Genomic DNA, 120036 nt, shown 5'->3' with positions numbered 1-120036 from the left:
TCACTGGGATTGCAGCTTGAGGTTAAAATTAAACCTTTTCTTTAAAAAATGAGTCAGTGATAGATAGATATGGGATAATGACCTATTATATCATGTCTGTAAAAACACCCCGAAACATGTTCAGAAGTGGATGTGATGTCATCTTTTAAAAACTAAATCATAGTAATTGCTGGAGTATGAATCTATCAAAACAGTCAATGCAGGAGAACAGTATTGTGATAAGGTGGTGGGCTCTGTAGATGAAACACGGTCTTCTGCTGGAAGGGAAAAAGTAAGTTTTATCTACATTTCATGGTCCCTAAATTGCTAACCATCCCTAGAGTGTCCACCGAGTTTTTGGGGGTTCACAGGGAAGAGTGAGAAAGAGGCAACTTGATATAATTGCAACCATGGAGCACATCTCCCACGACTCCTGCTCCATGCACAGTTTCTCATACTCACCACAACCAACATGACCAAACCAAAGCACAGACCCCACTACAGCAGCTCCTTCTTTTAAAGGCTAATGCTTTAGGAGAACATTTCTGCTCACGAGAGTGGTTAATATACCCAAGTGTACCTTTTTAAGCCATTGAGAATGAACAAATATTTTATTTTCTTTTGCAAAACCACAAGGAATCTTGCCAGGGTCATCGTTTTCTGAGGGTAAATGTTTAGCATGATAAGGGATGTATGGAGCTATCTTTACTGAGGGGCTAAGAAAACCAGACTGAACTGGAGCAGGAGAACACACCAAATCCCTCCACAGTGCATTGCTCAGACTGGTAAAGCCTTGTCAAATCAAGGTGACAGCAGCAGGTACAGCAGTAAGTAGATAATCTGATCCCAATAGCTGTCACAGCACTACCAGGAAAAACAAACGCCAGTCAGTTGTGGAAAAACCTACTCACCCTTCAGGCCGGGGTCAGTGGCTTTTTGTGAAGATAAACCAGAATTAATTTCATCAATGTCACTTTTATCAGGGCTGAGGTAGGTAAAAATCAAACACTAAGGGTCAGTCCTTGTCCTTTACCTCCTCAGCTGTAAGAAATTGTAAAAGTTGGGCATGGGATAACAGTGAGAAACAACCCATGTCCACTCTGGCCACAAGGCAGGTTGACTCGGTCCAACCATCTTTGGCTGACATTGGCCTCACAGGGTCTTAGACATGTCTGTGGAAATCTCACAGCCACCCCAGACAGTCTCTTCTCATGTCTCACTAGCCTGGCAGTCAGTAAGTTTTCTGTAATGCCTAAATTAAGCATTTCTCTGCTAATATATAAGCCAGCCTCCTCACCCTACCTGCCATGAGATTACTACAACATCTCCCCCCTTGAGAGCAAGCTGAGTGAGCCACCGTGACCAGGTTGATGTGCTCCCTTACAAACTGACAGAGGAAAATTAGTGCTTGAGAGCACTTGCATGAGCGTTGCATCTAGCCTGGTGATTGCAACAAAAGCCAGGCAAGATACTGAACCCTGCTCTGCCACAACCTGCCTTCATATTACTGGGGATATCATTTGCCTCATGATGCTGGTGTTTCCTTCTCCGTTAAAGTAAAACACTCCTCTCCTTTAAAATATTCTGAGAACCTGTGATGAAGGGGTTTGTAACGGGAACTGAGTGTTGGCTAGGTGTTAATAGAGCACTGATTATTTTTAAGTGAACTTGTACCTGCCTACCGAGGGAAAACAGGACCAATAACCATACGCAGTGGCCAGTCCTTTGCACCCAAGGGAAAGCAGCACCTGCAAACCCACTGCACGCTCCGCTCTAGAGATCATGTATCATCTCCATAACCAAGCGTGGGCTGTTCAGGCACCCCACGGCAGAATAAGTCTCCCCAGGTGAAACAAATGTGCTTGGACTTGTTCTTAGGCAAGGAAAACCATCGGATTAATACTGAGTCCCCGCTGGAACCGCCTTGCTGTCACCTAATTCCTGAGGATTTACGAAGAGGGAGGCACCACCTGAATCAGTGAAAGCTGGAGGAACTGAAACACAGAGGATCTCTTCACCTAAACAACCTCCGTTCACTTAGGTACATTGTGCTGCTTTTCTCCTCGCACCCTGAAGCCTGGTCCTCGCCTTGGTTATCCATTTCTCACTAGCAAGAGCTCTGCACCTCCGCAGATGATGCAACGTCTCAGCAGTTCTTGCAGCATGGTGCGGTGGGAGCCGGCTCAGGGCCTTTCTCTGCAGAGGAGCTGACATCTGGTGGGACACGAAAGCCATTACAAGTCTTACTCCACTCCAGTCTAGGTTGCATCAGACTTACAATTTGAATAATAGCGGGGAAAAAATGGTTGTGTACATAAGGGCAGGGGATTTTAAGGTATTTTTGGCTGCTTTGCTCTTATGAGCAATATGACCTTTCCTGTCCAGAACTCACTTTTCACCCCAGGCTTTCTGGGGTTTCCTCTCACCCACCTCTTGTCTACCCGGTTCACCCGATTATTTATAATTCTCTTTAGAAACGACAAAGTGGATCCAAAGAGACCTGGGGTGCTGTGAAGGGGGCCAAGCCCCAAATTGTGCACCTGGACCCAATCTCTCTACAAAACCCTGACCTCGGGATGAGGTGAGCCAGGGACCTGCACAATGACAGTGGCATTTAAGAGGAGTGCTTCTGCGTCACCTTGGTGCACAAATGAGTGGAAAAATAGCTAAATAAAATGGGAACAGAGCAAAAGAAGCCTGATGACAGGTAAAGGAAAAGAGTTTCAGCTGGTATCGGCGAGACTCCATCCCTGATACTGTGAACCCTACTGCCTTACACAGTGAAGATTAAGCATCTCTAAAGAAGCTTAGGTAGCCTAATTAATGGTTCACTAGCCTAATTAATGAAGATCCAGGACAGACATAAAGGCAGTCTAAGATTTCTGCTTTCTCATCGCCATGCTGGGAACTGGCACACTGACTCGAGCAGATTGATGGGGGCCAATGTCACAGAAAGACGTGACAATAGCTGGACAGAGATTTTCTGTGCAGCTGCTGGAGCATTTTAATCAGGAACAGCTTCAAGGCTGGGCTGGTAAATACTGCCATGGCTCAGTGACAGCGCGGACACCCTACACACGTGAAATACCACCATCAAAGCTGCTCTGATGAAATAGCGAAGGCAAAGACCAGTCCCTGCAGCAATCCATGATGGCTGAAAAAGGATAAGCAAAAGAAGGCAGTCACGTGCAGAAGAATTCGGCTGCTCTACGAGGATGTTTGCAGAGGCTGACTTGAATAGCATGAAAACATTAGTTCCTCCACGAGTCCTGTCCTCCTGTGCTTACTCATATATGTGTGCATGCACGTGTGCTTGCATGGCGTTAGCAAAACCTTTATTTGAAACGAATTTCTGGATTCTGGTGCTTATGAGTGTGGTGGTAAATTGGAAAGACATGTTCAGTAAGCAGTGGGAGCAGACCTTTCTCATGTGGCAGCTGTTCACAGTGAACAGCTACGATAATTCAGCAGTCTTGTGCTGCTTGCTGGAAGAGAAGCTGCGTGCCCCATGAACAGGATCCCTCGGCAGTGCAAGGCAAACAGCATTCACTCATCACCCTTGTAGGTGGTTTCAGCTGTTTTTCACAAATCAGAAAGTATATATTTCTCCCAGTACATGGCCACCCTTTTAATGCTGATCGGCCTTGAATATTTTACTAGCCTGAGAAGGCTCCTCTATTCCATCCTCAAGGCTAGAACCAGTGCTTGTGCAAAACGACCTTGTTTTCAGACCTAGAGCTATCTACCTCCCACAAATGAGCCTGGTGTGATGCTGAAGAATGAAACATTGCAGCAGGAAATACATATTAATGCTTCCTGCTCTGTATCTACCATGTTTCTCACCCTGGCACTTTGTGAGTAAATTCATTAAAAACGAAGCAAGCACAGCCAGGCTGGGCAAGCTTCACACGTGCAGAAATATGGTGTGGAGGGACTCAGTTTGATGTTAAAACCAAAATGACTATTTTAGGCGTTAGCTGTACATTTTGGTGCTGAAATGGAAGCATCTGCATTTAAAGCTTGAGCTCAGAGAGGGGAGAGGCATGCTCATTTGCTCTGGCTCAGTGGTGGAGACATTCTTACTTACGTGTGGTAGATCAGTGGTTGATCCAGGTGAGAATTTATTTTACCATCTCTGTGGGTGTTTTACCTGCAGGTGTTTTCTCTATGTTAGCTGGAGCTGCCATCTTCCTTATTGCTGGTACTGATGCTAATAATTGGTGCTATAACACCGGAGTGCTAGAACATCCTCATCTAGAATATGTAAGATTGATGCATCATTATTAATGTTCTGAAACGTGAATTTCTAAACCACTCTTCGCTGTCTTCCTTTTTAATACTATCATCTCTGCAGTTTTCTTTTCAAAAGTGCAGAAAACCCAATGAATTCCCATTGGAATGGCAAAAGTAAGGGCTTTTGCAAATGCACTAAGAGTTTGTGGCTTCAAGTGTGACCATTTGCTGATGGATTTAGACTGATGTCCTTCGGGATGTGTATCTGTATAAAGCCACGCTTTGTACTTCCCTCCAGGGAAGCCTCTGCCTTCCTCTGCTTCCTCTGTTTCCAAGATATTAAAGCACCAATTTCCAAACAGAAAATTCAGGAAGCCAATTGAATGGCCATGAGATATTATCAGCTTCTGGCTATAAATGAGTCTTGAATGGAGCAAGGTACTGACTTGCAGCAGCCGCCTGCTTGGTCCGAATCCAGTTTCAGGTGCTACACGTGTCAGGGCTGAGGGGCCTCTGCTGGACTGTGAGCGTGGCCAGGATAAAGCCCCAGACTTGCTGATATGAGGGACTTTTTCCAAAAGGAGCCTTGGCTATGCATGTGCCCTTCCTTGACCCTCAGCTGTATTTGCCTTTGGAGATGAGTGGCTTTGAAATGCTGCCACCAGAGCCTGGGGGTCATATTTTTTATGGTTTTTCTCCTCCCTATTTTACATGTGAGGAGGAGGAAAAATGCAGCCTGAGCCTGGAGGAGACTGAAGGACCTGTTTTTTGACTCGTTACGTGAAGCTTTCCTGCATGAGTTATGCACCACAGCAGTTAAAGAAAATGATTTTTCCTGGGCATCCTGATGTGTCCCGGGGCACATGCAGCACTCGGAGCCCTGAGTCTTCTGATCTTTTCCAACACACTGGTGTTCCCATGCGTTACACAGGACATGATTTTGTGTTGCCTTGCAGCACTCTCCTCTTGCTCTGCAGGGCCTACACCAAAATCCCATTGCGGTGGATCCTTCCAGCATGGCTGAAGCGGTCCTCACTCAGCAGCCCCATGGTTCTCTTTGTTTACAGGGCTTATGTTCATTCTCATCTTTCTATACAGAAGTGTCAGAACACACCAGCTCTTCCTACAATTGCAATGCATTTTCGGTTGATTTAGTTACTGTGCTGTCAGCATGTCCTCCTGCTTAATCTGTGTCATTAATTCCTTCCTTGCTACTGGCTTCAGAAAGCATTAACAAGGGAAAAATAAATCAAGTGTTAGAGCACAAAGAAGACGTGTGGGAAAAAGCTTTTGAGTCTTTTCTGACGCTTTCATGCCTGTTATTCTTGACTTTGCTGATACAGCTGGATTTACCATCCTGTTGAATGAGCATATTCTAGACTATAAAAAATAACAAAGTAAAACCACGTGCTCTTTGTATAGGTCAGAACTGGAGACAGGCTGCCAGATATAACAGCATAGGACAACTTCATAGCAGTAGAACGAAATGTGCAAACACAGGCAAAGTGGAGCTTATGCTATGTTCTTCAAAACAAAGCAGAAACAAAACCAGAGACGTAACAGAAATGAGAGCGTGAGGACATCTGTGCGTGGGAGCATGTGTGTGTGCGCCTGAACTCGGCCATGTTTGGGAGCGCACATCTGTCTGCCAGCTGGGTGAAGATGTTTGTGCGAACGTGTAGGAGTACATCCGTGCACGTCGTGTGGGAATGTGGAGTGGCCTTTCCCATTCAGGGTGATGGGAAGCCTGTGAAAAGAGTTCACCTAAGTCAGCTTTGGAGTCTTAAATTCATGGTTTGGGGCATTGGTGCTCTCATGTCACTATCTTTAGTCTCATCTATACAGCCAAGGTGTCCATCGGATCCCTTCAAGGAAGACGCATCTCTTAACAGTTATCATCATTGCTACAGCAGGATTTCTCACCATCACGGAGCAGGGGTATATTTATCCCTGAGAAGTTCATGCCCTGTTTCATGCTTATGTTTTGCTTTGTATTTTCAAAGTGCAGTGCAAAGTTTTCTTTGTCCTTTCATCCTCTTTTTTCACATAATCCATGAGAAACTAGACTATATAGTTCAACAGATCAGAGAACTCACACCAAGAATGTTCTACCCCATGCAGTTCCCCATGTGATGGCTAGCTTCAAATGACCCCGAACATCTGAAACTACACTCAGAAATATGGAAAATAAAGTTTTGAGAATGCAATTTGAGCTCACAGATCTGAGTATCTCTGCAGTTATGGACATAACTATGACAGATGCAGCACTGAAAAGGCCAATGCAAATGGGGGCAGGTGGAACGGGGTGTGCAGGGTGAAAGACTCCTTGCTCCCCCAGTAAACCGATGCCTGGTGAAGACTTCAAGAGCAGGTTTCACAAAGATGCAGCCTTTTTCATTTCAAAATCCCCCTGAAAAGAGTTAGAACAAGATCTAACCCCAGAGGAATTGGTGACAAAACTCCTGTAGACATCAGGAGGGGATGCATTTTCACACACTGGTGTCTTTTTGAGGTTAAAGACCGATAAGCAGCAGGGAGACTTCCTAGCCTGTGTGTAGTGCCAGGGAACTCAGCAGAGCTCCTGCATCTTAATGTTGCTTGAGAAATTGCCCCATTCACTTGACCTAGTCTCTCCATAGCTTTCTGTTCACTTCCTGCACATAAATATTGACACGCTGCAGCTTTAGTTGTAACCGCAATGTTTTCAGAACGACCAGACAAACAAAACGCTGGTTGGATGTATATTGCCTGCAACCTCAAAATATTTTCCCAGCTCTTCCCTTCATGCTTTGGGGCCGTGTTTCCAAGAGCTGAGGTTCAAGTGTAGGTGGATGTTCAAAGCGTAAGATCCATCCTGCTATTTCCACGGCAGGTACTGGATGTTTGAGTTAACTTGGTGGGCATTGAGCTGTACCTTCACTGGATATCCTTGCTGGTTTTGGGTTAGGTGGTTGGGCAGTGATGAAAACCACCCTGCTTCCAGGCAATGCGGGTTTTTGTGGGAGTTCAGTGAAAAATGTGGTGGTTGTACTCCTTCCCCAGGATCGAGAAACAATCACAAAAGCAATTTTGAAGTGCAGGGAGATGAAAGGAAACTCACAGCTCAGAGATGTATTTGAACTCATATTTATGGTGTACATGCTGGTTATGTGTTCAAACTTGGCGTTGTCCCAGAAATTTTACCTGGGCTCTGCATCCATATGAAATACCACGTAAAAAGCCACATCGTCATTATTCCTTCCCTCAAGGTCAGCATCGCCTCACAGTGCCCGCTGTTTCCTTCAGCTTTCCAATGCCTCAGGTCTCTCTGGATAAATCCCATTTCCAAAACCTTGTGTCTGAAAACAAAAACCCTTGTGCAGCCCCCCCAATCCCCATGGTTTTCAACCCAAAATTCATTTTTATTTCTGTGCAGGGCCTCCCCCAGGCCTGGCTAACGCCTTTGGGCAACCCCTAGGCCCTTCCCTGGGAGGGGCCATTTTGTGTGAGGGGATGGGGCCATTTTGTGGGTTCAACGGTCTCCTCCAGGCAGGAATAAATGGGGACAAGAGTCAAAAGGGGATCTGGACTCTGAGGGCGGGTGGCAGGCGGTGTGTGGAGCCGTATTAAAGCCTCTCTCCGGCGCGGCGCGGCTCACAGGGCCGGCCCAGGACGGCCTCAGCTCGCCGCGTTCCCTCAGCCTCAGCCCGCAGCGGAGGAGCCGCGGGCGGGAAGGCGGCGCGCCCGTGGCGGGTCCGCCGGGCCAGCAGAGGGCTCCCGCGGCCACGCCGCTCGGGCAGGAGGCGGGCCGCGGCCTGAAAGCGCCGGGCCGAGGCGGGTGCCACTGCCCGCCCCTCGGTGCGCCCGGGGCGGCCAGGGCGGCGCGGCGAGCGCGGTGCTTCCCGCGCGGCCTAGCCCGGCCTTTCAACCATGGGGAAGAAGGGGAAGCGGGAAAAGAAGGGGAAGGGGGCTGAGAAGACGGCCGCGAAGATGGAGAGGAAGGTGTCCCGCAGAGCCAAGAAGGAGGAGGTGAGGGGCGGGAGCGGGGGGCTCCGGTAGCCCCGGCCCGCAGGGCCTGGGCCTCCTCCCCTGAGGCGTTGGGCGCTCTGTGGGTCTCGGGGTGTTTTGTGAAACGGGGCCTGAAGGTAAAACTGTCAGTGGAGGTGGCAGCACGGGGAGGCTGGAGGAGTGGGTTGGAGGCAGGGGTCTTTCAAGTTGAAAGTAAAGGAGTTTATCCAAATGCAAGCGGCTGTAACTTGGTTAAGTCCCTTGGGTGCCCACAGGTCATCAGCCGGGTACGAGATGTGCAGGCGGAGGGGTTTAGAGGTCAGTGCACATCTCGTGAAAGTTTTAGGGTTAGTGTTAGGGCAGTCCTGGTGAAAAAGCAGTGCTCGTGCTCACACCTGCGGGTCAGCTAAGGGTAGTGGAGGTGCCAGCGCCTGTGTGCGAGGGCACTCGGGCAAGGGGAAAAGAGGATAAGGGGTGAAATGAAAACTGCTACCAGGGAGACCTCGCCATATCGCTGACAAGTTGGGTGCAGCGTGTGACAGAAGATGTAAAAGCAGGACGAGAAAATTCAGTTCAGTTCTTGCCTTCCATCCCCCCCATTCTTTTCTTCTGGTTGTAAAAGCAAATGAAAATGTTTCTCTTACTCCTAGAGTGGGGGCTTGTATTTAGACCTCAAAACAGCTACCTTTCCCTGGTCAAAACGTGGTGTTACCAGCATAATGCAAAACTTGAAGACATGGAAGGTGCTAGTGTACATGTATCCTGGCTGCAGGGAGAGCTGATGCCATGCTACAGAAGGAAAATCCCCAGCTTTTGGGAATTTCTGCTTTGACCACACCTTCAGAAAGGTTAACTGAAGGGAGATGGTGAGCAATGGGGGTTGTAGGAGAGATCGTGGATCAGAAACTCCCCCTGGCTGCAGTCCTGCTTCTGCCCTTGCAACTTTGTCTATCTGCAGATTTTATTTTTAATTGGCAAGACTTTGAAAGAGAATAAAAATATGTGCAGGTTTCTCTCCAGATAAATTTGAGCTGGGAGTAAAAAAAGTGTTTCCAGTTCCATTTAAGCATTTTTCCATTGCAGACAGAGAAAAGGACTAGCTGGATTGTAGCGTTTAGTTGCTCATCACTTTGTTAGGGCTGAAATGATTTGCATTTACTTGCTGATTTGTGCAGGGTTTCTGCTGCAGGAATAGCAGGTGTGCACTAAATGCACTTTGTGTGCCATCCTTTTAGGACTCTTCTGAGCAGCTTGTTACTGTTTTAGGGGAAACCAATCTTTAAAGCATATGTGGAAGTACTCAGCATCCATTTCTTGTAGTTGAATGAAGGGAACCTGAGCAGACAATTTTTTTTAAGAAAAGGGCAATTGTGAAGGTGAGTGGTGGTTTCATGTGGTGTGCAGGCAGCTCTGTGCATGTCAAGAAGCTCCTGTCTGGCTTTTTATTTTCAGGAGGATCTTGAAGCCCTGATAGCAGAATTCCAGAGTTTAGATGCTAAAAAGACACAAGTAATTGAGTCATCCTGCCCACCCCCCTCACCCAGGTAAGAGATTGTATGGGGCTTTGGCTATCACTTATACAGCGATTGATGGTGCTTTTAATGAAATTTATTTATATAAAGGTATTTCCCAAGAGTGGAAGGCGTATCTGGCAGAGCTGATATCTGGAGTTATAAAATATCTGGTATATTGAATCCCTGGTTAAAAAAGGGACCAAAAGCCTTTTTTTTTGGCCTTAAAATCTGCTTTTTAATCATCCCATCAGCACAAAGGAGGCAAAGCAGGGTTAGATTACAGGGCTTTGATGAAAAATAAAAGTTAAGAGGAAGTTTTGGATTTGGACTAGAAATCTGAAAGGACTTAAGAGGCAAAAGGTTGTGTCATGAGATACAAGACACTTTATCAAGGATAGCTTGGGGTCCACATACTTCTAGGTTCTGTATTCCTGTTTCCTGTGGCTTGTTAAATAAATGGCTTTCTCTGTGATATCTATTTTCCTCTCTGTGTGGTGGACAGGTCAGTACACTACTGTTAATCTCACAGGAGTGTTACAGTTAGTTCCTCCTTGGCAGTGATAGGGATCTGTCTCTGCATGGTGCAAAACACTCTGTGGATGAGCGATGACCAGTGGTGACTGCAGAATAATGACACAGATAAGTTGATACGAGACAGCCCAGTTCGACCCGTAGTTACGTGCCCTCATAAAACTAATTTTTGTTCTTGACACACCAGCATTAAAATTCAAGAGCTCACGTCAAAAGGCGTGTTAAATGACAGTGTAACGTGTACTCCTAAAATAGGAGACGATTTCAGACAGTGTCAAATTAATCTTGCTGGAAGTTTTTAAGAAGTTAATTTCTTTGAGAAGTTTTTCGCCCTGGGGTGAATGTCACAGCCTAGTAATTTGGCAGATGATGGAGAGACCTTTGTGGCTAGAGGGCAGAGGTGCTAGTGCTAGCTGAGTTAAAGGCTGCAAGCTTCTGAGTTTTAAACATCTACTGTTTTGGCCATTCTTTTTTCTTTCACAGGCTGAACGGCTCCCTCTCTGCTCACCCTGAGAAAGACGAATTGATCCTTTTTGGAGGCGAATATTTCAATGGCCAAAAAGTAACGTATACTTCCATTTTTTCTTCTTTATTCCACCCTCTCCCCGCCTTTTACTGTAATTTGCATGAGTCTCATTTGAAGTGAATTTCAAGGCAGCACTCATAAAATATGTATTTGTCCCTGAATGAGAGCAAAATAGCCTTTTAATTCTGCCGTGATACTGTCTTATGCCTGAACAGTTGGCAGGAAGGAGACATGCTAGAACCCATTAAGGAGTCAGAGTGATTGTCTCAGCATCAATATTTCAGGGCTTCATAATTTCTCCAGACTTAATTGTAGCCATATCTGCTCCTCATTTTCGATAACTATTGAAGAATCTCTATCTTCTACTTTTCAAAACAAAGTACTTCTGCAGTTGTACTGCTGGCAAGGCATCGCCTGCCTTGGAGATGTGTACAATAGTAAATGTTTGTGAGTGGGCACTCTTGTTACTGAATTTCTGCAAGCTGCAAGTGTTTATTGTGCTCCTGGAGACAAACTGGTCTTTATGACCCTAAGAGGTTGTACATACTGTAGCTTGAAAACTCAAGCCTGCCAGTGATACTTGGCTGCCTTAAGATCACCCAACGTGATGTGCTAAACTAATTCTGCTTGCTTCACTACCTTAAGCTGTTCCTGTCTCTCGAGTTGAGCAGCAGTTTGGGCAACTTTAACGTGCACATCTGTGTTAAGCTCCAACTTCTTAAGTCCTCATATCTCGAGCTATCACAGGCTTAACCAAGGAGTTGGGAAAGAACAGTCCAGTCCAGTGGATCACTCTGGAAAAGTTGCTGATTCCCAGTCTAGTGGAGGAGGTGGTTATTCTCCTTCCCTGCCTGATGAGGCAAGTGAGCTGTTACTTTGCAAAGCTGGCGCTGTGCTCCTTCTCCCCTGGACTCACAGATGACCCTCATGGGTGCCTATGCTTGGAGAGACTGACCCTGACCAGTGGAGAGCTGTGGTGATGTGTATTTTCTCTTACTCTCTAACAGACTTACCTGTATAACGACCTGTATGTTTACAACATCCGGAAGAACAGCTGGTCTAAAGTAGAGATCCCCAACCCACCACCAAGGCGATGTGCTCACCAGGTAAAGTACTGGGTGCCAGAGCAGCAGTTGGAATTGTTCTAACGCTGCGCTAAAGATGGATGGGAGTTGACTTCTTTTTTTTTTCCCCCTGAGGGTTTCTGGCTTCTCTTCATTCTCCTTGTAATGGGCTGCCAATGGTGTCACTTCACCTCTTCGGCTGAGGGGGCCTGTCCAAGCCTGTCCAAGGTGCTTGTGCTCTCTGATCACTGGGTGGCCTCTGGAAATGTTAAGTACAGAATGAAGATTTGGAGTCATATCTGTTGGCTCGGCAGGACTCAAGCAGAACTCGTGGGGGAGACTCTTCTTTCGAAGATGAACTCTCTTTGCTGCATTATATAGGGACCAGCTCAACCATCCATAATCCCAGGATGGCACTGAATTTTCAAAATCCTTGTGAGGGTATAACTTAGAATTTGACCAAAGTGCTATGAGTGGCAGAGTTGCTGTGCATAATTATTTCCTTAATGCTGCAGGCCTGCAACTGTGGGCATTGCAGATACTGCCACTCCAGCAATGTGAAAGACCCATTACTATAGGGCGTTCCTGCTAGCGTGTAGCAGTTGGGCTTTACCAAGTGTCCCAACTGTGGACACGGTGGACTGCTAGCACTGACTGCATGTGTCCTGCCTTTGGGTTGTCATATTTTTTCTGTGGCAGATGGACTGTTTTTCTTCTGTCTGCAAAGGCAGTAGACAAAGTTGACTAAATTTTCTTTGGGATATCATGAGACTCCCCTAGAATTCACCTGTCTGGTGCCTGTGTCATTAAGGTCACTGGCTGGTTGCGATGATGAAGGATTTGGGTTTGTTTACTTTATGTGAACACCTGCACGTTAGAAACTGGACCAAAGACTTGTATTTTTTGCAGGTCTTTGGTCCTCGCCAGCTGTCTGATAATTATCTTACTTGTCGCAGCAAGTGGCTGGGTGACTGGTACATTTCCAAATGCCATACAGGATGCGAACGTTATTTTCCTACCCGTGGCCAAAGCTCTTTAGAGCTTCCTGGTAAGATCTGATACCCTGATTAGGTTCATATACCTTTGTACTATGCCTAAATGCTGGTATTACTCTGAGTTGCATGTGCTTTCTTGAATTGAAAGCCTCTAACTTGATGCTTGGGCTACCTTGTGGTGCTTAAAATAGAACTTGATTTCAGAGGCCAAATTCCACAAGGAGACCATAAATTCAACCACTCGTTTCCCTAGGTGTAAAGGAGGTTGGTTTGGTGGGTGTGGAGCTGCGAGGTGCTTGTTGGGGTGTTGGTAGCCAGCAGGTGGCTGTCTAGCAGCTGCATGTGAACCGAGCAGGCAGGCTGTGCATCAGGGAGCTGCCGCTGGATTGCAGCAGAAATAAAATGAGAAATCTGAGGAGTCCTGCTCCAACAATAAGTTTTCCGTCTGATAATTAATTATAGTCGTGCAGGAGGCAGTTCAGCCTCATTAGTTGACTGGTTTGTTGTGTTCCCTGGGACTTTATTTTTAACACACATTCTGCACTAGTTCACAGGTAAACAGAAGCGTGTCCGTGGGTTTGTATGTGCATATTTTCAGTCTTATTTGTCGTCTCTGGTTCCTGACACGCAATCCTCTGAGTTACACTGGCTTCATTACGTCAGTTAAACAGAGCTGAGGGGAGAATAGCTATGGATGGATGTTGTCAGTTGTTTAAGGAAAAAGTTTGGCTACGTTATGAATTTTGAGCCAGCTCTTCAAAACGTCACACACAAGTATGAGCAGGCTGTTGTATATACCTTCCCCTTAAGCTTTTAAGCACAGATACCCATGAAAATCAGGCATGTATCCCCTTTGTGTTTAGGTAACTTCATGTTCCCACAAATCCTGCTTGCAAACACACCTCATATTTTCTCATGTGTTTTATCGTTGCATGTATAGGCTGGTTCATGTCAAGGCACAGTCATGTGTCTGATGCTAAAAATCTTCTTTGCTGTTTGCTGGGAAAGACAGACAGGTAATGAAGCGTTTCTGAAGGAGGAGGTCATTATCCCAATGTCGATGTGTGATGGGTACCCGGGAAAAAACATGTGTGGAAGAATTTGTAGTGTAAATAACCCAAGAGGTCCCGGTCCAGGAAGAAATTTGCAGAGTCACATGGTTTCCTTTTTGGAATTCCTTCCTTTTTCCTTAGCCCTTATGCGAATAATTTTAATGAAGTAGAGTCTTTCTCTTCTCTCCCTGTTTTTAACTGTCAGCTGTATCATAGCAGTGTTCTGGTGCTGCCCTGTGCAAAAAAAATAAAGAAACCCCTTTGATACTCTCCTGTCTGCTACTTGCCCTAATCAAAGCAGTAACAGTCTTCTCTTGTCCAAATGCTGCACATTTACTTCTGTGTTTGGGGGTTTTCTGGTTGGGTTTTTTTGTGTGGGTTTTTTTTTGTTTCTTCAGAGGGAGCAGTAATGCTTTTCAGGTCTTGGGAAGCATCAGGTTGGGACTTGAGCTGCAGCTTGGCTTCTTTACTGTTTAGTTGTTTTGTAATCTACAAAAACTGCAAAGGACAATTGTGCACTGTTAATGGCCTTTTCCAAAAGACTTTTCCCTGTGTCACTCTGCCTGCCCGGTGCTGAGATGTTAGATGTGTCTTGGAGGCAGAAAGTGCCCCTGTTCCTCCCATGCCTGAGTTCATCAGCCGCAGTATGTCTTCTGCAGGATGCTATTTATGTGAGTAAAGGATGAGTGAAATGTTGCTGAGCCTTAGCTGTGGAGAGGTTTCTTTGTGGTGAACAGAGGGATTTGAACAATTGTTGTTAAACTAAATCCTAAGATGCTTCCCAGGGAACTTTGAATTTGTAGAACTGGAACTCAGGATGCTAGGAGCTGGGAAGAGCCCAGCTCCTTGGCCGACTTTCCTTTGCTATAGGGAAGGTGTGCTAAACGATGAGGAACTTGCATTAACATTCCCCTTCCATCAGCCCCAGAGAGCTGCTGTTGTCAAGCCAAACAGCAGCAGCCACTGCAACTTTTCTGCTCTCTGGTATTTGGAGGCAGCTGCACATTTGACTGATAAAGTTCTCCTGTCTCTGGTTTCCGAACTCTTGTCTGATCCAGCTCTTCCTTCTTCTCCTGGCAGGCGGCAGTGGTGCCCACAGCTGGCGGGCAGCTGTGGGTATTTGGCGGGGAGTTTGCATCTCCCAACGGGGAACAGTTCTATCATTACAAGGATCTCTGGGTCCTGCATTTGGCTACCAAGACCTGGGAGCAAATCAAGTAAGTGATGGGCCATCTTGTCTAGACCGTGCTTTTGCCAAGAAAGGTTGGACCAGATGATCCTTGAGGTCCCTTCCAACCTGGTATTCTGTGATTCTGTGATGTGTTCTGAAGTTGATGATGTTGACCTCATGAGGAACTGTGCCAGCATGATCTGGGTTTGATTCCTGGTATAGTGCTGTGATTTCCCAGCTGTCTGCTCATCTCTCCCTTGAGTACAGAGGTGTCCATCCTAGAAATGGGGGAGAGGACAGCTTCCAGAATGATCTGGAAATGAGAGATGTGTTCCAAGTCTATTGAGGCCAAAGCTGTTTTATTTAATACGTGATGATTTTTGGAGCATGGGTGTGCTTGGGTGTTACTTAACTGAAGACAAGAGTCCTCCCAGCCATGGTGGGTGTAGATGTCCAACTTCAAAACAGTACTTGTTGCTCCATCTGCCTGGGATCCTTCTGGCTGAGCTGTACAAGACCAGTAGAAGGATCTCCCAGTTTCACCATTGCTTGAGAAGACAGCTTGTATCTATCCACAGAGCCAACTTCACTCCTGGTAACTGGCATTTGCTGCCTCAAGATCCCGTGGGAGTAAACAAGCCAGTAATTCAGACCTGTCAAAGTAAATAAGTGCCAAATGCCCTGGTAGTTTTGGACAGGAGTTAAGGTGTCTAAATATCTTCTGTGGATCTGGCCTGAAGTCTTCTGCTAATGTTTCCTTAATCTTTGGTTTCTTGGTTTTGCTGCTCATGATTATATTTGCATGAGAGAAGAGGAGGTCTGGTGGGTCATCCAGTGGACTGAGAGGCAGGAGATGTGGCTTTGGTTCTAACTTTGATATAGACTTTCTCTTGGATTTGAGATTAGTCAGAGCACATCTTTGGGTAGGCTGGAACTCCCATGCAGCTGACCCTTGAGGTGGCACTGGGGAAGGCAGCAGCTTTTGAACACTCGCTCATCTGCTGTTTGACCTGTCGAGCTCCTGGCTGTGAGCTCCATGTCCTTCCTTCACGTGGGAAGCCCTAAACCAGCCCAGGTTGATCACTTTTCGCCCCACTTACAGAGTGTGGGTGCCTGTTGTCTGTGTCCGTCTCTTCTTGCACAGTAATTGTGAGGGTGGTTTAGGACTGAGCTGTGCAGAGACGGATACCCTGACTCTGCCTTGGCACATTTCTGAGGCCGCACGGTGAATCCTCGTGCCTGTCTGCCTTTTCCCTCTCCCTGCAAAGTGGTAGCATTGATATTGCCTGACACGGGAGAAATTTGGAGGTTTAATTTTCCTAATGTTAACGTAACACTGAAGGGACTCTAGTGTGGAAGGTGCAGGGGGGCATATGGAGCCAAAGCGCAGAAATCCCAAGGAGTCCAGAACAGGCTGAGCTCGAAGGATGCTTCACAGCACAGGATCCCCGGCAGCTGACTGCTCTGCGAGGATGCAGGGATTGTCCTTTTGAGTAGCTCTGGGAGGCTGAGAGAAAACTGTTTGATTCGTAAGTGGCTGGTTCCTGTCCATCAGTGTGGTTCTTGGCTCCAGGCGTGTAATTTGTGGTGTTACAGGAAGCCAGGTTTACTCTAGTGAGCCCTGCTTGTCTTTGAGAAGTGGTGGTTAGAGAAACCCTGCGAAATGTTGGAGGGCTCTTTAAGAGGTGCAAGGATTAAAAAGACCTGTCACTCTGCAGGCTGCTCTGCCTATTGTTGTTAGGCAGAAGCTGACGTAATGACTGTGGCTGTACCCCTCCCAGCTCCCCCAAAATAACTTCTGAATCCCTTGCTCAATCTCAGCCAAATAAAGGCGATGAACTCAAGCATGTTACGTCCCTACCGGTTTCATATAAGCAGGTGGCGGGGGGGAAGTGATGCTCACCACAGACTCCCTTGCTGAGAGAAAGGGTTGACATTTCAACCAAACTCTTGGTTGAAAAAATCCTCACCGGAGAGCAGTGTTAATACCCAGCTGCAGGGAAAGCGAGGGTGGGAGATTGTTTTTTGTGAGCCATTGGAGAATCCAGATGAGGCTTCATTAGCTCAGCCACTGATGATGCAGATTGTTCTCTCGTGGGTTCACAGATGCGTTGCTGTAGAGCTGATTTAGGGTTTTCCACTCCCAAAACAACTGCTGCAGTACTTGACCTGCCTGGGAAGAGGAAATGAGGTGGTTATGAGGCTCTACTCATCCCGCATCTTATCCCATGTGGGAGAGCAGCCTCGGGGATGCTGCGTGTAACTTACACTGCAAATTACCCGTGCCCCCTCTGGAGCTGAACATGAAGTTTGCGTGTGCTGCGAGTTGCAGGATGCCTCCAGTGTGTCCCAGGCCCCAGGTGGACTAAAACCATTGCAAGAGATTTTGTTGTGATGGGTTGTTACAGTTAGTGAGGAGGGAGCTGGATTGGCAAGGTGGGTTCCTAGTCCCACCTAGGGAGCAAGTTCTAGGTACCTGTACTCTTGAAGCCACACAGAGCTACCCTCCATCCCCAGGTACTGGTTATCACATGTCACCTTGGCTGCCATGCCACAGTGGAAGGATGCATTTGAAGACATTGATACTTCAGTGTTTCTTAGTAGATAAAAGGATACACATTTTCTAAGTGAATATCATAAATTATATGGGTGAAAGTGCCCTGGAGAGATGATCTTTTCTCTCTCCCTGCCCCATGCAGGATCTACTCTCTTTGAGCTTCCTGATGTGTTTGGGTGGATGTCTGTCTTTCAGCCTTGCTGGAATTTTGAAAATGCCTGTGCCCTGGTCCCAGTGTTCAAAAAACCCAAAGTGCATCTCCTCCCCATCCTTGGGCAGAGCTCCAAGAGCTGCATTAATGAGGCATCTGGTGGAGGAGGCTGGGAGGGGATGTCTTTGTTTTAATGCTAACCTGGCTGAGTGTGAAAATCAAGTTTCTGCTGCCTCTTTGCTTTTCCATATGGCATCTCGATTACAGTCTGCTTGGAAAGGGGAAGAGGAAAGGGGAGAGATGACTGTTGAGTTGTACGAGGGTTTTTCCTACTTCTTTTAAAACTATGATCATAACACGTGCTGCGTTTCACTTCCTTCAGCATTTTGCTTTTCTTGCCAGGGAGCCCCATTGCTGCTGTCATTTTTCCACATAGGTTTCTCATGTCTGTCTGAAGTCAAGCACTTGCTTATTTTGGATTGTCATTAACCAGCTGGGATGACTGGTGACAGTGAGGGTCAGCTTGGGGGCTAGTGGTATTGGGAGAGTGAACATGTTTGGGAAGACTAAAAGGAGAGGCCAGGTTGTATAGGTTTGTTGGGTCATGATGGGGCACCAGCCCTGGTACAAGAAGCCTTCGCAGAGCAGGCCAAGCAGTAATTCCACGTGTCCAATATGGTAGCAGTGTTACCTGAATAAATGCCTGGTGATGGACATTTGGGGTGCAGACTGGTACTGAGTAAACTCAGTTGGGTTTGGAGGATGTCATTTTAGTGCAAATAATAGAGGAACATAATTATTCATTAAGAAATGTGTGGGCAAGAGAGACAAAGTTTCTGTTTCTGTTCCACATGGGAAAAATCACGTGCCGGGTTTCAGGTGGGTTTGAATGTATTGGTTTGTGTGGATTGAATAGCAGAGATGACCCTGCTGTGACCTGAACTTGCAGTTCTAGGAAATCTAGTTATTCCAGCTCCACTGCTTAGATTTCAAACAATTATGTTGTCCTTCCTGGCCTACAGTTCATTCCACAGACCATCTTCGTGCTATAAGAGGCTTGACTGTGAAACACTTCTGGAGAGAAAACCTTGAATAACTCGTTCCTGTGAATAACATCCCTGGGCTGTGTCTGCAAAGGCTGCTGGGGAAGTGGATCTCCATTGTCTCCTAGCAGAGCACAGTGGTGCCAGTCTGCTTGACAGAGTTAAAAATTGCTATATTTAGCTATATTTACTTGCATTTTGCATGCACAAAGATGGTCCAAACAACAAATCCCAGCCCATTAGAAGATTTGCCAGCAACTGACTTTGTCGTATTGGAACCACCTTATCATGTGTGGGATGCACAAGGTTGCCTCAGTGCATGAACTGTTTGTTACTCTACCTTAGAGCTAAGCAATATTTTAACCTAATTGCCTCATTCCTTCCTAGAGAGAGCATTCATATTTAGCTCTGTGTGGCCCAGTGCACTCCCTCAAAGAGAGATAGGGAACATCACGCTTTGGAGTTGTGCTTGGGAACTGGCAGATCCCTCCTCTGTGTAGCTCTTTGTCTTGCTTTTCAGCCTGTATAGCTCCCTTCCCTTTAACACTGGAATATTAATGATACTTCCCACAACAGTTTTGTGAGACGTGGTGCTATAAATATTTCAGGGTAGCGTTTCACAAACGTATGTTTAACGCTGTTTACGGAGAGAACTGGAGCAGTCACCGCAGCGCAGGATGCCTTTCAGCATAGGTTTGTTTCTGATTGATGGCTCTTCTTGCCTGTGTGCTATCTGTCACCAGAAAGATCAGGTCCTGCAGGACAAGGTAGAAAGGTGCATTAGTACTTAAAGAAGGGTGTTTTGGTGTACCATTGAGTAGACTTCCTCTGTCAGCCCAGAAGTGAGTCTTGTGAGCTTGTTCTTTGGTAGATCAGGATCCAAACGTACAACTGTTGATTGACTTTGCGGGGGACTTGATTGGAGGATTTTGTGCCTCGTGGCAACGGCATATTCACTTGTGTGCTTCCTAACTGAGTATACAAACACACGGGTACACTCTATGTGTGCCATTGAACGGAGCGCTTGTTGCATTCACAAGTGTAGGATGTAAAGCTCAAGTCCTGTGTTTCAGCTGCCTCGAGCGCTGGAGGGTAAAAGTGCTTTGTCCTGAAATGCCCCTTTGATGGGATGTTCTGTGCATCATCACTTTTATTGTTGTGGAAGAGTTCCGAGATTCATCTGAGCGTCCTCTAGATGAAGGAATGAATAAAAAGGTAACAACTCACTTCTGCAGTCTGTAGCCACTGTGACATGTAAGTCGTGTAAGTTCTTGAATCTGGAGGCTGAATTCAGGTCTGTTATGTTACTTTAAGTCCCAGAGTAACTCCACAAGCAAAAGCAAATTCCTTATGGAGCGGCTCTGATCAGACTCATGCTGTACATGTGTAGAGCCTGCCCTTATCCAGACTTATCTTTTAATCTATTTTTAAAAAAAGTCTGGAGAATTTACAGCTCCCTCCCACATGTCTGCTTTCTGGTGTCAACCCCATGAAGTAGTGTATTAATCATAAAGCCTGTGAAACCATTTCCAAAATGCTTGTTTTGGACCACGAGCAATGATACAGGTAAAAGGAAACAGTTTGCTTTTGGGAAACAAGTCTTTGAGCTTGCAGCAAGTGCCTTCTGAAGTGGCAGCGTGGTTATACGTTCCTGCCAGTCCTGGTTGACTGTGCCATTTGGCTTTTCCAGTGTTGTGTTTGGAGGCTGTGGACAAAGGACCTTGGCTGTATGAATAGCTCCGTGTAAAAATACTTTCTAAGAGCAGTTGTTGCAAGTTTAGGAGGGCATATCCTTACATCAAAGGCTGTAAACTTGCCTTTATAGCTGATTCCTGCAATGTCTAAGGCCAGGGAAGCTGAGGTGATACGGTGCTGTGCAGGGTGAGGCCTCCTGGGACGGTGTTTCAGCATCTGTTCTCGTAGCTTCTATTGCTAGTCTAAAGAAAGGAGAGAACAGCCTTGTGATGGAGAGCAAGTGGTGCTGGTGAGACTTCTCTGAATTCGTATCACGCCCCAGACTGGATGTTTTTGTTGGTGACTTTGAGTTAATTGTACACTTGTGGGAACTTTTTTATTAAAACACACACATCAATGAATAAACTTTTTGTTGTTCAGAATTTATTTTTGACTTGGAGGAAACCTGTTTGAGAAGGAAGGCAGAAGATATTCTCTGAGAACAGGATTTTATTGTCAATGTTGATTTTTAATTCCTTCTTTCCTTTAAAAAAAAAGATTTTTCAAAGATGCCATCCTTTGGAATAATAATGTGGGAGCTTTGTTACAGAAGAGAAAATACTGATTTCAGATCTTGATGAAATTAATACTAGAGGTGCTATTCTGCAGGGTGATACTTAAAAATCCAGTAAATGCCTAGAAAACCCTACTCGCTGTTAGAATGAAAAGTCCAAGCAATCAATATTAATTCAGTCTTACCCAAACGCTGCTGTTCTGCTTGGGGTTTTTCATTATGACTGGTGTGAAATCATCATTTTTGATGGTGAATAAGGGCCCTCATTTTCTCTCTCCACAGAAATCTATCACCACACTTTACAGCTACCTGCTGCCAGTTAAAGTGTAGCAGTAGAGTTGTGAGTTCAGATTTTGCTGTTGTTTTCAACAGTGAGCAGGTTTCTCCTTTATTTAGGCCCTGATTCTGCAACCACTTAACACATGTTAACACTGCTTATTTGAGAAGTCTTCCTGAGCTGAGTGGTGCTCACTGTGTGCACTTTGGGAGACTCCTCAGCGAGAGTGAAAATGTGATAGATTAATCCATGGGGGCAGAGAACACACAAATCAAACCCAGTTTTCTCTGCAGTTTGGCCTAAAGTTGCCTTTGTTTTGAGAGTTCTTGAAGTTGTTTTTGTTCTCTCTCATATGATGCTCAGTCTGTGGGTGAACATGAAGGAAGGTGCATCTTCATTGCCTCTCAGGAACGTCGTTGCCAGCTGCCTGGCTTTGTGTGAAGCTTTTGGATGTGACAGATGGGGTGTTGTCGCTTATTCCTGGAAATGGAAGTGGCACATTTAACTGAAAGGTCAGGAAGGCTTGAAAGAGCAGAACAGTGATGCGTAGCTGCTTTTTAACGTGTGAGATAATAACGATGGCTTGTTTTGCTGCAATGCCTTTGTTCTTGAGGAAATCTAAGTAATTTACAAAGTCTTCTCGCTAGTTTGATGTTATATCCTAACTGCAGGTGGATGAGTGAAGATGCTATGGGTACGTGATTTCCTAAGACACTGAAGAAGAGTGGATGTCAGAGCCAGTCTCTGGCTCTTACTTGGTACTTGGAAGAAACATCTCTGGATGAAGTGCCTCTCTTGCAATTGTGGGAGTTAACTGCTATTCATTAAACTCTCCTGAAAAATTAACTCTTGAGTCATAGCAGAAAAGACTTCAAGACTTTGGGTGCTGTTAGAGACTAGATGGCTTATCATTAGGAATAAAATTGTTACTGCATCATGCCTGTGTTGCAAATACCAAAAGTTCCAGGAAAAGCACACACACTGTTCTGGAGAAAAGCATACATATGTATTAAGGCAACGAAGTTCCCCGTGATTTCCCATTCCAGGAGAACAGAAGCTGAACTCAACCAGCCCAGCTGCCAATGACTTCAATAAAAATGGACTGACACACTAACAGGGAAGGGAGTTTTGCTGATCAGTGGAATTTCTTTGTGTTTCAGGGCATCAGGAGGTCCCTCTGGACGGAGTGGACATCGAATGGTTGCTTGCAAAAGACAGCTGATCATCTTTGGAGGTTTCCATGAGAGTGCAAGGTGGGTTACTGCAGGATGGCTGGTGGTATTGAATCCTCTGTAAAATAAGACAGTGGACTTTCATCAGTAACAGAAAGCTGGGCATTAATGAAACAGCAGTACTGTTACTGAACTAGACTTTTATGTTAGAAAGACGAGTGATCTTGATTTAAAGTCTTCAAGTGTTTGGGAAACCATTGTACCACTTAGCTAATCACTGAGGTAGCTGCTCATCCTTGTAGCTAAAGCTTAGTACATCACTTTTGGCCTCTGAATCTTGTCAAAGAGCCTTGTCTTCCTAGAAACATCTTCTCCAGTAGGCTCTCACAGACTACGTGAGGTCACAGCTACACTGTCATGGGGACTGTGAAGAGAGCTGAGCTACATACTGTCTCAGAGACAGTAAGCAGCATAACCGCAGTCCCTGGGAGCACAGTGCAAGCTGCAAAGCCCACCCTAGATTTGGCTGTGTTCTTGGGAGTTTAACCTGTGCAGAGCATTTTCCACTAGCAGTATGTGATCTGACTAGTAGGAGAACAGGGCATATGTATATTTTGTTGCACTGAAATAGTAACCTTCACCTGAACAAACCTTCTGTACATTGCTACGGCTACAGAAGGAGACAAGCCATAAATGCAAGAAGCTGAATAAGGTGTTGCACCTCTTCCGAGGTTCCTGGTGCTGTTCCTGAAGTGATACTTTATCCTGTCCTAAATGATGACCATTACAAAAACCTGTGATGTGCTGATTTTCTCTCCCTAGAGATTACATCTATTACAATGATGTGTATGCCTTCCACCTGGACTCCTTCACGTGGAGCAAGCTGGTTCCGTCGGGGATTGGACCTGCTCCAAGATCCGGGTGTCAAATGGCTACCAGTCCTGAGGGCAGCATAATCATCTATGGAGGCTACTCCAAGCAGGTAGGAGAGATTTTTGTGGTAAGCCAGTGCAGTGTTTCGTGGGCTCTAAACTGAATAGTTGATGGAAAAACTAAGGGGCTAAAGTAAAAACTAAAATGGGACAGACTCAGGTTGCCTAAGTGGGGCTGATGTGATGGTCCTGACCTGTGTTGGCTGTGGACTCCTGTGGTTTGACTGCTTGGAGAGGGCAGTAGGCTTAGAGCTTGGGAGAGCAAAATTGATATCTCTGTATTGCTGCTTCCCTCTGCTCAGTTTCGCAAGCCTTGTCTCCAGTGCAAGATTAGGTGATCTCATCACATAACTGCCCACTGCTCTGACTGATGGTGTTTCTGCATGTCAGGCACCCTCCAGATGTCCAAAAAACACTTGTAATGAAGGTGCATGTTAGCCTGTGGTTATGCCAGCTTGAAGTGAATGTGCAGTTGTGCCCTTGGATTGTCTGTCACAGGATGGTTCAGGCTGCTGTGAACCAGTACTGCTACCAAAAGAGACATCTTGTCTTCTAATTGTGCCTTTCTTCATACAATTGAGTGCTGATCGAGGAGCTTATCTTGGTTAAAATGAATTCTGTATTTCCCCTGCTAATCTAACCCAATATGAGGAGGTAATATCACAGAAGTAGGAATAAGCAACTGGGAGAAATGACCTTTTTTTGGCAACAGTGGTGATTACTGCCACCTTAAAGCATTCTCAGGTAGCACGTGTCCGTATTCCAGCACCTGCAGGTTAAAAACAGTGGTTGCCATGAGTCTTGTGTTGTCTTGCATCAGGAAAGGGTTAAGGGAGCAGCACTAGTTAGCAAACTCAATAAGCCAATGAAGACTTTTGATGAGCACCAGGCTTCCTCTGCTCTGCTCTGCTTCTTGCTTTGTTAATCGTGGTAATTTATACTGGATAGCCCTTTAGACCATATGCCCTCATTGACCAAGTATCCCTGTCTCCATGCTGGGCGGGAGGAAGTAAATATTTCATGGAGCAAAAGGCTCCTGCAAAAGCTTTTGATGTTGTGAATGCAGACAGAAGACCCGGATCCTGCTGCTGCTGTCTCAGTGGAAAGGCATCGCTTCCAGCAGTGCGTCGCTGGGGGAGGAGGACGAGTTGTTCTTCTGATGTGAATAAATGAACAGAGAAGAAAAGGAGGGAAAGGGGAGAGAAGATAGTCTGTATATTTAGAAGCATTTGTGCCTCCTCACGGCCTGGGCTTAGGGCTCTGTCTCATCAGATGTGCATTTGATTAAATAGCAGTAACAATACAGAGGCATTTTCTACCTGAAAGGGCTTTGTCCTCTTCCTTTCTCTGTCCTGTTTCCCCACTGTTGAGGGTGGGAAGGAAGCACAAGCCTGCGTGCTATGCTAGATGTGGATCTCTCATGGCTGCTGAAAGCGGCTGGGTTTCAAGCGCACACTGAGCCCCGTGGAAGTAAAAAAAGTTGACGCATGTTTGCAGTTGGTTCTGTTCCACTTTACAAGGGTGGGCTCTGTCGCACTGTTTGGGGTTATAGGATCATAGAATGGTTTGGGTTGGAAGGGACCTTAAAGATCATCTAGTTCCAACCCCCCTGCCACAGGCAGGGACACCTTTCCTCTAGACTAGGTTGCTCAAAGCCTCATCCAACCTGGCTTGTTTTGAGCTAATAAAAATGAAGTAGAAGGGATGGGGGAATGCAAAGCTGCCCTCGCCTTTATGCAGGGCACTGAGCGAGGATAAGAGCTGGGTGCAGCTTGGAGCTCTCCAGCTTGGAGAATAGATAGCTTTTAGGTTAAAACAACCACTCCTGTTATGAATCTACTTCCTTTGTAATACAGGGAGCTGAGTCTGCTGCTCTCTGATGTGCCATTCCTACAGAGACTTTGCTTGTGTCTTCTGCAGGCAGGAATGGTGCAGCCGAGCTACAAAGTGACCAAAACACTGGACAGAATTTTCTCTGCAACTTTCTTGAGATGCAAAGGCAACAAACCTTTAGCATGCTCCTGAAAATTTAATTCAGCAAGATTTAGCCCCTCTAGGAAAAACACAACTTCATTAGTGTGTGGCTGTTTAATTCTCACTGTATCTTTGCTTACAGCTGATTGTGGACCTGAGTCTCTCTGGGTTTACTTCGAAGTGAAGAAAGTGTTTGGCTTGTGTACTCCCCCCAGCGTCATTGGCTGGGGTACTCTTGGAGAAATAAGAGTTAGACGGTGGAGGAAACAATACTTGACTGGAGCTGGGCAGGCACAGGAGAAGACCTATTCCTTGTCTCCAATTAGAGGCAGATGCTACATTCAGGAGTGCTACGAAGACATTTTTGGGCACATGAAGACATTTTGGCATATGAAACCAGGCAGGTGTCAAAGCAAAGCACCATTCACCAAGTCATGTAGAGACTTCTCTTCTAAGAAGAGGCTGGACTAGGTTGCACGTGTGCTGTAAAAAAGGTGCAGATTTCTGTGGAGACCTCCTGAGGCCAGAGCTGCTACCAAGCATGTAAATGGTGTGAATTGATTTGGAGGGAAGAGGAGTAGAAATCATAGGAGCTCCTCTGTTTGAGTATTGGCGTGATATGGCTGTCCCATTGCTGGAGGATATGGCAAGGCTGCTTTCCTGGGATGGGCAGTTCTGATGCGTTATATCCTGTGGTCCCCTTAGCCCTTGTAAGTCTGCTTTGAAGTACTGTACCAAAATAGCTGTGTGATGTGGTATAATGCCCGTTGCCTAGGGCAAAAAGAGGTGTAAGCCCAGGAGAGTCACGGTTAGGGGTGGAATTGGAGGCGTCTTTTTACCCAGCTCAGGCTCTATAAAGCTCTATAAAACCTGAGCAACACTGTCAGCTTGCAGCCAGGGATGTTCCCCCGATGGAGTGGTCGATCTGCCCATCCTCAGCCTGGTCAGCAGGCGTCGAGAGCTGGGAAGGCAGAAGCAGGTTTGGTCCCTGCTTTGATTTGCTGGACTTGCAGAACTGAGCGTGGAGGGTTGTTTTTTCAGTAGTGTCTGTCAGTCCAGGCCGTGTTGCTGAATTCCCTTCTTGTGACCTGCATAAGAAAGTCTCTTTCATGGCTGGGGAAACAGAGGCAGAAAAGATCAAGTGACTTGTCTAAGGCACTCCAGTACTTGCATACAGAGCCAGAACGAGAGCCTTGGGACCCAGACATGCCTTTCCCTGTGCCAGCCACTAGATTTTGCTGACCAAGCTGTGAACAACCAGGATGCAAATGGTGATAAAGGAGCTTTACAACTAGTGCAACTAACTTGAGATGTTGGTGCACAAATTGACAAGAGCATGCCTGATGTTTTAAAATGCATGATTCTCAGCACAATGGTGTCCCGGTGTTCATCTGTTTCATCTTCAGCCTAAAAATGATGAAGGCAACTTCTACAATCCCTTACAGAAGGGGATGTTGAGGATGTTGTCAGCTCTGCCTGTACAGCTCTGCACGTACCTCAGAATCCTGCAAGGAGCTCAGACTTGCTCTCCTGCTGATTTTAAAGATGTCCTCGCCTGTTTCTCATGCTGGGGATGGGACTTGCTGCAGCAAGCTGCATTTTTGGCTGTATAAAGCAATGAGACCTCTCTATTGCTAGGCAACGTGAGCGCACTGTGCCTGACTGGCACGGCGAGTGCAGCCGGGAGGTGTTGGAGGCTAACGCTGCTCTACCTTGCAGGTGCAAGCAGCCTACAAGCCACGGGAGGGCTGGCGTTACACGTGTGCAAGGCTTTTGGATGCCAAAGATGACTAGCATGTGGGGTTTTTTATTGGTGGTGGTTTTTTTTAGCGGCAAGCTTTGCAAAGCTGAATTGGATTCTGCTGGGAGATTGCTTGTGGCAGGGCTGAAGTGTTTGCCTGGATTGCAAAGTCTAGTGGGACTGGTTCCCTCTGCAGTTTAGCCTGCTAAGGGCTTCTGCTAATTGGATGTACTTTGCCACTGTTGATCTCTTTTATCAGACATATTTAGCATGTTATACACGGGGAATCCAGATTCCCCTTCTTCTCAAGAACAGCTCCCCATGCCTCAGTTTCCTTGCTCTTTGAAGGGGGATAAACAGGCCTCTTGCTGTCAGTGGAGCTAGGGGTTTTTTTAGCTAATGCCTGTAAAAGTCTTGTAACTTGCTAATGTGCAAACAATAGGCTCTGGATATCCAAGCCAGTCTTGTGCTTGGAAGCAAACACCTGGAACTTCAAGGCAAGAAGGACAGCGGGGGGAAGAGGAGCCTCTTGTGACTGACGGAGCGATTTGCTCAGGGCAAGCGGGTACCTGGGGTGCGAGGCGATTGATCTCTCCAGTAGCGGTGTGCTGCTTGCTGGTGAAGTGTCTGCTGTTGAGCCAGTGTGAGTTGGGGAAAACGGGCATCTCTCTGACAACAAATAACTAACTCCCACTCCACCTCATTGGGGTTTTCTCAGCCCAAGAAGCTTTGTCATGTTGCGTACGCAGTGTGTTTACTACAGGGAGCCGTGTGGTTTTCAGGAGAAATATAATGCAGTTATTCTACGCAGCTTGTACGGTAGTGAAGCCAACTGCTCTCTCAGTGTTTGTTATTTCCTCTCCTTTCATGCAGACACTGCACATCTTACTGTGCTCCTGTGCTCTTCAGCTTGTGTGTCCCCTGAATGTGTGCTCCATCTGGAATTTAAGGACAGACTGCAGCCTGCCTGGGACTGGGGAGGAAATAACCACCATTTCCATTATTGTTAGCAGACAGACACTTGGCAGTCACTGGGGTGCACTCCAGTGCTATAAGGTGTGAAGTCTCCTGCCTGTGTCTCTCCCTCCCTCTCCTCTGCCCATCCATCCCTGACAGCTGTTTGCTCAGGTGAGGATCGGAAAGGTGTTTCATTAAGGTGAGGGACAGACTAAAAAGGCTGCTGTATCTCAGCTGTCTGCAGCCTGTAGCTCATTGGTGACTCCTGCTGCTCTAGACCTGTGTGACAGAGACAGCGAAGTGTGACATACCCAGAGCATGGCACTTGGTCGGCACAGTGACTCACAGCCCTTTGAACTTCAGAGCTACTGCTGTAGATGCCACCATACCTGCACCGCCAGGCTATGAATTGGTGTACTTGATACTTACAACACCGTTCCGAGAAGGTGTTTCTTTCCCTTCCTGCCCTGGCAGCTCTCTCTCAAGGGTGTGCTCAAAGTGGGCAGCTCCCAGTCCCTCCCACCATGTCTCCAACACGAGAGCTCCTCTAGCTGTGCCTCGGCACCACTCACCAATGCAAAAATGCGTCTTGCTTGTTTGCCATGTGCTGGAGAACTGGCAGTGGCTGAAGGAGTCATCACTGTATAACCTCTTATTCAGAAAACAGGACTGTCACTGGTGCTTGTTCCTACAGGCTTCCTGTCCCTTGTGTGCCTGGCGTTCCATTGCTTGAGGGCAGTAGGTGGAATAGTGCAGTTGTTGACTTCATTGAAGCGGTTGCACAGAAGAGCATCTCTCCAGTGTAGACATGTCTTGAAGAGTGTGTGTGTTTCGGTGTGCTAACAGGCATGCTTAGGTGCACGTGGAGAGCAAGAAGACACGGGGGCCACAGCCCTAAACTAACAAATTTCCCCAGACAGCCTTGCAGGCACACCCTGGTCCTTAAGTTAACTGAAGCTTCCCTTTTGTTGCACTGTGAGCAGAGTTCTGTTTCCTCCAGCACTTTGTTACCAGCCTTCCCCGGGGCTTTTCAGCATCATCCAAGTTACAGCGTTGTTGTGTAATGTCTCAGACACACTTTGTTTCCCTTTCCTCTCTTCTGCCTTTCTAAGAATTGAATACTGTTCCTATGAATTGGATACTGGGGCATGTAATAACAACACAGCGTACTGTGCAGTAACAAAACCTGTCAAGTGCAAGGCAAAGGGTTGGGTACAGGTAGGCAGCACGAACAGGATAGCACTGTGGTGGTGTGTTCTCAGGTGGACCCCGGCCCTGCTCCTTCCTCAGGACTGGATCCGACCCTCCTAGCTTCTGCTGGGCTCCACTGTCTGCATCCTGGCAGCAGTTACACAGCATAGCGATGCCATTGCCCCCAGGAGGAAGGGAATTACAAGGAAGTAGGAGCTCTGCATGAAGGGATGGGTGGATAATGACATTATTAGAAAACCTCCTACAGTGGTGTTGCATAGTGCTGCTTTCAAATGCTGCATGTTGCTGTGAGCACTGGAGGACAGGGGCTTACGGTGAAAGGAGCAAGGGAAAATCACATTTAAAATGGTGCATTTAATTGCCTCAACTGAGTCTTGATCCTGCTCTTGCTGGTGTCTTGCTGTTGCCTTTAGTAGGGGTGGAAATGGGGCTTCTGTTCTGTTTAGGAGAAAAAACTGTTGCTTACGGCTCTGTGGGGCCCTGAATGCTAAAAATGGCAGCTGCAGTCAGGCTGTGGTGCAGAGAGCGAGCTGTCACCTCTGCTTCTCTTGTAGTGGGATGGAGATGAGGGGGTGGCAGGGACTGAAAGTCTGCATGGTAGTCACAGATCTGTACTTAAACTTGGGCCTTGCAAATGGTACAGCACAGACGCTCTGAGCTTCTGCTCAGTATTCGAGGGCAGAATCTCAGAGGGCCTTGCAAGCCCTGCGGAAAGTTGTTGTGTGCCACTTCGGTGGGGTGGGTATCTGCTCTCTCCTAGTGCTAGAGGAGCAGAGGCACAGATGTTAAATGAGTCCCTTGAGAGCACCTGATACTCCCTGTGGCAGAGTAAAAGGCAGGACCTTGTGTCTCCCGTTTCCTTGGTCCTGCCCATCCTTCCTTCCTTCTGCAAAACAATTGGTTTTAATCCCTTGTGACAATTTATTTCCCTTTTCTGGATGCCAAAATTCCCACCCTTAAACTGCATGCAGTAGTCTTCATCCAGCCCCATGAGCCCCAGGACCTGTGTTGCAGCCTGGTTGTCACAGGCAGGAGTTGCTTGTGGCTCATCACAGCTTCCTGGTTTGAACGCTGTGGTTGTGAGCTGCCTGATGCTCCAGAGCCATGCTGTGACTACCTGCGTGGCTTCTCCTTGCCCTAGTCACAGGGTTTGCATTTTCAGCAGGGGAATGTACGAATTCAGGGTGTGATTAGGCTTATCTGTGGGGTGGTGAGTTCAGAATAGCACATGCTGCCATTCTGGCGTGGGTTGCTTTCTAGGCCTTGCAGAGTTGGACCTCCGGTGTTTTGGGCCACTGAAGCTGTTGCACTGAGCATTCCTGTCTGTTCTTCTTTGCAGAGAGTTAAGAAAGATGTTGACAAAGGCACCCTGCATACAGATATGTTCCTGTTGAAGACCGAAGGTGCAGGCAAGGAGGAAGGTAAGCTACTGCTGCAGCTAGGAGGGCTGTGCTGGAAGTGATGCTGCAGGACTGTGAATACAAATCCTCTCTCTTCCTTTGAATAACAGACCAAAAAACCCCAAGCCTAGAACAAAATGTCCCTTGAAAAGCACTGTGCCCCAGTGTTTGCTTTGGGGCTAAACACAGCAGGTGAGTTGATTTAAATATTTCTTCTTCTCAGGAGTAGCTAAGTGCTTTTGTGTACTGTGACTAGCTTAAGAGAGGGGCTAGGGTGATGGAAACAGCAGTTGCAGGGGGATATTGGAGGAATTATGACCTCCTTTTTTGTTTATGTGTGCTGGAGAAGGAAGATGGGCCATCACACATGCAGGCAGAATTCCTCACTGCTGCTCTCTGCCAAAAATGCTTGTTGCTGCAGCAGACTCTACGCTGCACAGCGGTTCTGTCCCCTTCCCACACTCTATTTTATAGCCTGAAAAGATGAGGCTGTGTCTGCTTTGCTGAGCAAAGCTTGCTGGTTAGCCGAAGGCTGTGAGGAGTCATGGTTCTCAGCTCCAAATGACTTGGTTTCAGAGCTAAAGTAAGTGGTAGCTCTGACACAGTGAAACACTGGGGGATTGGAGGTGGTTGAGAAACTTCTGTGAGGAACTGACAGAGCTCTGGAGGAAGGTTAGGGTGTACTTTGTTGTTGGAGGATAACTTCTAGCTCACAGCTTCATCTATGTTGACACCTCCCAGTTGGTCCTGGAATAGTCTGAGATGGAGTGGAGGGTCACCAGGCTCCTTGCATAACTGTCTGAGAAGCTGTGGCCTGCACAGGCAGCTTCAGAAAAAAGTACAAGAAAAGATATTTTAGGGATTTTTTTGGTTTGTGTGTGGGAGGGAATTAAAACAACATTTTGAAATTCCTGTTCTCTGGGACATTTTGATCACTGCTTTTCTGTTTCACAACAGAAAATCTTTGGGATTTCAGAATTCTCCACTCTGGAAATTCCTGTTTTGACAAACTCTGGCAGTGGTGGCTCAGAGAGAATATTGGGGGGTGATCTCATGAGATTACCTGGTACAGGGATATTATCAAGAGTGGGTTTTGGTTGGTTGGTTGTTTTATCTGTGAATGTCCCCAGAAATAGGAATTCCACCACTTTCCTTAGGAGAGAGTGTATCTTGTCCTTGGCTCAGAGAATGGGACAATCTTCTTTGAGCTGAATTTCTAAAATGTTAAAATTGGGACTGATTTCTTTAAACCTGACCATCTTAAAGTGGGGTTTGGGGAGAAGAGTTGGTCACATATATTGTCTGGATTCCAGACCCTGCTTGCATTATGTCCTGTTTATAGTTTATCTTGTTGAAATTGTGGTTCCTTCATATGCATCTCCCAGCCTGCGTTTTAGGGATTTGCTCCAAATCCAGAGTAGAAAGGATTGGAGCAAAAGTGGAGGGTTTGGAGCACAAGCCTTCTCCTGCTGCTGAGCCCTTTTTTAAAGTGTGGTTGGGCCTTACAATGAATTGTACTTATTCTTGGGGTTCAGGCAGTGGTGCAAGTTGACCGATAAGGTACTGTAGTAGAAGGGACCTGTGGAGAGAACTGGTGTAGGGTGGGCTCCATGGGACAACTGAGGTACCTTTCCTCGGTGCTCGAAGGCTATAATCAATCCTGGTTTGAGCTCCACCCTCCTGTAAAGGTGTATACACCTTTCAAGAGGCTCTTTGCCCCAGAAAGCACACCCTGAGGATAGCTCTCTGGATTTGCCTTTATTGAAGACACAACGGCTTTCTAAGTGTAGAAGGGATGTGCAGATAGCTGCGTGATTGAAGTGGAAATGCAAGTGGTTCTGATTAATGCTGTTGTTGAAGGCACACTGTGCAGTGCTGAGAATGTCCAAAATGGGTCACTGAGTTACTTGCTGGAGTACTGATGGGCCTTGGAAGATACGAAAATGAGCAGGATTCTCCTTTGCTGATGTTCCTATTTGCTTTTATCCATTACCAGATAAGTGGGCATGGAGTCGGCTCAACCCATCTGGAGTGAAACCCACTCCCAGGTCTGGCTTCTCCGTTGCAATTGGTCCCAATAACCGCTCCCTTCTGTTTGGAGGCGTGCATGACGAAGAGGAGGAAGAGAGCATTGAAGGGGACTTCTTCAACGATATTTATTTCTATGACATTGGGAAAAACCGCTGGTTTCCTGGACAGCTAAAGGTTTTGTTTTAAAAATAACACAAATTCTTTCAGTTCATTCTCCTTGATCATCTGATGCATGTCCTTCAGGCCTTTTTTTGCCTCATACAGCTTTGTTGCAGTGTGGAGCAAGCCTCTATTTCTAATAACTCAGAAGCCTCTATTTCTAATAACTCGGGGTGCTCCAGAAGCTGAGCCACCAGGTGTGGCTGCTGCTTTGGTCTGTGACCCACTGATTGTGAAGAGGGCTGTAGAAATGTAGCGGAGATGTGCGACTCTAGCAGGTTTTTGCTGCCAGACCAACTGAATTCTCTAACTTTGTGCTACCCCTCTCCTTCCCTGCCACGTAGCTCCTTGTCCTCTCCACGCCCTGCTTCCACAGTATGATGCAGACTGTCACCCTTCTGGGGAGAGAGGATGCCTGTGAGCCCTGACAGTTGGGCATAAAGTGAGTGTGGGTCAGGAGGCAATCCCCCTCCTCCAGGAGTAGGGATGCGTGTGCCCCTTTGTCATGTAGTGCAAAATGAAACAAAGCAGCATGAAAACATAGTTTACGGTGTGTTTTATGGCTCCAGGTCAGATGTGTAAGTCTGACATGAGATAGTTCAGTAAAAGCTACTGTGAGAAGATCTTGTGTTGTGTTGGGATCAAAACACTTCCCTCTTTTCCCCAGTGTTGATGAGCTACTAGAAGAGATAAAATATTAACCTTGGCTCATAAAAACTTCAGAAATGTGGCCCTCAGCTCAGATCTTTGATTTTGGTTGAACCACTCTCAAGGGGAAAGTGAGGTGCAGATGACCTGGTTGAATTTCCTTCTTTCTACCCCCACTGTTTCTGACTTTGTTCTCAAAAAGAAGTCAATCACGTAATAACAGGCAAACATGCACTCAGATGTTTGCCTCTGCCTTTCTAGCTGACTGTTTTCCAGCCCTTTCATACAGTGCTTCGGAGACCTGGAGTGCTTCCTGGTAATGCACTGTAATTTAGCACCCAGCAATTGTTTTGATTCACAAGATAGTGGGTTATTTTCTCGTGCTCCTGTCGCAGACCTGTGTGTGTGTCTGCATGCACCTGCAAGAGAGAGCAAAAGAACTGTTCTGTGTCTCTTCAGCACACACTGCCATTAATAGATGAAGCAACTCTACACCGTGGGTTCTCCAGGAGTTTCATTGCTCCTTGTTTTATGGCTGGTAGAAGTTCACGCTGAGTGGAGGGTTGCACCTATCACTTGAGACTTAGAATTGTAGTGAAAAATAATTTAATTCTCCCCCCTCCCTCCCAGCAGCATCCATAGTATTTGTATTAACTGCTGTACGTGCTATTAGGTGCACACAATTCACACCCAGTCTCCTCCTGTTCCGTGTTCCTGTTAATAGGGACCAAAATCAGAGAAGAGGAAGAGAAGACGTGGCAGACAAGCTGAGGCAGAGGGTGCTGGAGATGAGGAGATGGAGAAGCAACCTCCGCAAGGCCCTGTGGAGATAGTCAAAGAGGTGGTGGCAGAAGATGGGACTGTCATGACAATCAAGCAGGTGATCTCTGGACCTGCAGAAGAGAAGGAGAGGTCTGAATCGGAGGAGGAGGAGGAGGAGGAAGATGGAGCCTTGGGCCAGCAAGTGGAGCCATGCCCACGTTCGAATGCCATGTTGGCAGTGAAGCATGGCATTCTTTATGTGTATGGGGGAATGTTTGAGGTGGGCGATCGCCAGTTCACCCTCAGTGACCTCTACAGCATCGACCTGCACAAGATGGAAGAATGGAAGGTGCTAGTGGAGATGGATCCAAGTAAGCTCTGATGGTGGGATCTCTCTCTGCCTTTAGTGTAGCAACACTACACTAGGGGAAAAAAAAAACAAACTATGGAGCTTCCTCAAGGGGTGGTGATGAGCCTTTGAGTAGTGTTTTTTTTCCTGGACAGGAAGAAGCTTGGGAGTATGTGCTATGTAGTGTCTTATGGTCACCGTCACTGCAGACCTGTCTGGTCCAGAGCTTTGTGATCACTGTAGAGTGAGCTCTGCTCTGTCTGCTTTGAAAACCAAGACATGTAAACAGTATCTTTGTTCAGTGGTGGCAAGTTCTGGCCTGGGAACTCCTGCTGTGCCATGCTTGTCCGCTCGGCAGAGGACAGGGATGTATGCTCTTGCCTGTCCTCACCTTCTCAGGGCAGTGAGGGTCTTGGGTACTGCAAAGCATGTGGGCATTAGCTAGGGTTCTCTCTTTGTACCTTAAGGAAGGAGTCTTGCTGTGAAATGCTAGGGAGGAGAGTTGACTCTTGCCAGCATCACCACTAACCAGCTTTTCTTCCACAGCTATTCTGTGCTGATCACTTCTTCCTGACTATTTCATCTCTGCCCAGTGCTCCCCATCAGAGCCAGGCCCTGTACAGTGGGTGGATCTGTGAGGGCAATGAAAACAGCAGGGCTTTCAAGGAGCACATATGTCTGACCTTGCACTGGCATCCTCCCTGACAGTTCTGGGTGCAGGAGTGCGAAACAGCTTGTTATTTATTTCTTCTATTTTCTTTCTCATCAAAGAAGCACAAGAATGGCTGGAGGAGTCGGAATCGGATGAAGAGGAGGATGATACGGAAGGTGCAGAGGGAGGGGAAGAGGAAGAGGAGAGCTCTGAAGAGGAGAGTGAAGATGAGGGAGGTAATGATTAAGATGAATGTTGTCTTCATACTAATATAAAGTGGGTTTTAGTACGATACCTGCTGGTTCTGCTGCCAGCCTGGAAGGCCTCACTGGCATCCAGGTGAGTTTTCCACCAAATGCAAAGTTTTCATAGTACGCTGCTTTTGGGGTAGAGGAAAAATTCCATTGGTTACTGATAGGTTTTTAGGCTGTTACATTTCAACACTTTAGCTGAAGAGTAGTCTTGGCCAGGCTGACACATGGAAGAGCAGATTGCCTTCATGAGCTGTTTGTGACCTCTCTTTCTGTCTTCCTCCCATTGTGTCCTAGGAGAGGAGCAACACCCATCTGTTCAGCCTGCTGAGAAGCATGTGGACTATCTGTCCAGGACGGAGCAGTATTGGATTAAACTAGCCCGCAGCAACATGGGCGTGGATGCCAAGGAGAAGAAGGTGGTAAAAGTGGCACATGCCATGGCAAAGACTTTCTATGAAGATTCAGTCTAGGTGTTGTTGAGGCTGTGCCGTGAGTGAAGAACCATGCTGGGAGCAGTGGTTAGCCCCACTGAACTCAGCCTGGTGTGCCAGGCAGTCAGAACATCCAGAAGGCATCCTGGCACTCCAGCCTTTGCCTACCGTGTGAGTGCCTCTGGGCTGACCAGTCTCAATACGCTGACTTGATGAATGTTCTGGATATGCTGTTGTTCCCCTGGAGGTTGTAGGGGGGGGTCTTGAGGAGCAGGATTGCTGTCCAAGCACTTGTTCTGCTGAGCCTGGTGTATACAATACTGTCATATTTTTGTTCAAAAGTTGTTTTGAGTCTCTCAAGACAAACTGCACATCACAATGGTTCACTGGTCCCAAATTCCATACCCTGACTGGGGCCAGGACATGTCTCCAAGAGTTTCTACAATAAACTTACTTGGTTACATCGTCTTGGTTTTCTCAATTAATCCCATTCTAGCTTTTATACTTCTTTTTCTTACACTGTGGAAAAGATTGATGTTCCTGCTGTGAAATATGGAGGTAGTGGTCATGAGATGCACCAGCAGCCCTGAGCTGTGGCTGCGCTACCTGGAGAAACCTGGGAATCCTTTCATAGCTTGTCTGTATGAGAGCCCCTGTAACCCCTGATGCATGTAACAGTAGAAATACCTTCCTTTTTAGCAGTAGCTGTAGCAGGTTTTGCCTTTGCTTGTGGAATCTCCCAGTTCAATTTCTCACATGTTGGCCAAGAAAGCAGTTGTCCTACAAGTGAGCTCTTTATGACCAGTAAAACGTCCTACCTTGAGACCTGATGGTGTGTTGAGGGGAGGGAGGGGTAAAAAAGGCTTTTTTTTTTTTACCCCTGCTTCCTGACTCAGCCCCTCTCCTCCAGGCATTGCTTTCTTTCCAGCAGAGCAGTGCTGTGATCCATAGGGACAACAGATGGGACACAAGTGTGTCTGTTGCAGCAAAGAAGTGATGACACCAGAAGGCACTGGCTCTTCTTGTGCAGAGAAATCCAGGGTGCCATGGGTATTGTTTTGGCAGGGGCATCACCAGGGAGCCAGCTCTCAGGAGAGCAGTAAGGCTAGTTAGAATGTGATAAAGATTAAACAGAGCAGGCTGCCAATGTGATTTAATTGTCAGGATAAAAACATGTTTGATAGGGAGGTACCTTCCACGCACACTAACAGGCGAGAGGTGGAAACAAACCATTTATTTATGACCCAGGAGAGAATCCCTAACAGCATCAGTTGCCCTGTTGTCCTGTCACTGGGGTTGGTTTACAACACCTTGATCTTGTTGACATTTGATCCTTTGTGTGTGTGTGTGTGTGTGTGATGTCCGTGGCTTTCTGTGCAGAACTTTGGGGAATCTGCCACTGAGTTGCATTTGCAGATTTTGTTTTAATTATTATTTTTATTTATTTTTGCTTGAAAAATAGTGGTTTTAAAATTCCTGCAGCTGTGCCCAGGCCTCCATTCCAAAGGCCCAAGCAGACAGGGGAAAACACACTTTTTGCCAGATATACTGTATAATTTTTTGCCTTTTCAAATGCAGATATACACCCTGAAGAACTTTTTCCCTGAGCTGAAGTCAAGTTACAGCAGTGCCAAGGATGACGGATAGTTTTGTACAGTGCTGCTGCAGGAAAAGGTTCTCCCTTCCCCTTCTCAAGTAGAGAGAGTGTTGGATGAGGGAACTAGATGCATGAGATGAGCTGGAGTGCGTGCAACGATAATCTGAGGTTTTTCCTGTCACCTTTTCCTCCAGGGCTCTGGAACGTAGTCCTAGTTGTGCTCTGTGCCAGGCTAAGTACAACTGATTTCAGGCTGAGTACAGCCTGAAAATTGAGGCTTAGTTGTGAGCTCTGACAAAACAAGGCTGTAGCACTGTAACTGGAACAGCCTGCGTGGGGACTGAAACCCACACGGCGTCCGTTCTCACTGGAGTGTTTGCAGCCGTTGGGCTTGAGACAGAAATTAATTCTGGTGCATCTGCAGCCCCTGCTCAGCAGAATGAACAAGACAAATGCAGCAGTGCTGCAGCCAGCGACAGCTGGAACATCTGGACACCCCGACCCGTCTCTTGCTGGTGTAACTGTGGAAACCTTGGAAGCTGTCACGTGTTGGTTGAGCAAAAGGTAAAACTTCTCACCCAAGCAGGGATGACTGATTGTCACTACTACATTAAGTGCCTACAGAGGAGGTTGGAATGTGACGGGCTCTCCCATGGTCTTAAGAAATGCAAACTGTGATACTGTGACATCAAACTGGAGTGGTACCTTGCTCCTCTGAGCATTGGCTGAAAGTCACAGAATGGTTAAGGGTTGGAAGGGACCTCTGGAGATCATCCAGTCCAACCCCCTGCCCAAGCAGGGTCACCCAGAGCACGTTGCACAGGGTTACGTCCAGGCAGGTTTTGAATATCTCCAGAGAAGGAGACTCCCCCGCTCCCTGGGCAGCCTGTGCCAGGGCTCTGGCATCCTCACAGCAAAGAAGTTCCTCCTCATATTCAGATGGAACTTCCCATGTCTCAATTCGCGCCCATTGCCCCTTGTCCTGTCACTGGGCACCACTGAGAAGAGTCTGGCCCCATCCCCTTGACACCCACCCCTAAGGTATTTGTAAGTGTTGGTAAGATCCCCCCTCAGTCTTCTCCAAGCTGAACAGCCCCAGCTCCCTCAGCCTCTCCTCGTAAGAGAGGTGCTCCAGTCCTTTGATCATCTTTGTAGCCCTTTGCTGGACTCTCTCCAGTAATTCCTTGTCTTTCTTGAACTGGGGAGCCCAGAACTGCACACAGTTACTCCAGGTGTGGCCTCACCAGGGCCATGTAGAGGGGCAGGAGAACCTCCCTTGACCTGTTGGCCACACTCTTCCTCATGCACCCCAGGACACCATTGGCCTTCCTGGCCCCAAGGGCACATTGCTGGCTCATGGGGAACTTGTTGTCCACCAGAACACCCAGGTCCTTCTCTCAGAGCTGCTCACCAGTAGATCAGCCCCCAGCCTGTACCGGTGCATGGGGTTATTCCTCCCAAGGTGCAGGAATCTGAAGCCCGTTCAGGGTTGCTGGGTCAGAGATCTGGTCATTTTTCTTGTATTGGGTCCAAAAGTACCTAAAAGAGGAAGGTCAGCATTTTGCAGGCAGACACACATGGGTGAAGTGGCTTGCCTAAAATGATGCCCGAGAGAACGGCTGGGGCTAGAACTTGGTGGAAGGCTAGGAACGGAGAAACTCCAGCAGTGTCTGCCATGAGGGTAGTTATTCTTGTCTGACATGTACAAAGAACAGCTTGTACTTTTTTCAGTGTACGAATGCCCAGATAAAATTCAATTATTCCTTTGGCATCTGTCAGACCATTGCTTTTGCCCATCTCATTGTAAAGGGATGAACGTATCAACATTTACATAGGAGAAAGAGACTTCAGTATATTATTATATCTGGAAACAATCAAGCTGTTGGGTTTGTCTTCTGCTAAAAGACAAAGCTGAAAGTATTTTTTTTTTTAAACTCCTTGAGGAAAATGTATTCAGTAATCCCTTTTCTTTGGGCCACACACACTGTAATTGCACTGTAAAATTGGATTTTTATATTATGTTTACACGCACATCTAGGAAGGGAAAAAGAGAATAAAGGAGAGTGCCAGCTGAAGGGCATTTGACTTCAGGGGTTGCACAAAAAAGGCCACAGTAGAAGGTTAGTGGTTTCATGTCGAACTCAAGCTTAGCTTGTAACACACGGGCGTGTTTCTCCCCCCATCGGTGTGTGTGTTGTAGTGTGACTGGGGTGTGAAAGCAAACGAACCTTGCTGTGGAGTTTATCAGAGAGCAATCAGGGTACCTGGGCTGACCCAGAGATAAATGCTGTTTGGAGGTGGAAAGACCATTCTAGCATCCCTACTCATGGGATGTTGCTAATAGCAAAGACTTAGTTCAGTCACACTGAGCTGCTGGTCTCCTCGCAGTGCTGCTACCTGCTGTGGTGGCTTCTGGAGCCCATCCCAAGCTCTTCTGCTTGTTTGTCAGGCTTGTGCTCTGCACGCCCTGGGCTGATCTCATCCTTCCTCATTCGTCTTGGAGAGAATCTGGGTTCATTCACTGTCTGCTTTGTATCGGCAAAACTTCTGCTTTCTTGTTCCAGCAACGCCATGGGTGGGTCCAACCAGTACTAAACAGCCCTGACCACGTGTCTGTCAGCAAGACAGAAAGGCTGAAGACAGACACGTTCCTACAAATGCAGGTCTCCAAGGGATGGGGGAGTGGGAATGGGAGCAGATCAAATGCTTTAGCTTCTGCTGGGAAACAGCTGTTGGCTCCACAGCTGCAGCATCCCTCATCACTAACCCGTTAAGTAATTAATGTTGAGTAATGACTTAACATTACGGAGAAGAAGAAGAGAGCTTTGAAACATGCTCCGCGCTGAAGGGGTTGGGGAGCGGTGCTCCTACTGCTTGCAGGAGTAACTCTCACAGCTCTCCCTTCCAACAAGACCAAACACCTGATACCAAAGTGCAGTTGCTGCTGGGATGGAGGAGGTAAGGGGTTGGATATGGGTGTTCTTATTGTGTTAAAAACAAGTGAGTTTGTAAGAGAGCCTGAGCCTTGCTAGTCTATCAGTGCTGCTAATACCCAAACTGGGGATAAAAGGAAACAGGCAGAAGATAAGGATTGTGAGTCTACTGAGTAGCCATGTAGTGGAGCAAATACCACCTGTGCATGAATGTGAGGCTCTCTGAAGTTTATCTTCCATTGACATCTCCAGATGGGGAAATGTGCAACCCACCACAGCATTTCTACACTTCTGGGCAATGCTGAGCAGCTCTCAACATCTAGAAAGTGAAGTTTCCTTCACCGTTATGGAGCATGACCTCTGAGATTCCTGGGATGAAGGGGTACAGCTCATGATGTATCTGAGTTACATATTGAGACCTTTGGGCACTGATTAGTAGCCGTGGGGGTTCATTGCCTGTTGAAACTCCTTGGCTTGGCGTAGTAATTAGGTGATTATGCATACCCTGGAAAGACATCTTGGCAGTAGCGCTGGAGCTAAGTGCCTGTGGGTTAATAATAGTCAAACCAGACCAATAAAAGGGACTCACGAGCTTGAAACGCCTCTGAGGGGAGCAGAGTCCTGGTGGATCTGTTATTCAAAGGTGTGTATCTAGTGCTTGCTGTACTCAGAGTTGTATTCAGCAATGGTTCAAGCCTTGGGCTCAGCACAGAGCTGGGCAGGGAGCCTTGCTGTGAAGGTCAGTGACAGGCACTAACATGACTGATGCAAATAATTTCAGGGCTGTGCGAGGCATTGACCCATTCCCCTATGCCAGGAAAACTTGCCACCATGGCTAGAGCCCGCAAGGCCCATCCTCTGTGCAAACAACTTACCCACGTGCAGCAAAGCTGTGCAGCACGAGCAGGAGATCCAGTCCAGCCTCTGCTCTGTTCTGCTTCAGCACAAATCTCTGGAGCCAACCTCACCCTAGGCCAGTTTTAAAAAATTCCTACTTTTCTATCCTCCCAAAGCCTGCCAGGACATGTAATTAGTCCTTGGGTTTCAATTAAGCCCTTCATCATCGATACGACGTTATTTCAGCTCTTGCTCCTGCCCTTCTGTTGCAGTCTGGATTTTTTTTCCAGCAGTACTGAGGCTTCGTAACGCCGCACAAGGTAAGTAGATGCTGCAACAGCTCAGTGTCTCTGGAAGATCAGGCCCTGGAGAGTCCCAACGCGCCTGGAGAATCTGGGTCTCGGGTACAAGCCAACCAGACACCAGATGGGCTGGTGAGAAGCTGACGTGGCAGGAGCAGGCGGAAGATTTTTGTATTCCTCCCTCCTTGCCTTCCTCAAAGATGTGGTGTCAAAGCAGCCCATGGCTCACACAGGTGGGGTCTGACCAGAGGACCTGGGTGTCCCCGGGGAGGGAAACACGGCTTTTTCCCAGTGCCTTTACTGGGATGGCAGGAGGGGGGCTGGTTCCTTGAGCCCCAGCCCCTCCTGGTGTTTCAGGTGCTGTTTGTTCCCCTGTAGGAACGTAAAAATACCATCGCAGCCTGAAAAAAATGATATAAACCTTCGGCTGTCGGTGTGGACATAAAACAGCAGGTTCGGACAATTAACATAGATTTATGTGCCACGATGACAGACATTTTAATGTGCCTTAGGTAGATCTGCGTGAATCCAGGGCTCATAAGACAAGGAAATACACTGAATTACCTCTCTCTCTGGGCTACTTCTCGAGAATATTTCTGGCCTTGGGCAAATGTGAAAAGCCCAGAACTAAGATAAATTGCTCAGCTCCCCATGATTAATAAAGGAATCATTATTTTTAAGCACGTGGTTTGGGAGCCTATTAATATTAGTCTTGGGCTATCTTTCATGCTGAACAAACCTCAACTCGACGGAGGTTTTATCCCGTGGAACAAAGAGATGAAAAATCCAAGTTGCTTTTGTTTTTGTACATAACTGCTGCTACGTGGGCAAGAGCAGGAATAACTAGTCGGTCACCACTGTGGAAAAGCTAGTCCTGAAATCACTAGTGGTTTTATTTGATTGATAACGAGAGGTGTTTTTGTGCTGTTTTATATATATCTGGGTATTGTACTGTGTTTGCACGTAACTGTTCAGCCTGCTTCTGGCGGGACCTTTGTGTCATGCACTTGAATGCACAAAAAAAGTCCTCGAGAGCCTTTACAAAGAGTTGCAACCAGATCTACAAAACCCATGGATGAAGTTGTAGGGCTGCAATCACAAGATGGCATTATTTGGTTCGTTTCAAGTATGCAGCAACCATTCAAGGGTGAAAAAGATGACTAAGGACCCCAAAAAAAATGCAAAACAAAAAAAAAGGAATAGGTACGAAGATGATGGACAATTAACTGTGGAAAATGAAATTTAAAAGTTACTGGGGTCTCACTGCCTTGAGTTATCATTTACCCTGTCCACCCATAGCCCTCTGCCTGAAATGGGAGAGGAAGAAAAACTGCGACAGGAGGGAATAAGACCATGTAAGGAAAAGAACTGAATTTAACTGGCACATGCTCTAATCCTTAGTTTATTTCTGGTTAAAAATATAGCAATCCAGTGCAGTGTAATAAGAAATCTGCTGAAAAGGTAGCAGAGAAACAGCTAAAACAGAAGCAAAGCAAAGCTGAGTCCACAAGTCAGGGCTGTACCCAACAACTCTGGATGTGAAATGTCGAGGAAGATGTTTTCCCCCCTTCCCCCCGGCCCCAAATATATCTGTGTAAGGGTTTCATCCCACCCTCGCCTTGCTGCCACGCTCGCACCCCTCCTCCTGCTGAACGGAGCTGCGGTGGGTAGGACTGAGGGTGGAATTTGGTCCCTGGATGTACCAAATCCCAACCGAGCCGTTGGAACCGTGCCCGGTGGTGGTGGGTCCCCAGCGGGGAGGGGAGGAAGAGGACGGTCGGTTGGGAGAAGCGAGGGGACGTCAGCCATTTCCAAGCAATTGAGCTAAGACCACGCTCTGGTGATTGGGACCATAACAGCTCAGAACAGGGATACGGCATCTTTAATGAGTATGCATATTATCAGTGGGGACAGGGGAGGGGAGAAAATCAAGGCAGGCATATTACAAAGATGGTATAAACGAACAAATTAAGTGACATAGAAAAAAAAAAAAAGAAAATACATCCTTAGAGGCTGCCATTGCCAATGATGTTTGGTTTTTTGTTTTTCTTTTTTTTTTTCTTTTTTTTCTTTTTTTTTTTTTTTTACAGGGACATGTTGGAAGCTGGAATATACATCCTGCATTACAAAGTGCAAAATACTACATGCTCAGAGCCCAAGCATGATGTCTGAAACAGTCCACAGCAAGATGTAAGAGACAAACCCACCACCCTCTCCCTCCTCTCTGGGACATGCTCCAGTGCTCCTTCCCAGATGCCTTTGAAAAACAGTTTTATTTTGCTTTATTCTGTTTTATTGTGATCCGAAGTGGATCAGGATTGAGCCCTCTCTCCCCAGTCCCTCCCCACCAGTCTGCTCCCCGGCATCTCGCACGTGTTTGGGGTGCGATGCTCACGTAAGGCTGCTCCTCGCGTGTGGGTGAGTACGGCACCATGACCAGCAGCTACTCAATTTGTGTTGCTGAAGGTGCCTGAAAGTTTTTTTTGGGAATCCAGATACATGTTTTTACCCAGGAGAAATTGGCTGTGACTTAAAATTAGCACTGGGTGGTTTTCCAGCCTTGCCACGGAGAGGGAGCAGCCTGGGGAGGAGGAGTGACGGCAGGAGGGTGGTGGGGCTGCTGCTCACACCTTATGTTCCCTATTCCCCCCGTGCCACCAAAAATTTAGCAAAACACCAATTCTGCTTTTTTCAAAAACAAATAACAAAATGGGGCCCGTTCCCTTCTCCCATCTCTCACTCTAGGCAGGGTTCATGCCTTCCCCGTGCTCCTTCTCTCCTCCTTACCGCAACGTTTCTCCATTTGCAAAGGGAGAAGGAAGAGAAGTGCCAGTTGCCTGATTTTGCTTTTCTTTCCCATTTACTTTATCATTAAAGCTGTTGTAGATTTCCCTGGGAAACTCAGCCTGGAGCATCCCAGGACCCGTACACCCTTCAAACAGAATCTCCCCGTGGTCCCCTCATCTAGTCTCCATTTTGGGGTGCGTTACTGTTGTTCTGAATATATTTTTTTGGGGGGTGAGGGGAAGGGAAATGAGGTTTTATTTTGTTGGGATTCCTTCTCATCCTTTCCAGTGTTGGGGGGGCAGAGTGTTGATAGCATTTTGCCATGCCACACAGCATAGTGTTATACAAGCAAAGAATTTTGGCTAAAATCCAAAAAACATTACCCAGGAAAAAAGGCAAACTGTGAGTGAGACTCGATCGTTTGTTGTTCTTCTGTGAAAAGACTTGGAAATTGTCGTAGGACAGTTCGAGTTATGATTTTTCCCTTTTTGTTGTTTTTTTTTCCCCCATTCATACATGTAACTGTTAATTTTGCAAACAAGACAGTCTTGAATTAGATGAAAAAGTTAATAAACAAAATGGCGACTCCAATATTTAGTAAGATCACCATGACTACAAGGATGGGAGCCGAGCCCTGGAAGAGAAAGAGAAGGAGAGGAGTTAGAAGGCACGTTGAAAGCCTATCTAAGGTTGCCTTGTAGCAGGGTTTGGGAGCTGTGTGGGGTGCGGGACACCGCGGGGCAGGCGGGTCTGCAGACAAGCAGACCCCAGAGAGCAGGTTGACACCCTCCAGCAAATGATCCCAAAGCGCCTGGTAACCCTCGCTGGATTTCAGCAGGCTGCTGCCTCGGTGAGGAATCAAGATCATCGCCTTAAAGGTGAGCAAACAGCAGAAGCAGAGACTAAACTATTGCCTCCATCACCGTGACACTAAACAGGTCACCCTTAGGTCTTTTACCGAAGCGCGATGCCCTCCTAAGACAGGCCTCTGATTCTGCAACGGCAGCCAAAAGCCCTCTCCTGTTTCACCAGCAGAAACGATCTGGGCTCTGCCAGGAGCCCCTTTGCTCCCTCCCCACACTGACCCATCGCCCAAGGCATTCTTGGGGCCTGCAGCATCCCTGGTGGCACTGTCCCTCTGATGCCTGGGTGACAGCAAAGCTGCTGGGCTCCTGCTTTCCGAGCCACTTCAGCACTTACTTCCCCTCCGTTTGCCTCAACAGACACGTGTACCCACGAGTCTCGTGTCAGACTCTGTCTCCCGTCATGCATTAGCACAAAAGGTGTGTAAGTAAGTCCCATGTGAGCTCCAGAGCCCACGTCTGCCGAGCAGACACCTGGATGCACACCCACCGGTCCCAGCGACTGGGACAGCAGTTCCTCATGGAACTTGTGTTGTACATATAGGAACTCTGGCCTTAAAAGAGTAACTGAAATGGGTTGCTTACCCGCGGTGGTCAATGAAAAGGAAAATAAAATTGGATCATATAGTTGTTTGGGGATGGTTTGGAGGAGTCTTCAGAGGACATTTCTCAATAAACATGATTGCTCGTACAGGTATCCCCATAACAGCAAAAGCTGGGCCAGCATGTGGTGGTCTCCACGAAGGCAACATTTTGGGAACGCTCTAATAACCTTTTCTGAGGTTCTTACGGAGCAAATTAAGCTTTTGGGGACTATGTGGAAACCATTGCAGCAACTCGCACTACAGCTGGCCCGTGTCAACCACCCACCACAGGCTGGGTTGGAGGCACCCCAGAAGCACCCATTACCTCCCACTGAGCTAAAGGCAGCCCAGACAGCTTGTGTTGGACCTGATGAGGATGTGGCTGTTGGGCCCGATTAGCATCCCAGGAACGATGGGGAGAGACCGCTCAGCATCGGGACTGCAGACAACCCTCCCACGCATCTTTCTGCAGCACACCGGTCAGAAAAACATCCACCCTGCCACACATTTGCTGTCCTGAAGTGTTAACGGGGCTTGCATCAGGGTGAGCAAGCGTGTGTGCAGGTAGGTGGTAGCTATTTCTCGGCATAGCTGGTATCCTTGTCTATTCTTGCTGCAACAGAGCTGTGGCAGCTTTAATCGCCTGGAATGGTATAAATGCTTTGCTCTATGCTCCTGTCCTCCTAACAAAGCTCCCGTGGCTGTTGGGTTGGCATGGGGCAGGGGTGGGCACCCTTTCGAAGTCCTTGTACCACTCCGCAGAGCTGCTGGGAAAAAAAATCTAAAGCTCCTTGCTGGCCAGAGATCGTTTCTCTTCTGAGCAGGCTGATTCAGTTCGCATTTGGGAGTGGGTGGGAGCGAGGATGCTGGAGCTTGCTGGAAAAGCATATTTGTAGCTTAGCAACAGGGTCAGAGGAAGCCAACCAAACGGAGGGATTGCAGAGAGCCTCTCCTGGCAGCCAGGTATCCACGCCTGGCTGCTTCCAGCAAATCTCTCCGCCCGCACCACGCAAAGCCTTTCAAAGGCAGAAACCACCCCCCTGTTGCCACTCCTCCTCCTCCTCCCTGGCCTCGCCGCTGCCAAGCGTGGCGATGCGGTGTGTTATTTACATTTGGGGGGTTTAGCTTCATTTCAAAAGATTATTGGGTTTTACGATTTTTGAGCTCGTGTTAATATAATAACAGATTGCAAGCGATTATCACTGTCATTGTTTCTGTTGGCAGGGCACCACAGAGACACAAAATGCATTTGGTTCCCTCCACCTCGCAGCCAAGGGAGGACTTAACTGCTCTTGCTCATGCTTGCGTTAGCCCTGGTCCACTCGCCGTTTGGTTTCCTCTGCCAAAGCAGCAGCGACCATTTCTGCCCCTGCTCTGCTCAGACTACTAGATCATTTCAATACCACAGAATCACACAGAATCAATGAGGCTGGAAGAGCCCTCTGGGATCATCGAGTCCAACCATTGCCCTGACACCACCATGGTAACTAGACCAGGGCACTAAGTGCCATGTCCAGGCTTTTCTTAACCCCCTCCAGAGATGGTGACTCCACCACCTCCCTGGGCAGCCCCTTCCAATGGCTAATGACCCTTGCTGAGAAGAAATGCTTCCTAATGTCCAACCTGACCCTCCCCTGGCCAAGCTTGAGGCTGTGTCCTCTTGTCCTATCGCTGGTTGCCTGGGAGAAGAGGCCGTCTCCCACCCCACTACAACCTCCCTACAGAGGAGGCCAAGCTGTACACCAGCTGACGTGCGCCTCGGATGATCTGGAGGCTGCTTTCTCCTCCCTGACAAAAGGCATAGAGCAGGACTGGCTGCCTCCTTATTCCCTCGTGTTTGAGCTTTATCCTCACAAACACGGACGCTTTGGGATGGACCTGTTGGACCGACCCAAATTACGACCCTTTGGGACTTGTGGTCAGAGGATGCTGATGGGATGGTGTCCAGGGAGGGAGCACGCCCTTCATTTACACACCAGTACATCAAAGCATGCTCTCATCTAGAAAAACAGGGAGTCAAACCACGCAACGTGCACCTACCCCCTTGCATCAGCAGCAGCTGGATTCCCGTGCACGAATGTTTTGCTCAGCTCCCTGGTTCAGGCTGCATCTATGTGCATCTTGCATCCTCTGTTCAACGCAGAGGCAGGAGGAAATGCTTTGCCACCACATATGTGGGGTCTTCCACGTTTGCCAGCAAAAGCATCCCAGAAATAGGATGACCAGGGAGGGGAGGGATCTCTGCAAACCGAACAGCTCAAATCCGACTGCCTGACAACCTACAAATCCTCCTTCCTTTTTACAGCTCCCTCTTTCTAACACCCTCTTCCCGGTGCTGACTCCAAGAAGGGCTCTCCACACAGCGATCACAGGTACGGCTGCTCCCCCGGGGAGATGCCAGCGTGTCTTGGCAGGGGCCAGAGTCCTGCATGAGCAGCTTTGCGACTCTGAAGCTTCTGTTTCAGCTCCAATTACGAATCCCGCTGCACTCCTAAATGCTTATGGCTGGCTTATTTCTAACTTGTAAGGTCTTGGTGCCTTAACCTCTGCTCAGAGGGAACGCCTGCCCCTTTGATGGCAAGGATGTCCTGGGATATGTGTCATCTGTTCCCAAGAAGCAATGCCTGCTCAGTGCCCAGGCGGAAGATGAATCACGTCGGGGTTTGTGCTTTGGAAGAGCTGTTTTGCTGAGCCCAGCCTGGCACGAGGTCAGTGAACTCCCTTTTCCTGCAGCTACAGCCAGCGTTTCAGAACCAGCAGCTTCTACAACTCCTCACGCCACACGCCAGCCCCCTCTCATGAAAGAAGAGAAATAGCCCTTGATTTGCAACTTTGCGTGTTGCTTTAGTAGTTCGGTGGTGCTTTATCTCATCTTTGGCCTTCTTGAGAACTTAGAAAAACCCAAAGAAATCCCCGAGGCCGGCGGTACTGCAGGCTCTGGGGTGCCAGAAAGCCAGAGGTTGAGCTGATTTTCCAAGCCTGGGGTTTGTGTGTCACAGACAGCAAGCAGCCTGCAAAGCTTTGCTTTTTAATCTTTTTTTTTAAAAAGCTACAACGCTCTCCTTAGCCCTGAAATAGCAGTGCTAAAGCAGGCCGTCAGGAGCTGCAGAGATTTGTTTTACCCTGCCTGTCATTCAGGCTCCGCTGCGAATCGCCGTGCTGCCTCCCAGTGCAGCGCCCGCCAGTCCAGAACCTGCTTTACTGGGAAGCAGACGCCAGTTGGCAGCGTCCTCTCGCCCAATTTTAGCTGTCTAAACGTTAGGCGTCTAGTCTGCGCTAACCATCTAGGCTGCCTGTAGCCCAAGTGATGTGAGATGAATTCCACCCGGAGTGGTTACCAGCCTGGCTCCAGGAAACGGAAAAATTAAATCAAGCTCTGGTGCGCCTGAGCATCATCCAGCGTGCTGGGCGATGGCAAATTTCATCAGCAAAACCAGGCAGCGCTGGCGCTGGGATTTTTTATTTTTATTTTTATAATAAGATCCCTGGACTCCTTCATAGGAGTCTCTGACCTACAAGGAACAGCTGAGGGAGCTGGGGGTGTTTAGCCTGGAGAAGAGGAGGCTCAGAGGTGACCTTAGTGCAGTCTACAACTACCTGAAGGGAGGTTGTAGCGCAGTGGGAGTCAGCCTCTTCTCCCGGACAACCAGCGATAGGACAAGAGGACACAGCCTCAAGCTTCGCCAGGGGAGGGTCAGGTTGGACATCAGGAAGCATTTCTTCTCAGCAAGGGTCATTAGCCATTGGAAGGGGCTGCCCAGGGAGGTGGTGGAGTCACCATCTCTGGAGGGGTTTAAGAAAAGACTGGCCATGGCACTTAGTGCCCTGGTCTAGTTGCCATGGTGGTGTCAGGGCAATGGTTGGACTCGATGAGCCCAGAGGGCTCTTCCAACCTGATTGATTCTGGGATTCTGTGAAAACATCTGCCAAGGATGGGCAACGTACACCCGTATCAGCTAGGCGAAAGGGTCCTTCTGTACCAACAGGGATAGTCTCCAAGGACTTTTAAGATTTCTCCTGGAGTTTAGAGAGCTGGAACATAGACCCAAACCCATGGAAACACTAAAATGTGAATAAACCCTTGTTATGGCACAGAAGTAGCTGTAGAGGTAATGAGTGAAGGCCTCTTCCAGCCGCTGGTTTTTGGCACGCTGCAGCCGAGCAGCACCTTTTCTGCCCCACCGTCTTGTTTGTTTTCATCCTTTAACTGTTGTGTAGCAACTCAAGAGTCTTACTGGGAATACAAGGGACAGCTGGTTTACAAACACAATTGTAGCATAATTAATTTAAGCATTAACAATCCATTATTATCTGTTATCGCAGGGTACAAGCGTTGTCTCTCTGCCATGGAAACCATAGTGCAGGTTACCTAGGAATCCCTCTGGGATCTATTAAGTGTAATTACGAGGGACTTGGATCAGCAAAAAATATATATGCATTGTTTTCCAGCCTCAGCACTGCGGAAAGTGCTGAAAACTTAGCAGCTCCGTGACATTTGTGCTGAATTGCCATATAATTGCCAGGAACAGGCTGCTGTGAAACAGTTAAGGAGCATTTAGCAAAAGAAACATAAGGGATTCACTTTGCCTTCTCCAGCGTATTACAGCATCTCCCGTGGCTCCAGGAAGGGAGCCCAGGAGATGCTGAATGTGCCGGTGTGAGAGGAACGGGCACTTGGTACCGGTGGGTGGTACGGAAAAACCTGCTTCTGCAGAAAATAGTGGTTCAAGTGAACGTGGGGGTTTAACCCAAGAGGGTGTCCCTTAATGAACTGTTTTGTCACCTCTGGTTCAGTCCTCACGTCACAGGTGCCTTCGTAGCCAGGAGCGAGCTGTACATTTGGGGCTGTATGTCTGGTTTTAAGATTTTTGGTTCTCCTGCAGTCAAAAGCTGGCATTGGGCCGCAACTTTTTCAAAGCTAGAAGATGTAGAATTGGGCTCAAAACCCTAAAATGAATCTGGGATGACAGGAGCAGAGTCAGCGAGGTGATGTCTTCAGGTAGATCAAAGGGCCCCTGAGATTAAAAGGGTTTTAAAAGGACCCTGTCAAGGTAAACATCACATTTCTCTCTGAACATTATTCACCTTGTTGTTACAAGTAATGCTGGTGATGTCTGAACATGAAAGAGATTAGAGGAAGAACGGTTTCTGATTATTATTTGTTTTAAAAAGAGACAACCCCCAAACCGTTTGGTGTGCGATGCGCCGGCTCCTCCCGCGCACGCTGCAGCCCCTGGGGCGATGCTCAGACCTGGCTCGTCCCTCGAGGTGTGATGGCAAGAGGGTGTCTGCAGGGCTGATCCTCCGCCTCACTCCCCTGTAACTACAGCTTATACTTGTAGGACACGTGTACGTGCCACGGCCATTTGGGGTTGGGGTTTGAACCTGTTTGGTTCGATGAGAGAAGTGAGGAAAAGCCAGACATGCCAGTGGTAGGAGACCTGGGGAAGGCTCCCGATGGGGAAAGGAAAATAATGGAAAAACCTGAAGCTGGAAGACTGAGAGGACCACAGGGATAAGCCTCAGGGTTTAGTCCCAAGGAGATTAACCACAGAAAAGTCCCCAGACCCTTTTCCCGGCAGCCTGGTCCAAAGGCAGATAGGTGGGAGCATCTCTGTGCACAGCATCAAGCCCGGTTTGAGATGCAGGTGAGGCTTCAGTTCAAACAGTGCGTGCCTGTTTGGGACAGAGGGAACAGCCAGCTGTTATTTTTATCTCATTTTGCACCCTTGAGGGCAAAAGGTGCCTAACTTTTCTGTAAAAAGCTCTTCACCCCTTCAGTCCCTTCAAGAACAACCCCGCAGCCGCTGGGAAAGGGAGCATCCATCACCCGCATGGGCAGGGAGGGGCCATTTCTGGGGCAAGCTGCGGTCCTCTGTCCCCCCATCGAAGCCTGGGCTGAGCCCCTCCGCCCGGGTACCCCCCTCAGCCCCGGCTCCGGCACAGCCCTGCGCTGCCTCCTCCTCCTTCTCGCTTTCCCCAGCGACAGCAAAACCTGCTCAGAATATCTTGACGGAAAATACGCCCCTCGTGCAGCGAGCGAGCGAGGAAGATGCTGCAGCTGCCGCATCCCTCCCCGCCTCCCCAGCGGGTACCTGGAGCCGACACGGGGTCTCTTTGAGACCCCAAACCCAGCAAATGTCTTGCAAACTCCGTTTGCTGCAACTGTTTCCCCTGGTTTGTTTGCAATAAGAAGCAGCACCATTAGCAAACAGCTGAGACCACTGAGATTTTATCTGACAGTATGTGACACAGGAAGAAAATGTCAGGGGTGGCTGGGGTGGGTTTTTTTTTTTGACTGCTGGCCTGCCATCAGGCTTTCTTGGTGAGATGAGACAGGGGGATTGTAAAGGGCCAAGTCTTGAGCCTACTCACATCTCCAGGGTGCCTCCAGTGAGCCCACAACGTGTCCCTAGAAGCCTTCATCTAAATACCCGTGATCGCTCCTGCTAAACGAGGACAGGAGATGAATCAGACTCCGTTCGTGCCCGAACACTGGCCCTTCTCGCAGGCATGCTGAGGCCCTCGGTGCCTAAAACACTTCTTTTCCCTTTTAGAAGCTGCAGATGTTCAGCACCTGCAGAAAAGGAGATGTATTCTTTTTTTTTCCCCCCAGCCCTGAAAATGTGATGTGTTTCATGCTGATGGATAAAAGGGTTGCTGGCATTTTAGAAAGCCTCTTTCCCTTTCCAGTGTCTCAACAATTCCTTTTTTCCTTTCCCATTTTAGAACTTCTCAAAGGCTCTAGGAACCCGGGAAGCACTGAGGCACAGGCTTGAGCTTTGCGCCTCGTGGGTCTTTAAGGCCAGAAAGGATGGTGACGTTCGTCTAAGTCCCTTAATCCAACAACACCGACACCGGTCCTGGCGCGTTGGTTTCCGTCTCCATCTGCCCAAATGATGACAATTGATGTGAGTTTGTCCTGTGCGTGCAGGGGTCAGTGCACACACACAGATCAGGTGGCTTTAAGTGTAATTTTAAAGTGTTTATATGACTGTAGTGCCACCTTGATGACCCTGAAACCCCAAAGTCCCCTGATAGCGAACACCAAGCAGCGCTGAATTTCATCAGCGTTATTGAGCGGTGGCCTCAAGAAATGACCTTTATAAGAGCAATTTTCAATTACTAATGTGCAGCCCCAACGAAGCGGGGTTCTGGGAACCTCTCTTTAAGGGACTGGTGAAAAACAACCGAGAAGAACAAAGTTCCTATAGCTCATATAGCAACCTATAGGTCTGACTCCTCTACAGAGGTCTGCATCCCCACCCGGGCACGCACTGGGAGAGGTTAGACACCAAGGGACCCTCCAGCTGTTCCAGCCTCATTTCTAAGACAGAAATCAAGAGGTGTGGGGAGAGAAGTGATAATTTTAAGGCTGCGTTTTCGCAAGAGCTGCATCTCCACCCCATTCCTGGGAGCCCTGCCAGAGGTGTGCTTGCTCCCGAAGCTGGAGCTGGCACTCCAACGCAGAGCCGACCCACCGGGCTCACTGATGGTGTGTGTAGAGCTAGTGTGCGGCAGATTATTTTTAAAACAAGCTAACCTGTGAGGGTGACCTCGGTTCTGCACAGGGCTACCCCAGGTAGGGCAAGGATAGCCCTCCTCTGCTCCGAGCATCCTCCCCGCTCATCGGCAGGCACCTTTCTGAAACAGCCCGGCTGCCTGGGAGCTGAGAAATGCCCTTTCCCATGAGCAGCTTCACAGACGGCCGTGCTGTGGATTCCAGAGAAACGGGAACGGCGTGGGCACACACGTGTGCAGGCGCACACATGTGCATGCACACGCGTGTGCACAGCCACCTTTCCCAGGAGCTGCGGGTCGCCTGCACGCCTGCACGGAAGGGGACGAGTATTTCAGGCCAGCGTGAGAAATGGGGCTGTGGGGAAGTTGGGGAGCCTCAATTCTGCGTGAAAAGATCTAATGCACGGGCAGGACACGGTGGGTTTTTGCAGGACTGAGCGTGCGAGTGCCCCGTGTCGTCGCGTGTGCACAGAGGAAGGGGGATGTGGGGACTGCGGGATAAATCCTTCCCCCTCGGCCTTCCCCTCCTCTTCCTCAGGGACTCACTACGCTCGCCGAAGTTTGCAATGCTTTGAGCTCCTTGCTGGCAGGTGCAGGCAAGGTCACGGCGTCAGGCAGGAGGCTGGCACACAAACCACGGCACCTCCTGGCTCTCTCCTACCCCTCCTGCCCCTGCTCCTGTCCGACGACCACCCCACGGAACACAACCCCGCTAGCACGGCGCAGTTCTCGCTAGAACAAATTGTTGCTGGCGTTGTAGGTTATTTAAATCCACATATTATCTCTTCCTCTGTATTACATTAGCTTCCTCCCAAACCTTCGCCATCTGTTCCACCCTCGGTTATGAATGTGAGAAAACTGAACATGCTGCTTCGCAGCTACAGCACTTAAAAAGGATGATGTGCATCCTAATGGCTCTTCTGTGCGCCTTTCCACGCAGGCTGTGCCCCTTTGCTATTGCCCAGGATCCACTCGAAATAGCCCTTGATGCTATGTTCACTAGTGGCTATTTACCCCCAGCGCTGCAGCCCAAGCCCTCCTCCCCGGCAGGAGGCACCCAGGCTGGGGTCTGTCTGCGAGAGGGGAGCCTCGGCCGTGCGTCTGGGCTGCATGGGGACAGACACCAGGACTGCTCGTGCCAGCAATGTCCCCGAGGAGTGCCTGCCTCTCAGCGAGGAGAAACGATGGTTTCACTCCTCCTTTGGGACCCGCATCTCCCCCAGCTCCCTGCTGCCGCGTGAGGTCACGTTATCAGAGGTGCTGGGCCATCTGCGCGTCCCACAGACTTCAACGGGGTTGATGTCCGTGCAATTACTGCTGCTGCTTTTCCCCTCTGAGAGCCTGTCAGGCTCCCGATGCTGCCTGTCACTTCTCTAGTGCTACACCTGCAGGTAAGGACAGCCCGGTCTGTGCTCAGCGCTCACTGGGGTGTGCTCAGGGCTCGCTGCACTTGGAGCTCTTTTTTTTCTCCTGGACTGGCAAGATGTGTCCTATGGTGCAGTCCACCAGCAAACACCCTGTGTGCAGCTCTTCTCAAGCGCTGTGTGGGTGCTTTCGAGCCCGCACCGGAGCTTGTGAGATGAATAGGAAGCCAGAAAGCTACAGGGCGGTGTGTGGGGGTGAATTATCCACAGCCACAGCAGGGAGACTGTGGCAGAGCTATAGTTCAGTCCTTCCTGCATCCCGGCTGCTCACGGGCACCGGGATGTCACCGCTCCCTCCTCTCCCCCACCCGTTCGCCCTCACCCCTCTGCTGGCAGAGCCGTCGGTGGGCGGCCGGAGGAGCAGGGATGCTGTAGGTACAGCAACAGGAATCACACCTTACAGACCGTGATGCCTCTAGCCCAAATTTTCAGTGTGACTGACAAATGCCATTTCAGTTTCATGATCCCCATCTCCCAAACAACCAAGCGTCATCTCCTGCTGCCCTGACAAGGAGATTTAGCTCCTTTCTTCTGCCAGAGCCTGAAATGTCACCACCTGAGAGTTACAGATTGCCTGTTTCTTCCCTGTAGGTCTGGCCTGGGCTGTGGGACATCCAGCAGCACGGGACCCCTCCAGCCCTGCCTGTGTTTAGCACTGACTCGACACGGTGGTGGCTTCCCCGCTGCTCCCAGCAGACCTCCCCATCACCTCTCCTCGCAACGTCAAACCAACGGGGAGAGCAAGTGAGGAAGCTGCTCTCAATGGTAAGTCTGGGAATCATCAAAAACCAGGGCTGGAAAGGACCTGAAAATCACACAGCCCAGCCTTCTCCCAAAGCAGGTTCAGCTCTGTCCAAGTTATATCTGAGCTGCAGATGGCCAACCAGGTCTTAGACCACCTCCTCCCTCCCAGGCACCACAGCCTCCCCAGGCAATTTATTCCAGCCCTCAACTCACCAGTAATGGCTAATGGCTAACCACTGCCTCTGATGCTTGAATTTAAGCTCATTAATTCTGTTCATCGAGAACAGATTATTCCCTTCCACTTTGCAGCAGCTGTTTTATGTGTTTGAAGATCACTCTGTCTCCTTTTCTCTAGCCCAAACACCTCCAGCTCTTCCCAGCAGCCAGTTATTAATGCCCAATGTGTCCTTTTCTCTCCTCAAACGAGGAGCCCAGGTTGTCTCCAAGTCCCACAAGCTATGGTCCTGCTTAGAAAGCCTACTTGTGCTCTTCACAGTAGAGTGATAGAGCTCTCCTAGCCCGCTACCCTTGCTGCACTTGCCTGGGATCCTTCCTGAATTGCATCCTCCTGTCTGCAGTTTGCTGAGACCCTCTTGCACTGCATCCCCCCACTGAGGTGCTTGTACCCCCTCCTGGCTCAGCGCCATCCACACACCAAAACACATGAGCTATGTGGCATCACGCAGATCAGTGCAGGAAAAGCAGAGCAGTGGTCAGCTCAGGAACACAACCCCTTTGCAAAGTCCCCTGCTCCATGACCATGGTTCCCTTCTCCACCTGGGTCAGGTCTCCAGTACAACGTGGTGACAAGGCCACTGCTTCAACGGGCAGTGCCATTGGGTAGCGGCAGTGACGGAGAGCCGCTGCAGGCTGACGCAGTGCCCAGCTACCAGGATTTAAGCACTGATGTTGCAACAGGGTCCCACCACGCTCTTGGGCCAGCGTGAAGTTCTGTTGCCATAACCCAACCACAAAGAAGCGTCACCACCACCACCTTGCCTACTCCTGCAGCTTTTCCACCAGGTGAATGCTCAAAAGCCCAGCAATGAGGTATTTTTATTGCTGGCCCCGGGGCTGGGTGGCAAAACAGACTCAAACTTGCTGCTCACATCCTCCAGTGAAAACCGCACTGTTCCCACCAAGACAGACAGTGCAGAAAGCCCCACACCAACTTCCAGCACACGCTGTTACGCAGGATGGGAGAAGGGAGGAGGGGGACTTCAAGGCACCAACCCACGGTAATTTGGGGTTCAGCTCAGCTGGCACAGCGACCTCCCTTACCGCTCCTCTGCAGCACCACAACAGCTCTGCACCGGGATTCTCGGCCAGATTTCAACACACAGTTTCGCCTACTTACCGTACTGGATTTGAGCGCGTCCCCATTGTCCTCTTCGGATTCTAGTGCAACAGGTAAGGATTTCTGTGGCGGGGAGAAGGTTAAGTCCCACCTTAGTAGCCGAGGTTCAGCTTTGTCCCCGAATCTCAGGTTTTCCAGTTTCTGCACTGTGGGCTCGGCAGAGGAAGCTGGCCTGAAATTCTCTTTGTTCTGGGACTTAGACCTCAGTCTCTGAACCCCGAAGCCCCGCTCTTCCCCGCGGTGGTCGTCAGCCATGCTCCTGCAGGGTCCCCCTTTGCTATAGTGTCTTTTTTGGGTGTGAATCTCTTGCATATAAGAATCCATCCTCATGAGGGGCTTCATCTCCATCTCGTAATTGCTCATCTTCTCCTCGTCCAGCTCAAGCAGTTTGGAGCTCCCTGAGCTGTGGTTGTGGGACCTGTGGTGGGAAGTCCATGAAACCGTGGCTGGGGAATCTGTCCACCTCTCTCTTTGCTTGTGGTTGGAGGCCGAATGTTTGTGTCCTCCGCTCCGACCTCGGTAGTCTTCAGGGATGGAGGCCGACCCAAGCTGACCGCTGCGCAGCGTCCCGCTTCTCACGCCGCGAGTCCCACCGCCCTTCTCTTCGCTCCAGCTGTTGGGGCGCAAGTAATCCCCGCCGCGTCCCTCCAGCAACATCTGGATCTCCCCACCCCTCTCTTCATCCACAGAGACCTGCCTGGAGAAGTGAGCACTCTTGTTCCGGCAGGAAGGACCCAGGGGCGGCGTGGAGGAGGGACTGGCAGGGAAGCTCTGCAGTGGGCTGTCGTCAGGAGTCAGGTCGGACGGGGTGGTCCCTTTGCGGTACAGCTCGGGGCTCTCTTGTTGGAGAGGCGTCCCGGTGGAGAGGACCTCAATGTCATCGCTCGAGTTCTGGCGCTTCGGTCTCTGGCATTCGAGCCCTTTTTGTGTAGTCGTTAAGAGAAAAGAGAGAGGGAGAGAGAAATGCAACAGGATTATTTCTATTCTGTGGGCGCCCACCAGGCTTTTCATGTCAAAGAATAGGGCTGGGAGTGTTGGACGGCAGGGAAACCGTAGGGCGAGATCAGGACAGCAGCAGCGTAACACAATGAACAGCTTCTGCTATTAGACCACGAGAAAAGGCATCGCTGGTGTTACACCAAACCTGCTACCACCCCCAGCACCCGCAGAGCAGCATGGTGTGAGTGGCTGCAACCCGGCGCAGGAGGTGGCTCAGGGAAATGCTTGGTCATAGAATCACAGAATCATTTTGGCTGGAAAGGACCTTTAAGATCATCAAGCCCAACTCTTAACCTAACACTATCAAGCCCACCACTAAACCATATCCCCAAGCACCACATCTACTCGTCTTTTAAATACCTCCAGGGATGGTTTGGCAGCGGCTGCTGGTGTTGTCAAGACAGAGGCATTCCACACTCGGGTTGTGTTTCTCCACTGCTGTAAACCTAGAAGCCACCCGGCACCACCATGGCTCTCGGTTCCAGCTGATCCAAACAGGCTCAAGGGCGGCCACTCTGTTAGCACCTGCAGCTCTCGCCTGCCCCGCTGCCAGCAGGCACCCTGCTTGCCTGGGGCCGTGCGTGGGGACCCGGCTGTGTGCATCACAAGGAAAAGGACTCGCACTAAGGGTGTCCATGGCCACTGATGTTTTTTGGGGATCCATCTGACCACCTTTTTCCATCAGTTCCCAGTTTGCAAGCACGGGAGGGGAAATCTGAGCTGCAGCCGGTGGCAGCCCCTGGCTCACCCTGTGCCCTGCGCTCAAGTGTGCTGGGATCACCCCATGCCCGGCTCGCTGCCGGCAGCCTTCACACCTCTCCCTGGACTGGAAACCCATCGGCGTCACGGCTGCGAGGTACAGAAGGGGGATCTCCCCTCAGAGTTTTCACAGGGAGATGGTCACACCTGGGCAGATGTGCAAGCCTCCCATTAAGAAAAAAACCCCACAAACCCTCTATCAAACAGCTTTCCTGCTCCGTACAGACAAGGAGGGCTTGGACACCTCCCCACTCAGCCCCCTTGCTGGATGTTATGGAGAGCACACACGTGCCTCACACGTGTAGGCAGGAGTGAGGTAGCGTGTTCAGAGCTACATGAGTACAATATACCCCGTGTCTTGAAACGTAAGATCATCTTGTCTTTACACTTGGTTCCCTTTGAGCCAGAGGACACCCCAGACGATGTCTCCCTGGGGACAGGGACTTGGGGATGGGGACTTCAAGAGTGGTTCAGTGTCTTCTGCTGGAGGCGACCAGCTGGCAAGAAACATGTCACTTCTCCCGACAATTAGAAAAAACTTCAACTTATTAATCGTTGATGAAACACCAACTTATTTCAAGGGGGTGCGAGCTGAGAGTGGTTAATTCTCATTTTACCCTCTCTAGGCATAGTTGTTCCCAGCTAAAGCCATGCTAAATTACGTGAATAATTTGATAAATAAATTAACTGCCTAATGCCCCTGAAATGCATCTAATTGCAATTGCCATGGCTAGACAAGAAATGAGTCTCAAAAAGGAAGAACTCAATTTCGTACCATCGTTTGAAAATAAACGCTCTGAAGCGCCTGCTCTAATCTCCTCACTTCTGCTGAGTAATTTTCTCTATCGCATCTTCTTGGGGAGCTGCTGCCACCAGGATGTGCCTTCACCCACAGCCGTCCCCGCATCCCACCACGCCATGGTCCGGGTACATGCGAGGGATGCCGGGAGCGTGGGGACGGATGTCCCCATCGAAGCACTTGCAGGGGAGCTCAATAATAACAAGGCTGCTTGGAAATTTGCTGCAGAAGCAATTTCTCCATGGGAAATTGGTCTTCTAATGACCGTCAGGTTTTTTTTGTGTTATTTGCCACAGAAAATCCTGTCAGTGTTTTGTGACAATACTCAGATGGTTCAGTTTTAGTTCGTTCCCTGTGTCTCTGTGGGAGATCGAACCTCCTGGGATTTATGTGGGACCCCTGAGCAATCCTCATACTGGTGGGAAAATACAGGCAGATTTTGTGGCTGTTGCTGAGACGTCCCCGTTCCAGCCATCCTCCGATCTCACAGGTGTGACACTGAGGCAGGAAGGGAGTAAATGGCTTCGTATGAGAAAGCTGTAAATCCAGCTATCGAAACGGGCTCACCCAAGACTTGGGGTGTCCCTGTTCATCTCAGGCTGGAGATGCAGGGACTTGAAAGCTTCCCACCAACGACCCCAAAGCCCATCTCCAATGGCACAACCAGCCACAGCCTTGCTACACCAGCTGTCCTGCACCTTAGCTCCAACCCCAAACTTCCCTGGTCCCCCAAGCCCCACGATAGAGGCGAGAAAGCCCAACGATGCTCCAGCATCCTCACCCCAAAGACCTACACCAGGGACCATGTTATATTAAGCACCCTCTTGTCCTAAATCTTTCCCACTCGGACCTGCAACAAGCTGAGTTAATTCCTCGTCTCCACGGGTTAATCCCCTGAGTTTTGCAGCCCCTGGCTGGGGCACACGGACGAGCAGGGGCCGGCGATGCTGGGGCACGGCCGCCCCTCCAGCCCCAGAGCCCCGCGAGGACGCAGGCGTTTCCTTGCAGAGGAACTAGACAGATGCACGGTGCCGTCTTGCCGGCTTTTGACACCCGAGGATGTGCAACAATTATTCTGAGCTAAAATTAGTGGTGGAGCACGTGATGTTCCTGGAAGAACGGTTGTGAGAGCGCGAAGGAGGATGCAGAGCACCAAATCTGGATTTCCAGCAGGACTGAGGCAGCCGTGCCCGGCCACGGCATCTTCAAAGCCGAGCACGTGCCCCCGGGTGCTGCTGTGCCCCTGAGGACCCACGTATGGGGTTCGGGAGCAGTGCCAAGCTCCTGCCTCTGCCACCCATGTGCTGCCATCACCTTGGCAGAATCACTTCACCGGTACCATCCTGCCCACGGGCTGACCCCGCTGGCAGCCACGGACAGGGGTATCCAGCAGAGCAAGGGGGGGCACATCCAGCACCCACGATGCTGTGCAAGGGGGGGGCACATCCAGCACCAACGATGCTGTACAAGGGGGGCACATCCAGCACCCACGATGCTGTGCAAGGAGGGAGGCAAGCAGCGCCCGCAGCACTGTGCCAGGTGGGCACGTACAGCCCCTGCAATGCCGTGCACCCCGTCCCCGCTCCCCCCAGCCAGCCGCTCCCCGGCCGTTTGCAGCCTGGGGTTACGGGGTCTGTGGGGTGATGCGGCCGCTCGCAGCTATTATCTGCCTGACTTGGTCCGCGGGTGCTCCCAAGACTCCCAACGCGTGTTTGTTTTTTAATGTGCTCTAAGTGGAAACTCCTTCCCCGCCCTTCGCTCACACACAACCCACCCAGACATGAGCACCAGGAACACAAGCCCCAACACAAGTCAAGCACCATGTCCCCGTCTAGAAGCTAGTAAAAAATGTATTACCTAAAAATATCTTTCCAAGAGGTGATTTAAAACAGCGTAGTCTCTTGGCAAGAGGAAACGGAGATGAGGAATATCTCAGGGCTGAAGAAGCCCCTGGGACCGCGCAGCCCTGCGAAAAAGCTCAGCTCTCTGATGTACAAATTGGACCTCGGCAGCAGGAGAAATGCCGAGGGGTGTTTGAAGAGGCTGCAGGGCTCAGCTGCGAGGGGCTCTGCGTGCTTTGCAGGGAGATGCTCGACCCCCCCCGAAATGCCCCCGTGTCTCAGAAGGGGGGTTGCTGCGTACACCAGCCCAGCTCCCGCAGGTTCACGGCCCTCAGACCCCGCCTGGCTCATCCCTGCGGGGCCGTGGGGTGCCCCCGGCTGCCCCAGCAGCCTCCGTGCCACGGTTAAGTGAGGACTCATGCATGGGCTGGTCCAAGAGATGCACCGATCCCTTCTCCCCGGCCTCGGGGACCGGCACCGCCGACGTGAGTCACCGGCACCAGCCCCTGGAGCAATTAAACCGAATGAGTAATCTTCAGTTACAGAGCTGGAAGGGGGAGAAAATAATGACAGACGCCTCCTAATGAGGGTTCGGTGCAGGAAAACTTTTGAATAAAACCATTCACATATATTAATTACGATGGTAATTATCGCCGTGGGGACTTGGAGCTTTCCACTCCCGCTCGCAGCAGCCCCTCGCGCTCCTGGATAGGCGCAGCCTTCATGGGGTTAATCCTCCCCGTGTGCCCACCAGCTGCAGACCCCTGCCCAACGCTTCAGCTTCCTCCTCCTTGAGCCTTTGCTGAGCCCGAGCCTCTTGTCAATGAGTAAAAATTTGGACAAACCAGCAAGAAACATCAAAGATGATGGAGGGAAGGAAGAACCATCAGGCAAACCTCGAACGCACGTTTCCCTCACACCTTTGCACGCACACGTGACTGGTTTGCACACCTGAGCGAAGGATTCGGTACCAAGGTGCACTGCCCCGGCTCTGCAAGCTCAAGCGTTCAAAAGAAATAATGAACCATAAAAGCCATGGGGGTAAAATCCATGACCGCCTCTGGGACCATCTGTGTTTGCACTTTGCTTTTGGAGCTCTTGGGTTTTTTCTGTACAACCATCAAGGACTACAAATTAAAAAATGGGGATGTTTTAGTGCGAAAAGCAGAGATCCCTACAATGGCAGGACTGCACAGGGTGGAAGCGTTGGATATTGAAAGCCTTGTGCTAAAACCTCCCAAAGCTGGTGTTACGGGGTGGTTTCCCACCCCAAGAGTCCCGGTGAGGATGGGGACCTGCGGGCACACACTGAGCCTCCATGCAAGCTCATTTTGGGGAGTTTTGGGTCATAGAATCATAGAATTGTCAGGGCTGGAAAAGACCTAAAAAAGATCATCAAGTCCAACCTAAAAGATCATCAAGTCCAACCATCGACCCAATGCCACCATGCCATTGCAGGGTCTCTGCAGGGCTGAGAGGGGCAGAGAGCAGAACGGGGTGAAAGCCATGTCCACGGGGCCAGCTGGCATGGAGACACACACTGACCGTTTTCCCTGTGCTGAAAGGAAGGCGAAAACTCTTTGGCAGTGATCCTGGCGATCCGCGCTTCCTCCTGGGCTTTCTGCGCCGCCGTCACAGCCGCCTCTGCCTTGGCCCTGGAGTGAGAGGTCCTGCAAGGCAACCAGAGAGACAAGGATGGTGTTAGGCAGCTTCCCTCTGCACGGAGAAACCCAAATTGCCCCCATAGAATCACAGAATCACAGAATCAATTAGGTTGGAAGAGCCCTCTGGGATCATCGAGTCCAACCATTGCCCTGACACCACCATGGCAACTAGACCAGGGCACTAAGTGCCATGGCCAGTCTTTTCTTAAACCCCTCCAGAGATGGTGACTCCACCACCTCCCTGGGCAGCCCCTTCCAGTATCTAATGACCCTTGTGAGAAGAAATGCTTCCTAATGTCCAACCTGACCCTCCCCTGGCGAAGCTTGAGGCTGTGTCCTCTTGTCCTATCGCTGGTTGCCTGGGAGAAGAGGCCGACTCCCACTTCACTACAACCTCCCTTCAGGTAGTTGTAGACTTCACTAAGGTCACCTCTGAGCCTCCTCTTCTCCAGGCTAAACACCCCCAGCTCCCTCAGCCGTTCCTCGTAGGTCAGACCCTCCAGACCCTTCACCATGACACCCCTTTGGCTGCAACGGAGGAGCTGTTGCCCAGAGCTGGGGCTCGTTGGGGAATGGGTGATGTTACATTGATAACACATTCATCAGCCACTTCTCAGCCTGCAAATTGCCCCGGGCAGTTTGGAAATAGGGACAGGATGCTTTGTCCCCTTGGGGATGCATCACCCCGAAGCAGGTTGGTGCCCTCCATCACACATCCCTCCGTGGGGGACCCGAGCTGACGACAGCTGCATCAACCTCTGCATGCATCTCCCACCAGCCTCTGGGGCTGAAGGCCCGAATTTAAAGCTGGTGGGGTTTTTTTTTTTGAACCAGAAACATTTGCTTTTGGATGAAAAAGCTAAGATTTCCACCCCCACCACTGTATGTTTTGTGTAAAACGCTGGATGTAAACACAACACGGTTTGTCACCGAGTGCAGATGTAGGAGCAGGGGCCTTGCCGTTGATACTGTCTCTAACACCCCTTAACGAACCTTTATCGGGGCATTTTTGCCACTTGGGATGAGCGACTGTCCCCTGCACTCACCCATTACCAGCGATTCCCCAGTCACTCGTGTTTCATGGGGGTTCACCCCATTGCTCAGGATTTACACCCTCTTACACAGTCCCTCCATGGCGCTCCTGCGAGCATCCTTCAAAGGCTGGTTTGCCCCTTCCCCTTAGCCGAGCTATCGAGGCACTTTAAAAAAATCCCTGTTCCTACCCACCCCAGTGCAGGCAGCGTTATAAATAGCTCAGCTGATTTCTTTTCCCTCCAAAATCAGGCCCTCCATCTCCTTTAATCATTTTTTTTTCGCTGCCACTCTCTGAATTCCCTCTAATTTTGCGACATCTGCTCGGAGAGGAGTGCCATTGCTGACAGGCTCCTATAAATGGAAAATAGGGCCAGTAACGTGCCTGGCGCCGCATCGTGCAGCACAAGCCGAGGACGTGGACCCGGGTGTGTGTGCGTCTGCGTGCCGTCACCTCTCCAAGCCCCGGCGAGACACCTGGTCCCTGCTCCCGGAGTTGACCTGTCACTTGTTTTCAAGTGCTGACAAGTTGTTTTTGCTCTAATAAGTGCTTTATTTACATAAACTGGAGTAGCCAAGGGAGTGGATATGACGCGTTCTCCCAGAGCTATCGAAGGTGGTGGAGGGGCTGCGGTGATGCTGCTACGGTCCCCCCATGACCGATGCAACCAAAAATCAGGTTTAAATCTTTTTTCACCCTCCCTGGCTCCAGCACTCACTCTGAATCACAGAATCACAGAATCACAGAATCAATCAGGTTGGAAGAGCCCTCTGGGATCATCGAGTCCAACCATTGCCCTCACACCACCATGGCAACTAGACCAGGGCACTAAGTGCCATGGCCAGTCTTTTCTTAAACCCCTCCAGAGATGGTGACTCCACCACCTCCCTGGGCAGCCTCTTCCAATGTCTAATAACCCTTTCTGAAAATAAATTCTTCCTAATGTCCAACCTGAACATCCCCTGGCGAAGCTTGAGGCTGTGTCCCCTTGTCCTATCGCTAGTTGCCCGATAGGACAAGAGAACACAGCCTCAAGCTTCTCCAGGGGAGGTTCAGGTGCTCCACACTCACGCAGGGTCAGAGCATGTCACAGCCCCATCACCTCGCAGATAGCCCGGTTCAGCTCTTTTAGGAGGAGCAGGGATGCTCCGAGCAGGAGCTGCAGCAAGCTGCTGGGAGAGGAGGCACAAACTGTTCCTGTTTTTGGCACAAATGTGGTAGGTGGGAAAGGCTGGGGCATCAGACCCGCTGATTAAACCACCCCGGTGCCAAGAACGGTGCCAAGAGGCTTAAAATTAAGATGCTGACACTTTGAGGTTGTTAAGATGGCTGGCATCTTCCACGGGGGCTTCTCAGTGATCTGGACATCAGCTCCCAAAGATCCTCCATCCGTCTATCCCTCCGCCGTCCCCTCGAACTGGAAACTGTCCAGGGAAGGGACTGTCCCTCCCATACCTCAACACATTCATAGAGCAGGCTGCCAGTCCCCGCTGGCCTTGTACAAAGGATTAATAACATCTGAGAGTGTCTGGACCAAACTCAGCAGGCAGGATTACACGCTGCCTCCCCAAACTCCTCCCCAGAGGCGGAACTGGAGGCAGTTATCTGTCACTTTTGGCCAGGGAAGCAGGCTGGAAGCACCGAAAAGCAGCTTGTGCCACTTCCAAGGGTCCTGGGGACGCACGAAGGTGTCTGCAGAGCAGCAGGTTACGCTGGAAGAGCATACAGGGAGCCACCACCCAGGCCATGCTCCCCTCTCCAGCATTCATCACCTCCCCTTTTTTCACCAAAATGGGTCAAAATCACCATCCCTGGGGGATGGATGGATTTCCATCCCTGAAAAACTCCCTCCAGCAACTTATGGACCGGTTCATCCCCGTAGGCTCCAAGATCAGCCCAGGAAGAGCAGCAACTAGGGGCTTCGGCCCAGAAAGAGTTAAAAATCAATCACATTAATTAAGCCATCTCCAATCTAAAATATATTCGATACCCACAAAGCGGATATAACATCGGGCGCTGCGCAGAGGCGCGGGGAGGCTTAATTGTTTGTAATGCTCTCTAAGATGCTTGGAGGAGAGGCGCCGTCGAGTGAAAAGCAGAATTATGGTGATCTATACGTTGCATAATAAAATACATAAGTATTCCCAAATAAATGCAAGTAATCCAGTTAGTGTTCGCATGACTTTGTCACATACTAAATTTAACAGCTGCCTCCTTTATACACGCCTGCTTCTCGTAGCGTGCGCTAAATCTTAATTCCCCAGTTAATTGCTTGAGTTTATTTCCTTGTAAAGCGGGTCTTTCTCCACAACACGTAGATGGGGCCCAATCTAATCACTCTTCTCCTCCTGCCATAAGCGCTGCTGTAAATCTTTCCTGGACAGAAACACCATCCTGGAAACCACAGTCAAAATAAGTCTGGATCCTTCCCTGGGGATTCATCAGAGCTGGAGGGGGAGGATGAGGATGCTCAGGGGTGGAAGGAATTACACAAGTCCTCTTGCATCGCTCCTTCATTACCACCTGTGGTGTCCTCCATCCCGTAACGAGCCCATCGGACAAAAGCTCTTGTTTGCAAGAGCATGGTGCCTCTCTCATCTTATCTGAGCTGATTAGAAGTTGCCCATCGGCTGGAAGGTGCTCAGCTGGGTTTCTTCTGCCAGTCTACAACTACCTGAAGGGAGGTTGTAGCGCAGTAGGAGTTGACCTCTTCTCCCAGGCAACTAGCGATAGGACAAGAGGACACAGCCTCAAGCTTCGCCAGGGGAGGGTCAGGTTGGACATTAGGAAGCATTTCTTCTCAGCAAGGGTCATTAGCCATTGGAAGGGGCTGCCCAGGGAGGTGGTGGAGTCACCATCTCTGGAGGGGTTTAAGAAAAGCCTGGCCATGGCACTTAGTGCCCTGGTCTAGTTGACATGGTGGTGTCAGGGCAATGGTTGGACTCGATCCCAGAGGGTTCTTCCAGCCTGATTGATTCTGTGATCCCGGGGTGATGGAGACGGCTGGAGCACTCTCAACATCAACACACGCAAGCACAGAGGGACTTTTGAGGATGGTTACAACCTCTAAATCACATTTTAGCGCACTTCACTATCTGAGCTGAACTGGGGGAGGGTGTTTTGGCAAGGATGGGGCTGGGAAGAGACAGAGGGGTGATGGTGGGGGTGGTTTATAGCTCTTGAGACCCAAGGGTCTGGTTTGGATTGGGATAGGGAGTCTATGCTGGGACTGGCTTGGGATATTTATTTATTAATTTTTTTGCCAAGCTGACTCACTCTTCTTGGAGGATGACCGGGTGAATGGTCAAACTGGCAAGAAGAGCTGGCAGGAGGCAGGGAAAAATCACAACCAAAGAGATTTCTGTAAATCTTTGCAGATCTCTTGTGATTTGGCCAGAACTGACAAGGGAAGGGATAATACCTGCGAGGAGTTCGTAATGCCAAGTTTATCAGCTCCGGCTAATCTATAAGAAACTGGAATAAACTGATTTGCAAGGAAGAACTTGGCTTTTTAGGAAGGCCAACAGCGACTCTGGCCTGGCTTTGCGTGAGTGAGGAGCTGATCAAGGGCTTCTGCTGCAAATCCGATGCTCGGGGATGGTTTAGCCAAGAAGGGGTGAGCTCTCAGCAAAATCTGTGGCACCTGATGGTTTCATGAAGAAATGAAGCAAAATTAAAACCAGGCAAGGCTTTAGAGGTGTTTAGGTTAATGGACTGCTTGGGCAGGAGGACAAGTGGAGCAGACTGCTTAAAAATTAGGCTTGAAATTAGAGTAAGTTTACAGACCACCAGAAACATCTCTGGATGGAGATGGGTCTGTAAGCACCATGCCTGTAATTGCAGGAATGGCACCCAGTGTCAGAAACCTGCTTCATTTCTGAATCCTTCGCCTCCATCCAACTTTCTCTGAGCGCAGCGGTAGTGCAAAGGGCGAGCTGGAACCAGATGAGGGACTCACCATCCTTGTTCCTTTATTTCTTGCATTCCTGCATGAAAAACAGGCTCCTCTTTGATAAAAAACACTCTTTGAGTAAAAGTATGTGTGGGGCCAAGGGAAGCTACGTGCTGGACGCAGGCGGAAACCCGCATTATTCATGGTTTAAATGTGAAAAAGCATCATATGGGCAAGATTTCTGGAAAAGAAGGTCTGGTTTTCCAAAATCCATGTGGTAGCTTTTGCTGGGGCATTTCCATTCTTTCGCAAGCAAACTCCTTGCTTGTCCAAGGTCCCTATGAACTCCAAGCTTGGCTGAGGGATCTCCTCCTCAGTGGGATTTAGGCTTGGCAGGGAGGTATGAAACTGCTGCTTTATTGCTGGTGTTTGTTGGGCTCCCACCGCAGGGGTGGAGATCCCCAGCCCTCCTCCATCCCACACCAAGAGCTGATGGAAACCTCTCCTGAGCTCTCCAGACTGTCCCAGCTCCTCGACAGGAGCACGCATGAGACTGCAACAAACCCTAAACCCTTTGCTCAGTACTGAGCTGATTTCAACAGGACTATTAGGGTTTAATCTTTTCTGCCTTGTTTGTATACCTACAAATCAGCCCTCTTGCAAGGGAGCTCAGAAAATCAAGCTCCTGGCAAACACAAAGGGGTTTGATGTCTTCTGCCCCTCGTTTTGCATTTGCTTAGCTCAGATGGAGGGGCTGGAGGGATGGACAGAGGGATCGAACTGTCCAGAGCTTAGAAATGAAGAAAGCTGAGATTAAAATTATTAAAACTATTATTAAAGCCTTTTTCTGTGCAGCTTTTAAACCTCCTGCTACCATATAAAAGGAGAAAACTCTGCGGTTCATATTTTCATGGAAAACATGCAAACCCTTTGCAGAAGGTGTCACTCGTAGGCTCTCACGAGCGGTGAGGATGGAGTTAACCAGCCAGTGAGCTCATCCTGGGACAGAGAATGAACAGCCTCAAGTTTTCCTAAGGGGCCAGGCTGGCTCCATTGGATTCACTTTGTCTCTCAGGTCAATATGTAATCAGGCAGCTTTTGGGGTTTTTTGAAATGCATCTTTATCTTCCTTTAGGAGGAATGTTTTCTCCCTCCATTACAGAGGTTCATGTATTTTTCAAATGGCAAAATTCAATTAAAACGTACACTAACAGCAAGGAAACACTAAATTCAGAGAGAGCGTTTGCAGGGCATTTAAGACTCAGTGCTTTGCTCGTCCCTCCAAACCCGCCTCAGTTTTGGCTCAGGGGTGCACAGGGAAGCGTCGGGATGCGCCTGGGAAGGGATGGCCAGACGAGGCGAGGAAAAGGAGCTTTTCAGTCCAACCACCCCATGTGCAAAAACCAGCCTTGCATGAGCGTGAGCCCCTCAGCTGTATCTACTCGCCAGGGGTTATTTTACACTCCCACCAGCACAGCGGAGAGCAGGATCCGGCCCTAATTGCATCAAGCCGAGATGCACCAAGAAACACAAAGCAAAAGTCCCCGAGTGATCGATGCCGGTAACCAAACCCCAGAGCCGAGGGGAGAGGGCGAGCGCTGATGCAACCCTCTCCCGAGGCCACCCCATCCTCCGCACCCCGCAGCAGCGGGGCGTTCCCAGCCCCGGCCGTGCCGGTGTGGGATCCATAGCTGCCACCAGCCCCGGGGAGGGATGGGGAGGCGGAAGGCGGCTTGGCTGCTCTTCTTGCTCTCCTAGATGGGACAAATTGGGACTGAATTATTAATAACCACTGCAGACTGTCTGGCTTCTCCCTCTGCGGGAGCATCTCTGATTTAGGGCAGGGCTAGGGAGAGCTGCAGCGCCCATCCTGCCTCCCTCTGCCCCTGGCACGGGCTGCGGCTCGGCAGCCTTCGGCGGGCACAGCACCCCGCAGCCAGCCCCCAAAGACCGGCACAACAACCCCATCGCAAGGGCTGGGGTAGGCGCGACCCGGGGCCAGGCTCTGTCTAGACATTTCCTTCAGGGAGCGGGGAGATGGCAGCAATTAACAACCTGTTTGTTATTCTCCCTATCTGGCATTTATTTCCCCGATAAAACCCACTCTTAATTCCAGCTTGACTCTTTTCACAGCTCTCCCGGCTTGGTTGTTATTGCACTAGGCTTGCCTTGAGTGATTTGTGAAGGCAGTAATACAGCGCCGGTACTCAGGGGGTGGAATATTAGACACACCAATTAGCTATCTGTGCATAAATTCCCATTTACCTGCTTAGCGCCAGCATATTTCCCTTGTCCGCTTCCTCCGTCTGCTTATTGCTCCACACCCCCACCCCCATCACTGGAATTCTTAATCAAGAGAAAAAAAGCAGCTAATGTGACCTCTGACATGACGTCATGCAGCCAAAAACGTCTGCTCTGGCTCTTCGCAACCAGACACAAAGCAGGTGCTGTGCATAGCAAAGAGAAAGCGCCCACCTTCCCTGCGCCCACTGCCAGGCTTCCTGGCTCTGGATGGAGATTTTGGGGTGGGAGGATGGACCACCCCTGCCTGAGCTCTGTGTGACAGCGGGGAGCCACGAGCACCGGGAGGAGGAGGAGGGGGAAACGTCCTGTCGGTGAGGAAGCAAGAGGACGGGGACGGCTGGGATTGCACAGGGCAGAGGGAATGGTTGTTGCAAGCTCTGAAAAAAATTGCTCTGAAAGTCACATTTCAAGAGAAAAGTTCTGAATTTAAAAGAAAAAAAAATAGGCAAACCCTTTAATCCTGAAAAATACACCTTGATGCACGTGTTTGTTATTGCCCAAGAAAGTGAAATACAGAGAAACATGGAAAATATCGTGGTCAAAAGCCCAAATCTGAGTTTCCCTGTGGTTTTACACTGGGAAATGTGATATTATGGGGGGAAACCATTCTCAAGCCAGCTGGGAGACCTCACGGAGAGCAGGCACCCATGTCCTGGCTGGGGCACGGCAGGCACGGGGTCTCTGAAATTCATGGCAACAGGGATGGAGCCAGTTCCCAATGAGCTGGTTGCTCCAGGCACCTGTGCCACCTTCTCCTCTACCTTTATATTTTTGGAGCTTACAAATGGAGAGCGAATTCACCAAGGCGTCATTTGCCATTTTGCACTGAAATACCATTTTTTTAATCTGAGTAAGGGAAAAAGTATCCTGGGCTGTGTCCTTCTGTCCTGCGCCTTGCCTTTAAGTAGGCAAAGTGAGTTTTGCCGGAGAAGTGAATTCACACCATGTAATGGTGCAAAGTCACGATGACTTGGGGAACAGGGATGGGCCACAATCAAATGTCACGTCACCAAAATCCTGGGAAAAACATGGCCCAAACAGCAGCCCATGGCAGGCAGAGAGCTGCATCGTGACCGTCTCGGCTGCTCCCATCCCCGTGCATCCCCTGGGACCCTGAGCCCCGTCCTTCGTGGCGGCGAAGGATGAGAGCAGCCGAAGGGCCCGAGCACCACAATCCTCTCCAGCTCACCTTATTGCCATCAATCAATCAATCAATCAATCAACCAGGTTGGAAGAGCCCTCTGGGATCATCGAGTCCAACCATTGCCCTGACACCACCAAGTCAACTAGATCGTGGCACTAAGTGCCACGTCCAGTCTTTTCTTAAACCCCTCCAGAGATGGTGATCATCCCAGACTGGTCACGGGGCTGCTCGGATTGGTTTATTGTATCCCTGTTGTTGCTAAACAAAAAATGTCAGCCCTGGCACAAGAAAATCAAACTCCATCGACTTCAAAGGGCTGGGCCAGGTGGAGCTGGTACCCAAAGGCACATCTGCCAGCGCTAGCCAGGACGCTGCCAGCAGCTCTCTCCAGCCAAGGGACTCCAGAACAAGCAGAGCCAGGAGACCCGTGCATTTCCCTCCTGGTGGGTTTCTTTCCTTTTAATTTTTTGTCCCCCGTGGCAAGGGCAAAGCTGATGGGTCTTTCACAACAGAGACGATGTGCAAGCTGCCCTGAGATGTTATTTACAGCTCGTGAGATAATTAACATCTGGAGAGGGAGTCTCATCTCCTGCCATCTGTCACTTGTGGTGAAGCTATGGAGGATGCAGGTGAGTGATGCGGCCAGGCAGTACCTGCCCGTCCCGGTGCTGCGGTGCCTGCCAGCCCACACCTGCACACAGGAGATGGGCTTTGCCTTGGTAAAAGGACAGCTTCGATGCCACCGTCCCCACCGCTGTCCCAGCCTGACCGACCAAAGGAGGCAGGTTTGGCCTTGCTCCAGACCCAACACTTTGCTGGCTCCATGGAAAGGGCTCAAACACGGCAGCGATGGGCAGCAGTGCGGCAGGGAGGTGTCCCCGGCACGCAGCCGACCTCGGGGCAGTCCCCTCTCCCAGATCGGACATGGAGACAGCAAGAACAAACCCCAGCTCTGGGGATGGAGTTTCCCTTTTTCTTATAAATTGGGGAAGGCATGAGATACTTGCAGTGGCGCTGGGAGTGTCGTTATCTTCTGGAAAGCGATGGGTGGTGATGCAAAATCTGCAGGAACCTGCTTGGAGCAGCGGTTGGGAAGAGCTACCTTCAAGGAAGTGAAAGGGGTGAGCAGGGGGGATGCTGCCTGCTTTCCAGCCATCATGATTTGGATGGGGCAGGTTTCCATGATTTTATTCGCAGGCAACTAGTGATAGGACAAGAGGACACAGCCTCAAGCTTCACCAGAGGAGGTTCAGTTTGGACATTAGGAAGCATTTCTTCTCAGCAAGGGTCATTAGCCATTGGAAGCGGCTGCCCAGGGAGGTGGTGGAGTCACCATCTCTGGAGGGGTTTAAGAAAAGACTGGCCATGGCACTTAGTGCCCTGGTCTAGTTGCCATGGTGGTGTCAGGGCAATGGTTGGACTCGATGATCCCAGAGGGCTCTTCCAACCTCATTGATTCTGTGATTCTGTGATACTGGATAATTGTCATGTACATAATGGAAAATGTACATAATGGACACGCACATAATGGAGATGGGAAACGCTGACATCCCCCTCTTCCTCCGCCGGCAGACAGCCCTCCACACACGTGTCCCAAAGGCACAACCACGCCACAAACGCTCCTCTAACCCCGTGCAAAAATAGCGCATTACAAACGAGCCTGCCACTTCCAGGCAGGAGGCAAAACAGGTTGGAAGAATTCACTAACAGCCCTTGGAAAAAGAAAAAAAAAAGAAGAAAAAGACCAAGAAAAAAGCAAGCGAAGGCACAAAATCTCCAAGGAACCTGGGCAGCGCTGGATCATCCGCGCACTGCAGATCTATACTGTCGGTATTAAATGCAAAAACAGAGCAGCAGAAAAGCCCTACATCAATGCCGCATTCGGGTGGAGATTTTTAAATGCACAACAGGCCAAGTTATAGCTCCCCAAGCAGCCATAACTCAGCCTGCTTGGACATGTGTAGCGTTGGGTTTGGCTGTACACGCTGCTGACTGTAACGGCTCCAGGCTGGATCCTGCATTCTGGTTGCATCGCCCTGTCTCTGGGCAAGGCTGGCTCCAAAGGCGGCGCTGCCAACACCCTCGTGAGCCCGTCCCTGCTCGTTACGCCAGGGAAATGCCAGGATTTTGATGGGAGGCTTGACCATGGTGGGTCTGGCTAGGTGGTTACTTGTAACATCACCCATCCTCCTGGATTTATTGAGGAGAGGAGGGTAGAGAGGTGGTCGGGACGTGATCACTCCCAGTCCAGCCACAAATTTGGAGCAACCTTTGTGGGATGGATGAAGGCTGTTAGAAAAAGCCTGGCTGGGTATGGACACCAGGTACCTCCTCCTGCCATGACCTGCCCCAGGCTGCAGGTCAGAAGGTGAAGGATTTGGTGAACCATCAGCATCCCACCCTGCCCTCCATCACCATCCCCAAAATAGCCCATTCCTCCCCATTTTTCACACTGACCTCCTGGGTTGGCTGATGCCACGCACGGGATGAAGAGAGGGGTGGAAACCTCAATGCCAAAGGTGCAAAATGCAGCACAGAGAGAGAAACTCAATGAGGCCATGGGCAAAGGGAGCTGAGGGAGCCTCTGGTCTGCCTCCAGAGAAGCCCCCAAAACCCTCCCAGGAGCCATGGGCACAGCCTGACCCTTTGGGAAGTGTTAGGGGCCTTTCGCCACAGCCAAAAGTGCTCAGAATAAGAGAATTTGGGGAGTTCAAGCAAAAATCTCCAGGTGAGGGAGGAGATGGCAGGCAAGCCAAGCAGATCTGTCAATTTTATTTCAGTTTCATTTTGATGCGTAAAAAAGAACGTCAAACCCAATTCTGAAGCAAAACACAACAGAACCACAAGGAAAAGTCTTTTTTTTCCTTTCCTGACCCTTCACCCTGTTCAGGTTTCTGGCTGAAACGCTCTGGAATTTTCACAAGTTTTGGTCACCTCAAGCAAAACAGACATTGGGCAAATGAACTTTCCAGGCGTTTGTTTTTTTTTCTGCTGTTGGAGCCACAAAAACCCAAAAGGGGCAGCACAACGCTGAGCTCATGGTCCTCCTTTCCCCTGGTGATGGGCTGATGGACAGGGACGATCCATGACGTACCTCTGGCCATGCACCGTTTTAACCAGCCAACACCCAACAGCAAAACCCAACCAAGTTCAGAGCAAACCGCAAAAAAAAAAAAAGCTCATCCAGAGTCAACGACAAACTCATTTCACTGAACTTAATAATTTAGTTCCAGCACAGTCTGGAGTCAGGCCAGGACACAGAGCTGAAACGGCCTCAGGAGCGCTGACAGATGCTCTCCAGCTGTCGGAGGAGAGGTGGTTGATATCCAACCTCACCCTCCGGGACTTGTCCGCCACCTCCAGCCCTGTGGGGTAGGAGAGAGGACTCTTTTCTGGGCGATGTGACAGGGTTCTAAGGGATGGGTTAAAAGAGTCTGATCCTCTAAGTGATGGAAAAACTGTATTTCTACCACCAGGGAGATGCTTGGAAAGCAAATACAACCATTTCTTGCTCCACGCAGCTGGGAGGAGGCTGATTGCCTGCCCAGAGCGAGATGCTGGTGATGGAGCAGCATCTGTGCACCTTTTGCCACATTCAGCCTCGCCAGGGTGGACCTAGTGACAACGGGGAAGCTTTTCTCTGCTGGAAGGGGCAACCGGCCCCAAAGCAGCTGGCTGGAGACAGCCACGTGCAGGACACGGCAGCATCATCTCCATCTCCCCTTACCACGTCCAGCTCCCACGTCTGCACACCAGGAACCCCCAGGAATGACAAGAAAATGCCAACCCAGAGGAGAAATGCTCCCCAAGGAAAGCATGCCACAGGCAGCACCCCCTTAACCCCATTGCTTAACGCCATCCTGGAAGGTGCCGAGGGGGGATGAGGACCTTGCTTGGCTGTGCCCCAAACCCAGGGTACCACCATCCCCCGGTGCAGCCTAGCCCTGTGCAGAGTTTGGTTGGACATAGACCTGCACGGAAATCTCAGCTGGAAACGGTACCCACCAAAGCAGCCCTACTAAAAGCAACATCAGGTGCTAAAATGCTGCAGAAATACGTTTAGTGCCAGGCTGCTGTCACCGGTCTCTGCAGCTCCGGTCCCCATGGGGGGGGATGGAGGGGACAGGAGTGTTCGGTGAAATTTCTCGTTGTTTTGAGCATTGCCTGGGGCTGACCCGGCCCTGTGGCACACGTCGCCCTGTCCCCCACATCCTCCACAGCCCCTGTGGGTGCAGGCAGGAGGGAGCGGGGCTGTGGGTGCCTCGGGGTGGGCAGACCCCTCTGCGGTGGAGTGCCGGCCGCAGCCCTGCCCACTGTGAGTGACAAAAAATATATCATCGCAGTTGCCACAGCAACGAGCAGCTCCTGCCTGCCTCAAACTTCAGAGCCCGCCCAGAAGGAGCCACTTCCCTCATCCCTGCTGCCTCCATGGGGTTCTCCTCCCTGTTGCCTGGGGGTTTTTGAGCACCCAGGAACCCAAAAGCCAGCTCGCACCCCCAAATATCCCACCTCTCATGGAGCATCTCAAGATGGGGGACCCTGCACGAGCTGCTGGGTCTGCAGTGGGGTTTGCCTGCTCAGCCCCGCTGCCTGCACCCAGCTGTGACCCTCAGCTGGTGGGTGCTGCTTGTCCCAGTGCACCCGAGCATCCCATGGGATCCCCGAGATGGGATGCTGGGGCGGCAGGTGCCCTTTCTGGTCCCCAAACTCTGCCGTGCCCCGAGGCTGGCAGACGGCCCCGGGTTTGCAGGTCTGCGCTGCCTCCAAGGCAAAGCCCGTGAAAATTTCCACTTAAGCAGCCAGCAGCACAACAGGGGAAGGGACTCAGAGCCCGGCTCTGCCAGGAGAGAATCTGGACTTTTAATTATTTATGCTTCACCTCCGTGCTATGGTGATGAGAGACAGATCAGACAGAGAGACCCAGCCAGATATGGGCAAGAAGGCTGCAGCCTGTTTCCCCAGAGGGAATCATATAAATTCCCCATTTATATGATTCAGGTGAGCCAAGGGCTACTGACCCCTGCCCAAATCCTGCCCCACACCCCTCCCCTTGGAAAAACGCCTCGTCCCTGGCTCTTGCCTCTGCCACCGCTTTTCCAGAGGCTTTGTCCCCAGGACCGAAGGGTTGGGGAAGAGCTGCCACCTGCCACGGCTGTTTGAAGCTCCCCAGGGATCTTGTCCTGTTGGATGGGGACCGGCCATGGCCGCCTGCCAGTGGGGTGGCTGTGGGACAGCCTCCGTGACTGCTGTGTCCAGCTTTGAGCCCACAAACATATTTATTCTCCGTAAGGGAGTCCGACCCCAAGGAACTGCTGCTCAGGGTTCAGGGCAGCATCATCCAGCCATCAAGGCTCTCAAGGATGCTCCGTGGTGGGGTGTCCATGGACCCAGCCTTGCTTGGGTTCGCCATCTCCAGCAGGTTTTGCTTTGGGGATGGATACCAGATGTGACGCTGCTGTTGAGAAGGGGTGGCAGAGGTGGGGTAGAAGTGAAAAGAAGGTCTTGCCGGATGGCGAGCTGAGCACTGGGCACGGCCACGTCACCGCCGCAATGGGGTTTTAGGGTGCTCAGCACCCTGAAGAATTGGGACCTTTCTTAGTCACAACTTTAAAGGGATAATCAGTCGGATCCATGGGTTAAATCCCCCTGGGATTTTCAGGGGGGAAATTCGCTTAGCAGGGTCTATGGTCAAATCCTTTAATTTCCTGGATTAGGAAGCCAGGACAGCTCGTCATATGTCCTGCGTGGAAGAGGCAACAGAAACCTCAGTGCTCGAGGCTTTTCAAACCCACTGCAAGGGCACCGTGGGAGTGGGAGCCCCCAGCCTCGCCGCTGTCGGTCCCCCCCCAGCATCCCAATCTCTGTCTGTGGGGGGAAGCGATGCTCATGAACACCAGCAAGGAAAATACTCGATATTTTTGCCCAGCTCTGCATTTTCATCTCGGTTGCACTCTTGATATTGCTCTTGCCTCTCTCCAGGGAGGAAAAGGCTTCGGGGGGGGGGGGGCGGACAGGACCATGGGGGTGTTGGGGCTGTTGCTGCAGGGAAGCAGGTGGGTGGGCGGCTGGAGTGGGAGCAGCGCAGCAGGCAGAAACGCATGCCAGGAAACCCAAAATGGGAGCTGGGAGAGGAATAAAAGCACGCAGGCCTCTCTTGCGAGGTGGGAAGGCAGCATAGGGACCCCCAAACCTTCCCCTTGGCTACCAAAGCTTCGGGGTGCAGCATCCCTGGGGTGCAGCATCCCTGGGGTGCAGCACGGGAGCGGGCAGGGACACGGCGCAGCAGCTCCCACCGACACGGCCGGGGGGTTTAGGGTGGTGGGACGTGGCAGCAAGGGGTTGGGATGCTACAGTCAGTATCCCCTGCATCTAGCCCTCGGGCCTGGCTGCAGGCTTGCGTGTACCTCCCCACCAGTCTCCTTGCACCCTGTGGAAGGCGAGGATGAGGATGGAGGCGAGCGAGGAGGCTGCGAGGCAGCCGCCTGCCAGGCAGCTGCGCAGGCTGGGGGAGGATCTCTCCCTTCCCTCCCGAAGATTGCTGAGAAAAGCAACGCTGCAGTTTCTGCTCGTTGAATAGGAAAAGCAGCAGAAAGGAAAATCAGGGGCTGGCTTTTCTGTTGTTGTTATTGGCTTTTTCTTTCTTTTCCCCCCCTCTGATGAAGGGGTGCTCCACCCGAAAGCTAGCGGCCATCAGCATGGAGAAGAGGCTTCAGCATCCTCTTCCTCAGCTCATCCCCTCTTCCCTGTATTGTGTAGGCAGACAGGGAAGGCAGGAAGGTACTTTGTTAGTGGAGGGGATCTAACACGGCTCAGGGGGTTGAAACCATCCGGCACCACCTCCCGAGAAGGGCTGATTCTGCAGTGGGACAGCAGTGCTGGCCGCTCGGCCCATGCGCTGAGCCAGTAAAAGGCTTGGATCAAAAACCAGGCAGCTGATCGGGGCTGCGATGGGCTGCTGCGCCATGCCAGAGAGGAGGAGGAGGAGGAGGAGGAAGAGGAGGAGGCAGGCTCCCCTTCGGCCCCCCGCGCTGCCCCCTGCCTCCTGCCCAGCTCTCCGGGGCAGCCCCTTCCCATGGAGCGAATCCCCCTCCATCCTTCCTGCCTCACCCTGCCCGCTGCCATTCCTGCCCCTTTCCATCTGGTCCCAAAGCCACCATGACACCGGCACACCGCGCTCCTGCCCCGCACAGCTCTCCCACCCTGGCTCTGCTCGCTTCTTCCCACGTCCCAAGTCCCCTCTCCTGCTTCACCCTACATCAAAACCATCCCCTCCAGCTGCGCTTCGCTGCTGGTCTGCCGTGACACAAGCCGTGTCTGCCAGGGCTGCGTGGCTTCAGGAGATGCTCCCCGACGAGCGCGGGGAGGAGGGCAGAGCCGGCGGGGACCGCGGCGCATCCCACCGGCTGTGAACCTCTGCTCTGCCCGTGTTATTTCATCACGACCTAGCAATGCTGGAAATGATTATACGAATGCGTGTCGCACACCTGGGCCATGGAGCCGGGGTGTTTTAGCTCGTATTCGGTTCAGCGAAGGTGCTGGGAGCCACCAAGTTGGGAGCAGTGGTCGTGAAGGACGGGAGAGCAACAGAGGGAGAGGGACTAGAGAAACCCGTGCTGAGCTGCTCTCCTACAAGCTACAAAAGACCCTGCTGAGGTTTTTCCAGTTGGATTACTTTGTAAATCATCATTCCTATGAAAGGCACTTAAGGGTAAGGGTGTAATGCTCTGGGATGGTGTCCGGGGATCCGCCGTTCCTAGTGTCCTGGACTAGAGGTGGAACTTGTGCTTGCCGTGAGTCAGAGGTACCCGGGTCACCCCGGCTGACAGCGACACGCCAACGGGAGGAATAACAGCTGATCCTAATCTCTGCCGCCGCCGTATCGCCCGAACCCTGTCAACATGCGGGAGCTTGTGCCCGGGCAGGAGGGGAAGGAGGTGGCAGAGGGAAGGAGGTGGCAGGACGGAAAGTCAGTGCGCTCTGCTGCAGCTCAGCTCTCGGTCAATGCCCTGTTGGAGGCTGCCAGCCCGCTCTGCATTGCACAGGGGCTGCTCAGGGGGAGAGAGGGCAGGAAGGAGAAAGAAAACACGGCTGTGAAGAGAATTACCTCCTGCCCCAGCTGATTTCAGCTTTCAAGTCACCTCCATCCACCCCCTCTCTGCTTTTCTCCCTGTTCCTCTGCACACCTCAAGGAAAGGATGGAGAGGCTGGGAAGGGATGGAGGGTTCATGCTCTCCCCGCACGAGACCCAGCGGGTACCAGATGATGCCATCAGTGACCCCATCAGTCCCCAGCTAATGGGTAGAGGTGACCCCTGCACAGCCCAAGCTCCAGCTGGCAAACCCCATGCCGCAGGGAGCTGCGGATGTTGAACGGTTGCATGGCCTCAGCGGGGAAAGGGGCAGCGCTTCTCCAAGGGTCCATAAGTAGAGGAACAATCCCCGGACCCAGAGGTGCCCAAAGAGGGGCTGGATGAGGTGGTGAGAGGCCCCGACACTCTTGGTCTGATCCCTGAAGCATCCGCTCAGCCCCGTCCCACAGCCCGGTCAGCTGTGACCCATGTCGGCTTCAGCCCGCTGCTGCCTCATCCCCACCACCCCAACCTGAGGAAGAGGGGACACGCAACTCTTTGGGGGCCACAGCGTTCCCCTTCACCCACATCCCTCCTCCTCCCTGCTCTCCATCCGCAGCAAAAGCCCCGCCGGCAGCACGAGGCGGGGATTAGTGCGAGACTAATGCGGGAGCCCTGCAGTCACCTCCCCCAGGCACCAGAAAAGCCAGCAGAAACCTTAAATCAAGCGCCGCTGAGTACAATTGCAAAGCTGCAGGCACAGGCCTGAGAGAGCATTAAGCAGCATTATCATGGCTCGGCGTACTGCCGGTAGTGACATTACTGCAACTTAAAATGTTTGGGATCAGACCTGCAGAATCGGTTCTTTTCTGTGGGTTTTGCCTGGGCTGCATTTCCATTTTTCTGAAGAAAAATACCTGTTTGGCTCAAACAACCTTTTGTACTTTGCTGTTCAGGTCTCCGGGGCTTTTCTTGCCTTCCTGCTCCCCGCTGTACGACAAACACAGATGGATGCTTCTCCTCACTGCAGCATCCTGAAGGAGTGTCCCTGCTTAGTCCAGACATTTTCCTCTACCCGTCCTCACTGCCAGCTTCTCTTTATTCACTTCCTTTTTCTTTTTTTTTCTCCAGTTTCCCTTTCTGAAGTTGAATGACACTGTGCTAATTTGTAGCCCGACCCCTCCTGAGAATATTGAGCTTAATTATATTTTTCTCATCGTTGGTGAACGGCTCGGCTATAATTATGCCTGGGAGTGCAATACTTAGGACTAACCTGAGAACAGCATCCCCTCCGGGGTGCTGGGGCATCGGCTGCTCCGAGGAGAGGGTACTTAAGGTGCTGAACAATAGGGCCCCACGAAGCTTGCGCTGGAGAGGAGCTGAGTGCTCGCCAAATGCCACCCGTCGCTGGGACTCATATCCCTCGCACCGGTGATGTCCCCTCCTCTCACAAGTAGTCCAGCCACTCATTACAGAACCTTGAACTGTGGTAGCAGAAGGAAATCCTGGGGAGAATTAGGGCCTGTCTGCCTTGCATTAAAACTACCACCATCCGTTGTGGAGAGCTGGAGCCGGTCCTGAGCTCCCCTCAATGCTCCATGTGCATCTATCCTCCATGTCCAGCAGCTGTGCTGAAAGCCAAGGGGTGAGGACGAGCTTTCTGGCCCACCTGTCTTGCCGGGATATTATATTTTAGTTGACCATGACACACCAGTGCCTATGGACAATTTGTCTTAGGTATCGTTAGCACTGATGAGGTGGGAGCCGGTGTCTCCAGAACATCCTTCATCCTTCCAGGGTAGGAGCAGAAAGAGTGTTGGCTCTTGGCTCATATGAGAGGGGAATGAAGAGCCCCATAGCACAGAGAGGACACCCTGCACCTTCACCTTAGGCTGGAAAAGGGCCCCCTCCCTGGCCACGTCTGAAAACCGATAGCTGATATCAACGGTAGTTTTTCAGACCTGATACATAGCCCTTCTCACCCATTGACTCTACATAAACAATTTCAGTGAGGGGGAGATATAAGAGGAAGGAAAGTGCTATTTTGTTTTAATTGCATCCAAGAAAATTTAGGAGAATCATCTGCTGAACCTAAAAACTATTCCTTAAATGAGCTTACTTTTCTGTGTCACAGATACCATTGTACTTTCTTCAGACTAACACAACTTTAAGGATCCAATTTACTTGTCTTCAGTACACTGTGTTTTTAGCCTACTTTCCGCAGGAAATGGGGCTTACTTATGTGATTGTGCTGTTTATATATCTATATGCCATCACTCCCACACTAATAACTTTTGAACGTGTTGGCCAATTCCAACCGAATCTGACAGAGCGGTAGAGTTTTCAAAAATACTGAATTCTCACAAATTTAATGAAATACGTGGGTGGGCACATATTTTTCCCCACCAAGGGAAAGTCTGCAGAGTGAACTCAGCCGTATTATTAGACAGAAGAGAATACACACACACACACATACAGAGACACACACCAGTGCTGTTATAAACCCCCCAGGTGCCAGTAAACTGGAGCTCATGTTGGTGTTAGACGGTGGATATCGCACCCCTGAGCCCCAAAGCCACCGAAAGGAGCATCAGGATTCCTCACCAATGCACCCACTGCCTGGTTTGTGCATTTCTTTCCGTCTGGACGATGCAATTTGGCGTGGGCACTGCAGGGGAGCGTTTGTTCATTTAGAAGCTTTAAAATCAATTGGATTAATTATAGGAAAGCCTTTCTAGCTGGTTCTAGGTTTGTAAAACCTTGCTCTCTTCTGGTTCTGTCTGGAGACTCTCAGGAGAGACTGTCCGTGCAAAAACCCTCACAAAGGGGAAGAGCTTGAGCTGAAGGATCGCGGGTTTCAGACAAAGCAGCTCTCCCCGCTTGTATTTCGAGGTCCTTAGGCCTCTCCTGTATGCAGCCGAGTTCTTCTCAGCAAGGGTCATTAGCCATTGGAAGGGGCTGCCCAGGGAGGTGGTGGAGTCACCATCTCTGGAGGGGTTTAAGAAAAGCCTGGCCATGGCACTTAGTGCCCTGGTCTAGTTGCCATGGTGGTGTCAGGGCAACGGTTGGACTCGATGATCCCAGAGGGCTCTTCCAACCTTTTTGATTCTGTGATTCTGTGAGTTGCAAACCCAAGACACCCTCCAAGACCCAGGGCTGAGCCTGTACACCTGCCTAATCCCACCTCCCTGCATCTCCAGCAAAGCCTGAACCCTGTGACCCTGCCTGGCTGTAGCCAAATAGTTTGGCTCTTCGCTGATAGCTTTTGGGGTCTCAACATAAACCATTAACACAGGCAGCAAAAATCCCTGGGATGGCTGTGATTCGCTGTTGGTAACCCAGCACTAATGCACAGCGCGCGTCACATTGGAGTCTGTCTGTCCCCGGCTCGTGCAGCGAGAGATGAGCTGCGCAGCAGATCAATAAAGGGCTTTTCACCACCCCAGCAGCCCTCGTGCACCGGGGGCGATGGCTGTGCCATAAAAAGAGCAAAGCCCTGGGCTCCTGGCACTCATTTTCTTCCCCACATGTCTAGTCAAGAACAGCCTAGTTAAGACCGAGCACAAATGGTGGACGGAGCCGGGCTGCAGGATGGAGATGCCGGGTTGCTCATGGAGCATGTTTTAGTGGGACCAGATTCAGCCTCTGATGGAGCATGCTCGAAGCAGTGCACCCCCATTCATTTATTCCTTTGCATCTTCACTGATGCTTAAAGGCGTTCTCTGGGTGGTCCCCAAACCCCAAAGCTTTTCTCTCCTCCACACACGTGTGGTCATAGGCTGCATCCTCCCTCCCAGCACTGCTGCTGCTCTCCAGCAGACCTCAGAACCACCTATGGGGGTGGAAGGTATTCATGCCCTGGCTTTCCTATCTGATTGGATTTTTTTTTCCTTCTCCTATAATTAGAAGGCGGAACATTATATGCCAAAAGCTCATTAAGCATTTCCAACATGGAGGGGTCATATCTCTTCCAACTCCTACTCTCGTGGCTTTCCAGGACCATTATCGCCTGGGGACAGAGGATGCTCAGGTTCTGCATCCCACGGCAGACCAGAGCTGCACATTTCCAGGACTCAGGCCTTTGTATCGAGGCATTCACATCCCCGGATCACAGGGAAAGCTCTGGCCTTTCCGCTGCTCTGCAATCTGTTTCCTACCTGGCAATCTAGTGGGATTTTTTTTTTTTTTTCCAAAGCTTTGACAACAATTTGGTACACCATCAGCTCGAAAACATCATCAAGCCCAAATATGCTCCCAAAGCAGGCCTGGGAGTCTCATTCACATTGCAGATAAGTCATGGCAGACAGGCTGATAAAGATTTCAAGTGTGACTCTGCATACAAATGATCCAGACCCAACAATTAACCCACCACAGGCGACTGACGAGGTACTGGGGTTTTTCCCCTAACCCTAGCCCTTTTTCCCCAGCACTGGCTCATAAAACAGAAAGGAATGACTGTGCTCTAATAAACCATCCCCAAAAAGTGATACCAAGAGCCCTGAATTCGGCAGAGGAGCCTTTCCTCCTCAGCTTACCTCTTGTCTGGGGGCTTGCTGCAAGTCACGAAGCTCCAGGGACATTTTGGGAGCCAGCTACAAGGCATTTGAGATGGTCCTGCTTTGAGCTGGGAGTTGGACCCTATTTCAACCTAAGTTAATCATGAACCATTTTTTCCCCCTCCTGCTGGTTTTCAGCCGGATCAGGGCCCTGCTCTGACTCACTGAGCAGTTGCACGATGGCTACAGCTGGCCCAGGGAGTGGGGGCTTCCTGGGGCTTGTAGGGATTATTTGGGGGCCCTGCGTCAGGCAGGACAAACCCTCCCCAAGCATCAGCTGCAGCCAGCGATTTGACTGCTTTTCCACTCAAAACCTCTTTCAGGAACAGAAATAGCTGGGAATTCTCCCAGCACAGGCCAACCCTGGGATGGCTCCTCTTGGCTACGTCAGACAGAGGATGTGGGCAAACAGCATCTCAGGAGCTCTTCTGCTAAGGGCAACACCCTGCTTATTAAAGAGGCTAGGGAGAAACGGGGTAGATGGCCCAGTACCTCTAAGTGACAGCTGTCAGCCTGTGAGCCCCACACCATGACCCACAAGCGCAGTCCCACCATGGTGCCACCACCCCCTGCAGTGAACGCACCGGTCTGGGTGACCCTGTGTGGCCTCGATGGCTGGTTCGGGAAGGTGGGTGCATCCACAGCTCGCTCAAGTTAGCAGAGAGACAATTCCCCTTGGATCTACCCCACTTTGAACGCCACCCATGAGGCCTGGGCAAGCCCAGCGGTTTGGCTTTCCAGGTTTCCACCCACTCCCCCTTTGGGGTCCAGATTGCACCGACCGCTGCCTGCACCAGCAGATGCCCACCACAACGCCTGCCTGCCTCCAGTAGCTTCCCTAAAATCCCCCCCTGAGCACCTACTACTGCAAAAAGTCTCATCCCACCATTCCACTTCTCCCATCAAGCCGCAGCCCTCGGGGTGGGACCCCTGCCGAGATGCCACGTTGGGACGGGGACCACCTTACCTGGATGCCGCGATCTCCGCTTTCTGCTTGGCGATGGTGGCCGCCCGCTCGGCCGCCTCGACGGCCCGATCCACCTTCTCCCGGATCTTGCTGGCCCGCAGCGGGATGAGGTTCTTCCTCTTGCCACTGACCAGGACGTTCTGCTTGTACTTGCCCTCCTCCTTGGTGCCGTCGGGGAAGGTCATGCAGCCATAGCCGTGGCGCTTGTTGTTGGCCCACTCCCCCTCGTACTTCAGCCCATCCGAGCGCTGGCTCACCCCGAAGCCCGACCGCTTGTCGTTCTTCCACTCGCCGACGTAGATCTCGGTGGTGGTGGCGTCGATGTCATCTTCGATGACGGAGAGCTCGGTTTCGCCCTCGCCCAGGCTGATGGTGGAGTTGATGTCGCTGGCAGTGGAGCTGACCGTGCTCATCCCAGCTTCGCTCCGGAAAGAGCTCTGCTTGCTCCGTTGGCTGGCCAAGGAGCTCTTGGACTCGGACTTACGGAGCTTGAGCCCGCTCAGCAGCGATCGCCGGAAGATGCCCTTCTTCTTGCTCTTGAGGATCTCGGCGTCGCTGTGGGCCATGAGGACGAAGCCACCCCGGGAGACGGCAGGGCTGCCGGCCACTGCCGGCGAGGAGTCGGGGTGCAGCGCCGTGCCGTTGGTGTGCTCGCTGCGCAGGGAGTTGATGGACGTCCTCAGGGGTGACCTGATAACCGCAGCCATGCCGTAGGGAACGCTCTGCCGCACGCCGTAACCCTGGCGCATCCCTCCAACCCACTGGCCCTGGTATGTCCCTGGGAAGAGGAGACAAAAGCAAAGAGAGGTTTCATGGCACGGCATCCCGTGGGCCCCTGACAGCATCACACCCCTTTGCAAGCCCTTTGCTAGCGGGAACAGCGAAGTGCAGCTCTGGATCCCAGTCCCATCTCTGTGACAAGGAGTGTAACGTCACGTTGTGGGAGGAAAAAAATAACATCCTGGTTGGATTGCGGGCGTGTGCTCTAGCTGCAGCGCGGCACCAGCCAAGGCACCGGCGCGCGGGGAGCGATGCTGCGAGGAACTGCCCCTTACAACAGCCCCTAATTTGAAAGGGAAGCAGTAGGGAGATGGGGTAGGGGAATCGTTATCCGGGAGCAGACTCCGATCCCATCCACGCTGCCGGCAGTGATCAAAGCGGACGGTATATTACAATGCATTTATTTATATACATACGCCTTTCATCCGGCACGTAGCAGAAGGGAACAGCTCTATAGAAACAAAGCCCTCACGGGGCGAGATCCATTTGGTTATTCTCCTCACAAACGTGCCCCTGTTTGAACTCCTCCATTTGCGTGGGCACTTACTGGCGTTGCTTAACTGGTTGTTAGCGGGATGAAACGCACACGGGACCGCGTCGCAGCACTGGGAATGGAGCCACAAGAATCCCATCCAGCGCGGGAAGCGCACTGGGAGTGTAACGCCTGCCCCGTGCGCCGACACACGCGGCTGTAATCTGCCCCGGGTTCATAATCCCTTCCCCTCCCGGAGCTCGGCGATTGGCACGCTTCCTCATTTTATCCCAGCCCGTTGAACCGTGGGGCTTGTTTTTATTCTTAGGTCGGCTTAATCTTTTCTGGACCAGCTCAAGACGCAGCCATTCACCGCCCGCCTGAGCTCTTGCGGGGCAGATTGCTGAGCCCAAGGACGGCTCCTCACCTGCTGCTGGTGCTACTGGGATGCTGCGGCTGGTCCCAGCCCGGGGCTGCCCTGATGCCTCCCATCCCTGGCCGTCGATGCAAAGAGCAGGGCCCCATGCTGGGATGGGCGCAGGCAGCACCTCGCAGCGTCGGGGCCTCCCTTCGTGCCAGCCCCGCTCCTGCACGCCACGCGAGTCTTAAAATAGACTTGCTGAAACAGTGAACCCTGTGAGAATCAAACCGAAACAGCCCCGAGGAGAGCAGCCTGGGTCGGTCTGACACAGGCTTTCCATCCCCTCTTTGCCCTTAGCAATCGGGTCACGATTCGTAGACACGAGAAACCTGTTGGGTCCACCTGAGCCGGCTCTTGCAGCTGCAAAGCTGTTGTTCCCTCAGAGCTCTCCGCCTTGCTGCAGCGTTTTCCCTCTCAACATTTCCCAGCAGCCCAAAGGATCACTAAAACAGCCTGTGCTGGCCATGCCCATCCCCAGCCCAGAAGAACCCTGCTCTCGCTGCGAGGAGCGAGAACTGCTCCCCGAGAGCGTGAAACCATCACCTGGGCACATTTTGGGGGGCATTTTGGGGTGTATCAGCTGTCTTATCTAATAGCTGCCAGCGCTTTGCACAAGCCTCCCTGAGGCTTGGCCACCCTTCCTGGTGCTGTGATGCAAGCAACCCCCCGAGGTGCTACGTTATCTGGGTGACAGCCTTGTGCGCCCCCAAAAAATGCCAGCCCCCAAGCTGGGGGACCTCACAAAGACTGCCTCGGAGAAGGGACGTGGAGAAGCGGAGCCAAGCAGGCAGGATTTACTGAGGGTTTATAGGATTAGCACTGGGGAGGGAGGCAGAGCACCAGGATTATGGCAGGTACCGGCGGGGCAGGGCGAGGAGGTAGTGGCGGTGACGGCAGGGACAAGGATGGGGGACAACCAGTAAGATGGCTCGCAAAGAGCTTGGAGGAGACATCAGACATGTCCTGTGGTTGGGTGTGGGCAGTGAGCCTGGCTTGCCCCGCTGCAGCCCACTTTGGTGTCCCCAAGAACAGGCAACAACCGATGCTGTGCACCCACGGCTCTCCCCGTGCCCAGTGGCATCCTGGAATGGTGCCTGGGTCAGGGGAGAGCCCACCAAGCCGTCTGTCCATCCCCTGCAGACCTGGCACCATCTCGCGTCCTTTTCTGGATCCTTCCCAGAGCATCTCAGCAGGACAAGCCACTGGGGGTGATGGGCAGCAGCTGGGCGAGAGAGACTCCCTGCACAGGGAGCCCCCAAGATGGCTCGGGATGTCCTTGCACCGTGCTCAGCCTCCTGTTTCCCCTAGAGATGGATTCAAAGGGTTTCAGGGAAAGATGCCAGTGTGGGCAAGGGGACATGGGAGAAAAGGTCCTGCAGGAGATCTGTGGGAGCCTGCCCTGCCCATGTCCTGGGCTCCCTTTCCCTTGGCTGGATCCCATGAAGCGGTCCCTGGCCCCACACAGGTCCCTTGGCCTCCCCATCTCCTAACAAATCTGCAGCAGAAAAAAACCCCAACAGATTGAACGGAAGCACCGTAAAGCAAGCACGGCCCTTTGCTGAAAAGCAGAGGCAGCGGCAAAGAGCAGAACAAAGCGCTCTCGGAGCAGGCGTGACGGCGCGTCTCAGCTGGAGCAGAGGCAGCAAATCGGTCCCAGCAGGTTACAGCTGCAGCGAGCGCCGGTGTGTACCTCCAGCAAGGCAGAGGTGCCCAGGAAGCTGTCATCTTTGCGTGGCCTTAAAACCTACTCCTAGAAATTGCAAGGCTGCCAGGAGCAATCGCTGCATCTCCTTGGCAAGGCTGATTTTTCTAGGCAGAGGATGCAAGGACTTGAGGAGCCAGCCCAGCCTGCTTCTCCCCTCCCAGCATCGTGCAGCAACTCCCAGCAGAGAGCAAAACCCAGACCCCATGTCTGCTTTCATGGGTGTCATTGCTCTCCTGACTGCTTCCCTACCGGAGGCAGCAGCATCGGTTGGCCCTAGGAGGGCACAGTCACCTCCCTCGTGGCCACCAGGACATCTGGCCACCTTCATGGCCACCAGCAGACCAAAGAGCTTCCTTCCAGGGAGCTGAGTTCATCCGTCCTTCCTCACCCAAACAGCACTCCTTCCTTTAGATGAATTCATTATGTTTTAATATCCCTAAACATCCCAGGATCTGGCCATGAATTCTGGAAGGTCTCAGAGCCATCTGATCTGCATTGCTAAGCACTGTCACCTCCTCCCCTTGCGCTGCTCAGCTTAACCTCTGCCCCTTCACATTTGCAGATATATGCACAAAGCTCAATCTCACAAGGAGCCGGGAGACCCTTTCTCCCTTCAGAGGAAACAAGATTTAATGATTTTCCACTTCAAGTGCCAGGATGGACCAGCTATAGCTGCTTCAGAGCTAGGGAGCTGAAATGGGAAGCCCAATGGATGGCTCCAAGATGCCACAAATATCCACCCCACTTCTGTGTGGCCCTTCTGCACTGGGCAAAAAGGACAAAGAGCAGCCAAGGAAGTCTTGGACATGGAAAAAAAACCCTCCTGAGCTAGGTAATTCGTGATTTACTATGGTAATACGACCGAGGCAGCAGCCATTTCTGCATTGTGGCTCTTTCCTTACTATCAATATTTGCAAAATGCTTCCCGAAGCGTTAATTGCATGAGATTAATGGAGTGATTGCATCGGGGAAAATGCAGCGTCCGTTACGTGGTACGGGCAGCATCGTGCAGGCAGCCGTGGCCAGGACTAGGGCTGGGTGGAAGTTGTCCTCTTCTCTCAGGCAACTAGCGATAGGACAAGAGGACACAGCCTCAAGCTTCGCCAGGGGAGGGTCAGGTTGGACATTAGGAAGCATTTCTTCTCAGCAAGGGTCATTAGCCATTGGAAGGGGCTGCCCAGGGAGGTGGTGGAGTCACCGTCTCTGGAGGGGTTTAAGAAAAGACTGGCCATGGCACTTAGTGCCCTGGTCTAGTTGCCATGGTGGTGTCAGGGCAATGGTTGGACTTGATGATCCCAAAGGGCTCTTCCAACCTCATTGATTCTGTGATTCTGTGACAAGAGCAGATGCATGACAGGAGAGCACTGGGCAGCCAAGCCAAGAATCCCAGCCACCATCACGATCCTGCTGAAAAGAGGGCCCGATCCTGCCCTGGGAGTGGGGATTTTGCTGCACAATCAGAACCCGAGGGAATAAGCATTGGTTTTACCCTGGGGAAGGTTTCTTGAATCCCGGTGTAATCACTCCAGCAGGATTTGGCTGAGATCAAGGTGATGCCAAGAAGGGTGGGGATGCGGCCACGCATGTGCAGAGCAGAGGTCAGGAGAGGGCATAACCTGAGGCTAGGAGAAAATAACTGAAGTCACCCTGAAAGATGGATCAGGGAGAATATTCCTCTTTTGGAAGCAGCAGATGGAGCGTGAGAAAGGGAATGGGCTCACGGGAAAGATGGGAAAGTTGGGATGGGATGGAAACATGGAGAGAAGAAAATGGGCAATGCGGTTGTTGGCCACTTTCACTTGTGTTCTTAAGCCTGGGTTTGGGGTTTTTTTGGCTCGCTCCCCTTGGAGCAAGGCTGGCTTGTTTCCAAATGGCTTTTAAAATTCCTGCAGGAATTTCCATTGCCTTGAGGACCATGCAGAGCCCCGTCCATGGCTGAAAGCAGAAAGTGGGAAGTCACTGGCCTCCCAAGCATCACTCCTGACTCTCCAGGAGAAGACCAGACGTTTTGCGAAATGACAAGTACCAAAAAGTAATCTAATTTGTTGCAGTTATTCAGTGCTTTCTCAGCATTTGGCTCAGAAGGTTAAAACTCATTCTGGGAAGAGAGCAGAGAGTCTGCAGGGCTGCTCCTGTTGTCCCCACAATGCCAAAATCCCCCAGTTTGCACCTTGCAGAAAGGGCGAGAGGAGCAGGACCCCGTGCAAAGCCGTCGGTGAGATGGTTGGGTGCAACCTCTGCTCCTCCACGTTCCCTGCTGGGAACAGGGACAATGCAGTGGCACTCCAGCATTTCAGCCGCTTCTTGGGAAGACTAATTAGCTCCTATTTGCAAAGTGCTCCAGGAGGATCTGAGGCATTACACACACCAGGAAGAACTACAGGTTTCTGTTCATTTCCTTGGCTTTGCCAAAGAGTTTTTGGGGTTTTTTCCTGGGAAGCGGGGAAGGAGGAGACCAATCTCTGTCTCCAGCTCATCTCCCTGGGGTACAGCCACTGCGGAGGGGTTCACGTGCATGCTCATGGGTCCAGGACTGTGGAAAGAGCTGCTCGCTCTTGCAGATGAGGTCTTCACCATGGCTGGGAAGAGGCAACCAGCTCATGGCTTGCTCTTCCCACGCATGGCTGAAACCTCGGGCAAGAAGAAGAGTCACTTCATTGATGCCATTTGTCTCCATGCCAGGTGCCTTTTGCACATAAGAGAGTGATGGAGAGGGAAAGGAGACCTGAAACATCTAGAAAATGGCCTTTCTGGCCCAGAGGGAGGTGGCCTACAGCGCTGCGCTCAGCAGGTGAAGGTGAGAAACGCCGGAGGGTGGAAAGCGCCCAGCTTTGCCACGTGCTGCCCCAAGCTGAGGGGCTGCCTGGCACCCACAGTCCTCTCCTGCTTACGGAGAGATGGCAAAGGCCAACAGCGATGCCCAGACAAATAAGTAACACCAGGAGATCCCTTAGGGCACGCTGGAGCAATAGGAGGATTTTGAACGATACGGGGGGAAGCCCCAAGGGAGGGTGATGGGCTGCTCACAGCCCAGCAATGTACGTGGGGCTTCCTTTGGCCCAAGGTGGGACCATGTGCTTGGATATAAACCTGGTCCATCTACAACATGGCGCTGGAATGAGACAGAAGTCAGGATTTTTTGGGTTGGAATGGCTGCGTTTTCTTTGCTCCCTCCCTCTGTACCCAAGGATTTGGCATTTTTGAGGCTGCTGAGCCCTCTGGCTCCAGTCCAGGAACACCATTAAGTACAAGCTTTCTGGGCTGAAGGCTGCTCACAGGCTTTTCCTGAACCGAGATGGCCAGTTCTGAGTCCTGCAGGACGAAGCCCTCGGCAAGCACACGGGGTAAAGCACGTGGGGAAGGTTGCACAGACCTGCCCTGCCTTGCTCCGCTTCGGTTTCTCATATGGAGAAAGTCAAGCAGTTATTTAGGATGTTGTAAAGCATTTTGAGGCCCGTGGACACATACATATTATTATCACAACACGACCTCAGAAAAAGTCAAATGCTTAGAAAAATATTCCTAATTAATTAATTAACAACGTCCGATGGCAATACTTAGGCCGGTCTCTTGAATTACGACAGAAGGAGTAAGTTCTACAGATATCGCTTTCCAGCTATTCGATATCAGAAAGGCCCAGGGAGGATCCATGCACAAATCATGTTTAGCATCTCAGAACCATCTATCCCAAAGAGAAGATGTATGAGAGAAAAAAGAGGACTGGGGGATGCTAATTCAGCCTCAGTCCTGATGGTGGGATGATGGGGACGTCCTCGTTGGCCACCCCAGCTGATGTCCAAGCAGTCAAAGGGTCTCGCTGGTAAGAACATGCCCCCTAAACACGCTGCCTGCATGTATGGGTCCTCCTGAGCATGCACACGGGCGCATTTTTGGTGCCAAGCCACCCCAAAAGCCGTCCTCCCTGCACTGTGGCTCCTGGCAGCAGGACAAGGCGTTGCGCTGGGTGACCTGCATTCCCTGCCCTGGCCCCAGCTGCCGGTCGGAAGAGCAGCAATCGTCCCCCAGATGCTCACCTAAATCCCACACTGGCATGATATGGAGGGCTAGGACTTGCCACCTGCATTGCCCACCGTGGAAGGTGGATGTCAGTGATGGTGCGTGTGGGCAATATGGCATCAGCAGCAAATTACCTCCCCCCAGCCCTGCCAAGGCTCTCCAGGCCTCCAACCATCACCAAGCCATGCTGAAAACACAGTCAGATGCTTCTGCTGGGGCTGCTAATTTGCCAAAAATATGCTCTGGTAACTGCTTACACAGGGGAAGAAATAAAGTATGGATTTTTGAGTATGCAAATATAATCTGCAGGCAGGAACACGTGATGGGTGTTAGTCATATTGCTTAGTGCGAGGCTGGATACATCCATACGCGATGGGCACAGTGGGGTCTGGGCATCCGTGGAGGAGAGAAGGGGAAGAGGGAAAGGAGAAGGGAGAAGAGCAGAGCAGAGAGGATGAGCAGAGCTGCCATGGGCTGTTTTGCTGCTGCCTGGGTGCTGGGTAGCATGATGTCTGTTGTTGGGGCCCAAGAAATAACGTATTATTCCAAGCCTGCAGCTCGTATCAGCACGGTTAGCTTGCACTTTTTAAAGCTAAACGACAGGGACCCTCCATCTAAGGAGACAAAACAGTGGGGTGGTTGGGTTTGGATGCTGTACCATAGGAGATCGCTTTGCAAGCAGGTAGAGATGGGTGCAGGGCTGGCCCCGGCAGAGCCAGCGCCTCGCTGGGCACCTCTGCAGGAGCCAGAGGGAGGAGATGGATTTATACAGCCTCACGCCTCAGCCAGGGAATCTGCTTCCTCCTCTGTGGATGCAAATACCAACGTAAAGTAACTCTGGCTGAAATACCACAGAACAGGGATTGCTCAACCATCCTCCACAGGGAAACTCATCTGAAAGGCAGGTTCACATGTGGGGTGAATGCTCATCTGGGGGGCATGAGCCCCATCCAAACCATGGGGAGGCCTTTATATCCTTATTGCCGTGGTATCTGCCCCAGAGATAGTTTGCGATCAGGAGATCAGCAGAATGAAGGTACTTCCCTCACTGGCAAACATTAATGTGCATCGTGGTATTGCGAAGACTGCTGATACTCGTGCTTACAGATGGGAAACTGAGGCACGGAGCGACACAGAGGATGAGCTCCTCCAACAAAACGAGCTGCGTGCCTCCTGCTGCTGCGAGCACCAAGCGGCTTTGCACAGCCTACAGCAACCCCACGGCAGGGTAGGGACCGGGGCAAAGCCCCCCCGCTGATGTCCTACCTCTGCAGATAACCCCAGCTGCAGGGATTAAGCCATTTTCTGCAGGTACTGGCCAATAACGAATAGTGCCCTTACAATATTAAGGAGAAGCCACTCCAGAAAAATCACATAGGGAAATTCAGCTCAGATAACGTCTGCAAGAGGAGCATCCCCCCAGACCCACAACTACGTTCGGGCTCGCCCGACAGTGGCTTCCGAGGCATTTCGGCTGTTTGCTTTGAGGGGGAAAAACTCAATTTGCCCTCTACCACGTGCAGGAAAATGCAAGTCCGTCCTGAGCATCCTCTCCCTGTTTTCTCTCATTGCTTCTGTATCTCCTGCTTCCCTGAGCCTGTTTGCGTTCGTTAGCTGTTGCCTTTTCCAGCCAGCATTTGGAGAAATGCTTCAGACTGTTCTAATGAACAATCAAATCTCGGCATGGCTAATTCTGATGGGGCTCATGATGCATCTCAGGCCGGTTGCGATTTTTCTTAAAGCGCCAGGTCCTGGAGTCAGGGGAAATACAGCTTTCACAAAGACAAACATTTCTAGTCTTCCTCGGAATGGGAAGCACCAGCTCCACAAGAGCCAGGGAAAGTCAAGGGAGCATCATCCCCTGGTGAAACAGGGCCCAGGGCAGCCGTATCCCTGCAGATTCAGCCACCGACTGGGGCCAAAACCGGGATGAGGCTTTAGCACGAGGGATGCGAAACACATTAACGTATCGCTCAGCACCTTTATTAAGGCTAATGTGCTCCTCTCACAAAGCAGAGTGAAATCGGGCTAATGCTTAGCCCCGTTAATCCTCCAGCGCTCTAATCCTCATCACAAACTCTGCCATCTCACCCCATTTCTCAGCAGAGCTCACGGGAATAAGGGCTAATTCTGCAGCACTCATGAAGGATGCTGTGTGCTGGTGCTGGGTTTTGGGGGGGCTGCATCCCTTGCGAGGGGTGGGAGATGCTCAGCGGTGTGGGATGAGGCTGAGCTGCCCATGGATTGGGGATACGAGGCTGCACCAGGAGCGGGGACGGCGCAGGACAGGACGAGGCGAGGGCAGGGTTTATTTATTTCCCGTGAAATAAATGATCAATCCCTTGTTCAGCTCTTGCAGACCCAAAGTGATGCCCTGAGCAGGAAATTATGTCTTTATAGTCATCATCTTGGTGCAAATATCTGTGAACTTGGGGGATCTTGGCTCTGGCTGTTCACTCATTCATGAAAATTCATGATGCTCTGCTGTATGTTAAGAGTAAGTGGAACCTCTTCAGGGAATAATTTGGGGAAAGGAGTGGCTGTTCTATGGGAATGCTCATGCTTCGATTGCAATTTTTAAGGATTTTTGATTCAAAGGCCAGAATCTGTCTTTGAAAAGCCAATATCAAATCAAAAATATAAACACTTGCCATTCAAGTGTTTTTTTTTTTCTCCAGGCTCCCCCTTTTTGTTAGTAAATACTTCAATTGTAAGTTAAACAGCTTATTGCAGGAGCAAACTACCATCAAGACTCTCCTGTAACAATGGCAAACGCCTTAAAAAAACAAAAAACAACCTTTCTTGGTCAGGATTTCAGTCAATGCCAAAGCCAGACCCCAAACAGGCAAAAACTGCACAATCTCACAAGACAGATGCTAAACCCCAGCGTTGCCCCTGTAAGACCATCACCAACCCCAACCTGCCCAGCTTCTGTATCTTCAAGTCATGCCTACATTAATACAGATCATCCATCTACGTCTGCGTTACCTGACTCAAAGCATTCAAAATTAATCAGGTTCATTCGAAAATCGAGGCATTTTTAAACAGAAGGCATTTTTAGCTCTCATCTGCTGGTTTCCAAGCCGGTAAGAATGACTTTTCTGCAATAGTCGGGGTGGAAACCTTGCTTCAAAAATGAAGCTGAAAATCTTGCACAATCACATGATTCCACAAGCTGAAGCTTCAAGGAAAAAAGAAAATGTTCAGCTACAGGAGCAGATGTCACCCAACCACGAGGAGCCCCACGGGAGATCAAATCCCATGCAAATACCCTGAGATTTGCATTAAAACCTGTGAGAAACCCCGGGGTGACCCACTCCAGTGAAAAGATATTAAAATTGTGCTTCAGGAGTTGTTGCCCTCTACGATGGGTCAGGGAGAGGTGTGGAAGGGGGTCGGATTGCCCCAGGTTGGGGGCCCTACACCATCCCCGGGAGCATCACGCACCGGACAAAACACTCGAGAAGATGGGGCTGGGGTCTAAGCCTCTTGGGCAATTTCTATCTCCCCTACTTTTCCCTGGGGTCAAAATCCTTCTTTCTCTGTCCTGAGCTGTACCTGAACCTAAGCAGCGTGTTCCAGTGAGATAACTAATTACCATGAGTTCATATCATTCATTTTTAATGATGCTGGTCAGACTCTTCATTTAGTATTTCGATTCAGCTCTCTATGTTCGGCGTGTCCCGATGTTTCAGTTATTGCTCTCCTATAACCACTGTTGCACTGCAAGCATCTTCTCTACCAAATCTAGACAGCAAGAGGCTTCATAAACAGAGTTCAGAGCTTTTTTTTTAATTAGCAGGTTCTTAGGGGGGTTATTAGGACCAGCTCGGGCTGTGCCTTGGTTCTGCAGGCACCAGGAGGATGGGGGATCAGGGCGCGTTTGTATTTGCTTGTTTCCACCCACTATTTAAAGTGCATCAACAATTCCTTCCCGGCAGCAAAATAAGACGAGAGCTGATACTTTTAAGGTAATTCTGACATCTGTGCTATGAATAGATCGCGTGGAAATTTGCCCTCGCTCGTTGGTTCCCTGCAGCTGTAAAGGAATCCATGAAAAACCCCAGTATGGAGAGAGGGACGAGGCAGCCCTCAGTGACACCGCTGCCCTCAGTGGCACCGGCCCGTGGGGTCCATCCAAACCCACTTTTCATCTCCAGCGAGGGGGCTGCGGCCCCTTCCCGGACAGGCAGGTCCCCCCATGACATCCCCAGTCCATCCCCCTGGAGTGACCCTTTACCAAGGCGCCTGTTTTTGCAAAATAATTCACGTTTTTCATCTCCTCCACCACTCCAAAGCCACGCAGTTGGTTGCTCCTGGTGCACCAGCTACGAGAGCGGCTGGAGGTGTCAGCGGTGCCACCGCAGAGGTGGGGCAAGCGGGGCACAGAGCTGCCAAGGCTCCTGCCCCGGCAGGACAGGCTGCGAGAGAGCCCACGCCGGCAGCTCCCCCCGCACCGCTTCCCTCTCCCCATCGCTTGCAAAGCAGGAAAATTTGCCAGCCCAGGCCAAGAAAACCCACTTGCCTACTCACACGGTGCTAACAATGCAAACACTAATTATATTTCACTCACCTATCAAAGGGATGATTCATTTAGGTGAGTGGGCATGGAGGATTACACAAGATGAACACCGCGATGCGACCGCCCGTCCGTTTTGGGGTAACCCTCTCGAGAAACAAGGCTGCGTGGAGCACGTGGGCACCCGGGATGGGGTGAGGGGTGGCAGCAGGAGGGACCTGGCATGGCCCTGATGCACCGTGGACACCCCCAGTCTGGGGAACCACTGCGTACCCCGAGGGCTGGCTGGGCAGCGGGGACATGAGAGAGGGGCTGGTCCCCTCCCCAAGCCCCTGTCTGGTCTCAGATCCCAAATGCTCAGCTGGGGAGAGGTAGAGGGAGGAGAAAAACCACATCGGCAGGGATGGAAAGGGCAAAAGCAGATTTGGGGCTTCCTTCATCCACCCCATCTCATCCACGCCCATAACCACCGTTTCAGCCGCTAAACCCAAACCCAACGCACAGCCCGAGGATTTCCATGGCAAGGAACAACTCAGCACTGCAGGTGCAACTCAAACTGTCCCAGGGTAAAATCACTGAGTATTTCCAAAGTGTCCGAGGAGTTACAGAAAGGCAGGAACCAGCTGAGATGCCTCCTGATCTCCAGACCTGCTCAGGAGAGGGTCTCCAACGGGAGGTCTCCACGCCTCTGCTCCAGAGAGGTTCCACCAGCTCCAGCAAGGGCGACGGCAGTGGCCCCGGCTCACGTCAGTGCTGATCCAGGTGGATGCAGCCCCTTTTGCCTGAATCAAGGGAGCAAACCCGCTCCTGCTCTGGAGCTGGGCTGAATCGGGCCCAGCAAACACCTGGTACAACTCCAGCATCCAACTGGAGCAATCCTCAGCAGCTGGGTTCGTGTAATATCAGGGTGCTTCTGGACAGGGGCAGGGATTTTGGGCAGGATTAAGGACATGTCAGCAGTATCGTGGTTTTGGGGGGGTCCGATTGAGTGTGTGCGCACAGGGGAAGGACAGGACGGTGCACGCGTGTGCCGCAGGTGCAGGGCTGTGGGTGAGGCATGCAGTGGTGCTGGGGGGGTTTGGCAAAGCGTGGAGTCCCAGGGGAACAGCCAGGATGGATTTGCTTATCTGGGCTCCGTGCACTGGGTTTGCGTTGATGGACACATCATGGACACATGATGGACACATGATGGACACATGCCTTCTCCCAGGCAACTAGCGATAGGACAAGAGGACACAGCCTCAAGCTTCACCAGGGGAGGGTCAGGTTGGACATGAGGAAGCATTTCTTCTCAGAAGGGTCATTAGCCATTGGAAGGGGCTGCCCAGGGAGGTGGTGGAGTCACCATCTCTGGAGGGGTTTAAGAAAAGCCTGGACATGGCACTTAGTGCCCTGGTCTAGTTGACCTGGTGGTGTGAGGGCAATGGTTGGACTCGATGATCCCAGAGGGCTCTTCCAACCTGATTGATTCTGTGACACGTACCGGCACGGCTCAGGGAAGGCGGTTTGCGTTCACCCGGCGCGTGCGTGGGTCAGAGAGCGCGGGGCTGGGGGCAGCCCGCGTGCGGGTGGGTACGTGAGCGGAGGGGCGAAGCGGCGTCTCGGCGTGGGGAGGAGAGGCGGGTGTGCATGGCGATGAGTGTGTCCGTGTGGGAGGTGCGAGCTCTGCAAGCTGCATGCGGGGTGAAGCGTGCACGTGTGTGCGCGGGGCAGGAGTGAGCGCCCGGCGTGGGGGGGGACGGGACCCGGGGCGGTGAGCAGGTGGCACCCCACGTCCAAGCCCAATGCATCGACACGTGTGCATCAGTCACGCAAAATATCGCTCCCGAGATAGCGCTGGCAACGGCTGGTGGAGTGTCGAGGTTTGTCCTTACCCACTATTGTGCAAGGAAACGGTAAAATCGGAGTGAACCCCGTGAATTGTGGGGCTGCTCGCTTCCCGAGGCTCGCTGCGCATTTAGGGACGCATCCCCTAGCCCTGGTTGATGTGCTAAAAAAAAATAAAATATGCAAGGGATGAATATTTATCTGTGGGTGGCAAGTGACAGATGCTGGGGCGAGGCTTCTAGGATACTTCAGTTTGATGAAGGTAATAACTTGAATAGATTAATGAGAAACATCCTTCCCAACGGTTGCCTCCCCTGTGCCATAGCGACGCAGCAGAGCTCCTGCACACACCAGCTTCTGGTATCCAACCGCACCGAGTTCATTAAGGTTCAGTGTCCAAAAGGCTGGAGATGCCCAACTTTGGTGTTTTCCACCCAGAACGGAGACAGGCGACTGGGAAAGGGCCGTGGCCTCTGGCTACTCGCAAACTGAGTTGGTGGAAGTGCCATGTCACCTGGGTTCAGTCACTCCATGGTGATGGCCCAACCGAAACAAGGGCAAAGCTGGTGTGGAGGAGCCCAGTAGGGTGTGTGTGGCCCGTCCCTGCTCCTGGCAGCAGGACGGGCTTGGCCACAGGTCCCATTGCTCTGCATCTCCCCAGCACGGCCATCCCGTCCTCTAGGATGGTTTGCAGAGTCCCTGGGGGGGAGCGTTTCGCTACAGACCCTGCCCTTGTCTCCTACTCATCCTCTTACCTCCTCCTAAAATGACAAACGTGCAATAGAGCTTTTCCGTCCCCAGACACCGAGAAGCCGGGCTGGCCTGACAAGATGGAAGAAGCAGCTCTTTGCTTCTGGTAGGTTCTCAGAAACGGTGAAGCTGCCGTAAGCCACCCCAGTTTGGAGACGCGCCCCAGCTCTCCCGAAGAGCTGCCGCGCCGCAGCCGATGGGGAAGCGTGCCGGGGTGGGGGCACGCGCGTGCCCGGGGACGGGGCCAGCCCTGCAACACCCAGCCCTCGGAGACCTGTAGTTTGTTGAGACTTCTGCCTGCCTTCCTGCAACGGGCCCCGGCAGGGCTGGGTGCCAGGAGGGGAGCAGGGCAATGGCACCAGTGCTGGGAGCACACAGAAACCCCCCCTGCATCCCCTCCTGACCGCTGTGAACGTGGGAGACAGCGATTATCCTCTGACCAAGCTTTATTCGCTACGGAAGGACTGCTGGGATTTATCGACGGCTCGCAAACACGCACTCGGCAGATTCCAGCTCAGACCCCAGCATTATTCCCGGCAGCTGAAACAAAAGGTTGCAGCTGTATTTTCCTTTAGGAGAAAGCCACCGGCACAAAATTATCATTAAAAAAAATCAAGAGATCGTTCCACCTCTCCCTACGAGAGCATAAAAGAGCAGCTGCAGGTAACGTTTAATCTTGCCTCCCCATATAATCACAAAGCAGCAAACTGGGTTTTCTAGAGAAAGGTCTTGCAGCACCTTCCTGGAAGGCTGCGATGGAGCTCGTCAACGCTGCAATTTCCGTAACGTAGCAGTCCTGGAAAATGGTAACCTCTTAAAAACCAAAACGAGCCTGCTCTAGACGGACACGTTCACCAGCAAAGCAGCAGGTCAGCACTGCCGAATGCCCCTGGCTGCCAGCAGGTAGGCCTGCCTCGGACCACGGTGGCAATTCCGATGGAAGCAGCCATAAAACACGAGAGAGGATGATACAGCCACTTACAGCAGAGCACCAGCTGTTCCTCCTAGTTCGGCCTTAAAGCTTGTTAGTCCAGCAATTTTTTTTTGTTTGATCACTCCAATTGGGTTTTCTTGTTTTTTATTTAATCCGAGTTTCCCCTCCACATCTCGTTAAGCCGTGTTGATGGCAGAGAATAGCTTTGGTGATCCCTCTGAGCCCCTACGCTGAGCATTAAGCCGTAAACTAGGAATGTAAGACTCTTGTCTGAATCAAAGTCTTTTGCCTGGTATTATTAAGCATGGGGCTGCGTTCAGAGGGGCTGCAGGGCATGCAAAGACCCCAGCCCCTCGCTGGAAGCATTTGCAGCTCCAGAGCTGCACCCATCTGCCCTGGACCCCCCCTGCACGCTCGCCTCCCCTCTGCCCCGGGTTGCTTTGATGCCAATCCTACAGGTTCCAGTGGTGCAGAACTGCAAAGCCCATGTGCAACTTGGGTCGGCTCCCAACAGCTTGGCCCACCCCATCCTCCCACCCCCCTGGGCGAGAGCTGGGCGTCCGTCCCCCACCCCAGCACAGCTGGCTTCCCTCCCCAAACAGCCTGGTCGAGGAGGTGGGGGGGAGGACCTGGCGCCCAGAGACCCACTGAACGTATGGGGCTACCTGTGGCAAAGAGCTGGGCTGATGCCATGCTGGGCTGGCTCCTTATCTCCTGCGGGCTACGAGCATCCCTCGCTCCAAGCTAGCAGGCTGCAAACTCACAGACTCCAGCCTAAAACCAGGGTCCCCATTCAGAGGCTGGTACCCCCCCACACCACCCACCCCGGCCGGGAAGGTATCAATGCAGCACCTACCTCCATCCGAGTAGGTCTCTGTCCCGTAGCCATCCTGTAATCCATTGCTCCAGGTGCCTTCGTACTTGGCTCCGTTTCCAGTGCATTCTCGCACCCCGTACCGTCCCTTAAATCCATGGGTCCACTCTCCTTTGTACACCCATTTCCCCTTGCTCTCCATGCCAATGCCATGGCGCTTGCCCTGCGCCCAGGTGCCCTGGTAAGTGTTGCCGCTGGGCCAAGTGTAGACCCCCAGCACCTCAAAGCCGTGACTCCAGGAGCCCGAATATTCACCTTGACCCTTCGGGCCGGTACAGATTCCGTGGCCATGAGCCTTTCCGTCCTCCCAGCCTCCACAGTACGACCCTCCATCGTCAAAATTAAACCTTCCCCCACTGGACATGCATGTAATTCGGTTTGCAAATCCCCCAAAAGGTGAAAAAAAAAAAAAAAAAAAAAGAAATGCAGAAAATAAAATGCGAACGATGACTTGGGGAAAAAAATTTAAAAATAAATTAAAAAATCAAATCAAATCAAACTCAATCGAAATCATGCACCAGATCCAGGGAGCTGCTTAAGCCAGTTTCTCGTGATTATTCATTCTCTGGGAGTGTGTTGAGGACCAGTTCTCTCTTCTCCTGCTGTGGAAACAGTATCATTAAAAAAAAAAAAAAAAAAATAGCAGCAAGAACAGCAGCAGCTATTGGGTTTTGGTGCAAACGACTCCACCTAAAAACCATCCAAGGCAGGGAACGGGGGTGGGGGAAATAAAAAAAATAAAAAATAAAAAAAAAAAAAGAGGCCAAATGCCAAGCGAAGGAAAAAATAACGGCAAGGCTGCGCCCCGCAGCCGCGCAGCCCCGCGCAGGGGCACCCCTCAGAGCCCCCGCTGCGGCCGCCCCCGCGGGCTGCCCGGCCGCCCGGCCTGGCTCCGGCGCAGGGCCGGGGGGGGCGGCGGGGGCGGCATGGCGGGGCCGGGCGCTGACAGCAATGCGGTGCCGCCCGCCCCCCGCCCCGCTCCCCCGCGCCGGCCCTCGCAGCGCGCCCGCACCCCGCGCCCTAAAAACCCGCCGTCGCCTCCTTTATCCCCCCCCCGATCCCCTCCTCCTCCTTCCCGCAGCCCCACACCCGCCCCCAGCAAACCTCACTGCCGGGGGGACCCGCTCGCCTCGCCCCGCGGATCCCACGGCGTGGCCGGAGGATGCTCGGAGGGAGGGAGGGAGGCTGGATGCCGGCGTGAGGGGCTGGGGGTCGGGGTTTGGGGTGGAGGGGGGGGCAGAGAGCCTCCGCTCGCCCCGCTCTCCCCACGGCCTGCCCCCCTCCTCGCCGGCTCCCTACGGGGATAAATCCTGCTTATTAGCGAGCGGGGATCCTGAGCGCGCTGCTCTGCCTCATCTCCCGGCTCAGGGGGGATTTAAAGGCGCAGGAACTGCGTCGCCTTCGCCTCCCGCCCCAGCAGGGCCGCAGCCCCCCGCCGGATGCTCCCCGGTTTTTATTTATCCCCGGTTTTTATTTATCCCTCCATCTCCGCCCCGCTCCCCCGCTGCTTCTTCAATGTGCCGAGGGGCGACCGTCCCCTGCCAGACCCGGGGGTCCCCACTGGCAGGTGGGTGGGTGGGTGGGGGGGGGACAACGGGAAAGGGCCAAACGCCTCGTTCATCACCTCCAGCGCCAAGTCTCCGGGCAGACTTCGCTCCGCGCCGGGGCCAGCACACTGCAATTGCAACACCGATTATTTATTCATGAACAGGCCGTGCTGCCGCTCGGGGTTTGTGGCAGCGGTCCGGGCTGTATCCCCTCCCAGCTGGGCTGCTGCGCACCCCGGTCCCCTCCCTTCGACAATGAGCATCTCATCGGGATCCTTCCCATCCATCAGGATCCTTCCTCTCCATCGGGAAGGTGCAGAACAGCAGGAGGCCCTCGCCACTCCTGCCCGCAGACAGATAGATTATTTTTTCCCCCCAGGATCACTGAAGATGTGCAATCCTGCTCAGGCAGCGGCGGCAGCTCGCTCCGTGCCTCTGGAGCACGCGGGGTTCTGGTCCCTGCAGCACACCCCCCTTGTTTCTAAGTGTGCCAAATATTTGCGGCGTCAGGGTGTCTGTGCGGGTCTGTGTGCGTGCATATGTATATATTTGTATTAATACACCACTAGTAAAGGGGGAGCTCTGTTTAACAAAAATTAAAGAGATGCTCATAAGTGCTTACAAAGCAAAATCTGGGCAATGCACGAAAACACGGTTCCTCCAGAAAATCTCCGCCATGCTCGTGTTTGCATCCTGCCTTCGCCACCGGCGTTGCTGGCGTGCTAGTTCTGAGCCAAGACAGAATCACAGAATCACAGAATCAACCAGGTTGGAAGAGCCCTCTGGGATCATCGAGTCCAACCATTGCCCTGACACCACCATGGCAACTAGACCAGGGCACTAAGTGCCATGGCCAGTCTTGTCTTAAACCCCTCCAGAGATGGTGACTCCACCACCCCCCTGGGCAGCCCCTTCCAATGTCTGATGACCCTTGCTGAGAAGAAATTCTTCCTAATGTCCAACCTGAACCTCCCCTGGCGAAGCTTGAGGCTGTGTCCTCTTGTCCTATCACTGGTTGCCTGGGAGAAGAGGCTGACTCCCACTCCACTACAACCAAGACTATTGACTTGGATTCCAGACCCAGCTCGGCCAGGACTCCGAGGGAAAAAAAGAGCCAAATAATCCCTGGCGATGGAAACCCGTGGGATTTAGGCAAGTGCATCCCCACTGGAAGAGGTGGTAACGCTCAGTACCTGCCTCGGTTGCCCACCTAGTAGGAAGTTTCAGACTTCATCTTCCCACTCAGTTTCTTTTTTCTATATTGATGCATTTTCTTGTCCATCCATTGAAACAGAGAACCACCCTCGTCGGGAAGAAAACCTTCCTCTCTCTCAGAGCTGGAGGGAAGAGTTGCAACCAGAGTGGGTGGAAATTTTCCCACTGAAGCATTTTTTTCAGTTGAAAATGTCTTTTCAAACTACACCGAGTCCTTCGTGAATGCAAGAACTGTACTCATTACACATTGGGGGTTTCTGTTGGTTTTTTTTTTCCCTAAAAATCCCACGCTTCAGGTACTGCATTTTTTGGCAACTGCAAACTCCCATTTTTTCATGGAGAGGCTTTGGGTGGGAACCCCCAAACTTTCCAAGAAAAACACTACAACTGAAGCTGCTTAAACGCATAGAAAAATTTTGGCAGAGAAAAAAAAAGACATTCCAGCCCCCTTCTGTTGTCTTTACAGTTATAGTAGATTTACATGTTAATTGGCACATTAATTAATGGCCAGCTCTTCCTTCTGTGGAGGTCAACGGGGTATAGAGACCAGAGGCTAATGCCTGTGCGTGCACCAAGGTGCGATACACCTCCGACCAACGCGGGATGCTGCTCCTAATAAAATAGGTGTTTAAAATAACAGCATGTGTAATGGTACCTGGTGAAAAAGAAATCATTAACAACAATCTGCTGAGGAAGCAGAGAGAAGAGTGAGATTTACTAGTGACAAGCGCTAGTGCACGGCTACCAGGATCGTGCGTGGCTTTAAAATGAGTATTATTTTGGGAACAGCACCTTTGGGTCTGACGAGGGGGCAGTTTCTACACCAAAGATGCAGCCACGTGTTACACCTTCTGTTTGTGAGCTGATTTAGGTTTTGTGGGGTGCCCGTAGCCTGTCTTGCTGCCCTGTGGCTGGAGTGGAAGGTTTGGTTATTAAAGGGTTTAAGATGGGCTTCAGGAGGCTCCGAAAATTGCCCAAAGCCATGTTGGCAGCCAAATAAAGATTGTGGGAATTCCAGATGAAGGGGCTGGATAGACAATTACAGATGCCAGAGTGATTGTGGCGTGGTGGCCGACCATGACACAGCCACGCTGCTGTCCCTGAGCCTATCCCTAAATAAATCTGGTTTTCCCAGACTTCATCCAAAGGTCAGGATTTAGTCTGAAATCAAAACTCACGCCCCAATCATCTGCAGTCCTTACTGCCCTGGGGAGTCCTTTCCAGACCAGTTCATATTTCCTTGGTGCTGCTGATGTGCGGGAGGCTGAGGGAGAGGAAATTCCAGATTAAATTTCACACCAGCCCCAAATACCAGCGGGCTTTTCCCTCTGGAAGATGCTCTTGTGCCAGGATGACCTCTGCAGATGCTGCCGTGCCCGGTCCAGAGCCGAGCTGCCCTTAAACCGCAGCGGGATTTCTTCAGCACATTTGACTAACTCTGGAGACATTTCTCCAAAGGGTACAGACAGTGTTAGTGCTGCCAAGTTTTTTTTTTAATAACCTGGTGCCCGTGTGGATGGGGAGTGAGATGACGTTTGGGATAAAAGAATAATGATGAGAAAAAACAATAAAAAGCAAATCAGCTTACAAGAAATAACTGAGCATGGGTGGGCAAGATAAAATAGCATTGGGCAGTGGGAGTGATGCACAATATAGGGAATAAAATTAGCACTTGCCTATTCCTGGTGTGCCTTGCACTCAAAAACGCTGGTGGAAAGGTGCAGATCTCCTGTGGATCCCATCCCACCCTTGTGTGCAGAAACCCGCCTGGCCCTGCAAAGAGTGGGGTGCAGGGCAACGGAGCAGCTCAGGGAGGGATGGGGATGCAGGCGATGGGTTTTGGTGTAGGCAATGGGTTTGGATGTACAACATGGTTCAGAAAGACAAGTGCAGGGCGTCGGGAAGACCCAGCCTGCGCAGAAAACCTGCTGGGAAGGTTGGCTATGCTTAAGAAAGACAAAAATCTGCCACAGAGCAAAGGGAGAGAGAGGATTAGCTGGAGGAATCCCTGCTGCTACTGCATCCTCAGCGTGAAAACGGCAGGATGCATCTCTCAAAGTCCAGCTGCCCAGAAAAACACCTCCAGCATCCCAGGAAGGTGGGCAGCTTTTTCTGGGAATCTGATCCTGCAAAGCACAACAGAGGATGGGGAGCGGAGGAGGAGGGACGGTGTGCTGGCCTCCCCAAGCCCAACCCCGAGGTGCGATTCAAAGGCTTCTCAACTCAGCGGGCCACCAGCCACGGGGCAGGATGGTTCTTTGGCACTAGCAGCAGGGCTTTGCAGGACCTCACAAATTGCAGGCAGCTCCTGGGGATGCCCAAATGATGCTGGAGGGGAAGCACATCAAACTGATCTTAAAAAAATCCCCTCTGTTTCACAGGGAAAGAAAGGAAAAAGGCAGCTAAATGTGGAATTAAATACCAGGTTGTTTAATGGAGGTTTGTGTTTTCCCAGGGTGAGGCCATCCGTGGTGGAGCTGTAGAGTTCAGCTGACCTCCATCTCAAAGGGGAGAGCCCCTGGGGGGTACTCCGGGCAGCCAAGCCAGGGGGCACGTTAGCCTGGTAACATAGTGGAGGAGGAACGAGGGCTCCGGTCCGCACTCGCTCCAAAAAGAAAATACAATTGTGAAATCACAGGATGCAAAGAAAAGTAACTGCAGCAGGAAAAACCACCAGCAGAAGGTGGAATTGCTGAATACACACCACAACCCTGCTCCTAATGCAGCAGGGTGGCGGGGAGATTTCTCTGGCCGGAGAATTGCAGCCCTGCGTTAGAACCACCTTCTCCATTTGATTCCACTCGTGCTCAGAGGTCTTGATCTCCTAGTCTTGATCCACACCTCACTGGGACTGGTTTGGGAGCAGATATCTCCTTCTCCTGAGCACCAGCACCCCCAGACTGGTTCCAAGTCATTAGGAACATGGAAATAAATGATCCAGAGTGTTTCTGGATCAACATCCTGGGAAATAAAGTAGAAAGCAAAGAGGGTCTGCAGCAGATCGCCATGATGCAGCAGGAACTCGGCACAACCTGCTTCTTTAAGCAGCCATGTCCATAATATCTGATAAAAATCTTGTGTTCACTGGGGACTTTAGACTGCACGATGGATGCTGGAGGTCTTGAGCTGCCAGTATTAAAATATCTGTAGAATTTCTGGGAAAAAAAAAATATATCATTTCCTAATGCAAGAAATATTGCCTCCAGCGTGAGGGAATTCCACATTCGACCTCATCCTGGCAGGTGAAAATGAATTTCTCACTGTACTAGGCACAAATGATCATGGCTTGATTACATTTGTTATGTGCAAACGAAGTAAAGCTCAAAGCAGTAATATAGATATATACTTGCCGCTTTAAAAGGTCCTATTTCACAAAGCAGAAAATAATTACAATTCAGACCAATTTGGAGAAAGACTTTAAACAAAAATGTGTTGAAAAGGGAGAAGCTTTTAAGAATATTTTACCCAAAAAGCAGCAACGCGGACAGAAATCTTTGTTAAGAAAAAAACAACGTGGCTTGGAAAGGAAGTGAAAGAGCCGCCAAGACTAACACATAAAATATAAACACACCAAAAGAAGAAAAGGGAAACTGGTGGTAATTAATAGACCTCAGAAGCTGGGGAAATTAAAGGCAGAAGGATATTTTCCAAGATTTTCAGGACAAGTAGCCTTGCATTAGCAGTGGGCTGATGCCACACAGAAACGGGAGATTATCAACAACCCTGAGAAGGCAGAAATGCTCAGTGCAGGTTTCTTCCTGGTATCTGGTGGAAAAAAGACAATGTGCTAATGAAATACTTACCAAGAGTTCATAGGAGGTATGCTGAACAGCAAGCTGATGGAGGTCGGTATTTTTAAACCAGTGAATAACTTGCAAGAGCTGTAAAGGAGGTGGCCAAGGAGCTGTCTGGATAGTTAATGGCGATTTTCAATAGGTCTTGGAACAGTCATTGCAAGTACTAGAGGACGGGGAAAAAGCCAGCGCCGTGCCCACGCTTGAAGGCGTGAACAGGACGCTGCCCGTTTTAAGCCTTTAAGCCTGGGAGGGATCTTGGGCAATTAATGGAACCACTAACACTGAACTTGATAGATGGAGGATTAAGAGAGGGTGATGTCATGAACAGCAAACAGGAGTTTGAGGGAAACAGGCAGCGGTGAGCTCACCGTCTTTCACCGAAGAGGTGGCAAGGCTGTGAGGTAGAGATAATCACACCGATGCGATGTCCTTAGCCTTCTGCACAGCCCTTGGCTTGGGACCATGCGACGGATTGATCGGGAAACAACACAAAATCAACAGGGCTTGCATTAAATAGATTAAAACTGCGTAACTGAGAGGGCTCAAAGTAGAGTTGTGAACAGCGAGCGTGCGTCGAGTAAGCGTGTGTCCAGAGGCATGGCAGGTGAGCAGCCTTGGGCTGCAGCGTGCCTGGATAAGGTAAGGACCGAGGTGCTCTTTATTTATCTTTTATTTATCCAGACTGTGGCACCAGCATATGCAGAGGAGCTAAATGCTGGGGATCAGAGCAACCTGGGGAGAAGCAAGAGGAGCGTTGTGCTCTCTCTATCCAGCTCAGAGCCCTGCACAGTGGGACTCTCCAGAAAACACATCTCTGGCAGCAGGGGCAGGAGCCAGCGGCTGCAGTGGGGTCCTGCAGCAGCCGGAGGGATGGGGATGCTCTCTGGGATGGGGTCAGACTTGATAGGGGTGTTTTTAAATAAACAGGGCACCTCCTACCCTGGCTCATTACTTTTTTGAGGATTGTTCGCACTGCGTGTCTCTCCTGGGCTTGAGCGGGTGGTACAGCCACCACCCTGCAAAGACCAAGCCCAACAGCCAGAGCATGGCCGAGGTCTAATGACATTAGGTTGAAATATGCAGCTTTGGAAACTGGAATGATTTTCATTTTCGCTTCCCACTCATTTCCTCCCCCAGTTAATTGAATTCCAGGAGTATACAATCACCTGATGTTGTCCCCAAGTTTTCTCTTATCTACTTGGTCTCTAGCTAAATTACCCCAAAAACCAATTAAAGAACAGAATGATATTGCAGCAAGCAGGACTACTGCTAATCTTCCAGTAGATTGTAGCTTATGAAAGTTATTGAAATGGTTGGAAATTACATTACTTGAAGGAGGTCAGCCTTCGAGTTGTAAGTAGCATTTTTCTTTTTTAATATGTGACTGCTTCAATGCTAATAATCTCTAACAGGTCAACAAAAGTCAAGACCTGGGTTAACCAGAAACAGAAACTCCTGCGTGTCCTTGGGTTTAATACCGGTTTGCGAAGAGCTTAGGAGAAAGCGACGAGATGTTTTGCATTCTGCAGTAACACTCGTTGTCTCAGGGGGGGAAATGGGTTTGCAGGGAGAGGAAGGACAGGGATGGCTAATGGGCGTGTTACAGGCATGTGTACAGTAAATTACCTTGATTGTCTTCTTTGTGCAGGGCACGGGCTAAGTGCATTCGCTGGTCACTGAATGTATCGCATTAACCTGCTGCATACAGTATGTGTCTGTTTATCCTGCCAATTACTGCAAATCTAATCAGCTTTAGCTGGGTAAAAATAGAGCCAGTTTCCGTGTGGAAATCAAGAGGCACAAAAACAGCAGCAAAGAAGCTGATCCTGATCAACTGAGCACATGGGAGGGAAGATTCGCAACGCTGGGAGCACGAAATGTGTTGTGATGCTTTCTTCCTTGTGGCCAGATGGATCCTTTCCCCCAGGCCTGTATTCTCCCCAGCACCCATCAGGCAGCCTGGAGGAAGGAGCTGGGGAGTGTGGGAACCGCAGGCAGAGTCCTCCTCCGAGCACTGATGTTTCGTGAGCTTTCAGGAGCAAAGGAACGGGGCTGCAAGCGGCTGGAGGGGACAAACAAATCGAGACTGATGCAGAGGAGGCAGAGGTGTGCACCAGGTGTTTTGCAGTAAGGGCAAAGGAAGATGAGCAGGCAATACGGGTCATTTGGCATCCAGGATGGGGGAAAAAAAATGTTGCTGCACGTTTAGGTAAATTGGTAGGTGGATGATGACCAGATTGGAGTTTCTATGGGCTGTGGAACACGCCCAGCAAGTGTATTCGGTAAAATCAACCTGCTGTCCCACGTAAAGACCTACAAAGCAAATATGGTATGAGGAGAGAAGGAGCAGTACATGGCTCTCCAGGCGGTAGCATCTCATCCTCCTTCTCTGCCTCCATCCCTCTGTGATGTTTGCTGAAGGACGGAGGAGCTTTTACCCACTGTGATCTTGGAAGCCAAAAAATAAAGCCAAGGGAAAACAAATGTGATTTTCCCCCAAGACATCTCATTTGCCCTTTTATTTTACTGGATCACCCTAAAATAAATGTGTGTTGAGCTGTTTGTTCATGATAAAACCTAGATTCTTCTCATGGTCACCGCTCTGCAAGACACAGCCTGCTGCGCAGAGTGGCCCTGCCTTGCCCTTCTCATCCCAGGTAGCAAACCTCTGCCACCAGCAATGCAACATCATCATTTATTTGAAGGGACTTGGCTTCCCCAGTCGCCCACATCTCCCCGTATTTTCCATCCTGCTAGTCTGCCCTCCGCTGTCGTGAAGGCCTGGCGTACCCCTTGGCACGGCAGAAAACCCAAGGTGACCGATTTTCCACAGCTGAAAGATGCTTGTGAATAAACCTGAGGTAGCCAGTCTTAACCAAACGAAAGACAGCCTTCATTTCAAGCCTCTGAATTTTATGTCTGAGACCAAGGAGTGGGAACGCTGCCGATAATTAAGGGACATCTGTCACCCGCGTGTTCCTGCTGGTTTTGTCAGGAAATGCGGCTGACATAATGTGGAGAGAGGAAACCTGCTTCGGCAAACGACTTGGCATGCTGGTTTCCATCTTCATCGCTGCCATGTGCAAAGGCAGAGGAGATAGAATCATAGAATCACAGAATTGTTTTGGTTGGAAAGGACCTTTAACATCATCGAGTCCAACTGTTAACCCAGCACTGCCAAGTCCACCACTAAACCATGTTCCTAAGCACCATAATGGGGTGTACATGGGGATAACACGGGGCTCATCAGCCTGCCCACCCGGCATGGGTCACATCCCAAAGCTTTGCCAAACCTAGCAGCAAAAGCCACGTCAGGGATCAGGATTTGCTTTTGATGGAAGAAATAAGGCTCCTTCCCTGTTTTTAAGAGAACAGAAGATTATTGATGCTCTTCAGCGCATCGTGCATCAGCGCAGCCGCTCCTGTTGCTTGCACCGACCGTAGGATTTTGAGGCAGGGTTGCCCTCTCCGCAGGATCCCCTGCCACTCACCAGCCTTGGCAAAGCCAAACATTGAGCTTAAAACTGTAGACACTCAGGAATCAACCAAGTAATAAAGGAGTCTGGCACCTGATTGGAAAGTAGGGATTAAGTTTTCAGTTTAGTGGAGGTGCTGATGTACGAATTTCTATGGAAATAATGAATGTTTGGAAATGCTTCGAGCATTGCAAATGGGAAGGACAGTGTATTTTCCTGTGCTCAGAAAGTCAGTGGCAGTAGTTCCCAGAATTGTTTGGACTGTAGCAATAGAGATTTGTAATTCATAACAAAGAAGAAATGTCTTCCATTGAAGCAAGAAGACACAGTGATGTAAAAAAGTTGACATTACTCATTCTTTTCTTATGAAATACTGTCACGCAAGGGTGTTCAAGGATCTTTTTTTTCTGAGCAGATAAAAAGCTATGGATGGATTTATTCCATATTTGATGTAGTTTTTCAAACAAGGGCCTGTTTTGCAGGGGATTTAAGCAGATGCACTCTGCAGTCTGGAGTAGCGTGTCTAGACTGTCTAAACACATGAAGCTGCTTTGCTTCCCAAAGCCGGAGTAGAAAGCTATCCTACACATTTCATGCATTGTGTTAAAAAAAACCCAAACCTCCACAAAACTCAATGCCAGATTCACGGGGTTTCAAGATCTGCTTAAGGAATCAGCAAGCAGGATTCAGGAGTAGTTATCAACAGACTGTATTACATGGTACCTATTAACATGGGATAATCCAGGAGGAAAAGAAAGGGCGAAGGATAAAGGAACGTCGCCCTAGAAGAGCGAGACGTTTACAAATCAAGCCATGAGAATTCTAAACCACCAGATTAACTCAGCTGTTACTGTCAAGAGACAGCCCAGGCACGAAGCACGGGAGGGAGCAGCGATGAAGAAGAAAAGGGTATTTGAATTTTCACTGTGATGAAATGCACACCTTGGTCCTGCCGCAATGGAGATTCCCAGGAGCACACGGTGCTGATAAATCCCAGCTGGGAACTCTTCTGAAGTGTGGGAAATTTTGAATTTGGACTGAAACTCCACTACTCATCCCTGACACAACAGGATGAACGGAGCTCCCCAAAAGGAGCAGAGCTGAAGGTTACCTTCCCTGTCCTCTGTCTCCTTCGCTTCTTTCTTACTTTCAGCCAGGAATAAAATCTTCCTTGGGCTTCTACCTTCTAGAACTGCTCTTCTCACAACCATCCCAAGCTCCTCCTTTGCCCTCTGCTCATATTTGCCAGTATTACTTGAACCTTCCTTCCAAAATTCCTTCATCATTAGTCACCAGGATTTTCAAGAGCCTGTGAATTTTGGATGGTTAATTCTGGAGAGGGTCTCAGGCTGAAAATCAGTGCCAAATGAATACCTGCTTCAATTTCTCACACATCTGGAATGCCCCAGGGCCTGCCATCTTCATTAAGAAACTGAAGAATGTACAAGGGTCTGAATTTTTAAAGCAAGGGGCCCAAGTCAGACTCTGGAGTGAAAGGCCTCCAAGTGATTTGTTGAAAGTGAAAATTTGAAAGAAACTGGCTTTCAAGCCACATGCAGGCACCCAGCTGATTACCAGAGCTGCTGAGGACTCAGTTTTGGCCTTCAGCTCTGAGTGTATTGATCCTACATGCTTACACTTAGCTCTGGAGTGCTGCAGAGCATCCTTCGCTCCTACTGACATGCTGGCAGCACTCAGCCCGTACAGGATCCGTCCCTCAATCTATGTACAAACCTCCAAAATTGCAACAGCCTCCTGTCCCTGCTGGGCAGAGGGGCACAGCCCAAAAAGGGGAACGCACATCCTGGGAAAAACCAGAACCAGCTGAAATTAAACCCTGGCCCAGCGGAAGGTTTTGACACGAGTTTGAACAGGGCTGGGATCTCGCTCCATCTGCAACAGGCGTCTGTTCTGGTGTCCCAAAAAGCCCTCTTTAAACAAGAGCAGGCTGCCCATGGTTTTCATCAGTCTCAAGTATTTCCTATGTTTATTTTCTTGGCCAAGCCCCAGGTTTGCCAATTGCTGTACTGTACACTCTGCTGGCCTGCGCTCCCTCCCATGCAGTCAGATGTCGTGAGTATATTCCCTTCCTATCCTAAACCGCTGAGCTGTGCCGCTCTGAGCCGTAAGTCCCTCCTCATGCTCCTCCCCAAATACCTCTGGTTTATATTTACTCCACAAAATGCTTCGGGATCGTTTTGGGAAGAAAGATGCTCCAGCAATGTAAGATGACACGATCCTTTGGTGGCTCTTTCCATGAGGATGTGACTGCAGCCTGGCAATCTGCTATTCCCGTCCCGTGAAATCAGAGTGCTTCAGAGGTATGAGAGGGACTGGAGACTTCAGCGCAGGGTTTCTTCTTGCCTCTTGACCATGGCAGCAAGGGAGCAGCCAGAGACAGGCTGCACATGGAGGTCTGCCCGAGCTCTGCATGGAGCACGTGTGAACCAGTTTCCATCCTTGCAACACCAGGAAAACCACTGCGACCAAAAGGATGGCCTCAGCAAACACCACCACTCAGCCAAGCATGGGTTTATTGCAAAACTGCTGTCTCAGACAAGTCACTTGCTCCTTTACCACCCCTGATTTTTCATCTGTCAGCTAGAAATAATTGCCAGCACGTTATGCTAATTTTTGGGTCCAGAAGGACCAGCTTCCTCCCAGAGCTGAGGGAAAAAACAGGCTGTGTGCTGGCTGCTGACATTGCCCTCACCCACCTGGTCAAGACACTGCTGTTCCTGCTTTACGCTGAAATCCCGGGCAGGAAAGCACAGATCAGCCTTGCTGGTGGGGCTCGGGGTCGGCCCTTCCTCCCATCTGCTCTGAATCACCCACTGTGGCCGGGACAGGAGCAGACGGCTCCAAACCCTGAGCCACGTTGGCTGAAGGCCACAGGAAAAGCTGTCAGCGTGTGACGCAGAGCCAAGCAGCGCTGGGCTTTGGGATACAGACACACTAGCCTTCTCATCCCATCAGTGATATTACCTATGGATTTCCAGCCACCCATCCCAAAAAGCTTCACATCCCCTAGTTAACTTGCCCACCAGAAAGCCACATGTTCCAGAAGAGCACTGTGCTGGACAGGCAGATGGGGAAAGCGAGGCACGGGGATGGATCTGCCCAGCATTGCACCATGAATCACTGCAGAGGCAGGTCAGGGACAAAGATATCTCCTAGTCCAAGGCTTCATCTTGCTTTTTCCATGCATTAGCAATGTGCCCCCCCGCAGCTGCATCAGGCGTAAAGACAGGTACCAGTGTCCCACGTGTGGCCATCTCAGCTCTCTCCACCAGTGGCCAGCATCTCCACGCTGCTGGGAGTGACCGACTGATCTGAACAGTTTCACTAACACTTCTTCCACAAGACTGCAGATCTCAGCATTGCTTTTCCAAAGGTTCAAACCCCCCCAAAAAAGTCTTTCATCCCACTCTGCCATGCCCTCTCCCAAAGTCTGCATTTCTTTTCAAAAGCCCAAACTGGGAGGACCGGGTTGCTTTCCCTGTAAAAAAAAATCCTCTTACTTTTTGGGGTTAAAACTTGCATTTTTTTATGAGGATTTCCTATTCACGTTCAAATAGTGCCCAGAATCCCTTGGCAGTGTTGAGATCCCACGCTCTCCACATTCACTTCTTCAAAACACTCCTCTGCCCTGTAAAACACCGACCGTGCAGCTGAGATCCAGGAGAGACCCCTGACATTTCACTGTCGAAGGGCTGGGAAGCACTGCAGGAAGGTTTTGCTTATTTGAGAAGCGACTGCTGGCGCAGGGGCCACCCCGACAAGTGTCAGTCACCTCTTTTTCTTACAAGCATCCAAAAGGCTGCCACAACCCTGCAGGTCTGTGTTTTGAGCCTAACAACTCTTGTTTCCAGGCTGAGCAAAGCCAGCTCCTTGCAAGTCACACACAGAATCACAGAATCAATCAGGTTGGAAGACCCCTCTGGGATCATCGAGTCCAACCATTGCCCTGACACCACCATGGCAACTAGACCAGGGCACTAAGTGCCATGGCCAGGCTTTTCTTAACACTTCCAGAGATGGTGACTCCACCACCTCCCTGGGCAGCCCCTTCCAATGGCTAATGACCCTTGCTGAGAAGAAATTCTTCCTAATGTCCAACCTGAACCTCCCCTGGCGAAGTTTGAGGCTATGTCCTCTTGTCCTGTCACTAATTGCCTGGGAGAAGAGGCCGTTGCCTGGGAGAAGAGGCCGATCCATCCTATATAGGGGCAATCTAAAAGTGGGGAATGCTGGACTTCACCCGCGTCTCATCAGCACCACATGAAGCCCAGTAAAGACCTCTCCCACCCGCCGCTGACGCTTCTGTTCACACACAGCAGTGTGAGGACGGCTTCGTCTCATTGAGTTCGCTGCGGGCTGTCACCTGCCGATGTGCTTTTGATTTACAGCCACCACATCAACTCTTCCCCATCCACATTTCAGCATGGCAGACAAGTTACTTCAGTTGGCCTGGCTGGGCAGTACGAGGATTGGGTGTCCAACACGGGCATGGATTTGCCTGGTCCTGAAACGTCTGGGACAAAGTCACATTTTTCCATGATTTCTGGGGTCTGCAGCAACAGTAGGTTCCTGGCACCCTCTAATGGAAAAGATAAGTCACTGAACCACCGTTCCCTCCGCCTGCGAGTCTTGGCTCCCGCTTTTCTATTTTTAATCTAATATCACAGTAATAACTTCTAGCCAGGCGCGATACACCCCGTGCCAGCACGGACCCGGAGAATGTGCTGAACAAATGTCAAGGCTGCTCTGGGGAAGGAGCGGCTGCTTGGCGATGGCCCCCCAAGCCCCGGCAGCCAGCACGCGCAGGGATTGCTGCTTTACTTATGGAAATGCAAGGCAATAGGTAATCAGCTCTGACATTTGTGCCTTGTTCGTGAATTTCAGACACATGTTAGTGGGCTAGTCATGTTACATTGCCTGTCCTTCCCTTTCCCCCTCCTCTCCCTCGGCCACATTGATAGGGTGGCATTTTGCAGGTTATTTATCCAAGCTTGGCAGCCTGGAAGCATCTCAAATCTCTGCCCAGGTTAGACTGGTCTCTGGAGCTGGTTCGTAAACAGGATTACCGCTTGAATTATAAGGTTGTTTTTAAAGCTTAGCTCTTGCTAGAAAGTGACACCCATGGCCAGAAAAGTCCTGCAGCCCTTTGGCAGAGCTCTCGCAAGATTTGTCCCGGGGTGGTGGGGAGCACCTGACATTTAGAGGCAAGGAAAAAGCCTGGGTGGTGGCAAGCACAGCGTTCCTGCGATGACCCGGCAGCCTCGCGCAGCCCATGGCCAGGCGGAGAGGGCGTCACGCTGATGGCTTTTGGCATCTCATGCAGGAGCTTGTCTTCAGGCTGAGGATCTCTAGATGGGCCGTGGGGAAGGGCTGGCTTTTCCTTGGGTGGCTCAGCGAGACCCCTGCCCCAGGTAAAGCATGGCACTTCTGCTCAGCGCTGACCTGCCAAGGAGGATGTGGAGTATAAGTATGACCCAGCCTATCAATCACGCTCTCATCATTTACACACTATATCCAGAGATAAATAAAATAATTTAAATAACTGTTTAATACAGTAAAACCTAGTTTCCAGGAAACACCGATCCATTCAGTCTCTGAATTTCCTGCAGCGTGCAGGAGGTTTGCAAACTTAGCAGCGCACAGGGTTGCATTTCCCTCTGCAAAAGGCTCCCAAAAGCCAACAAAAGCGAAAGAAAAAAGCAAACTGCCCCGAGCCTGGTAAATGTGCCATCGCTGACACCAAGAGTTGAACATCCCCATAGCCACCTGCAAGTCTTTTGTCTCACAATAAAGAGCAAAAACCAGTCTGCAAAGTGCCAGATCATAAAAAAGCATCGAGGACCAGTATCGCCTGAGGGCTAGCTGAGACCGTTGGATGTATTTTACTGGTAAGTTTAAGGTACAGTTGAACGTAGACCTCTGGAAGTGAGAGCTAGTACTCAAATTCAGCAGGTCTCTTCTAAAACCCCTTTAAAATCCTTTTACTTTTAGAATCCCAGTTTCCACAGCAACAAGACACACAGCTCTCTGCGGAGTTTAGGGCTATAAATAAACCCGAGATCTATAGTTGTGATATTAGCTATGAGGGCTTTAAAGAATTGCATGTGGTAATGAAGTGAAAGGATCAGTGCTGAAAGGAAACAAATTTAATGAGGAAAAGATGGTTCCTTGCTCGGTTTAGAGCGTAGATTTGAACAAAGGAAGACCGACAAAACGCACCGCCTGGTAAGATCCTGCCTTTGCTAAGGGTTGTACGGATTTCAGTTGAATTGTTGGAAACGGTGCCTTGCAATCTCCATTTTACATAGGTTTAAACTCTGCGTTTAAATGATCGTCTTAAAAAAGAAGGAGAAATGGCCATTAGCCATTGTTTTCCCAGCGTTGCCGTTTCTGGGGAAGCAATTAAGCAGCTAACACTGGGCCAGATTTTAATAGCCTTGTGCTTCTTGAGCCTTGCCTGCCATACCAGTGACTCCACTGGCTCTGCTTTAGAGAGCGTCCCTATTTAGAACAGGACTTCTACGTGTGCTAACTTTAAACACGTATTTTAATCCTAATTGCTTTTCTGAACTGGGACGGTTGGCTGCTGCGGGGCTGCCTGCATGGGAAGGTGCTATTCCACGAGACGCAGTCAGAGGGCAGGAATTTGGGCTGCTGGATCTGAAGAAGTGCTGTCCTTACCCCTTGACATCAGCGTATAAACAAAGGCGCAATCCCATAAGGAAAGATAAATATTAGCTGTGTTAGAAGCAAAGAGGAAATTAAATAACTATCACGTGGCATAAAAACAAGCTTGTCAGGGGAGAGAGAACTGGTGGTTTTGAGCTTGCAGAACAGATTTGTATACGGTAGTGAGGAGGAGGAGATGAGGAAGGAGAAGAAAGGAAACACAAATCAAAGAGTTATTTGGAGTTTCCTCTATTACAGACAGAAGGTCCGTGTTATTCAAACAGATGTACCACATGTCACCAGTTTTCTGGTGTTTGTTATTTTAAGGATGGTCTTAGGAAGAAAATAAATTCCACTCCAAGGCTCCTTTATACCCATTTTAGGCTGTGGAGAGAAGCCCGAAGAGTGGGGCTGTGGAGATTCCTCCAGGCTGAGATGGTGGGACATCCTCTGCTCTCTCCCCAGCAGACAATTTTACTGAATTGCTGTGAATGAAGCCCACAAGCAGCTCCACCTTGGTTGGGTCATGTTGGGGCAGAAACCCACCCGCCATCAGCACCACGGAGCTGCATTGCTGCTGCTGCTTGCTGAGGGATCAAAAGAACTGAGAGAAAAAAAGATGTCTGTTACGACATGGATAGACTTGGGCAAAATCCAGGCCAAACTTGTATGTGTCTGTGTGTAAATGGGAAGCTGCTACCTGGTCAGCAATTCTCTACACAGTCCCCAGTGAAGACAACTCTGCCATGGGCTAGGGGGACGGAAGGGCTCTGCAGCAAGGCTGGGGTAATTCATTTAAATGAGATCCCTTCAAGTTCAGCCTGGGATCTGAACATCAGTCTGGGTTCTCCCTGGTCTCATCACCACCCGGGAAGATGATGTGGATGATGGTTTGCAGTTGTGCCTCTCCAAATTAATTGGCTTTGCAACCCAGAATAAAATAGGAAGCAGAATGACGTTGCAGTCTCCCATGAGCAACACCAGAATCAGGTTTTGTTTCTCCTGAAGGTGTTGGCTTGCCCATGGTAAGAAAAGCAAGACATAAAGCATGTTATTTGGGTCACTGACACAAGTGGTCTGATGGAGAGACCGATGCAGACAATATTGTGTGTTATAAATCCAGAAGCAGGACAAAATCTGCTATTGAGGCGAGTCTTACGTGAGGCAGCCCTGACAGAGGCACACGCACCAGTTTGAACTGATGTATTCTTCTGACATGGCCACATTCAGAGCAAAGCTGTGCTGTAGGAACTTTTTGGTAGGAAAGAACATCATAAACGTAATCCTTACACAGAAAAAAACCTAAATGCCCAGCTGCAAGTTCTGGGCTCAGAATGCAAACGTTTAATTCCTGCACCTTCTGCCCTAGTGACATTTCTGGATTGATTTGTGTTTTCCAAAGGGCTTTCAAGCTTCTGGGCTCCTCGGTACCACCTAGTCTGGATAAAAGCTAAGCAAAAGAAGACATATGAACAACCTTCCCCTTCAGAGAACACAGCAGGCATAGGACACACACTCTGGGACCGACGGTACGTTTCTTTTCCTGCGATTAATTGATCACCATACAGGACATTTTAGAAGTAGCCCTTTTAATAGAAGACACAAAAAGTTGGAATCAATAAGCAATAGTAAAAGAAAAAAAAAAGGCCTTGCAAAGGAAGCAGGCACCAGGCCCGTTCTCTGAGAGCTCCGTCCTGCTCCCACTGAAATCAAAAGGAGTTTTGGAGTTGGCTGCAGTGGGAACAGGAACAGTCCTTAAGGCACTAATTAGTACAGCTGGCTGAATAATGCATAATGAACAGTTCATTCAGCTAATTTCATCTCTTTTTCTATTCATGAATTGCCCGTGAACCAATCCCAATTTTCTCATTTTGGTTGTCATTCAGAAGTTATTTGTGGGTTTCTTCAGGAAATCATCCCCAGCGTGCGCTGCAACACGTAAATATTAGATGTTTGCCCAGAAGTGTCTGAAGCGTGGGGCTAGCAGGTAGGGCAGATGACATTCTCCCTCTTGCCTGAGCTGGTATTTCTGTAC

General features: G+C 50.6%; 2 protein-coding genes across 2 annotated transcripts; one reads left to right on the top strand and one right to left on the bottom strand.

The window, feature by feature from the left end:
* Positions 1-8030: 8030 nt before the first annotated feature.
* KLHDC4 (kelch domain containing 4) lies at positions 8031-36467 on the top strand. The gene is made up of 12 exons (XM_068411561.1): positions 8031-8220; positions 9652-9743; positions 10728-10806; positions 11778-11876; positions 14962-15098; positions 22489-22581; positions 23323-23482; positions 30656-30737; positions 32713-32921; positions 34279-34687; positions 35437-35553; positions 35866-36467. Exons 1-12 carry the CDS (start codon positions 8122-8124, stop codon positions 36039-36041), a joined length of 1752 nt encoding a protein of 583 aa, XP_068267662.1. The 5' UTR covers positions 8031-8121; the 3' UTR covers positions 36042-36467.
* An 8544-nt stretch (positions 36468-45011) lies between these two features.
* JPH3 (junctophilin 3) lies at positions 45012-101640 on the bottom strand. The gene is made up of 5 exons (XM_068411465.1): positions 101259-101640; positions 84978-85755; positions 62895-63019; positions 56952-57871; positions 45012-45092 (listed from the first exon to the last, which is right to left on the bottom strand). Exons 1-5 carry the CDS (start codon positions 101638-101640, stop codon positions 45012-45014), a joined length of 2286 nt encoding a protein of 761 aa, XP_068267566.1.
* Positions 101641-120036: the final 18396 nt, after the last annotated feature.

Source organism: Nyctibius grandis, chromosome 12 (assembly GCF_013368605.1).
Source record: "Nyctibius grandis isolate bNycGra1 chromosome 12, bNycGra1.pri, whole genome shotgun sequence".
Lineage (NCBI taxonomy): Eukaryota > Metazoa > Chordata > Aves > Nyctibiiformes > Nyctibiidae > Nyctibius > Nyctibius grandis.
This window is presented reverse-complemented; position numbering and strand designations above follow the sequence as displayed.

Bases quoted from the DNA above. Each gene is read 5' to 3' on its own strand.
- KLHDC4 (XM_068411561.1), top strand. From the start codon at position 8,122: ATGGGGAAGAAGGGGAAGCGGGAAAAGAAGGGGAAGGGGGCTGAGAAG. The intron at 30,738-32,712 runs GTAAGCTACTGC...ATCCATTACCAG, and splicing joins AGGTGCAGGCAAGGAGGAAG to ATAAGTGGGCATGGAGTCGG. The intron at 34,688-35,436 runs GTAAGCTCTGAT...TTCTCATCAAAG, and splicing joins GCTAGTGGAGATGGATCCAA to AAGCACAAGAATGGCTGGAG.
- JPH3 (XM_068411465.1), bottom strand. From the start codon at position 101,640: ATGTCCAGTGGGGGAAGGTTTAATTTTGACGATGGAGGGTCGTACTGT. The intron at 57,872-62,894 runs GTCAGTGTGTGT...CTACACAAAAAG, and splicing joins CTTTCAGCACAGGGAAAACG to GGCTCGAATGCCAGAGACCG. The intron at 45,093-56,951 runs GTAAGTAGGCGA...TTTCTCTTCCAG, and splicing joins ACGCGCTCAAATCCAGTACG to GGCTCGGCTCCCATCCTTGT.